We start from the raw sequence: 142,687 nt of genomic DNA on the forward strand, positions 1-142,687 counted from the left end.
TGGAGTGGGGACACACAAGGAATCTGAGTTAGACTTGAATATATATATTTTTTAATTTTACTTTTTTAAATATGAGCCTGACAGTGTAGCATGGATTTTTTTTTTTTAATTATTCTTTTTGGTACCTCTGTTGTATTGTCTTCAAGGTCTGATGAAGTATTACCAGGCTAAGCTGGGCCTTCTCCCTCCCGGGAAGCACTAAAGGTTTAACCACTGTTTAGTTTGCAGAGGAAATGTCCTCCTGTCCCTGTGACAGTGTTTTAAAACACACCTGAAACCTGTAGCTGAAGACCAAGACTGGAGTAGGTTGATATAATTAGTGCTGTAGCATGCTAACATTTTCCTGTCCAAGTGCGTGTCTCAACTTCCCCACAGACTAGCAGCAAGCACCAGGGTCAGCCCAGCCCCTTAATCCAGCAGCTGAACCAGAGCTTTGTTGGTAGCAAGGTCAGACACAAATGTTTTAAGAGGTTAACATGGGACTTTACTTGCTCTAGTAAAGCCAGCAGGAACCGTTTCTTCCCTATGTGAGCTGGGCAGGAGTCACAAAAAAACAAAGTTTTTTGTATTTGTGCTAAGAAACAGAAACGCTCAGCTACGGGAGCCAGGCTGAGCTTTGATGTGAGTAACGTGTAAGTGCCACCAGAAGGGGAAGCACGAGGTAGGAGATCTTCAGGCTGGACTTGTCACCTCCCAAGCCTGCACGTTGTCACACCCTGCACAGGCACACAGGGGTGTAGCGTTCGCATTTGAGCCAGAGGAGGGAAGGGAGGTAGGAAACTTAAATAGAGTTTTCACAGTTCATTTGCTTACCCATGTACGCTGTGCCCACACCACACTTTTGTACTAGTCTGTGTTTAAAAAAACAGTAATAAACTTGAAATTTATACAATCAGACTAAGTTTTAATGAATGTTGCATGGTTTCATCATTGAAAGTTAGGGGCCACCTTGAATGCAAGAGCTGTTTATTAATATTTTATTGATGACAAACAGGTTTAAAACAAACTGAGACAAAATCAAAAAAGAGTAACACCGTGCTAGCACTGATGTCTGGATTTATAAAACTCAGAATAACTGCTACAAAGGAAAAAAAAACAGCACAAAGCAGAGGCAGGCATTCTCATCAGTGAAATAAATGGGGTGAGGGGAGAGGAGGGGGTTACATTACTCAATGGATTGCATTGCACAGAGGGTTACAGCTTAAACCTATCTGAAAAGTCTATGCAACTACGCAGCCTACAGAAGGAAAAAAAAATTAAAAAGCCCTTCGGCAATGTTAATAAATAAAACAGTCCATCTTACAAGGAAGGAAGGTGGCCTGTGTCTCCATTCTTTCACATTTTAGAAGTCTAAACGCTGGAGGCTTTTTATGAGAAAAGAATGGTTTTCGTTTCTGGAAAGTTTAGTTTATTTTGCAGTTCTCGAACTACGTTCGCTGCAGGACCGAACAAAAATTTTGAACACCTGTTCCATTTTATGTGCACGCTACTCACGGTTTGTGGGTATGCTACACCAGGTCTGTACTGGGGGAGAGACACTCTTGAAAAACTACAGCAAATACAGGTTATGAAAGCGGGTCAACACTCTACAGAAAGGACAGTAATGAAAGGGCTTTCCCCCCAGTTACAAAAAGTGGGTTTTACATCATTTAAGTACATTCATATGAGAGGTATTTTGAGTTCCCCCAAAAAAAGACTAGAAACACTTGGAGCCCTTTGAGTATAAAGCTAACTGAATGCAAACTTTAAAAACACCTAGGTTAGTGAATCACACTCTACTGATCTTTGCCAATTAGGAGGTAGAGGTTAGTCTAATTTAGGGATCCAATAAAAATGGGTCTGTAGGAATTTCAATTCTCTGCGCTGTTTCTAAAAAGGTTTAGACACAAATAAAATGCTCCCAGTGTTCCCATATGACTTATTTAAGACATGGGTACAACTTAGAAATTGGATGGCTTCTCTTATGTGCTGTTTTCAGTTTTGACTTCCAGCTATTTCTCAAGCCAGCACTGATGGCACAGCCGTGTGCGCTACCTGAAAAATAGGCTCCGGGTTTGTTTTTCAACACCTGAATCTTTCAGCTATATCTGCATTAATCACCGAAGAAGCCACACAAAAGCCTAACCCATTATCTCTAATTATACCCATCTATCAGAGGCCACCTTCCAACAACTGCCTGCTTTGTCCATTTTTCCAACCTGCTTCGGTAACATTGTAGAGTCTTTACTTCAGAACCAATATAATCCCCAGTTTCCACTACTTCTTCCCCACATCTGAGGGAGCGAGTAAAGCAGGCCTGTTAGCATCTTTTCCTCCAGGGCCGAAGGGCACAGGAACCCATCCCCTTTCAAGCGCAAAGTTCATCTTACAGAAAGGCTTGTTTTTCACAGAGTAGAGTCCAGACAGTAGCCAATTAAAGCATACAGAAAACACTTTGAAACCCTCCTCCTGCTCGAGCGCGCAGGCTCCTTCCACTCTAACTGCTATCCAATGTAGGAAGAAGAGGCTGATTGCTGCAACTTTAAATCACACTGAAAGTTCTCAAGGTTGGTGCTCTAATTTAGTTTTAAACTTTTTGTAAGCTTCTCAGAACAAGGATCTCCCAGGTCCACCACTAAGATATTCAGAGACAAACTTCTAAAAATTCAGTGCTCCTTTGAAAGCATCTCTTTAAAACCACCTTGTCACGAAAGACCCGTTCAGAATGTGGGCGACACGATGACACTAGGATTTCAGAGCCAGTGTTGGACAACAAAACCTCCATCTCAGAGTTGAGCATCAGCTATGTTCCGCTGGATTTCTGCTTGGCTTGCTGTCACTTAGTCAGGAACTCTCTCAGATACTCTGCTTCTAAAATGTAAACAGTTACTGCTAAAATATAGTACCCCTTTAAAATGAGAACAACTCTGAGATGAGGGTTTTCCTCTCCCCGTCTGCTCTGAAAAGTAATGCCCTGCTCGCAAAGAGAAGTATGGAATGAAGTGAAACCTGCTTAAGGCCCTTCTCTCGAGCTTGGTTGACTGGGGGAGCAGGGACTCAGCTGACCACTCATTTCAGGGTGAGTTGCCTTCCCAGTGAGGCGCCAGCCAGTCCTTCGGTGCTCTCTCTCCTCTCCGGTCAGTCTCCTTGTCTCAGTGAGCTAGCAGTGGGCTCTCTCGCGCGCGCTCCTTTTCTCTCTCTCTCCTCTCCGTTGCTTGGTTTCTTTCTCCTGTTGCTCTCACACAGTGGTGCTTCAGTTTTAGCAGTGGAAAACAGGTATCCATTTTATTTTATTTTTTTTATTACCCAGAATAAAATGCTGATGAACTAAGCTCCACACAAGCTTAGCTCTTCTTCCTCAACCTGAAAGCAAGAAAGCAAAACGACAGTTGCATGACAGACGCCACAAGACAAACACTGCTTTCATGAGCATAAATCAGGGAGTAAGAAGCAGAGGAGTGAACCTCGAGTGCCTTACACTCTAATACTGTGACAGTCCCGTCACTCCGCCATGTTGATATGCACGTTCACCCTGGTAAGTAGAGTCCTGTGACAGCGCCACGTCAATCTGAGATTTAAACTCATCACCAAGGTAACTGTCCTGAAAATGAGAGTGTTTGTTAAGCCTCTAACTCATCATCAAGCTCAAGTGCTCCCTTACACAGCAGGGTATCTGGCAGCCAACATTAAAGGAAGTCTGAGATTTGTTTTTTCTTTGCTTTTTAAAGTTGACCCCGGTTTGCTGCAGAATTACTACAAAGAGTTTTTGCAGTAGCGAGCTGTTGAACAAGCTAGCAGTTCAAAGTTAAGGCTCAAGCTGAAATTATATATACTTGGGCAGAAGAATGACGTGCTGCATATGTAGGAAGTCCACTGAGTGGAGGGGGTATGAAATGGTGGGGCTGAGTCACTGAAAATGTTTTAGCTCCCACTTTCCTCAATTCTAGGAAACGAGGATGTGCGCGCGCACACACCACGGACATAAAACCCAGGAGAAAGGGCAGACTATGCATCAAATTCTGCTTACCTGTGATAATTCTGGTTGGGAGAGCCCAGGCTGACTCATCTGTGATGGCTGACTCATGGAGATATACCCCTGAGTCAGTGGACCCTGGGAGAAAGGCTGGGACACCACATCTTGGCTCGCTTGACTATTTGGAAGGTTTGACTGACTAGTTCCAGGAATCCCAAAACGATTTTTCTGGCGCCCACCACGACCAGTCTTTCCTTTTGGCGCCCCACGTCCTGGAAAAGCATTTATCCCGACCAAGAGTGAGAAGTTTCGCAGACACAAGAGCGTGAGAATTAACTGTTCTATAAAGTCTTGATGACTCACAAGAGGCAACACTTTATATGTACTCAATGTAGTAGGTGCAGAGAAATCAATACAACTGAGATTTAGTAATAAATCACATCACTTATTCTCGGAAGAGTAACAGAAAACGTTATCCCACTTCACACCTAAAACGTGGCTTTTGCACCGTTTCATCCTTGCCCCCTGTACCTGCAGCTGGTCCGTTAGCCTGGCCAAAGTATCCCGGTGGCGGCATCGGTGGCATCACGAGGTTGAAAGGGATAGGAATGTTCATAGCAGTGACATGGCTGGGGCCGGCACTAATCATCCCGATCTGGTCGTGGGTTTGGAAGTACATGTTGGATGGGCGCCCTGGGGAGGGGAGGAAAAGCCACAATGATTTCAAGCATCCTGAATGGGTTGGTAGTGGCTCTTCCAACACTTCCATGTTTGAAGTAAGATATCTTACGTCACGAACTGATTTATAAGATCTGCAAGGGTGTTAATTTTGACAGCTTCTTTACCTTGACTGCTCCGGTCATAGACAGATCCTGGAATAATAGCTTCACGTGCATCATACATGGCAGTAGTCATGAAACGGGCACCCTGAAAGCATGACAGCAGTTAGACAAAGCTTTTGCACAGACAACTTTGCACTGCAACTTCTGCAAGTTATTTCGAGTAAGAATTCAGTAGAAACTCCACAGTGTTTATCTAGTATACGTTATCTGAGGAAAGCTATTTCTAATACATGGAAAACATCCAACTTTTATTCCAACCACATGGTGACAACTAGAAAAAATGCCTTTACAGACAGCCTATTTAAAACTGAAATATTTGATGAATTTTCAAGTCTATTTTGAGGTTCTGATAAAAGTTTTCCCTTGATCTATTTCTACCACTGTCTTTGTGATGGCTGACAAGCTTCTTTTCCCCCTTCCCCAAAACAACTACTTATCTTACATTAAACAACTAAGATAATTCTCAGCTTAGCAGCACTGTACCTAAGGACTTTCAAGAACGCCTGCCTGATGAGCTTGTTATTTCTACACACAAGGATTATTTGATGTTCTATGCGCCTCAGAAGTTACCCCTACATAAAATTTTGCAGAGAATAAAGACAACACCACCAAAAAGGCCTTTTCTACAACTGTTCAACTTAAACTGCAGCTTACTTGGCCACAGTCCACTAACAACACAACAAAAATGGAAAGATGTGGGTGTGTGAGGGTATGCAGGTGACTGTTCATTCCATCCAAAATTGATCGATCAACCCCCAATTGCATCATGCCACAGACATCCGAGAGAGAGGGGTAAACTTACTGGGTTGATAGTATTGACGAGTTTTCGGGGCTTGCTGAACTGCATAAGGCTTTCCCGGAGGTTATTCAGTGGTCCCTCCACTAGAACTTTCTGCTCCTTGTAATAATTCAGCAGGTGATTCCAAAGTGGTTGTTTGGACAGCGCTTTTGGGTTCCCAACAATAATTACTCCATACCTACAGAACAGCAGACAAACACAGAAACTAAGATTAGCCATAACCTAAGATTAGCCATGCCATAACCAGGTTGGAACAGCAGTAAATCAAGGCACCTTAAAGAAGCCCACGATGGTAGGTGTAGGAGACCCTGATGTAACCATTTTGTTTACAGCAGAAGACTTCTGTAGTATGACAAAACACTTGAAAGGAGATTGCTGCAGCCAATTTCTCAATAATCACAAGCTTCCCTTTGCAGGCTTGCCAAACATGTCAAAGGACTCAACCAACCACATTACACTGCTCTAGAACTCTGCAGACACCAAGGAAGCCAACCAAGGCAGCGTTGACTTCACACAAACTACTCTTCTCAAATCCATTTTAAGAACAGCAAAATGGTAAAAATTGTTGCTGAGAGGGATAAAGAAGTAGTTGAAGGGAAGATTTCTGTCCTGCAGGCAAAGAGGAAGAACATGCTGGTTTCTACAGACTACCAATACCAAATGGGAACCCGTTAAATTGAAAGTACTTTAAGAGAACGGGGGAATCATCCACAGCTTCCTTAAAGCAGTCGGGCTGGGGAATGGGCCTGCCACCCGCAAAACACAGATCTTTTGTTAGCCTGTCTATAAAATAGGCAAAATTTGTCCAATGTTACTTTACCTTGCTCTTGTTAGAGCCACATTAAGACGCCTGGGGTCATTCAGAAATCCTATTCCTTGGTGTTCGTTGGCCCTCACACAAGAAAGGATAATAAAGTCCTTCTCTCTTCCTTGGAAGGCATCCACACTCGCAATTTCTACTTCCTGAAACAGAGGAAAACACGTAAATCACAGAAGCACAGTGCCTAACAGTTGTACTACCAACAGGTATTACAAAATGTGTTGGCTGCACACTAGCAGTTCCCATCGTTTGGGGAAATATGTTATTTTCCTCATGCTGATTTGATAATTCCACTGGTCACTAAATAGTTTCCCTAAAAGAGAACAGACAGTCTTAAGTTTAGGGCAAATTACTTTTATGTTTTTAAGCTTTATAGCTTTACAGTTCTCATATTTCCCCCCAGCTGGCATTTGCACTACAGAAAGCATCCCTTTTCTAGCTATGTTGCCAGAATCTGCCTGTTCCAAAACCTCGTAGTAATACAGCTCCAGATTAGCACTGCTGCTCCCAGCTATTAAGAAACCTGAAGAAGAGGGACAGATCATTCCTGGCAGGAGCAGAAGTATTTCCACCAAGTTTTCCTTCAGTGAAAACACTGCCCAAATTTTCAATATTGCAAAACACACTATATTAAACGTACAACCGTCTTGTTTGTAGCAACAAGTTTTAGTGTTTGGTAGATGAGGTGCACTGATGGGAGGACGTATTCTTAAGCAAATAAATAGTATGACCACCAGAATTTATAGAGCTTGGTTTCCTGCATGTCTCTTGGTTTGAGATGCTTTTATCTAAGACACAAACTGACTAAAACTTTTCCACAGCCCAAGCAGCAGTGACCTTTCCCTTTTGTGCCTCAATGAGTCCTCAAGGGACGGACTTGTTGAAGCTTTCCTTTCAACAGAACTTAACAGGGCTTCCTCCTTTATCTGGCAAACTGTTCTTCTGAAACTTACCGGCATTTGCTGCCTGCTAAACTACTTTCCCTTGGTCTAATTTAACTAAGATCAACTAAAATGCTCAGAAGTTACTAAAGAATAAATAGACTGGTGCCTAAGAAGCCAGACTAAAAATGAGAATTTCATAATATCTGATTTTTCTGCATCCAAAGATTCTCTCGTTTGTCTAATGACTCCATACCTGGTAGAGTTTTGTATGCAAGGAACCACTGAATTGCATGTACTGCACCAGATAGGATCTTTGACCTTCATAAGGAGTAATAATGCCAATCTGATCCGGTTTGGCACCAGCTTTCAATAGCTTTGTAGTTATCTTCTCTACATTGGCAGCTTCAGTCCTACGGAAAAAAAGGATTTGTTTATCTAAGGAAAATTAAGGCATTAGGTCTAATTATTTTCAATTAATGCGTTTAGAAAACTTGAACATGTATGCTATGCTAGCCTTTTGTTAGAAAGGCTACTTATGTCTCAGAATTACTCAACTAGGCTTCCTGGAATAGCAAAACTCAGGTAGGCCACCACTCTGAAACGTAACTTTTCAGCAGAGTTAAATGTACATGTGTACTTTGAGATCATTAAAATGTTCCAGCCTGCCGTATGAACAGATCCTTCAGTTGCTTTATCTTAAAGTTTTAAATATAGAATGTTTTTAATGCCAATGTCCCTGTCAGCCAACTATTGTGCCATTTGTTTGTGCACAATCTGGCTTGCTGTGTTCAGTAGTCTTGCACATGCTGTTCGTGAAACTGACTGAGATTAAAAATATCACAGTAGATATTTTTTGCAAGTTGGTCTGGTTTTCCTTCCAGGCACACGAACGAATGCATACAACCCAAAGAAACAAAGTGTTTTAAGCTCGCTGTTTGAAAAAGGTTGGAACATACAGAAAAAAAGGATAAGAAAATGAAATTCCCATCTCTCCACCCTTCTCTTGTGCTACCTTATTCCCTTCCATAATCTACAAGTTAGGCATCAGCTTCTGGAGTTACTGGAATTCAGGCATTGAAAGGGGACTGGACCAACATTTCCTGTTGCAAATGCAGTCAGTTTGCTTCCTGGCCAAAATTCATCCCACTTGCATTAGGCATTAACTGCCCCATGCTCCTTATACTATCAGCGAGGGAAAACACGTACCTCTGGAGAACAATCCAAACCCACTTAAGATCTGAACTGCTCCCACTGGAGCCGCCTTTCTCTATTCGCTTACTATAAAGGGAGCCTAGGGCAAATCAACTCTAAAAGGCAGGCAACCCAGCCAACCTGCACTATCCGTGATGACAGCTTTTATTAAAAAGCACACAAGCAATTTTAATCATAGTTGTTAACAGGAAGCAGCATTTTATTAATTTAGGAGGAGGAGTGCAGAATACAACAATCAATAGCACTGAAGTACTGTATTGTGTGCTGGGATACATTTGAGATCTACGGGCTGGCTAGTTTAAAATAGAGGTACCACTTCCATGGAAACAAGTAACTTCATCTAAAATATAAGCCTTTATTTAGGCGTTTTGCCTTTATTTATGTGGCAACGTACCACAAGTTCTGGTTAATGTAAAATATTACAAAGTCTCTGCAACAAAGTCCGTAAGATAGAGAAATGCTTATATGTTTGGTTTGGAACCGTATATTCTACTTCCCTTTGACTTCATCGTTACTCATTTACAATCTCCCTTACACTTGAAATACTTGGGACAAAGTATTTTTAAGTAAGTTTATATCTCAGTGTTGACTTTTACCTGTTTAAGTAAGAGGTGCCCGAGCTGGCAATTTCTTCCTGTCCTTGCGTAACATAGAAAAACATGGGCTTATCTGGCTGCGGCCACTGGAAATCAAATCCTTTTTTCACACGGTCAGCTGAAAAGCACCAAAATAGTAGAAAGTTAGCACTACTTTACTAGAAAGAACACTTACATCAAAGCATCTTCAAGACTTAAAAATGTAAGTGCAGGGGCAATTCCCTTTCTAAGGGAATGCGTTTAAAAACTCATCTAGATGAAAGAATCTTTCCTTTGATCCTTAATGACTTGAAGAGAAAATAATCTCTGCAGGAGTGCCACTCTTACCTGCAGTAACACCATTCTGGAGTGAACCCTCATAGAAGATATTGGATGGAAAAGCACTAAGTGCAGGATGCATGCGATACTGCACTTGCAGGCGAATCGGGCGAATCCCCAGCACCACGAGCCTCTCGAAGAGAGACTGAGATAGGCCAGCCTTCGCAGCTTTTTTACACATCACAACAGGACCAAGCTGGCAGTGGTCACCTACAAGAATAAGCTGTGGAAAAGAAAAATGTCATCAGTGGCAAAAATGTAGATATCTAAGCTTATATTTTCTGAAACCTGCCCAATAGCTAGAAGTGACAGAAATGGCCATCTCTAAAATATATTTGGAACTAATCAGTCTGACTTGTAATTAGATTCGTATTTAATTTAAGGCTTATAAACCTTTAGTGTCAACTAACTATTCAGCCATACTACTGATCATTTTAGAATAAAATCTTGTTCAGTCTCCAGATTGTTTCAACAAGACCAATATGTTCTAGACAAAGATTTTGCCACAGAAATAGATGTAACTAATATAACTAGCACAACATAAAAGTCACTTACAGACAACAGTATTCAAGAGTCTTCCCTGAGAGGGTTGGATTTTGTAAGCCTACATGCCTAAACTGTAAGCGTAGTCTTTACCTGTTCATAAAACCAATTTTCTTTAATGAAATCCAGTGGCTCCTACCTGTTTCGCTCCCAGGACAACCGGCACCATGCACTCTGGCTCAGTAGCCTGGGTGCTTTCATCAATCAGAATGGAGCGGAACTGCATCTTTGCAAGCCTTGGATCACCAGCTCCCACGCAAGTGCAACAGATCACATCTGCATTCTGAGACAGAAATGCAACTTAAATTAATCAAGTAGGATATCAACAGATAATTCTTCCCCATGGAATAGTACTTAAAAGGAACCTCCCAAGAAGTTAAATTGTACTCTGGTCTCCACCAACAAATTGCAGCTAAAATTCCAGTGGGAAAAGGCAGAAGTATAAACTACTAGATCTGATTGAACTTTACCATAAGTAATTCACGTTCTGCTGTTCGTTTTAGTGCACGGTAGCGCTTCTCATCAGCAGATGACAGTTCTCCAGTTTCATCTTTAAGCTGCTGCAGTTTCTGAAGCTCTGGCATGCTGCAAAGAACAGGAATTTTGCTTTATAGCCTAATTAAAAACAACTTAGGATTACAGTGCAACATTTTAGATTTTGACGTACCACTTCTTGCAGCACTACACAAGCTCACAATGAAGTCCTTTATATATTGCCACAGAAACCAAACAATTATTTTCAAATTAAAAGTGACACACGTGTACAGAACCAAAAGTTATCACATCAGGGAAACATTGTCACTGTTACAGTTAAACAACTGTGTCCCTCACAACACTTGAGCTTGTGATTTTTGTTTGTTTTTGCTTTTTGTTGTTGTTTCTTCTCCTCTGTCCCCAACAATTCCTTACCTATCCATGTTTCTGATCTGGTTATGCAATGCCAAGAAGGACACAGGAGAGTCAATTGCCTCACGACTTTTAGCACACAGACGGACCACCTTCAGTCCAGTTTGATGAATCTTCTCAGTCAACTGATCTACAGCTATATTACTCGGAGCACAGACTAACACAGGCCTTGAAAAAATAAGCAAAAAAATAAGTCTCAGTGAGGTATGAACTTTTTCCTGTTAGACTTGCAACAGGAATCAGAACTGTTACTATACATGTTCCCTAAAAATAAGCTACTGAAGAATTATCTTCTGAAATAAGCCCAAATCTAACCAGAACAATACCGTTCTACAAAATCATTTCAGTTCAGTACAAATGATCTTAATGTTTAAAAATGCAATCTGATTCTTTGGACCATTAAAGATGTAACCACATACATAAAGATTTAGAGAGAAGTTTTTACCCATTGCCCTGTCTAGCCAGATGATAGACGATTGTAGCTGATGTCACTGTTTTTCCGGTACCAGGGGGACCCTGAATAAGGCTCAGAGGACGCTGCAGGACAGTCTTCACAGCATAAACCTATAGAATTTTAATGCTATTTAGCATTCCATGCACAGGAAGTTACAAAATTGTTCAACATTTATTCATAAATCCTTTGTCATAGTCTTTGCATGTAGTAAAAAAGGGAGATGACGTTACCTGAGAATGGTTGAGATCAGGAAGTCCTTGTGCTGTAAAGCGCTTTGGCAACTGACATTTAATAATTACATCTTCTACCTCATGCCCTAACAGTTTGTGATAGATGTACCCTGACACTGAAGTCTCATCCACAGCAAATGTTTTCAAAGCACTCTGCATTCTGAAATGAGGGAAGGACAGAAAAAAAAAGTCAGTATGACCTCATACATAACTATCTACAAGTGTCCAACACAAAGGTTAATCTGCCATCAAGCTGAAATTAAAATACACACTCTGGAAAAAGACGACAACGCAAAGAATTTCCTAACAGAATTAAGAGGCAAAAATTAGATTCCAAGAACAGTTTTTTTCTCCTAACATGTGTGGTACAAAATATAACCAGAAAGATCTGCAGAGAAACCAGCCCTTGACAGAGTTTGCAATAGAGATCTTCAGTGCAAAATCTGAAGAGAAGTTGTACTCAGTACATCTCCTCCAGGAAAATAAACTCCTATCTTATAAAATGCAGTACAGACATGTCTCAAGTCTACTGATGCCACAGCTGATTCAATTGCCTTGAGATTTCAGCTACTTAAAATGATTCAGAGTTTCGGAGAGCAATTAAAACAGGGAGCACTTCATGACAGCGTTTAACAAGCTGAACTGCAAAACAGTTTTTCTTCTTAAATTCCAAATGTTACTAAACATGAGAATAATTCTTCCCACTTAGTTTTCTTGATGTATTTGCAACAAACCGTAGGTTCAAAATGAGAAACACTGACAATATACACCTACTGTTTCCATTATCTGCCAAGTTTAAGTGCTTTCTCAATACCTGTCAAACGAAGTAGATTTCCATACAAAATCCACTTGGAAGTTATGAGTAACTTCCACAGGGGCTCCAACGCTGCTCCTCAGCTCAATGGCTATCTCATCACCATAATCTGTAGAACCTCGTTAAGTAGTAATCTATAGCAAAAATTTGAATTTTATTTTTCCCGATTTTGATTTTATTTTTTTTTAAATCAGATGCCCACTACAGAAATTGCAATGGTTTCAAAATTACTTTTGTATACAATTTAGTGGTTTCCTGGAGAGACTTCAGCCTTCCATTAAGCCTCCCTAAAGGCACATTAAGTAAAGGATACTATCAGGAACTTTGATAACATGACCAATTCCTTTCCATAAAGGGGCCAGGTCTCCTTTATACCTCAAGCAGATCTCATCTCCTTGCATTAGACGCATATCTACAAAGGAAGGAAAAAATGTTCTCAGAATATTCAATAATGAACAACCACCTTCAACACAGAAAACCTACAGGAGTATCTTATATGCCAGGTCACGTATTACAGTTCTTTAAACACTGATGTTATTTACCCAGCATAAAAACAGGCAAAACACACAGTTAAGATGTCATTACCTGAATCAGTCTTTGGCAAAGTGAAATAAGCAATTCTTTTCTTGTTCAAGCCCAGGTCCCATCTGACTGTGATGTTATCTTGGGTCTAAAGGGAAAGAAAAGGCAATTTATTATGTTCTTAAAGAACTGTTTACCAGCTACTGCAATCCTCACTGTCCTAATACTTAAAAGTACTAGAGAAATACAAAACGTGACGTTCCAATGTCACAGAACCAAGTACCTGTATTTATTCTTACAGACTCAGTTCACACCTTCTGGAGAAATTAATTCTGTTTGATATAAGACTTATGCAGTTAATAATAAGTCAATCACCACTTGTGTTAACCTTTTTAAAACAAAAGCCCCTTATGAAGTGCTTACATGCCCCCTGTATAAAACAAGTTTGACCGGAAACTGACTGACAGGAAGGTAACTGCATGTTACAATAACATAAGAGGTGCCAAGTACCAGTTCTAAGATAGAAGAATGTGGTTCTGCAGAAGACAAACTCTGAATGCAGAAGAGATGAAGTTCTCAAGCGTTTCAAACTTCTTTAAAACCTCTGTTTGAGTTCTCTTTTCCCTTCCCTGACAAAGATGCTTATTTCACTCAAGTCTTTTTTCTATTAATAGCAACAAGATGTTTGATACCAGAGGACTAGTCAGAATTTGCCCTCAAACAGATATATTTCAAGCATGTTACCTGAGACTCTTTGAGCTTCTTGTCATAGTCAGCCTCGAGCTTGACTAGAGGACCAAATATATTCTGGTATTGATAAGCATCTTCATATCTGAGTAGGACATGCTGTGGCTCTTCATCAACGCCAGGCTTTTCTAAGTCCTCAAGAGTTGCAGATGGATTTTCCTAGAATTGAATATACAAATGTTTTGTTTCAAAGTTTTAAGCACAATCCCCTACTGTAAGTGATAATCCTGCATTTTACTGCTACAGGAAGTCATAAAGGCATAACGACCTGTTAAAGCTACCAAGACATTATGCCATGCTCACCTGCATCCAGTCAAGTTTGATCTGCATTAACAGATGTATAGAAAAAGCTCTCGAAAACCAGTAACTGAGTACCAATTGTCAACTAACTAGTCTTAGCTAGTCATTAAAGCTGAAACAAGTGAAAGACTCGATATGGTGAAATGAAAGTTGCTTTTCCACATTGCCTGACAGTTGAACTTGACAGAACAAAAGAACCTCAGGATGAAACTTTCCTCCTTTAATCTCCTAAATCCTCTGATCAATTTCCAGTTGTGCTGCTTGTGAAACCTGAAAGGTTTGAACCTTGTGTACATTCCCTGCCTTGCACAGTTGCTGAAACAGTCTTGTCCCTACTTTGTAAGGCACAAAACTAGTACTTGGTGAAACGTAACTTGTATTTGAAAAGCAGCACGTACCTTCCAAAGTTCTTCCAGTTTGTTAATCTGCTGAGCTGTAATCTGACGTGCTCTCAACTGTTCCTGCTCAGACGGAATCTTCACCAGCCACGAAAGGAAACAGCGATCTTGGATAAGAGGCTGCCACTGTGAACTGTCCCAATTAATATCCTTTAAACTGCTCTGACTTGCACATGGCTGCCTGCACAACCAAAACATTGAAAAAAATTATTAAGTTAGACAAGTGTAAGAAAATCTACCATGTGAAGGATAAGAACATGTTTGTTTTGTTCCTACAAGAACTCCGGTGTCTCAGTTACAAGAAAACCAACACTAGCCTGCTGATCTATTTCATTAGTTCCTGTATTTGCTATTTCAACATTAGGGACGCAAGGTAACGTAAGTAGAATTTCTTGTGCATTTCTAGAACTGAAAATTTCAGCATCTAAAATATTTAATGTGACACACTTGGAAAGTCCATTAAGATTATGCACATACTTATCAGCAAACACCTGGATTACTTCCATCTGTTATTTAAACAAATGAGAGAACCTGTTCTGTAAAAACACTCCTACTGTAAAATGCATGGCAAGTGACAGCATTTAATAAAAATCCATACAGACAAGACCATGTTTTCTGATACATCCTGTCAAAGAACAGCTTCCAGTTTACTCTCATCTTCAAATTATTCTATGAGCTGACAGAAAAACTTGTTCTGCAATTCTGTCACTACTCCACTAGGGCTCCAGAGTAATTTCCTGATCTGTTACTTCTCCATAGCTGAAAACAACAGTTTAACACAGGGGAAAAACACCTGACTTCTTGAAAGTGAGACAGTCCTTAATGGAAGGATTTTTCTACAGAATTAATACATTTGCCCAGCACAAAAAAATGTTTCCTTATTGCATTATTTATTTGTATACATTTCATTAATTCTAGACGCTCATCTAAAGAAAAAATGGTGGCAAATGAGAGTATAAAGCATTTATGTAGAAAGTGAAAGGCAAGCATTGCCATTTAGAAATAACATTATGCAATAGACTTGATGTAAACATGCCAATAAAGGCATTCTCTCACCTGCACAGCAAAACAACCACAGAGTCTGCCTTAGCTGGAATAAAGCCAAGGAGAAACACGTTACGACATCCGCAGTTATAACATTCCAAGACAGTCTCTCCTAGAGGTCCATCTTTATGGAGAGTCACCTCTTTGCACTTCGCTCTCACAAGATGATTAACAATGTGGCTGAAACCAGAGAAGACATACATTTATATGCAGTTAATAGGAAAACCAGATTTAGCCCTAACTCTACGTAACGTAGCAACTCCATCATTACTAAAAGATGAACAAAATCTATTCATACTTTGGCATACATTTAGTAAGACCTTGCTCTTTTGATCGTGGCAAAGATGAACATTAACAGCTTCAATGGTTTCTCAATGCACGAATACTTTAAAGTGAACATGAAAGAACAGATAATGTGTAAAGTTGTTTGGATTTTTAAAGTTATCGATGATTGGAAGCAGCTTCCTGAAGCTGCACAGGACAGAAACATCAATTATACTGCTTTGTGAGAACACAGAATGCAGGAAGAAGCAACAAGCTCATGCCACAGAAGTAATTCAAGTTTTGCTGAGATCCAGCTGTATGTTCAGTAGAAAAGCTAGAGGAGGTTGGAGGTTCACATTCAAGTCACAGACTTCAATTATCATGATAACATAAGTCACACCCACTATGCCACTTCAAAACAAACACTTTAGAGCAAGATTGTCAATATCACTTCCATCATTCGGTCACTTACCTGCCAGATGTATTTCCACGCCCATTGCAGAACCACTTCTTGCTGGTGTTGCAGTAAACCACACAGGCAGGGTCATGGATACCACAGTAACTGGGATTAAAATGAGAGGAGAGGAAGTGATTGGGAAATTGCTTATAAGAAAATACAAATACAAGATTTAATCTATCTAGTAATGTGCAAAGTATGGAGAAATTACAGTTAGGAAACACGAGAGTTGGTAGAAGTACCAAACATGAGTTAAATTTCTGTTCTGAGTCACAAGTATTTTAACTCTTCCCATCATTATCATTCCTAGACTGCTTCGCTTTGTATTCCTTGAGAGAGGTCAAAGACCTACTGGAAGTGACAGCTGTCAGAGCACACGAGCTCACCAGAGGGCACTATTTTCCTACCAGTAGGTGGCTGTCTCCAAGGAAATTGCTCTCAAAGTCTCCAAATCCTCTAAGCATACACCTTTCACTCCAAGTGCTCCTGCCCTCTGGAAATAATAAGTCTGGGGCAAAGATCAGCCCTTACCTGCAAGCATGCACAGGAAGATCCTTTGTGTAATAGGTATCTTCTTCATCTTCTTCAAAGTTCAGCTCTGCCAGAAGCTGGCTGGTTTTAGCTACGTTATCATCCACCGCTCCGTTCTGCAGAATGCCATCGGGTCCATTAACCTGAAAGACAAGGTCAGTGTTTAAGTTACATAATCAAAACATACTCCAGAACAAAGCCAAGAATGGTAATTCCTACTCCTCTAAGAAAAAAATTGTTTCTAATTTAGGAGAAATTCAGAACGAAAGAAAAAAGCTGGTACGAGCTTGAAATAATACCAGTTTATATAATCAATACTTGCTTCGTTAGCTCCTTTTATTTAAATGACAACCGATGAGTAGGAAAAGTTAGTAATAAAAGAAAATTGCTTTTCTGCAGATTACATTTTTCCCTACAGTCGTACGCAATACAAGATTCCATACATTACATCTGGAATCAAACAAACATACCTGCATAACACATCAGGTATGAAAATCGCTATCATATTACTTGAAACTTGTTTCAGCTATCATACAACATCCTTTTTTTTTTTTTTAAAAAAGAGAGGTGTCTCTATATAAGTTAACCAAGAAACCCACAAAACTCCATTAAAACTACAAATGCAGCCCAAGTTTTCAAAACACCACACTTGAGAGATCATGTGCTAATACAGCACACGCAGAACAGGTGTGCTCTTTCCACTGCTGATGCACTAACTGCCAGAACCACCAAGTTCTGCAGCATTTGGTGCTGTGTCAGCACGTTTTGCACACCAAGTCTTAGCCATGTTAAAAATAACTCCTTTTTGGCAATACTGAGTACAGTGCTGTTACCACCAGGAAGGAGCAATCGAAAAGTGTGAACGTCACAAAACAGATTTTAGCATGACTAAAGCAGCCGTGGCCCCTTGGGACTCACAGGTGCTCTCGTTTAATTCTTCTGCCATCTTTTGCATCTTGGCAAACCAACAGCCACAGGAAACTTAACATGCTGCTGTCAGGAACCCCCAAGATGGCCAAAGCCCTCACCCCCCGAAGCTTTGTTGACTCAGTCACTTGATTCTTGACTTGTATAGCAAGATCTCATTAAAACCTGAGAAGAGATGAGCACACCATTTACTCCATGTTAACTTTGAGTGAAAAAAGATGGAAAAGTGACCCCAGCAACTACAACAATCAGCACAATATTAACCAAACATTTTGAATGAGTGCTGAGGGAGGGTTTCCCCACCAGACCAAAACTGTCAGATACATAAAAATCCAGCTGTTTCTGACAAACATTTAAATACTTATTTCATATAGTGCCAACTGGTGTCACTCACGGCATTTCTCTATCAATATCTAAAAGTATTTTAGTAAATCTTTAGCACTTCGACTTCTGGTGCAAGTTGTCAGAGCACTGTTATGAATATCTGATAGGAGATAAGCTGCCCAAATGAGAAGAGCTCTAATCTTTATTAAAATATTTTTAAGTAGTTGCCTTAGCATTTAAGCTAGCAAGCCAGAACAAGCCTGCTTCGCTGAAAGTCTCATCCAGGTTCCACACAAACTAGTTTCAGTACTCTAAATTAAAATTTAACAAACAATTGCAAGAGTTAACTTTAAAATAAGTGTGCAATGCTTCACATTCACCCTCAGCAGTAAGGGACTGGACTGAGCGCCACAACCCTTATTTTGTTATCTTAAAAAGAAGCAAGGTGTGTTTATGCTATCTAAACAGTACAATGTTTTATTGATATTACCTCCAAGAATTGGCTTGGGGAAATCTAACAAATGAGCCAAGAGGTACACTCAGCAGCATGTGCAAAAGAAGCAGGGGGAGTAAGGAATAAAAAAACTGCAGCAGCGTAAGTATAATGAACCCAAACAACTTCACAGCACCTTCACAGCTGTTTCAAGATAAATATCCAGTTTAAATCACGTCACTATACAAAATATGACCATAACTTATTAACTGATCACGGCCCAGGTGGAATTCCAAAGCCACAAGTTAACCTGAATTTATTGGAAGCATGAATACCGGGCACTCACAGCTGCACCTTCTGCCAGTCTCTTCCGAAGAGCCCTAACACAGTATTACACACATTAGCTGACAAATGTAATCAGTTTTTCAGAAGCTCTTTTAAAACTTGGATTGCTGAGCAGGCAACATAATTGTACAGCTTTCTTTCTGAAGGCAGAAACACAAGAAACTACAGCACCTACAAGCCACCTGTCCTTCCACAGAGGTGACCGCTCATACCCGCAGGAGCATCCAGCGGCCCAGGATGAGGCCTTGGCAGGCACACGACGAGGAAGTGACTCAACTATTGTTCTAAAACCCGCTGCCACGTTAGCCTATGTGCATATTATTAAAAATCTGGCACCGTCGGCTGTTGTATAAGGGCGGGGGGGGGCTTCTCTATTTTAAACGCGTTGACTGAAACTTCTGGCACAGCACGTTTAACAGCTACATCCAGCGAGCTGCAAACTTCAGCGCTCGCAAACTACCGCCAAGTTGCTCGGCCCTCCTTGGCTCCTTTTCAGCCTCTGAAAGGTTCCTTTTGGCCTCTAACATACCGGTCAGGAGGCAACAGCGAAGGTCCAGGGAACCGAGCTGCAGAACAGGAACTCAGATGGCACAATTTACGCAACGACTTCTACTGACCACGTCCGTGAGCCCCCGGAGCGGTGGCAGCAGCGTTCCAGCAGCACCTCCGCCGCTCCTCGCGGTGCCTGCGGCTACCGTATCGCAGCGCAGGGCCAACAGGTGAACGCAGCTGGAGCCACGCAGCGCAGCCCTACTTTAAAGCGGGGTATGTCAGGCTGTAGCAAGAACAATGAGAGTTACGGAGGCATTCTGGACTCTTGTTACAAGAGCCCGACCGGTCGTGACGGCGCGCTCCAGTGCTGCGCAGTAACCGCAGGACACCCCGGCACGCTGTCCCAGTTCAAGGCAGTTTTTTCTCATGCTTTAGTAAAACACACACTTTGGGATTTGCATAGATAGCCAACTGGTGGTTGTTTGTAGCTACATTAAAGCTACAGCATATTTACTGCGCCTTATTACCACGTATTATACTTATTTGATCTCTTTCAAAATAAGGAAGCGCGTATTACTGACACCATTCACTCTCGCGACGGCGAAGGATACGCTGCGTGTCCTGGTGGGGACCCGAGCAACAAGGAGGAAGTTGATCTGCCCAGATAAAAAGGCTTTGGTGGAACTGGCAACTAAATCCTGCCCCCGCCTCCGTCAGCCTCTCACTCAGCTTCGCACACATGAACACCAGGTGCTGCGCCCATCAACAACGCGTGAGCACATGGCTGCTTCCTAGCATCTTACCCGCGTCCTTGCTGGGAGAGCGAAGAAATAAGGCAGAAATCAGAATTTATCTTGAAATGTGTAGACAAGACATCTTGTGTTTCATTTTAATCACCTGTTAAGAAGGGAAGTTTAGTTTTCTGAGGAGAGGAAAACAGTCACCTGCTTCTGAGCTAACCTCTCGCTGCCTTTTGTCAACCGGACAAAAATCTACGGAAACAACATCCTCTAAAGCTACCAAATGTACGTTGGGATAGAAAGCTCCTGTAGCATGGCTAAATCAACCATGTTTCTGAAGTTCTGTGCTTTGTCTTGCCCAACTGATCTTTTTAAGTATGAGGACACTAAAAAGGTATCAAAGAGAAAGAGTAAAACGCTACACCTCCAGTGTTTATCAACATGAGATAAAAATATTTATACAAGCTTTTTCTGTAATCGCAGCGACAAATTTAAACAAAGCAACAATGCGTGCTTAGTTTAAGTTTCGGGGCCTTAGAAGTAACGTATTTAGTAGGTGCCCTGCCAAAAAAACATAATAAGCTTACATTATTGTTCAAGGCAGCAAAGTCGCCCCCCCGGATCTTTAAACATGCTCCGGTTCTGATCTTATCACTGATGAGACCATTGAAAGGCACAAGTCTGAACAGAGCAAGGGAGCCGGGGTTTGCTGAACTTTGGTGCAGGAGCACACCACGCTCAACATGCTTCCGAGGGTTCTGCTGAAATAGGTGTCCCTCCAGGTGTCCAGAGGGGAAAAGGACCAACAAAACGACCCCAGGAGTTCACAAAGAAACCTAGAAGCACAAAAAAACCCACAACGCTTCCCTCCTGCCTGCCAGGAGGAATGGTTACAGACATACTAGCACCTGAATGTGCTCTCCAGATTTTTCTTCTTCTTTTACTTCAAAGGCTTTTCAAACATGTTTAGACAAAAAAAGACAAATTAATCCACTGGTCTAGTCTTTTAGCTTGCAAGGCTTATTTTGGAGTAGTTTTTCTTCCTCTTCTGGCCAGATATACTCTACTGAGAGTTCTGGAATGATCACAACCATTAAGGCTTTAAAAACACAAAGATTTATTTAAACTGTTTTTTAAAATCAATTAACTATACACAAACACTGACTACACACAAACAGATTTTACTATTTAGTAATTTTGATATTTCAACGCTCAAAAGGGGGAAAAAGGCTTGCTTTGCCAAACCCAAATTCTAGTGCTAGAAGTAAACACAAAATAAAACAAACAGCCCCCGGGGTCTCATCTCTAACTCCATTTTATAAACACCTAGAGCAAGTCACACCACTATAGCTGCGTCCAGGCTGAACGCTGAGCATTTGCAAGCATAAGAAAGTCATTCAGCGTGTCCTGGGATAAGGCTAGGAGAGGATAATTCCACCTTCAGCCTTGCCCTGCACACCTGTAGGTTTTCACTGCCTGGGCACGCTGTCCTGCTTCACATTTGCTCATTTCCGCATCATTTACAGATCCCGGTACATCACTTTTTGCAAGGAAAAGGAAAAAAAATAATCAAATCCACTCTGAATACTTTTGGTTCAGGATTAACAACTTTTACCTACAGCACTTCAACTCTTCCAAACTCACGCCCTGGAACATGGATAATTTGCAAACGTTTAACTGTTAATACTAGGACTAAACATTTAGTTAGCTGTCAGGAAACTTAGCAGCATATTCCATAATCTTTAAAGGTAGATCAGTTTGACTTTATTTTTTGAACACTTTTTTTTTTGTAGAGTCAAGTTGTAGGACAGCGACAAGTAGTATTTTTATTTATAACACTTCCTGGCTTGTGAGTGTACAACCCTAGCTGCCTCTTTCCTTTCATTTCTGTGAATTGTCAAACCCTAAACACAACCATCACCAGACTACAAGAAGAAAAACACTTTTAAGCGACGAGGAACCGGACCTCTGAGCACGAGTCTGAGGCCGTATCAGCTGTCACTCCCATACAAACCCAAAACAAACCAGCCTAGCAACTATACCGCAGCAAAGGTGGCAACGCAGGGAGGAAAAAAATAATAAATTAAAAGCGCACGGTGGTCGGAGTCAAGAAGAAAGGCGTTTTTTTAACGGAGTAGCGCTGAGTTCCCGCAGCATCCAACTTCGCGCAACCAAACGCTGCCTCCGACCGGGTTTTAAAGAGGAAAAGAAACCGAAATCGCCCCCCAGGAGCCTTCGGCACCGCACCGGCGGGCGCCGCCCGGCTGTCAGGAGGCCCGGAGCTCCCTCCTCCGCCCCGGAGAGCGGCGCTCGGTGCCAGGCCCGGCCTCCAGGGGCCGCTTCCCCTTCTTCTTCCCCGGCCGGGGGCCGAGCTCCGGGCCCCGGGGGCCGCCCAGGGCTTCCCCTCGGCGGCCCCGCCCGCCCCTTCCGGACCCCCCCCCCGGTACCGGAGCCGCCCCCGTTGTGTCCCCCCCCCCCCCCCCGGTACTCACCTGCGCCTCGATGGGGCCCGGCGGGCCCTGGGCCGCTCCGGGGGGGCCTTGGCCTTGTCCCGGGCCGGCCTGACCGGGCCCTGGCGGGGTCTGGGTCTGGCTGGGGAGGGTGAAGTCGGTGAACTCGAACTCGGAGCCCTGCGTGTCGGCGCCGAGCAGCTCGGCCTCCTCGGTGTCCAGGAAGGTGAGGGTCTGCGAGCTGGGGCCGTACGCCTCCACGCTCATGGCGGCGGCGGCGAGGAGGAGGAGGAGGAGGAAGAGGAGAAGCGGCGCTTCCCCCCCCCTCCCTCACCTCACCTCAGCCCGGCCTCACCTCACGCAGCCCGGGCCCCGGCGCTACGCCAGCGGCGGGCTCCGCCGCGCGCACCAGGCCGCGCCCGCTCCCAGCGGCCAGCGGAGGGCCCGGGGGCGGCCGAGCCCGGCGGGGGGGAGCGAGGGGACGGCGGCGGGAGCCTGAGCGGAGCCCTGAGGGAGCCCTGAGAGGGAGGACCCGGGAGGAGCCGAGCGGAGCCCAACGGAGCCGAGCGGCCGCTGCCGCCGCCGCGCGCCAAGGCCAGGCCGGGGAGCGGTGACGCGCAGCGCGCGGCCGACGCCAGCACGCCCCGCCCCGCTCCCGCCGGGGGAGGGGGGACGCGGCGCGCGCGCACCTGGGGAGGGCAAGAGGGGGGCGGGGCTGCCGCCTGAGGGGGCGCGCGGCACCTGGAGGGAGGGGGCGGGGGGTAAGGGGGGGGGGGGGGGGGCAAAGGGAGGTTGGCGCCAAAGGGAGAGGATGAGGTGGAGGGGGGGAGGGGGGCGGGGTCCGATCGGTGATTGACTGCGCTGGCGGCCAATGGGCCCTCGAGTGGAGGTGGGGGGCGGGCTGAGGAGGGCGGGGCGGGATGCGGGGGGGGGGCGAGCGCCCTGAGGTGGCGGAGGAGCCCTGAGGGGGCGGGGAGGGTTCCCTGAGGGGTTGGGTTACCTGTGGGAGCGGATCGATCGCTGTGAGGAAGCGGATCTATCGCCCTGAGGGAGCGGATCAATCGCCCTGAGGTGGCAGATCACCCTGAGGGAGCGGAGCGATCGCCCTGAGGGAGTGGATCGCCTTGAGGTGGTGAATCAGTTGCCCTCAGGGAGCTGATCGCCCTGAGGGAGCGGATCGATCACCCTGACGGAGTGGATCACCCTGAGGTGGTGAATCAGTTGCCCTGAGGTGGCGGTGGATCATCCTGAGGGGGCAGATCGATCGCCCTGAGGGAGTGGATCACCCTGAGGTGGCGGATCAGTTGCCCTGAGGTGGCAGCAGATCTCCCTGAGGGACTGGATTGCCCTGAGGGAGCGGATCCATCGCCCTGAGGTGGCGGCCGATCGCCCTGAGGGAGCAGAACACTCTGAGGTGGTGGTTTGATCATCCTGAGGTGGCAGCATGGCCCTGAGGGAGCAGATCAATCACCCTGAGGTAGCAGATCGCCTTGACGGAGTGGATCAATCACCCTGAGGTGGCAGATCACCCTGAGGGAGCAGATCAATACCCTGAGGTGGCAGATTGCCCCGAGGTGGCTGTGGATCGCCCTGAGGTGGCTGCAGATCACCCTGAGGGAGTGGATCGCCCTGAGGTGGCGGATCAATCGCCCTGAGGTGGTCAGCATCTTCTCCACGAAGGGCCCCAGGGCGGTTGCAGGGAGGAGAAGGGCTGTGCTGGCTGCCGGCCCTGGCAGAGGCAGCAGCTGCAGGGTGCAAAGCTGGGTGGTGCCCCCCGTGGTGCCACCAGGTTAACGTGAGGGGCCAGGGGCAGGTGTGGAGGCAGCCTGGGGCCTTCATCCCATCCTTCATACCGCCTGAAACTGCTGCTGCAGTCTGCCTCATCCCTGTTTGAAAGGGGTGTGTGGCGTCTGCTACTGGAGGCACGGCCTGGGCAAGGGAGCTCTGCAGCGGCATTAAGAGTTTTGAGACAGACGTGCTGATTAAGAAGGATTTGGTATTATGGTAATGCCTGCTCCAGCTGTAATACTTATTATGCCTGTGATACCTCATATTACTGTGTGATAGTCTGAAGGCTGAATTGGTACAAGATGAGTGGAGTGGGGTGGGCCGTGGATGCTCTCTGGAAGACGAAGGACTGGGCTGCGCGGAGATGAGTAGTACATGCTTCAGTCCATAAATAAACAGCAAGTTTGGGATTTGGGTGCCCTCATTTCAACATTATTAGCACAAGCCAAAGCTCTTCTAAGATAATTCCTGAGTATTGTGAAAAGCATTGATACGAAAGGTTAAGATATTTAGTCCCTTTTCCCTAATAACACCTTCCACTCTAAGATGCAAATGTATGTCAGTATACAAGTATATAAGTAACTTCAATTTTGTTCTTGCGTTTGGTGTAGGGTAAAGCCTGAAATGGAAACAACGTACCAGATTTGCAGCTGTGAAGCTGAAAAGATCTAGATGAAGATTGAAAAGGATCTTTGTCCTAGGAAAATAGTGCACCAAGTACAGGAGGGGAAAATTAACAGGTAGAGAGAATGCAGGAGTCGTCACCTCTACATACAGTTTGTTTGAATTCATCTTTAGCTTTAAGCTTCTGTGAAGGAATAGACTCTACCAACAACTTATCATAAAGGTATCTTAATTCAGGATTCAGATTAAAAGAGGCTAATCAAACATACCACTAAAATCAAAAGATAGAATGGAAAATTGATTGTGGACTTATGACTGTCTCATCAGCTCTAATTTAATATGGTGACATCAAGATAAGTCAGCGTGTACTCACATGTAATTTCATCAGTGTTAAAAGACAGTTCAAATGTTGAGACTCGATTCCTGAAGTCAAAACGCAATTAAATTAGAACCCACATATAATCTTGTTGGAAAGCATCCATAGATAAACTGAATTGGTGCTTTCTTACAACAAACCAGAAACTAACTGTTAGAAAATAGAAAATTTGACTTGAAAATGAGAGCTAATCTGAAGAAGAAATTTATAAAACCGGGTAGGTTGTTTGGTATGAACACTTATTTAGGAATAAACAGAACACACTTGCAACGTCTGGACAGTTTACAAGAATCCTCAGAAGTTTTGGAAACCGATCAAAGTTTTGATGTGCTGCTGTATTTTTTTCCCTGTCCCCTACATAGTACAGAAAATAAGAATGCTTTTAAAGAGAAGTTATTTGGAGAAGTCACTGAAAATTGTAGATCCTGTACTGACTGTGCCATCGGAAGGTAAATTCGGCTTCTGATGGGGAAGCACCAGCGCCCGTTGGCTGTGTTTGCAGACAGGATCTTGCTGCTGTCTGAGGTGCTGAAGCCAGAGGGCTGTGAGGAGGTTTTGTAGATCCCCCACCCCACGGTATGTCCAGTTCCCCTGTTACACAAGTCAAAAATAAAACCACAGTGCATCAGGTGTGAGAAGACTGCAGTTCACATTGATATGTTTTGACAAGGGATCAAACTGGCAATTAGTTGTGGCCATTGGGCTCCTGGTTACTGTGTTCAAAAAAGGAAGACTGTAATTAGTCTTTACAGCAATACAGAGGAATGGCCTGGGGAAAGGATGCATTTGAATTTCACGACATTATTGCTTAATCATAGATCACTGCATGCTGGAAACTCTTTGTATTACTTTGGTATGCTTAACGATAAGTATGTATACAGTTTATACTACAGTGCTTCCTTTACAATTTTTTTTTGTGTAAGCTATGCTTTGTGAAAATTTTATCTTTTAAATCTGGGCTAATGCAGAGATGGCCCTCTGACTGTGAAATTTCATTTAAAATATGAAATTTTAAAAGGTACAACTTCACAAAACCAGAACGCATTATCTGAGAATGATGGCGCTTCACCATTTGTGTGCATGGTTAGGAGCTAGAATTGACAGGACGTGCTAAGCCATAAGAAGCTGTCCAAGAGAATAGAATTCAATTTTGAAAAGGGTGTTTTCTGCTTGCTTGCGTGAGCTAGAAAGTTTAAGGTGATTATCTTGAAGAGGTGATAATAAAGGTTCCTAACGATTATAAGTGTAAAAGGGATGTGTACAGCAGTTTAGCTGTTGGTAGAAATAATGCATTCCTGACTCAAAATAATTGGCTGTGCCAGAGAATTTTCCTTTAAACTCATTTCCATTCCAAGACACACTGTCGCTGGGATTCGATAACATCCTCCAGTCAGGAGTGTACAAGAGAAGACTGAAATCAAGCTGTTATGAAAAGGAACGAACTGATTGGTCTCTGCAAACTCCAAGCCATGGAGATAGTGTTAGAAAGTGTCGTGATGACGTGAAGGGTTCCGAGCCAATCAAATGGAGTGTGAGGAATCTGCAAAACTGCTATTTCAAATGCCAGAGTCAGCTAAAAAAAAAAAAACAAGTATTTTTATCCTGGGATAAAACAATTCAGGTTAGGGGAGAATAAACAGGAAGTGGAGATCAGGTGTTCTAGACAAAGAATGCTTAAGGAATGCCTGCACATTACACATCTGATGGTGATGTCTATGTAATAATAAGTACCACGGTTGTGCAATATGTTAACATATTTTACGATGAGAAATACAATCAGTTAATTTATTATGCAAATTTTATCACTTTACTTTCTGCTCTGCCACATCTGCACATCTGCATTTTAACATCACCATTTTTGTTTAATGTGCAGGTAACTCATGTTGTTTTAAAAGTCCTTAATTTTCTCTATTTTTCTTTTTTTTTTTTTTTTTTGCCTCTTTTCTAAATAAATCTTTAAATGAAAATCCCATGCAGTTTTACCTAGATTATCTAGCCTGAGTAATAGGAAATGGAAAAGCAAAGAGTACCTGTAGGTTGTTTTTTTGTTGTTTTGTTTTGTTTTAAATAAAACTGTTCCCCTGTCAGAGTATACTGAGAATATTACAGTATCAAAGCATCTTGAAAGAGAAAATCTTAATAAAAAAAAATCACAAAAAATGCAGCAACAAAGCACAAATCTTTGAAGGCTACGAATTAGCTATTCCATTGCAGATGTTACAGTTCTGCCTAGTTACCACAAGAGGGACACAGAGGAAAGCTAACATAGCACAGGAAAAAAAAATCACAAGAGCTTCATGCAGGTTCATAGCAACATACGTTTTGCCTTTGTTTAGAAGGATCTTCTGGGATCATAACATTTCTATTGCTTCCTTCATCCCAAATAATCTTTAAAAAGCTTCATAGACCTTAGAAAATGTGATAATAAGCATTAATAGCTAAAATGGATCTTTTCCCAGAACTTCATAATCTTTCCTCAGCTTTTTCCTATTGGAATGTCTGTAGCAGTGTTGGGACAGGGAGTGGTTGGGCTGGCTGTGTTTTTGTTCCATCTCTAGCTATTGGACCAACAAATATTGCAGCATTTACTAGGCATGTGGGCAAGAAGGCTATGGAGCCATTTTTGTTTATTTCTATTTAATTTTCACAAATTAATGGGTGATGGTGCAAATGTTGTAAGATCAGAGCTCGTATAAATGCCTTCACGAAACAAAAGGACCATAAAACCCCTTTAAGTAAATATTGAAGGATTTATTGGACTACTGTGGAATGAAAAAGCACAGTCCTAATATGCACTAGATTGAAAGTAATGGAGCATGTGTATTTAAGGATCTGCAGTCTATTAATCCCTAATGTCAGTAAAGCTTCACTTCCAACCACAGTGAGACAGAGGCATCACGAGCTGGGCAGGCTGCTTTATCTGAACAATAATACTGGAAGAAAGGGCTGTTCTGAGTAGGAGGGAAATAAAGACTTTTTTATTATTATAACTTTATGGACTTTAGTCCTTAATGCTTAAATTTGTATAACAAGTACTTTAACATCACATTACAAGATCTCTGTCAAGTGGCATTAAACTGAACAGTCATTTTTAAAAACCCCTTTAATGCACAGAGTGTTTTCACGAGCTAAAAGGACATCAGAGAAGTATTAGTGTATAAATGAAAAAAATTCTCTAAGGTGCCAGAAATCTAAGTGCACCGGTAAATGCAGCCCAGCTTTGCTTTCAGGAGTACATGTAATGTAAAATAGAAAACTCGTGGAAAAGTGTTGTAATTCATTATCAGTGGAATATGAACATTGTTATCCTTCAGCAAATTGTGTAATATTTCTGTTTCGACTGATTTACTGCAGGTTCAATTGCCCTGTGGCTATAAAAATATTCCTGAAGCAAGTCATGGATCAGTAGTTTAAAACAATGAAGGAAAAGGAGGAGAAGATCTTGACATTTCTTCTGTGATCTTGAATGGAAAAGGTACTTGGATATTAAGGTGACGAGTGACCTTAAAAGATAATAGCAACATATGAAAGCCAGTAAATGAAACTAGCTATAAACTCTGTACTACAAACCACTTTTCTTTCACTAAGCTAAGTGAATACTAAAAAGCTAATAAACTGTGAAAAGGTAACTTGATATTAAAGTACTAGTTAAAAATACTTCAGTATAAAATTTATAACGCCTCCCTCCCCCCAAATGTATTACAATCCTTTGTACCTTCCACTCCTTGAAGACAGCTGAAGTTTGTGGTCATCCTAAACAATGCCACGTTAACACAGAATCTGAATGCAATGAATTAATGAAGGGGAAAAATCTTCTCAAGAACAGAGCTTCTGGCTTTTTGCAGTTTTTGTCTGCAAAAGTGCTAGGTGAAGTGAGGTACGTCTCTTTAAATGGCCACACAAGTCAGATTGCTAGCAAAAAGGCATGGCTTTCAAAGTCCAAGGAAAAATTGCTGGAATTGATAGATATATTCAAGAAGACATTTGAGAGTATCTGTTGCTTATTAAGTCTGCCTTTTGTAGGAGTTATGGAAGAAACAGACTTGTTAAAAATACTCTGTTTCTAAAGGGGCATCACCATTTCTTTAAATGGGATTTCTTCAAAACAGATGTTGTTGTATCTCAGCTTAAAAACAAATTTTGAAGCTCTTGATTAACTACAAAGAGTGTACATTTTTCTTTGTTTTAATTTCTGGCAGTTATCCTAGGCAGATGAAGAAGCAGTGAGGTTATTTCGGTATAATGTAAAATCCAGTGCTTCACAAAGGGTTTTGATGTGTGTTTGAATCTTGTGGACCTTTGCGTCTCCCTCAGTTTTAGTGGAGAAAATAGAAGAGTGGTGAATTTTCAGGTTATCCCTGGTGTCTCATTTAAGTTTATAAATACTTTGAGATTTAGCAACAAGACTTCTGATGTGGTAACAGCTTGCTTTCTCCTCAAAGCATTACTGCTTTACAGACATGTTTTTAACTTTTAGGGAAGGTAACTTGCTTAGGGTTAAATGTGAGGTTGTTTTTTTGTAAAGATCATATTCAGAGAAAAAGTTATTTGAAAAATGTTATGTTTTTTGAGTCCCAGCCTGTCTTTTTCTTTGTTAATTGTTTAAGTGAATAACATACTTGTATTCTCTACATATAAAGTAAATCCTTCCAAGTTAAACCTTCCTCCTGCTGTGGGAGAAGTCTGTTAATTTGGCACTTGTCTTAAAAATGAAATAATCTAAGCAATCCAATAACTAGGTGTGTTGCCCTTTGGGTTTTGTTGTGGGAGCGTCTAAAGTTTTGTGAAGGTTATACATGTAAGAACTTGTGTTTAGTCATATAATGTGGCTACATGACTTACATGAGAAGTTCACATTCCCATTGGCCTAAACACCTGAATTCAAAATGGTTCTTGTCCTGGAATACCAACCATCTAGTTTTCTGCTCTCCAGCTCCCAAGGATTATCACCTCTTTTTTTTTTTAACCTCAGTTTCTTTTGATGCGAAGTGCAGACTTTGCCAACCAGGCCTTATCTTTCCACTGCAAATATTAAAGGTTCGGAATGAGTATAAAACATTCATACTGCATTAGCAGCTATAGGTAGGACAAGTAATATTAACAACTGCTTTTCCTTTATTTCTTGCCTGAAAAAAATAAAACGGATCTAGAACTGAGGGAGACCAAATATATTAGGTGTTGCAGTAGTTTTCCCATGATGGAAGCCCTTCCACTAGAAACCTTGTCTTTCTGATGTCCTGGGGTGAGTGCAGGGCAAGAAGAGGTTGGGTGTTGAACCAGACTGGTTTCAGGATGGAGAAGCTTACTTGAAGTGGAAAGAATGTTTTCCTTGCAGAATCTTGTGGATTTGAGGAGGAACCAAGCCAGTACTGAGCACAGGTCATGAATGGTTACAGTGTAGCTGTGTAATGCCTTCCCAGAACTCATGAGTTCCTTGGAAATGTACCCAGGACACTGGCAGAATTTCATCAAACAGTATATGAAAAGATCAAGAGGACCGTGGGCTCCCCGATTTAGCAGTACTCCTGAGAGAGCGAACATTTCAGTTTATTATACTATCTGCTTCCTAAAACCGATGGGCTTAAGGTAGTGGATTTGCCTCTGCTTGCTTGAAACAAACTTTCCAAGTGTTGGATGGATGGTAAGGAGTGTTTCATAGAGCTCCTTTGCCTGCAGTTACTGCTTTTGTCTTTGCCTTGGGAGCAGCAGCACCTTGTTGGCAACACCCTGGGACCTTCTGTGGACCCGATCCAATCTGCCCTCTACTAGGCTTTCGGCAGCACTTCCAAATTGAATGGAAAGATGCTGGAAAGGCTGTCCAAAGAGAGAAGGAGTCCTTCTACCCTGTTCCCTCCAGTATCTTGCAGGCCAGCAATTATCAAGTGGTGCCATCTGAGATCACGCTGAAGAGGCTGCAACGTGCTCTAATGCAAGTGGAGCTTGAATTCCTGGACCCTGAGCAAGGCCCATGGCAACTCTATGAACCCATTGTGGAGTCTGGAAACTGTGAACTGGGGCTGTTTTTAATATAAAAAGAATTACAAGGCATAATTTATGATCAAACAGAAGTTTTCAAACTGTTTCTCAGTTCTGATCCAGAAATCCTTGAGCCTTATGTCATGTGGAAGAAACCCAGGGCACAGAAACGTTTTATGCAGTTGATAACAAATGTTATTAAGAAAACAAAATGATGTTGAACTAGATCCTATGGTCTTTATTTAAGTTATAGTATGAAGACAGAGCAAAGGTGCTATGGGAAGCTTTCTGGCAAGTCAGTGACATTCCAATCTCAGACAAGATACTAACATATTAGGCCACCTTCTTGGCAACAGGTTAGTATATGACTGCTGGAATAGCTGATTGCAAACAGGATCTGAAGAAGGTCTGCAGAGCAATAATTCTAAATAGCACTTTGGTAATGATGTCATTTAAACAAAAAAGTAATATTAAACATTGGGCAATGGATTCCTTTGGATCAAGAGCAACGCAGGGCCACTGGCCAAGATGCAGAAGAATTTCTACAGCAGGAGAAGTTGCACAGTATAATAAACAGCCTGAGGGAAGTCCAAAGCATGCAAGGTCAAGGATGGAAAAGCCGTATTAGAATGACTGAGGAGCAGCAGGATAAATGACCCAATATTTTCTATGAGCATGAACACTTACAAGGAGACAGAGGGAAGGAAGGAATTATAATTCTAGGCAAATAGTGTATTCATTTATGATCAGTCTATGTGTCTTGAAGTCAGAAGCTAAATCTTGGGCTAGCTGGAGCACTAGAACAATGTGAATGATTGCTGTGATCTCACACTGATCTTGAACTATTTGTTCTTCTTGGAGCACAAAGAGAATCCAGTTCTAGCCTGCGTCCACTTCCTCTCTACTGAGGAAGCAGAAAGGTTGAAATGAAACGAGGCACACTATTCTTGTGGACTCAACAAATTGATGAACATCAGGAAACATCAGAAAGAAGAAAAGCTTGTTATTATAGTTTGTTTTTTTTTCTTTATAGGATGACCCATTGTGGATCTACACGTGGTTCTGATTTGAAGGATCAGGCTAGGGTATGGAGATTAACTCTTTACTAGCACGTTCATATAGTTTTAAACAAATTCCAACTCAGTTCAGCTATGAATAGCTGAAGGCCTGGTCAGCCTCTGAAGAGGTTCCACAAGCCTCACTCCTTTTTTCCACATTATATCATTCATTCCATGTTCCGCTAGAGGCCACCACAAACCTCATCTGAAAAAAGAAAGGGAGGGGGCACCTGCAGTACTAAATGGCAAAAGCTCCTGTTTTATAAGAAGCTTTAGAAGTGGAACTTGGATCTCCCTAGAACAACTCTTCCCGCTGTGTTAGGAGTAACTCCCAGATGTGACTTGAGGCCAGCAAATGATCTCAGGCTGTGAGATCAGATTTTGCTGAGTATACAGGGTTAGACATGTTCATTACTCTTTCCAAATCATCTCCTATCCAAACCATGATATTTGATTTCCTTGGGAAATATTGGCCTCCACAGTAGCTTTTACTGCGTTTGTGTATAGAGACTCACAGTTTCAACATTGTCTCCTGCCTCGCCAGTAGAAAGTTGCTTTTGTGATTGCTATTTATTCACCTGAGGCGTGGGGTTCCTGGAATTGTGTGTGCTTTCCTGGAAGAAGTGTTGAAGGGTGTAATGGCTTGTGCAGAAAGCATTCAAAGACTGAAACGATGTCAAGGAGAGACAAGGCAGCTGGAGTTTAGGAAGAGCTCTCAGATTCCACTCTCATGACAGGTATTTCTCTGGCCGTCATTGTCTCAGGAACTCAATGTCGCTTACACCCAAAGTGTTTTGGCGTGAATAAAGGTTAATGGAAGAAACTGACTGCTGTGCTAGCCAAAAGCAATTGGCCTTTATTGAAGGGAGCATTGCAAAAATACAGAGGATCGAACTTCCAGTTTCCACGTGGAATTAAAATTAGAAAAATTCTGTGACCATTACAATTGGATGAAATATGTGTCCTTGCAATCCTTGGATGGGGAAAGCTGTTTAAATGAAGCAAGGACTTATTCTGAATCTTTACCCAAACCTTGATACTGAAAAATATTGTGAAAAATGTTAGCTTTGCTTTTGTGACTGTTTTTCAGATTTGGGTGGGGTCAGCAAAAGGAATTGCCAGAAATCTCCAGAGCCAGTTCATTCCTGTGAGATTTCTGGTCTGATATTTTCCTGAAAACTCAAGAGATTTGGATTAGTCTCCAAACTCCATCTTTCTGGAGAGCTTCCACCACTTCTGAGCCTGTGTACATGCATGCCATTTTTCCATTTCTCCGGGGGTGAAAAGAAAAACCAACCCATGGTCTGGATGATGTTGAATTTTCCTCTGAGGTTATAAATGATGTACAAAGGAGCACAATTTTCAAATAAGGCCAGTAATCTGTAATGTCTCAAAGCTCATGAAAATAGAATGTGCATGTGTGAAGAGATGTATTGGAAGATGAGCTGACGATATAGTGTGCAGGGAAAGGCATGTGTTTAGTAGCCAGTAGCTTCTTTGTCTGCACAATCAGTGGCATTGATGAAGCAAGCAGTTTCACAAATTTAACTGTTCATTTTAAGGCTAATAGGCTTCTTGAATTGATTCTCTTGACTTGCACCTGCTAATACCTTTCTAGGCAGCGTGGACGAGGTAACACTGATATTCCCTTCAGCGTTGAGAGTGCTGCAGCTCGGATAACATTCTTGAGTCATACCTGTGTGCTTCCAGACCTCAGTGGGGAGATACTTCTGCATGAGAACAGCTATTTAACATTGTTATCTAACCAAACGTGAATGAGGAGGGCTCAGCTGCCTGCATCTGCGCTATTATTTCTGTTTGAAAATTCATCTTCATATTGTATGAGATCTCTCTTTTGAAAAAGACAAAGCGATCCTGCTACTGAGGACGATACCTGTCCTTCCCCACCCCCAGAGCGTGGGCCGTGTGAACATCTTAGTCTATTCATATTTGTGACAGCTGTAATTATCTTCGACAGAAAGCCTATGGAACGCCTCAGGCATACACTGGAAGAGGGGACAGCAGCGTGGAGAATATACTGCCTTGTGATATAATGGGGTCTGTCTAGAAGACACTGGGCTTGCCATTCTCTCCTTATCCTTAAGGAGCTGGTATTCTTTTGTGGTCAAGGTTTTGGGAACAAGTAACGAAGGCACAAAAGGCAGTTTCTAGGAAGAAGAAGTTTCTAGGAAGAAGAAAGTTTCTGCAATAATAACACCATTTTCTTTTTTTCATATTAAAGATCCTTGTTTTGTATAGGAAAATGAGGCCACTTTACTCTCACCAATCTGCTGGTGCTTCTTAAATCCCTCTATTCTTTGTGCCCTTGTAGGCATCCTGATTCCTTGGCAATTGAAGAAAACACCTACACCTGAAGAATCTTCATTGTAATTCACAAAGGCTGTGTTTCCACACTGCCCTTGTGGAAGAAAAAGTCATGTTTCTGTATGCAAGTATTAAGCTACTCATAATAAAACTGAATTTAAGTGCGTAGCCTCTTCCTGAGAAAAAGTGTGTTGTATTTAGTGATCAACTTCTTTTCTCCCTTTCTCTGATCCACCCACTATTCTGAAGAGTTGAGTTTGGAGAAAGCAATGGTCAGGCTTCTGACCTACTGCTTTCAGCGTCCCCATGGTTGGTGAAGATGTAAGGGCAATTAAGTTAATCCTATGTGATCTACCCTTTCTTCCTCTTTGTAAAAGAGAACTCTAATTTGCACCACTGAAAAAGTTTATGTCTCTTGCAAGAGCTGACTGCAGATGATATTTTTACTGGGTACCTTAACAGTGGTCTTTTAATCACTGGTGTCCCGAAAAGACCTGATTGCTTGGTGCTGGTTTTGCTTATTTACAGCTGTTAAATCACACTTGATATCATCCTTCTGGTTTTTGGTGGCTTTTTTTTGTGTGTGGGTGTGTGTGGTGTTTCCTTTAAATATAAGGAGTAGAGCTAATTGCTATGGTGAGGTTATTTGAAAAAGAGCGAAGGGGAAGAAAAAAAAAATGGGCCCTGTTGCAGGCAGTGAGAGGAAGTGTCAAGAGAGCTATCATCAATCTTGAATCAACACTTAGTAAAAAGCTACAGCTTTCTGCTGCATGTATCCAGGAGGCCTGAACAAATTTGCTTAATATAACTTCTGGCATGGAAAGTTTCTTGACGTTCCCTTGAGATGTCCCCAGAAAGGACAGCTTTGTGGTCTGTCTGAACACCGTTAGTAGGACCCTTGGTCCAGCATGGTGGAAAAGGTAACTTACCACTTCATACTTCTGAGGCAGAATAAACTCTGAAGTTCAAATTTTCTCTGTGGGTCTTTGGGATGAGACCGTAGAAAGCACAGTTCTGTCTCCCGTGAATGGATGCTAACCATTCCTTGGCTCTCTCTATAAAAAGTGTGGTTTTCTCTGGGGTCCCAAGCCAAATGTTTCCCTTTTTTCCTGCTGTTCTGCACTCTGTTATATATTTGGCCGTGCTCTCTGTCCCAAAGGTGTCTATGTTCTGGTGGTATTAGGTATGAATAAATTGTCAAGTTCCTTGGGATCTTCCTTGCTGAAAGGCGCGATGGAAACTTGATCTTTTTTTGAAGCTGCATGGCAAAGGGCTAATGGCCTGTGCCAACTTGTGGCCAGTAAGCAGTAATTTGAGGACAGCGAATACTCATCTATGTAATACTTGTGTATATGATACAGAAATAGTATTATTCAGACACAGTGTGTGCGCTTATGTGTAGCTACTGAACTAATCACGTGCAGACAGCTCCAGGAACATATAAGAGTAGATTTCCAGGGCCCCTCAGGTTGAGTATTCTGCCTGTGGAGGGGTCAATGCCAGATGTTTCTTTGAGTCAGTAAGTCTTGGGAGATGATCAAAAGCAAGTCACTGCTCCCTAAGACAGGTCCCTAGGCTATTAAAAAGTGTACGTGCTGTCTGCCCACCTACATGCGTGATCTCAGAGCCCTGAGCACTTCCAGTCCCTTCTGCAATGAGACAATTCCTGTTTACACTATTGCTGAAGACCCCTGGATTGCACAATAGGAAGGTTTGACCACGGAGATGGATTATATACATCATTTAGGGGAAAGGAAAAACCAGCCTGCTTAGAAGAGTTTTTGTTTTTAAGGTTTGCCATCCCTGAGAGTTTTGGGAAGTGACTTAGTGCACACTGAGCAACGAGTGAAAGCAATCAGTAAAACTGTGTTATTGTCATTATGACTCTGGGAGGTGTCTTTTAGTAGCAAAAACCAAAAAGGGAGACCACGGCCAAAGCAATTTTACTGAAAAAACTGCATACTCCAAGCATTAATGATACTCCCAACAATAATTCCCAGCAAGACGTGATGGCTTAACCATCGCATCAGTTTGCATCTCTCTTGGTCAAAACAGCCTTCGGTCTTCTCCCTTTTTCCAGTACAATTCAGTTAATTATTCCCAGTTCCCTCAACAAGTCTGAGCTCCCGCTGGCTCCTGGAGCAATAGTAGCTCATTGTTGCAAATGAGCTTAATCCAGTGTTAGAAGTCTTTATTGTCCCTAATAGAAAATGGCATGAATAGTAAAGGAAAAAATGTGAGATGTTTCCTGTAAGGTTTTAACAACCCTCCTGGGTGTATGATTACAACATATGCTGGGGAATAGTTCTGAGCAGGGTGGCGGTAGGGAGAAGGAGCTCTGGCAGTATTTTACACCCCCATCTGTAAGCCTCATTACAGCGAGCTGCTTGAGAAGAAGGGAAGGATGGGAGACAGCTCTTCTAGATCTGAATGTACCACTGCTTTTCAGCCTCTTGGGCTTCTGATTTGCCATAGTTTGTCTTTAGCAGGCTTAAACGAGAGACAAAGCAAAGCTGAAGGAGGGCCGATGTGAGCATTGTGGGCTTACAAGAGCCCTTTGGTTGGCCTCCTGCCCTCAGATTTGTAACGAATGTTTTAGTTCCAGGTGTCTTTGTTCTTTTCAGACAGCATTATGCTGACAGCATGTCTGAGGCATTTTGGAAGGGGTAGGATTATCAGTGTGAGACCCAGGAGTGGCGAGCGTCTGACAGTGCTGTGACCTTTCTAGAGAGAGCAAACAAAATTCTGGGCCATATTTTCAATGAAGGACAACGCTCAAGGTGATCTTGTGTTCAAGGTATTGTATTTCAGCCTTGACTCTAAGCAGACCTTGGACCTATAATATAGATTTTTCACCAGTCCTGTCACTGGCCTTGTCTCCTGCTCTTCCTGACTAGAGTCCTTGGATGGAGCTACTAGAAATCAAGCTCTCTAGCAGACTGGGCTACCTGAGCAGCTGAGGTTAGCCTCGTCCATGTTTCCTGCTGTCCACTGAGTATTGGAAGGTCAGGGTCACATCTGTGATGAAACCAAACTGTGGAGGTGTTACGGTTCACCTAAACATTTTTGATTTGTCAAAGGGCTATAATTTCTGATATTTCCTTCTCTTGCAAAAGTATAGCTTTTTTTTGTTGACACTCCCCAGAGTTCCTACATCCCCATGTGTAATTCTCAGCCAGTGAGGGCAGAATATGTCACTCCCAGGAAGATCAGCAACTTATGGTGATGGTAAGACTCCCCAGACAATATGTACTATCGCTTATTTTAGGCGAACGTGTATGTGCGTATTTTTTAGTACCTTTCCTTGCCAATGTTTGTGAACGAAGATTCCCCTTCTTCACAGAAAGATGGTTTATTTATTACAGTGCTGGCATGAGCTTTGGGCGTTCAGATTCAATTTACTTGCATGGCGTGACCTAGTGCAGGCTGCTTAGCTTCTGAGCGATTCTATTCCACGTCTGTAGAACAGCATTCTTGCTCAAGAAGAGGATTGTGGCAATAAAAATGCAGGCCATTTGGTTCTCTCGTGGTTGCTACAAATTGGTTATCTTTGGGGGAGTTTGATTAGAGAGACCAAGATACAAACTACCTTGAGAGACTGAAGCTGCTTCCAACTCATACTGGTAGCTTCCTCGGGTAGGTCCAGAGGCACAGGAAAATCCGTCCTGATGATGCACCTAAAAATTTTCAGTCTAGCAACTTTCTTTTCTCCCCTACTCCAGCATTCACTGAGTTAAAAAAAAAAAAAAAAGAAAAAAAGAAAAAAAAGAGAGAAAGAGAAACAGTAAAGGCTGCAATTACTTGATATGTGTTTGATGACTTACAAATGTCCCCTACTTATCAAGTGTGCATTTGTTGCGTTGGCTATTCAACAGCAAAAATAATGGAAAAATCCTAATCAGGTCCTGCTGCTTCTGGTTGCTTGTGTTGGTTGGGGGCTAGGAGCTGAGGATAAAACAAAGAGTTTGAATGTGTTCTCAGCTCATCTGTCTTATTTTTGGGAGCCAGCCCTCAGACGCTGGAAGGCATCTCTGCACCTTTTTTCAGAAACTATTTAGCAGCTATTTTTATACACTAACTTAGCGTTGTTTGTATTTCCTAGCATTCTAAAACTAAGAAAATGTTCCGTTTTTCTGTAAGGAAAAGCGATGTCCGCTTGAAAAGTCAGACTTTCATACACAGAATGGATAAAAGCATCAAATTTCTAACAGTGTTGGAGAAATAAGCAGGGGAGTTGACCCTTCTGGAATTCTAATCTTGCTTCAAGGATGGCCCCACTTTCTATGGTGTAAGGCAATAGCTTCCTCAGAGGGGACTCCCTCGTGCCAGCGTGCCAGTCGCTGTGATACCACAGTTGTGGTCCAGCGTTTTGTCATTCTGCCTGTTGCCACAGAGGGTTGTGTGCCTTTTTTTTTTTTAGGTCATGTAAATGGCTTCACTGTTATTAGCCAAATTCCACTAGCAGGGTAGAAAACAACAAGAAGAATGAATGATAACGTAGTGCGCAATGAAGCCATGTCCATTTATTATATTTTGCAGGCTTGATTCTCTGTCATTGCAATTTGCCATTGATTAATTGAAAGAAACATTAAAAGTACTTAAAAAAGGTCTTCAGTTCTTCAGTGACCTTCAATACCTCACTTCCCTTGGGGATTTTATGCTGGAGACATAAACCAGACTGCAGCAAGCTGTAACTCTTCAAACATGTAAGAAAGCACAGCCTGTAGTGGATTATTGCATCTTGCAATAAAATGAGGCATACTGGGGCTATTACTATGTATTGAGGGATGGAATTTGCATGGAATATTTACATCCCTGTAGGTGTCAATGTTAAATAATGAATCTGCCTTCCATAACACACTGGTGTTATTTACAATACTGGTTTATACCTAAACTTTGTTACCTCAGGACCGCAAATAGCTCTAAGCACAAATCATTTAGGAATCTTGTTTGTTGAGATGGTGTTTTAGCAACGGATGAAATAAGTATTTGTACATAATCAAGCTGTAAAATCATGTTTTGCAAACTTCACAAGATAGAGGTTTGTTTTGGCTGGGAACACATGAATACATGGTAGAGAGGTAGGACAAGACTGAAGGTTCTGCTCACTGCTGAGCATCAAACTCACTGTCCAGTCCTTTCCATGGTGTCTGTCTTCGGAATTTGCCAAAGCTCATCTACAGCATTCAAAATAAGTAGATGTTGCAAAAAAAATCTAACGTGCTGGTCTCGTTACTGATCTACTCAAGAGTGAAATCGAAAGGAGTGGTGCATGAATGTGTCAGGTTGGTTCAACCTCAGTTGTAATCCTATAGTCTACCAGAATAGAGAATGTACCTTCTGTGTTATTGATACTTTGTGCATTGTGACATTTAACAAAAAACATGATTATGATATAGTTCAGACTTCAAGGCTTAGAACTAACAGTCGACAGTCTGCAATGTGACCATTTTTCTTCTATTGGATGTATAAAACCTGGACGTTTACCTGCATTACCAGGCTCTTTTGCAACAGTATTGAATTGAAATGCAAGTTTTCAAATATATAATGCTCCTTCAATGAAGGAGCTAATCTGCTCTCTTGAGTGCATAGTGAATAAGAAAAGAAGCAGTGGGCTTAGATAGTATCCCGTGGAAACATTGACAGTGGGAATATAAAGCATCCAAAGGCTGCCTGGAGTGGTTGTGAAATCTTCATCACTGGAGAAAGTCTTGCTCAAGAACACCATAGGTACTATTGAACCTGTATTGGGAGGAAAAGGAAAAGATTATTTATGAAATCTTTACTGATTGTCTTTTACATAATTTTTGTTTCTTATGTATTTTCCATGAATATATAAGAAACTCTGTAAAACTTAGCACACTCTTTCAGAGGGTGTAGGTGTTTTTCACTTATTTTTAGAACTTGACCTTACAAGACTGAAAAATAACTTTTTCCTTCTGACTTTTGTTCTTCAGCTGGCAAACATTAGTTAAAAACACAGAGATGGAAAATATTTAAACTTTAAACTAGCATGATCTTTTCTTTTTGTTGTTTGTTTATGTGCTAGTTTCATTTGTGATGTCAGCTCCAGTCAGGGGAAAAAGGTGTAACTAACCTGGCACTGCGCAGAGAGCAAAAATATGGGTAAGCTGAAGCCCAAATAAACACTATCTCCTGCTCAATTTTATTTATTTATTTTTTATCAGTAATGCTTAAAAAATAGTATTGACAAATCTGGGAGATGTTTCCCCATCAGATAATAACAAGTTCAGATATATCAGGTATTTTTAATTTGTCCTTTTCAAACAGGAACTGTCACCCAGAAATAATCACATCATGACTGAACATTTTCTGATCTGCTACTGTGTGTTTAAGCTGCATTAGAGCAGTGATTTACAAGGATTTCTAGTCATTAGACCTGAATAAAGAAAAGTGCAGAATGAGTCCAAGGAAAATAAGGGTAGGAATGACCTCATCGTGTGGAGACACCATGTCTTGCTCAACTTTAGAAAGCTGTGTAGAAACTAGCTGCATTTTTCTCTGTTCAGTTATTTTGCTACCATTAATGAATAGAAATGATCCCAGAATCTCTTGCAGAGTAAAGAGAAGTGCCTTTGGGTTTCTAGAAGAATGTCAGGACATACTGATCCCTGCCTTCATATGCAGAAGACTTATTTGGCAGCTATTTATAACTGGTGTAATGCAGATACAATACACCATGGTTTATTTCGTTAAGTGAGCAATAAGATGCACGGTTCTGTCCCCGCGCTGTCCCTGTTCATTGTTGCTGAGGGAAATGGAAGTCATTTCTCAGCAGTGAACACTCCTAATGTTACTGAGTTTGAGAACTTGCAGTTTTTGTCTTGTGCTAACAGCAAAGTTACTTACAAGTAACGTGCTTTCATGTGAGCGAGGTCAGTATACTCTCCAGCTTCTACTAATAAATTCGTTATTAGTGACTTTAGGAGGGAAAAACAGAGATGGGGATGAACTCGCAGACTGCCCATGTCACCAAAGTTCTCGCTTTCTCTTCCCTGTGAAGAGATCTGGCATCACTGCTGGTAGCCCTTAATGCTTTAAGTACTTTGGGGACTTGCAACATGCCCATACAAGATACTCTTCTGAAGAGAAAGGTTCCCTTTTTTCCTTTAGTCTTTTGCAGTCACTCTGGGAGCTTGGGAGCTTTCTTCTTTTTGTCAATTATCTGAGTTTCTTTAGTCCATGGTAAAAACAAAGAAAATGATCTAACTTCTCTATAATATGGTTTTGATTAGTTAATTTGGATGTTGAATAATGGGCCTAATTAAAAATACAGTGAATTTTACATATAACGTGGTCACCAGTTCATAGTGTTATAATAGTGCTTATTATTTGGAGCAGATGAAAGTGTTCAGAAAAATGCCCTCCTTTCCCCTTTCATTTCCTTTCCTTCCCTTTCCATTCCAAAAGGAGTTTGATCGTCTCATCATTCTATAAGGGCACATATTCCTCCACACAAAGCAAATCTGATGTGAATTGTTGCCAGGCTAACCTCACAAGAGACCCTTGTTCATTCTTAATTCCATGTGAATTATATCTCTTTCTTTCTCAACTTTCATGACTTCTCACTTGGAAAAAAAAAAAAAATCTGGATAGCTGGCAAGAACCGTCCTTTATTAATGACCTATGACACTTCTGTTGAAGTACTGTAAGTACCATGCTTACAGCTCTCCACTACTAATGGGATCCCTTGCAGGCTATCTAGTAGGGTCCTGGACTGAGCAGTCTGCAAAGTCTGAATGCCTCTCTCACCTCCTGACAACAGCATCGTAAATATAACCTGGAGGGACATCAACTATCACTGTTTGAGGTGAAAGACTCGGTCTCTGTGGAAGAGAGACTGAGTTCATCCCCCATTCATTGTTTTAAAATAAAAATTGCAAACATAATATTTCCCAGACCATCACTGGAAAAACAATGTGTTTTATCTTCTCTAATCAGTTATCATGGTCTTGATTTGTCTGCAAGCACCTAAAAGTTTTAAAAACTGGGAAACTCAATTGTTCTGAGTTCCAGCTAAACCACTTTTACTTGCCACAAGTAACAAACCCCCAAAGCTGATTTCTCCGGTGGGTTCACAAGAAAAAGGCACATACTGTGCGTAACATGAGGTGACGTGTCAGAAGAGCAGAATCATACAAATGCCACCCAGTTAACAGAAGCAAATTAACTCTATATTTAGTATAGATTTTGCTTGGTGCAAGAAAATGTAAAATCTGTCTGCTGCAGCAGTCCTGTAATATAAAACAATATTTGCTTACTGTAGTGGGCATGCATGCTCACCAGCGTCTACAAGACTGCACAGTTACCTTCAAGAAGTGTTCATAGCCACAGGGATGGGAAGTTTTTCCTGATTATGGGAGGTCTGAGGCCAAAATGAGGAAAAAAACTTTGTGTAAATATCCAAAGATCCTGCTTCTACAAGACTTTAAAGACTGAGCTACTGTTTTCTGGGGCTTTTCTTGTCTGTAGTGTCCCCAGGGACGTTGCATGATAAACATACTGACAGATTTCACAATCAAACAGTGAGAATTTGTGATGAGGAATTTCACTGGTCTTCAGACTAACCTTTTTTATAGGTCACAGTTTAACTTGCAATTTCCTTGATGTAGTAGCTTTAAGATTTTCTTTGGGCAAATTTTCTTTGGCTGCTCTAGATAGATTTCTCAATCCGCTCTGTGTCTTCTGATGGAAAGTGCTGGATTGAGACTGAGTGATGGAAAGTGCTGGATTGAGACTCGTTCCTTCACATTCAAGAAACAGCAAAGTCTCCCTTCCCTTCATGCTGCTACCTCTGCACTGCATTCTTCCTTTAGATGAGCCTGGGTGGGGGATAATAAGAATCAGCCTCTAAAGGCTAGTACATTTGCGTTATATCTTTCTGAAGACAGTGTGATGGCTTCTCTTTGGAGCTGAAAGATGATTCAGTAAGTCTGCCCCAAGTGTGAGTGGTAAAACTGCCTTTTGGGGGTTTAAAGAGCCTTTTCTGAAACTCTAGTGAAGTCCAGATGTCTCATAGCTTTTGTGATCTTGTGAGCAGTTTTAGAAGGAAAATCTGTGAGGGATAGGACTATGAATCATCCGTCTATCCTGTGTCCATGAAGAAGAAATAAAAACCCTGATCCAAAAAAAAATCCATTTAATTCTGGAATTTTCTGACCTATTTTGGTGCAAGCTGGTCTAAAAAAAAATTAAGCTACTCTCCTGATGAGTTTCTCATATTGTTTACTTTTGTAACGTTCTCTGTGGACTAGCAGCCAGAAATGACGTCCACCCGTCGTCCAGCATCAGAGAATAAGAACTTCAGAGGAAGGAATGCAACTTCATAAATAGCAAACCACAGATACTAATGGGGAGCAGAGGCAAACCTGCAGGTTAAAATTTGTTGCAAGAGAAGCCCGTACATCCACACTGCTTGAAGATTCAAAGATGATTTCAGATCTAGCCTTTGTTTTTCTCCTCTGCCTCTCTTATCCTTTTTCATCATGTCAGCAGAGAAGAGCAGGTAAGTAATTCTGATTTTCTCTGTTTTCTGGACTGCTGTGCTTTCTAGCCTCCTATGAATATTCTGTTTTGCAGCAGAGAATGAGGAGAAGATAACATTTCAGCTGCATCTGCTGAAGCATGAAAGCAATGTTTAGGGGTTTTGTATGAAACTTGAAGCCGAACTGTCTAAATATTCAGTCTTAGATTTCTTCCCCGTTTCCCTCCTAAGTAGTGATTTTTTTTTTAAGAAAAACATTTATTCTAGGGCGAGTGGAAATTTTGTTGTGTTTCTGTAATGACCTGCAAGAGACAATTTATTTTAGTCTGCATTTTGCATGTGATTAAATTAAAATAGCTTATACAGCATGTCCAAAAGCAAGAGTCTTGAATATTCTCTCTGCTTGTGCACACAGAGCTTAGGGAAGCCCTGACTTCTAGGAACTTAGCTACGTTCATTACAAAAGTTCCACTTTTCTGAACAGCCTGTTAGGAGAATGCTCAGCTCTAAGAGGATCTGAGATGCAGCAGGCTCAGACCTAAAGGACCGTGTACCAGAGATTCAAGCGTGTGCTTGCAGAGAGAATGAACCCTTGGAGAAGGATGCATAGTAATGGAAATGTCTGCAAGTGCATAGACTTACTTTGGAAATCACTCCTAAGTAGTTCATTCACTATTGTAAATTTGAATCTTTAAAAAAAAAAAAAAAGAGAGAGAGAGAAAAAGAAAAAAACGTTTATTTTGAGATATATCTTGCTACTAAGAATGGAAAATTCTTCCCATGAATAACAAAAGCTGCCTGAAGCCTTCATGCAGAGGTTATTCAAAACCTCCGTTTGAAGTTGAAAATTATATGCGAGCTTCTTGTTTTCAATAAAATAGGAAATGTCATTTTCACTCACTCCCTCTGTCTTAGAATGACACATTTGCGGTACTTTTGATTTAATTCCCAGACCAAAACGTATTGGAGAGGTTACAAATATTCATCAAGTCCTCTCCGTTCCTTGCAGGGAAGACCCACGAGGCTTTCAGGCTCGTTTGTCACATAAAAATGCCTAAGTTGTTGTACTGAGGCAGCAGCATGGGCTGACGTCCTGCTCTGGCACTGCCAAATTCTTCATTCTCAGAGGAAGCAGACCCCCAGCTCCAGCTCATTTTCCCCTGCCCATTTCCCTTCCATTTGTCTAACATACTGCTATTCTTGTCTTCATAAAGGTTTGCTCATATGTAGGCAAGGTGTGACTTCTGTTAAAGGATTGATTAATCTAGAAAAACCTTGAGAAATGAGGTTGTGCTTTCTCATGGCAGACAGGAGAATGCCAGCGCTGAACTTTCTGTCCAATTGTTTTTAAATGGTTCAAATTTTCTTAACACATATTTCTGGAAACAGTGAGCTACTTCCATTCGTTCTTCTTGAGCGAAGCTGACGAGCATAGACTAGATTTTTAGCATGCCTCAGTCGACTAGGCAAGGCTAGAATCTAGCAGAAATTCATGTTAACCTGCCCTAGGTGACCTTGTAATATAATTTATAGTCTCTGTTCAGCTTAGTTTAAACGGGATTTTGCAGCGTTGCATGGATGAGCAGATGGACCTTTTGTGTCCCAAACCCACTGTGATGCAATTTGAAAGCGCCACTGCCTGGACAGAACCCATCTTTATGCTGTGAGAAAAAAGTCTGGACCTTGAGAACGGGCGATGCAATGGCTGATGTGCCGGTTTTCCACGTTCAGTGCTTGGCAGCACATCTGGGATAGACTCAGCAAAGAGCCTCGCTTTAGCTGTGCCCTTCATAGTAACTTCCACAGCACTGAATTACTAATTTGCTGCTTTTGGCAGCAAAGGCTTCCTATGTGTGAACTGCACAGACCATGCCAGATTAACGGCTACGCAACCGCCAGACTGCCAGGCCAATTTGTTTGCTGAGGGGTGACTGTTACCTATCTGAGTGACAGCCGTGGCTGATGATCCCTGTCTGCCCTGCCCAGAGCAAGACTTGGTTATTTCAAAGCCAACTTCTAGTTGGGATGTGGGAGAGACTGGTGTGGAGGATTCTGTATCTTTAATGTTAAATTTAAGCTAATTTTATCAGTTGGTTTGTACTGCTAATGGCTCCTCTGTGTTTTTTCCATCCACTGTGCTTTTTGTAGTAGAAGTTGGTCCTGAAATGCTGGAAGAGATGAGAGAAACTAACCGTGTGTTAATGGAAGTTCGAGACTTGTTGAAACAGCAGGTAAGTGAAAAAGGCACCTAACTCCTTTTATCCTGCTCGGGATCAATCACTGAATCTTCTGCCTGAAGTGCTGAGTTCTGGGACTGGGGGCCCTCTTCTTCCATTTGGTCAAATAAGCAGTAGAACAGTTGCTGTGAAACGCAAGATCAAGAGGTGATCTCACAATTAGATCTGTAATTCTGAGATAAAGCAGCAGATTCTGCTGCTTGGAACCATGTCGGGTGAAAACATACATGAGAACAAACTCTTAGAAAACAGACACACGCTCACAGTTGATGTATGTTTAACTGGAAAAACAAGTCACTTTTTCCTTGGTTTTGCGGGCACATGAAATCAGTAGCATCCAAACTTGGAAGATGGAAGAGGCCTTTCAGCCATCTATTGGGGTCCTGGAAAGGGAAGTCAGATGGAGTCTAAACAAGCTCTGTATTCATTCTTTCCTCTTGTTGTTTTAATCCTAAGCCTTTCTGGCTCTGGTAGTTTCTTAGGAACTTTGGAACTTCTTGGGTGCTTAGATCCTTTCCCGTTTTAATGAGGAGATGGTGGTTTGTCTGGTCAACTCTCTTTTAAGTACAGAAAAAGGTTCCATTCTCCCTTTATCCATTCTGGGAGCTGAGGGCAGCAGCCTCTGCCTGCCAGCTAATTGGAATGGCAGACAGGTCTCAGTGCCAGTGCATACTGGGCGGCCTCTAATCTGCAAAAACATCTGTTGCATGGAATTACTCTCAAATTTCAGGCTTCTGCATAAATACCCAGTGTTTACTAGGAATCAGGTCAGACATGGTTCCTGGCAGCCTGGAGCAATGATTTCCAGTGTTCCCTTCCAGCTTAGCACTGATTCTCCATATAGGTTTTCTGTTTGTTCTTTCTCTCGCTCCTGCCACCTACTTTTTTTTTAATCCATGGCCTTTTTCTCAACAGCACTTTCAGGAAAACCCCTCCCCAGAAGACAAACTTGCATATGTCACTGGAGAGCCAAGGTGGCAGTTCATAATGCCTTAATCTGTGCAAAGGTTTCCTAAACTTACTTTTCCCTGATTCATCACCTTGGGATTTTGGCAATAAGGATAGCAGAAGGAGTATTAATAAAAGGCCAGGTCTTCTCTCGCGAGCCAAAGGCTGAAGAATTCTTGGCACAAAGGAACCTCAGATATTCATTAGCAGCACTCCAACTTCTCCCCTCTGCTCTCTTGTCACCCACTCCTAATGGGACATGTTCTGGGGATTTAGATTAGATGCATCTCAGCATTAACTGTTCAAAATACACAACCCCAGGCCACGTTGAAGGGAAGTGAGAATCCAACATAGAATGAAAGCTTGCTCTTATACCTGGGAGCTGGCAGAGAGACATGAGCAGATGCTTCTGTCCAAGTACAAAGTGACATGTCTTAATAGTGGAAACATGAAGTCCGTGTGGTGTGTAAGGGTGGTCACAGAATTGTGCCTGAGCATCGGCTGTAGATAGGCAGTAAGGCCTTTTCAGGAAAGAAGCCTGCTAGGTTATGTAAGGTGCCAGAGAGTCGTGAAAGTGGTAGCTTGAGACTGACATTTATTTTTGCCCGTCCCATATTCTTTTCTTAATGAAAGCCACCACATCTTTTCACTACCAGTGCAACAGATTATCTCTTTATTGAAGGAAGCTTGAAGGAATAGCAACCTAGAGGAGATCAGAGGAAGTCTGAAGGAGCCTTTGTAAATAGATTCAAAATGTCTTCATGGCAAGAACATTAGGACCACAAAATTGGCATGGGCAAGGTCAGAGATTATTTATGTCTGCAAAAATGGCACACATAGGAACCTCCTCCTGACTTCACTTATACAATACCCAGTCTACAGGTAATGCAGACCTCTCTAGGACTGTTTATACAGCATCTTCTAGAGCAGAAGACCCAAATAAAATATATTCATCTTCCTCCATGGCACTTGTTTCTGTGTTTTCAAATTGAGTGTTTCCTGCCTCTGTAATAGAATAGTATTATCTAGTTAGCCTGTAGGAACACTCCGGTAGGGAATGACGTACTTACAGCAGGGAGAACAAGCCACCTGAGCTTCCTGAAAGTCTGCAAAATAGACTTTGGGGTAAGAGTTAATTTGCTTGTAAGTAGCTGTGTGCTCTCGGACATCCTGCTTTCTGGCGATGGGACTATTAATTTGCATGGGAGCAAAACTCAGCCTTTGGCTAAGTGATGATTCTTGTTTTCTTCCAGATTAAGGAGATAACATTCCTGAAGAACACAGTCATGGAGTGTGATGCCTGTGGTGAGTTACTGAGCCGAGCTCTGTACTCAACTGCCTTCTCCAAGTGTTTCATACCTTTGTGTCCAAACAAGTAGTAAAATGCCACCTGTGACCATCTGCCCAAAGGAATTAACCTGTTTCACAGTTACCATGAGTGTCACAGAGGAATACTTGATATTAGTGATGCCTTTTTTCCCCCACGGCATTCTGCACGCGTGGACCAGTGTTCCGTGTTGTTCTCGTGGCTCAGTGGCAGTTGAAGCTATTTACCCCTTTGCTGAGCGTGGGGTGCAGAATTGGCATGAAAAAGCTCATCTATATTTCCAGCAAATCCTCAGTGTTTGCTCACTTCCACAACTTCTAAAATAAGCTTTATTAGTGGTTCTGTGACATGCCATGCTGTACTTCTCAAAGTAGCTGCATTCTAGTGCAGAAAGCTGCCCAGCCACGTCTCTTAATAGCCCAGCCCATGGCCTGTGTTAGAATTGCCTGGGAATGAACACCGGGTATCCTGTGGGATATAGCTGGCAACTCATGAGCTGAGTGGAAGAGAACATCACCCCCAAGAGGCATTGATCTGCTGTTCCTTCAATCCTAATGTTGTCACCTTCCAAGCAAAGAGGGTGTTTACAGAGGATTCAGGAAACAGGGTCGTAAATTCTCCCATGTAGATTTTGCCCTCTGCTCCCCAGTAAATGGTTTTTCTGGACTGGAACCTACTTCAGTATATCTGGCTTTCAGAAAGCGTGGTTCTTGGAGATGCTATATTAGTTGCCAGTACACTCAAAGGGCGGAGCAAAAACCATTTCTGCACTCGGAGAGATTGTACTGCTGGAAAAGAGATTAGCCAAAGCTTCTGGGACCTGTAGTACAGAAAAGCATTCATCCACACCAATTGTTTTAATAACTTGCTCATAAAACTGTCTTGAACTTTCTGTCTGTTACTTGATCTCTGCCTTCCCCACTTGGTTTTCAGCTCTATGTGCGTTCTTCTCCTGTACTCTTTGCTGTAGAACCTGAGCCTCTTTTAGTCATGCATTGAACAATGTGACTCGCAGCAGTCATTTGTGCTTCTCCTATTATTCCCCTGAAAGAGAACCATGAAGAGAGGAGGCCTTGTTTTTAGTGAAGATTTTGCTGCTACTGGTGGTGGTACAGTGTTGTTGTTTGGTGGTTTTTTGTTTTGTTGTTTTGTTTTGTTTTTAATTGGGCTTTTAAACTGGGGAAAGCAGGACCAAAAAGTGTCCTTGTCACGTAGAGTAGTGGGCGTGGGAGATCTGTGACAACTCTAGCTTCTGGAAAGTTTATTCACAGTCCTGAGTTAACCTTCAGTGAACTTCTGTTTCCTGTGTAGATGAATTCTTCATGTTGCCTTGAGCTGTAGGAGTGTAGTTCCTGCCCATAATTTTGATTCAGGGGCCTTAGGTTCTGAAGTCAGGTCTTGAGGATAAAGACAAAAACCTGGCGTTGGGCCTAAAAATTTAAGGAAAGCTTGTGCGCAGTGGTGTGGGGACAAGTTTGATGTGTTCATTGTGCTTCTGAATAGGACTGCAGTAGCATTTTGTATGGCTTAGAAATTCCTGCACATCACATGCTTAGATATACCATACTGCTATATGCCAGCCTAGACGTGATGCATGTCTGAATAACAGATTGATTTCTCATCTGCCAGGATGAAGGAAGGTTTCGTAGCCCCATGGAGATAAAGATAATGCCATGGCATGAGAGCCTTATGTGAGTCTATTCCCGCTATGCACCAAGCTGACCTGTTTAAGATGCCTGCCTCTACTGGGGAGATTTTGGCTGATAGCCCTCCACAGTGCTTCCCAGACTTAAGCCTGCGATGTGTGGGTTGTACTTTAGCTGGGTGTCTGAGTCCGTACTTCCACTGGGATGGAGATGTAGAGGTACCAGGGAGAGAACTGTTCTCTGTGGAGCCCCAAAACCAAGGGCATTACACGACAAGGAGGGCAGCACAACAAGAATAAAGGACTAGGAGCTAAGACTTCTGGACTTCGTGTGTTGTTTGTTTTTTTTGTCTGCTCTGAGTCAGAAATCTGTCCATCTGCTGCTTCTGGCTTTGTTTTTCTCCATTTACAAAGCAGAGCTGTAACTGCCTAACCATCAGAAAAGCTGCAAGGAAATGCCCTGCGTGTGAGGCACACTGAAGTCTTCTAACTGAGACAATGGGACCAGCTTATGATAGGCTCTGGCAGTGACAACTCGGTCCTTAATGCTCCTTTTGTCCTCTAGGCATACGCCCTGAGGTGACAGGCCCTGTCATCACCCTGACACAGTTTAACAGATGCGTCCCAAACCCCTGCTTCCCTGGAGTGGCCTGCACTGAGACTGGCACCGGCTTCCGCTGCGGACCCTGTCCCCCAGGTTATTCGGGCAACGGGTCCCAGTGCATAGATATCAATGAGGTAAAAAAAAAAAAAAAAACAAGTAGGATGGGCTGGGAGCTACAAAAAGGTCTCGCTTTTCTTGGAGTGTTGTGGGTTCGTGTTGTGGTTGTGAAGAGAAGTCTTGCAATTCCCCCAGGAGCTGAAGTTCAACAGAAACATCATTTCACTGGAACGAAGTCTGTTTCTCACCCTGCCTCAAGCAGTGTTCTGTGTTGGTTTTATATCCAGTCTAGGAAGGCATTTGTTTCTAAAAGATACAGGGACTCAAACAAAATAAATCTTTTGGTTTGTACTACACAGGAAAGTGAGTTTGGATATCCCATTTGGTCTTAAAAATCTTTTGAGCTAATCGCTGATGAGTTGTTAGAGATAAGATTTATTATGTGTGAAACGGAATGAAATGCTACCCAAATAGTCCTTTATACAGTAAATCTCACCACACTACATGAATTGCTTAACTTCTGCCTGTAAATCAAACCTTGCTAGGGAGATATTGTTTTTCTTTTTTTTTTTTTCCAAAAAATGTGACATTCCATTATGTTTATTCTGTCTGTATGCAGAACTTTACTCAACCATCAAGCAACCATGTCTTGCAAAGCCGTATCATCTTATAGCAATTCGCTTTAAAAACAGCTGAAGTTAAAAAGGGGACATTTTGAGGTTGATGATAATCTGTTAGTCACAAAAATGTGGGAACTGCTGCATTAATGTAATGCATCTGCTAGCACAGTGCATAAGAATTCAGTAAAAATAATAGTGTTGCAGAAAATAAAGGAAGCATTAATATCAGTTTTGGAAAGACAGTTGCTTCCCAGAGTAGTAAACAAACAACTGTTGTTGTCTTTCAAAATCAGTGTAAGAAATTACCCAGTTCTCTGGATTCAGAGACTGCCAGGAAGGAAAATGTGAAGCGAAGCCAGCTCTCTGCCTGGGCAATTGATGTCACCTAAGAAGAATTAGTCTTGAAAGCTGATTTGTTTTACTTGTCTGCACATTCTGGAATTTGGGAGAACTCAGATTGGGAAGCTGCATTTTCCACTTGCAAGGAAAGCCAGCTACTTCTATGCATTTTTCTCTTATTCTTTAGAAAATAAAAGCACAATAGTTGGATCTCACCCAGCAAGGCCTGCTTTTAGAGCTGCCTTCACAGCTGGCCTTGAGTGAGCCTGTGTCGCAGCTCTCCACAACTTCTTTCTTGTTTACAGTGCAATGCAAACCCCTGCTTCCCGAAGGTCCAGTGCATTAACACTGCTCCTGGCTTCCGCTGTGATCCCTGCCCTCCCGGCTTCACGGGGGCAAATGGTCGAAGGCGTTGGACTAGCTTATGCCAGGGCCAACAAACAGGTAAGGCACAAATTCTTCTGTCTCCTTCAGAAACCATCACCTCTTCCCCCTCTGTAGCTGTAATTAATTCAAGGGTCCTGGTGCCGACAAAGAAATGGGAGGGAAATACAAGATGATTGCATTATATTGATGGTAAGACTGATGCAGTGAGAGGATAGGCTCGCCAAGGATGTCCTAGCACATCAGCAGCAAAGCAACTTCTGCTCCAAGATCTTACCTCTGCTGAATTTAAGCTGGTCAGAATGTCACGTCTAGGACACCTTCGTGGCTGTGAAGCCAGCCGGGGGAATCCCTCGTGCTAGGACACAGAAGAGTTGATACAGCTACTTGGTACTCAGCCGCTCCCCATGTAAACAGATATAGACAGATTAAAATAATAAAAAATAATAATAATTAAAAAAAAGAAAACGCCTGGACTTACGATAGTATAAGAATATGTTGACAAAAGCAAGAATGGCATGTGGGTTGCATTACTTAGAGAGCTGCTAGCTGGTCATAGGAGGCAGTCCTTGACCTTCTTGCTCCATTCGCTCTCTTCTGTCCTTTTACAGTAAGCAGATACTCTGACAGCTCAGCTCAGAGCTAAGCTATTTCACCAGGCTAAAATCTCTGGTGACTTCTAGAGGGTGAACAGCTTGCCTGGGGGTCAGGAATGTTGCTGGGATCTGGCTCAGGCTTGTCTCAAGGAAAACTTTAAGATCTCAGTCCTAGTGCAGCATGCTGGGGGCTTTGTTTCTGCATCTAGTGATGCCCCAATTCTGTAATGTGACATGGTATCTCCTTAAGAGTGAATTTAATGTCTATTTTGTTCTTCCTGGGCAGGTCTGCACTGACATCAATGAATGTGAGACAGGTGCTGCCAAAAATTGTGTTCCAAACTCTATCTGCATCAATACACGGGTAAATATTCCTGGAAAGCCTCGTGTGGATCTCTCTTCCCTGGGCTCTGGGCCCTCTGTTTTCTGTGGCAATCCAGCTGCTGAGGACAGGTTATAGGAAAGGTTGCCCTGACTCACGTTACAGTTGATTCCCTGTTGTGTTTTTTTCTGCAGGGATCCTACAAGTGTGGGGCTTGTAAACCTGGTTTTGTTGGAGATCAAATCACAGGCTGCAAAAGCCAGACAGTGAGACGTTGCCCTAACGGCGAAATTAGTCCCTGCCACGAGAAAGCGCAGTGCATCGTGGAGCGCGATGGGTCCATCTCCTGCGCGGTAAGGCCCGATCCCTGCCTTTGGGATCTGCTCGCTCCCCTTTCTCCTGCGCTGTGCTTGCTCTCCTGGGTCTGCCACTGCCCTCTCCTGGAGAGCGTGCCTTCCTGGCACAGACCTGCTCCCCATTAACACCTGGGCTGTGGTAGTGCATCTTTCAGAGATCTCAGCAGTGGACCGCTCCTGGCACCTCAGATCCTCTGTTGTGTTGTTGCTTTTTTTGTCTGAAGCACTACACATTTTTCAGTCATAGAGCATTCCATGCAGCTAAGAAGGGAGACACCATTCAAGCAACCTGGGGGAGCCAAGAAGTTTTGCTGCTGCATCTTTATAATTTTAGGAACAAGCAGAGTTCTTGTATCTGAACTATTTAAAAATACTATTTACAGCTTAAGTGTCTCTTCCAGGCAATATTTCACCTGTAGAGCATTGTGTACGTGGGTTTGCAATGTTTTCTGCTGGTTCTGATGTAAGGCCTTCAGTTTTGGAGGCATAACCCTGCCAGGGGACTCACCAGCAGCCTCATTTTGTTTATCCACTGTCTTTCAGTGCCTTGTGGGCTGGGCAGGGAATGGCTACGTCTGTGGGAAGGATACAGACATTGACGGAGTCCCTGACGAGAAGCTACGCTGCTCTGACAAAAAGTGCCGCAAGGTAAGATGCAGTCCTTGCATGTTTAGGTGGAGACAGCGTATCAGAGGAATGCTTAGCTAGAAGTGGGCAGTTCTGATTTGGGGGCAGGCTCCCCTTCAAGGCCCTGCGCAGCATTCAGAGCTCAGAAAGGCTCTGTGACATTCACAGCTTGCCAGCACGCCCTGCCACTTTCTTGTTACTTTCCTTTCAGGATAACTGCATGACCGTCCCCAACTCTGGCCAGGAGGATGCAGACCGGGATGGAATTGGAGATGCTTGTGATGATGATGCTGATGGAGACGGGATATTAAATGCTGAGGTTTGAATTCTAAGGCTTACCCTGACATACCTAAATGTACCGAGAGGTCCTGCAAAGCAAACTGCCTGCATCTTTAATGTGAATTCAGAGCACCTGCAGGTCATAGCATGCAATGCTATCCTTTTAAATCTGGATGGTGTGAAGACACCTGTTTGTGCACACTGCACCCTAACTAAGGTAGCATGCTCCTGTCCCCTCAGCAAGTCTCTCTCTCCTGCAGGACAACTGCGTCTACACACGCAACACCGACCAGCGTAACACAGACAAGGACAACTTCGGTGACGCCTGTGACAACTGTCGCCAAGTGAAGAACGATGACCAACGGGACATTGATGGTGACGGGAAAGGAGATGAGTGTGACGACGACATGGATGGAGATGGTAAGAGCAGCTAGAGAACATCCTCAAAGAGGTGCAGCTGTACCAATGTAAGAACAAGGCAGCTGTTCAGCATGCAGCTATAGATCCTCAGAGCAGGTACCAGCCTTTGGAGGCTTAAACTATACAAGAGCAGCTTATTTCTGATGGGACAAAGGACAGCTCAGTTCTTAAAATGCCCAATGAGCAGTCAAGCCAGTATCTTTCACAGCTCAGTCCTCGCAGGGGTTAAAGATCTATCTTCAGGCTGATGCTAACAATTTTTATTAGCATTTTTATTGGGCACAGTCACAAGTCAAACCTGTTTCAGGCTTCAGAAAGATGATGTACTATGCAAACTGATCTCAACCCAGACAACGACAGTGCTTTGTGCTGCAGTTTCAACTTGTGAAGAAATACACGGATATCCAATTTGTTAGAAGCTACTTGCTCAAGGCAGTATTTGTCAGGGCTCTATTCCGAGAGAAAAAAAACCCTGGCTGGCTTTAGAAACAGTCTGTGCGCTAGTGACGCTGTATTTGCACAAAGCCTGCTTTCAAAAGCCAGAAATCACAACGGCTGCTGGCCTGAGGCATACATATTTATTTACAGATTATTTCCAATGCATCTAGTGCTGTTTGGGTCCTGCTACTTCCTGCCAAGCAGCTTCCTGCTAGCATGATTTGCTGGTGTAGTAGGTAAATGCAGAGAGGCGGGAAGTGAAGTCATGCAGGTTGCCAATTAGATTGTTCCTTTCCTGTCTCAGGCGTTGAAAAGGCACTGTCTGAATCTTCCATGTCACCTAGCCAAGATTAACCTTGACTTATTTTATAATTTTGTAGACGTCTACTTTGGAGGAAAAAGAATCTGTCATAGCTTAGGGAACCGCAGACAGCTTCATCTTCGTCCTCTTGGCCACTCACTCCTGCACAGCTATGGTGCCAGGTTGGAGCCACATTCCTGTTCTTCAGCTAAGGAATGCAGTTAGGGACATTTCCTCTCAGGTTCACGTACAACAGCGTGCTTAGCCATCTGTCATGATGCAGTCTGAAATATGTTTTAAGATCAGTTGCTGCTGATGTCTTCCTTCCTCCATAGCTACTAGGAAGTTGTGTGTAAAATGTACACTAAAAATCAAAACTGTTGCTTTATTGCGCAAATTCATCCGTCCTACGTTTTTGCCATCGCTTATATCCAAAAGAGATCTTGCTGCGTATATCTTAATAGCCCTGTTGGCTTGATGGGTTCTCTGCTTGTTTTACAGGGATCAAGAATCCAGTGGACAACTGTAAAAGAGTTCCTAACCCTGATCAAAAAGACAGTGATGGCGATGGAGTAGGAGACGTGTGTGACAGCTGCCCAACAGTCAGTAATCCAGACCAGGTAAGTAAGCACTCCCACTTTAGCAGTCTTACAGCTTCGTTTCTCTCAAGACGTTGCTCACATCATCTGTCTAAGGTAGACACCCAATAACTCACCACAATTACCACTTACAAATTTTAGCTGCCATCCTGCAGCACATAAAGCCTCTTGAGATCAAATGTCCTAGTGCACAGGGAAGCAAGTCAAAGAAGCAGCTCTGCTCTCGGGCCCTCTCTCTTACTACTCTACTCATCTGAGTTTAGAAATACTTCTGCTTGAATTCATCAGGGCAACTTGTAAATACTGCAGAAGGAACTCTCCCGATGTTGTCAGCTCTGTTTTCAATCAGAATGACAATGGCACTGAAGCTAACGTCTCTCTTGTTTCTCCTTTATTGCCTAATTCGCCCATTGAGCTATGCGAAGTTTAAATGATTATTGCTTTATTTTCCTAGAAAGATACAGATCATGATCTAGTGGGAGATGTCTGTGACACCAACCAGGACAGGTGAGAGTTTGCTGCAAAATTTATACATAGGTTGCATGAAATCCTGGGGATGTGGGGGTGGAAGGCATGCACTGGTAACTGTGACAAGCTACCTCAGCCTTAATCTGGGTCTTTTTATTCAGACAAGGGAGGGGGAATTTTCTTCAGACTTCAAAAAACTTTCCAGTGGAACTATTGCCCAAAGGCTAGCAGATGTAAGCTTGCTGACAGCAGGCTTGCTTTTCATTAGCTGTCACTCACAAATTTGTTCACAGACAACAGCTGGAATATTTCTGATCTATTGTTTGCGTAACTAATAGCTCAAGATTTTAAAAGGCTGAAATCAACAACGTCTGCTGTTTTTGTAGAGGACCCCAGCTCCTAGAAAGGGCATGCTTATTTAAAGATTATCCACTGATGGTTTTTTCATCTGTATAATGCATTTTCTCCACCAGTGACGGGGATGGCCACCAAGATACACGGGATAACTGCCCCTCAGTGCCTAACAGCTCCCAGGTGGACACAGACAATGACGGGCTAGGAGATGAATGCGATGATGACGACGATAATGATGGAATTCCAGATGAGAAACCTCCAGGCCCAGACAACTGTCGGCTTGTCCCTAACCCTGGCCAAGAAGACTCGGACGGTAAGGGAAATGTACGCACATTAGCTCTGCATGGGGGTCCTCTGTTCCTGGTGGCTACTACATGAGTTTGACTTTTAGAGATAGGCAGAAAGTAAGATCTCCTCAGTACTGACTTGAGACAGCCCGACATCGTTTTCGGCTCTCTGGTAATCCTGACAACAGGATCATATCTGGGACAAGGTCTCTTCCAGAACTACCTACAATGTAAGGTGTTACTTCTACTCACAGCATCTCTGCGATCAGGAGGAAAAGCATCAGGGTTTCTTTACAACCAACATATGGGAAAAGAAAAAGTGCAGCAATGCTCTGAGCACCTCTTAACCTTGCACAGACATGGCTACCTAGCTATGCCCGCTGAAAGCTAGCTGAGTAAAACTTAGGTGCAAAGGGTAGGAGAAAGTGAAAGCTTGTTACGTGTTTTCTTCTGTCGTGCTCTCAGGTGATGGTGTGGGAAACCTTTGTGAAGAAGACTTTGACAGAGACATGGTGATTGACAGAATTGACGTGTGCCCAGAGAACGCAGAAGTGACACTAACAGACTTCCGGGCTTTCCAGACGGTTGTACTGGACCCTGAGGGTGATGCACAGATTGATCCCAACTGGATCGTCCTCAACCAGGTAGGAGACTACGCCAGACCTGGCTAGCAAGCCCCTACAAATCTGGGTGCAGCTTTCGTTGAAAGACAGTGTGGGTCTAATGCTAGTATTCAGTAAAACCTTAGCCCTAGAGACTCACCTCTGGTGTACCTCGCCTCTGATCTTTCAACGAGGGTACAGTCAGTAAGTTTGGAGATGGATGTACTAATAAGTTAACATTTGTCTTTCACAGGGCATGGAAATTGTCCAAACCATGAACAGTGATCCCGGCCTGGCTGTAGGTGAGGCACTTATTTTTGTCCTATTGGAAAATCATCACTCATTTACTGTGCACTTCTCAGTGCGGCTTTTAGAAGTATTACAGACACTACTTAATGATTCCATCTGCTTCCTGGGAAAATATTGTTTGTAGCAGGCTGAGTCTTCAGCTTTAGCTTAGCAAAAGTTACCTTCCCCAATCTGAATTTGGAAAGAAATGGACCTATGTTTTACCTGAGAATAGAGAGTATTTGTTTTCCTAACAATTACAGGTTACACGGCATTCAATGGTGTTGACTTTGAGGGCACATTCCATGTCAACACTGCCACAGATGATGATTATGCTGGCTTCATATTTGGCTACCAGGACAGTTCCAGCTTCTATGTGGTCATGTGGAAACAGATGGAACAGACATACTGGCAGGCAAACCCCTTCCGAGCAGTAGCAGAACCTGGAATTCAACTGAAGGTAAGGACAGCATTGAAAAAGAAGTCAGTAGAGGATTTTTGTTTTTCTTAGCTGTGCTGCTTGGACACATACATGGGGTAACAGCTACGGTCAATCAGTTATTTATCCACACATTTTACCCGTCTGTTCTCTGCATTAGGCAGTGAAGTCCAAAACGGGCCCAGGCGAGTACCTCCGCAATTCCCTCTGGCACACTGGGGACACCACAGACCAGGTCAAACTGCTGTGGAAAGACCCTCGCAACTCTGGCTGGAAGGACAAGACATCTTACCGCTGGTTCCTGCAGCATCGGCCTCAAGTCGGATACATCAGGTAAGGGGGGTTAATTTTTTTAAAGGAAAATATTAATTATCAAAGGAAAATTATTTTCCTTTCCATGGCTGAGTGGAGGTTTAACACACTAAAAAACATCTCCAGTACAGTTGTCTGGTAAAAAGGAGGGAGAGTGTCTGACTGGAACAAATTCTCTAAGTGTTTATCAGGCTCACATGTCCTACATGTACTTATTCTCTTCCAGAGCTCGCTTCTATGAAGGCCCTGAAGTAGTGGCAGACACTGGAGTTGTCCTAGATACAACTATGCGAGGAGGACGCCTGGGAGTCTTCTGCTTCTCCCAGGAGAACATTATTTGGTCAAACCTGCGTTATCGCTGCAACGGTAAGCTAGCTTTGAAGGTCAAACACAGGAAATTTTGCCATTTTGCTTTCAAGAAGTTAATCTGTTCTTGGACAGCCTACACATAAAACTGTAACAGGATATCATGCAGTAGTTTATTCTGTTTTTCATTTCCAGTTCTACTTCTAAACTGTGTTTGCTTTAATTTCCTTCTCCTCAGATACCATTCCAGAAGACTATGAAACATTCAGAGTTCAGCAAGACCAACCTCAATTTTAAATGTCTGTCCAACAAAATTTGCTTTAACAAAAAGTGCTCAGCTGCCCCACTATTGCCTCTGGTATACTGTATAAAGAACTGTAAGTAATGTACCACTGCACTCTGCAAAGCACCAAGTGTCACTGCATTATCTGCCATCTTTTCTACAGCAGCAACTTTTCTCTAAATACTATGAAAACCTCTTGAAACAGCAGCGGCGTAGACATCAAGTGTGAATAGAAACCTATGTTGCTGTAAACACTAGTTCTCTACGCTACATGGAGAAAGATGTGCCGAGAAGCTACCTGCAGTAGCTGGAATTGAGTAAGTTTAGCATGGATGATTCCCAGGAATCTTTTCCCTACTCAAAGGCTCTCAAGTGTAATAATTCTCCTTTTCAAGATCTACTGCAAAGCAAACAGCACTAGTCTGAAAAGGACACAGAAAGCAGCTTATGTCCAAGTTGCTCACAAAATATTTTTAAAAAGCACTTTAGGGAGAGTATCTTTGTTCTGGAATGTTGGATAATAAATATTCTAACAGACTTCTTGGTCACGTGCATGTTGCGCTTTCCTCTTCCAAAACTCTTCCAATACAGATGTGTAACACAAACCCTCAAAAGCTGAATGCAATAGGACTGCTGGAGAGCCCTCAGCAGTACAAATACACAGGGAGATGTCTTCATTCAAGAAACTCTCTCTAGCTAGACCGTCCTACCCGTTCTTGCTGATTAGTGGCAGCTAGTTGCAAAATGGTAAGCGAAGGCTTTACACTTGGTCTGTCTTATGACACCATGCCAGGAGTCCAACACATAGCTGAGGAACCAGGAAAAACTGAAGCCGTTACTATTAAGAGGTGCTCACTTGAGCTGGCTAAGGCAGACGCTCACAAAGAGCTTCTGTAGGTGGTAACCTGGAAAGTCTTAAATCCTGCGATCCCCAGCCTTTTCCAGCTAAACAGTTACCCAGCAGTATTCCAGTCTGCCTAAAGAGAAAATAAGTCCGATTTTGCAAGATGTTTCAGGTAAGCATGCTAGGTGTGAACAAACTTTTCCTCTCCTCCGGGAAAGCTTATGGCAAAAGCTGTGTTTTTACCAAGCACAGGTCTCCACGGCTATCCATATTTGAATTTCACATTCTGGAGGCAACAGTGTAAGCAGAGAACTGCAAGAAGAACACTAATTTTGCAAACAGGCTCATTTAGACTGTTCACTTGCTGATCACAGCACTTTGAGAATATCTCCATTCACTGTTCTGAGACCTTTCTCCAACAGGAAGAAATGCAGATGAGTCAGTCCAAAGTACAACACCCCCTATACGAAATGTCTTCAAGTACTCAAGGGATGTTATATAGCTTCTAAGAAAGCAATTCTAAAATTGAGATGGCCAGAGATGGTGTGTTACTGCGTTACCATGCTGACAGCTGAAACATTCACCTTTTACTTACATTGAAACCTAACGCGCATTTACTCAGCCTTGCTGCGATCGACTTAATTATGCTTCACACAGAACACTGAACCAGACTGACAGCTTTCTGCCCAGCACACCTGTCCCTTAGGTCAGAATGCTGATCGTAGCCGAACCTTTCCCACAGAGAAGCATACAACAGTATCAGAAAAAGAGGAGTTCCATTCGAAAGACCTGTGCAATAACTGCCCAAGCCGTGGGAGCTGGTCATTCTCAGACAAAGATAAGCGCTGTCTTGGTAGGATAAAACTTTTTTGCATCACTGACTCTACTTACCTCTACAGAGATGACCAATGTAACGCAAGATTTACTGCAGTGAAAGCTACACCCACTTGTTACAGCATGCATGCGTGATGATCTAATCAGGCACGTGTGCACATTTACATGCTCATTTGCTTTCAGAAAATCCAACAACTCACATGTACAAGGCAGACTCCCCTTATCCTAAAATGCTCTGAAACTATGCAGCAGTCCAGGAGGTGACCAACCCTCTGACCTAAAAGCAGAGACAGTCATTACACTGTCACCAACACACTTAAGAACTCAGGGACTCCTTCTGGAGACAGCTGACAGTCTGAGACTTATCACAGTGCTTTCCATCTTTTAGCTCAGTCTGCAGTTCCTTCATGAAGACTAACATGGAGTTCAGTTTTCAGAGCTGTAAGAAGCCAGATAACAAAAATAATTCAATTTTGCCATTTCTTTATAAACATGAGCACTGAAAACCACTAATAATTTCAACACTGAAAACCTTCAGTCAAAAAGCAAACAGACAACAAACAAAACTAAGGAAGAAAAAGCTAAGCAGCCAGAGACAAAAACATTTGAACTTTTATTACATTTCATTTACAAATAATGCAAAGATACAAAGACAAAAGCCTTCACACAAAAAAGAAAAGATTGAAAAGAATGTACATTTAGTTGAGCTGCTTTTTCACATCATTTCTCAGATTGCAAACACTTAAAGCCAACTTCAGTTTTCCACTTTACCTATAGAAAAACACAATAAATAAAACTTTTATGTCGCAGGGACAATTTTTCCAGAGTTCCTGTGCCACCAACACTGTAGCTGAATATAGGATTGCATATATCAGTGAAATAATCCACAAATTATTTTAATAGAAAAAGTTAACTTGTAAAGAACAGTATATTATACTGTCTCTGAAAATGCATAAATCTGACGTTTTTCCCCAAGCTCAACGAACTACATAAAGTTGTTTTTAGCTGCCAGTCTGTGAGAGAAGCTGCCAAAAGCAGCTGTATTTAATTTTATTAAAATCAAACTTTCCCTTCATAAGTACTAATACATTTTACTTCCACTTCTTCTATAAGGAATCCTTCCACAGATGGGGGCTCTGTTAAGGTAACAAGTAAAAGTATCTAAAAGTTCTAATTCCTCCCCAAATAAAACCTCAATATCTACTGTCTTATTAGTTAATAGCTGACTGAAATACAATATTTTAATTACTATGCTGTATAATGCTGACCAAAGATCGGTGGATGTGTATACAGTATATTTATACACACAGTTATCTCCTGTGTAGATGCTCATGCCATGAATATTCAGGATCCAGCAAGTAAAGAAAGTTCTGTTTAAGCAAGCCCTATCCCCCCCAACATTTTGCCCCATAAATATTATCACGTAACTTTTATGTTCATCATCTACTCTGCAAGAACAGAAGTTTTACCTATTTATCTTCTCTATATTTAACATCTTAGAAATTCCAAAATTGAGCCAAGCTTAATCTTTTCCTTTCAAATGGAGGCTTGTAATAATTACGTATAAGCAAGGATATTTGATAACTGCTTGCTTTTCTTTCTTGACAAATAGCCAGAGCAGATTTTGTTGAATTAAAAAATTGCCCTTTGTATAATTCTACTCAATTTCTATGAGTAAGTTTAAGCCTGTAAAATTTCTGAAGGAAATACTGACACTCCACTACTACAGTTGCAGAAACCAGTTCTTAAATTAGATTTATAAATGGAGACCTTTCATCCCTTTTTTTTCTAAACCACAGTATAAAAAAATTGGATTGAATAATCCATAGGACATGTACAAATGAACTTTACATTTCACTGTACAGATACAGCAGTTCAAAAGGCAGAGTAAGATACAGCGTTCTGAAAGCAGATGTCCCTAATGAGAGCCAACAGCACTTTGTCAGTATATCCCTTTGTACTTTGCTCTTTAAATGATACTAGCTCAGACTGACTTCACATCTGAAAACCCTGCCCTACTTTCACAGATTTAGTCAAGATTCATTACAAATATAAACCTCTTACCACGAGCTGAAGCCTTACCCAAGGCTTCCCTTCACCGTTAGTCAATTATGACAATTTAAGCTTATTGAGGGAAGAACTTCTATTGCACATTTACGGGAAGAGCTGAAGGGTGGATGAATCTGCACAGGTCTCAGACTAATCTTTAAAGATTTAGCAAAATTTGCATGTGGTAAAGAATAACATTCTCAGGGGCAGAATACACATTTTCCTGTAACTCTACGTTTTCCTAGTTAGAAATCTCAACCGCAATTAAAAAACCTCCCAGCTTACTTGCAGCAAAGGGTGCCCTTGGATAGATTTAAAAGCTTTTATCTGCATGAGGTTGTAATTATACTCAATACAGAAAAACTGAATGAATCAGAGCTTACAGTCAGGCAAATTTCCATTTGATATCCGTGCTGTCACACAGCAGTTCCACTAGAGAGCGTTTTTATAGACTTGGAACCTCAAAGCAACACGACACAGATCAATCCCCTCCCTTCCTTTCCTCGCACCACACCGAATCACCTCCCAAAGGAAGCAGTAAACAGAATCTTTTGAGACATTTAAAATACAAGTGGAAACCATCACGCAGCGAGCAGTTCTGCTCTGGCAGAAAAGAAGCGTCAAATCCAGAGAACATTTGGCCCTGTACAAATCACAAAAATGAGCAATGAATTGACTCGGTTTAGGACAAGCAGTCTCACTCTCTACAGTTTGAGACTTGCATTTCTCCAGCAGAAGCACCAATTATTTGGGTTTTGTCTCATTTTCACATACACGTTTGAGAGCTGGGTGATGCTGCCTTTGTTAAGTGTGTTAGCGTAAGGCTCAAATGCAGCTCCTGCGTGGAGAGCAAGTTTTCCAGGGACAAGAGCAGGGAGGGAGATTTTGTGACCGGTTCGGCATTCTCTTGATTCACACGCTGAGAGCTGTCTGTTGCAACCTTAGGTCTGTTTGTCCTACTTTGTTTATTGATGGATATTCTAAGGTAGACCAGGAAATGAAATCTAGATAAGATTCATGTTGTGTGACTGCCCTCCCACCCACCCCAAGCCTCTGAGGGTTTTGAAAACATTTAGTAGAAGAGTAAAATACCGTAAGAAAGCAATTGTCATTTCACTCGTCTGCCTGCATGTTAAACACCTACTGGTTTCTAACACAGCAAGGTCCACTTCAGCCTGACTCACGTGCCACATAAAAATGAGAAATATATAAACTATATACTACAAAATAAAAACTTGATCTAACAGATATTAAACAACAACCATTTTAAGAGCAACAAAAGCCACGCTAACACAAACATGCCTGCTAATTCAAAACCAGGGGATGTCTGGGGTGCCCTTTGGCAGACACAAACCTTACCGAGCCAGCTCTGCAGAGACCCCAGGTTAAGTTCCTGAGACAAACGTCACTGGCACCTCCTCTCCTGCTCCCCGCGTTAACCCAGGTTCGGTGCCCTCCGTCAGAGCTTTCTGCCACAGTTACCAGCAAACTAGTCCAACCCTAGCTCAGGTCGTCTGACTACAAAGCCTCCACTTCTAAACACCTCAAGCTCAGGTTTATGCTGCAAGACAGGAAAGCCACCGTCATTAGCACCAAAGGGACACACGAGTACTGCCGGTTTTAAATTCGCTTTTTCTAGGTGAGTAGGCAGGCATGGACACGTGTACACAGAGTTCTCCCAAACAGACAGCACCCGGACAAGCTTAAAAAACACAACGAAGAAACAAAATACAAAGCAAACTCTCCGGTGCCCTGGCTGCCGAAGCGCTGATGCACACAAGGTCGCCCAGACTCCAGCCTCTCATCCCAGCCAAGCTCCTTCGGCTGCGGTCACACTAACCAAGAACAAAGGCTCGACACTGCTCGTTTCCAACCATTAGCTCAAAGCGGAGGAGACAACTTGGTCAAAACAGGGTTTTAAGGAAAAAAATCCAGCCTCTTGACATCAGCCTGCTCAAGGGGAATCGGTGCCTAGCAGCTGAAACGCCATCGCGCCCGCTGGTCCCAAGGCCCACGCATGCAGGCAGGAGCAGGTTCCCAAGTGAGCACAGGGACATCCGAGGAACATCCCTGGCTCCGCTGCCCGTTTCCAATCTCCCATCGGGCAGCTTAGGAGAAGGCTGTTTATTAAAGGAGAGGATTTCTTACACCAGCTCAGATAAAGTGCTCCCTTCGCACATGGATAAAACTGTTAGCTTACAACGCTGCTATCTGAAGCAGATAATTAATGTTCCCAACCAGAGCTACTGTTCAAATTGTTATTTTTAGTTTAGAGCTCAATAAAAGGAGCATGCAACTAGTGACAAATTAAATTCAACATGTCCACACTCTAAAACAAACTAGTTTAATATGTGCCCTACTTCAATGACACATCAGTTTCCTAAAAACTGGAAAGGATGGCAAGAAAACGTAACTTATCTCTGGAGCAGTATGTTCCCACACGTAGCTCCCACAAACACTTTGATTAGCTTTTCTGCTGATAGGTTTATCAGTCTTGTTTGAACACATCAGCCACCAAGAGGAAACACTATCTGCAAATTTAAAAAGTAGTAGTTTAGGAGTTTGTATAGGCTGAAGGCAGGCAAAATTAAGGAGTAAAATAGTCTAACCTGTCATCTCCATTTCCATCCTTATCATCATGCTGTACGAAAACGTCTGAAGTATTGTCATTGCTGAGAGCAGTGTCTCGCGTATGTGACAGCGATGACAGAAATACCTATGGCAGGCACAGCACTAAGGGAAATACAGACGCCGTAGTGACAGGTTCCTAACAGCTGCTGCTGACTCCAGAGCCAGGAGTCACTGCTGAGCACTTTCGCTCTGGTTTTTGTTCCGCAGTCCCCAGCTGCAAGGTGGGATGTACAATAGCAGAAATCCAAAGAGACGCAGCTCTGCAGGATGCTCACAATTTTGTCAGTTTTTCCCCCATGCAGAGCCAGCAGTCAACACTTTTGTTCTAATAGCCTACATAAACCAGACAAGGTATTTTCTTTAAACCCTCCCAACTTTCTAGCTTGCACCAGGCTCCTTCCCAGCAGAGTCACCTGCCTTTTCCCTTGTAACGCGCACAGCAACAGCAAACTGCCCCGCTGCAGACAGCCGGGGTGCGCAGCCGCAGCCACCGGGAGCACGAGTGCAATGGCGAAATCTTCTCCAGGACCCGGCTGGACAACACAAACGTGACAGCCACCCGCTTCTCCCCACTGAAATACAGGAACTAACGGACCCGCTGCCAGCACAGCCCAACAGTTCAACATATAAAGAAATACTCTGACACTTGCATTCAGTCTAATGCAACGCAGCTGCTCAGTTCTCTCTTTCTCTGTGCTGAATGCGGCTGCAGCACCTCTACAGCCCTACTGAGCGTTTACCCCAGCACAAGCATTGTGCCAGAAGGCTCCTCACTGCAGCCATACCTGGAAAACAGCAATAACTAGGGAACACGGAAATTCAGAGAGAAATTTAGTTACTCAACAACTCACCCAGGAAATTACGGAAGTAACAACAAGTATTACAGCAGCCCATGAGAACGCAGGGGCCCCCCACGCTGCTGTCCCGCTGTGGTTGTCCAAACCCAGCTCTCAGAGCAAAGAGCATCACCGTGATGCTGTTGGCACCGTGATGCAGACACAGAACACAACACATCAGGGCAAAACAGATTCACCGTGCTTGAAACCCAAGGACAGGAGGCTCTACATCCGCTCTAAAAAAAACAAAGCGCGGGAGGGAAGTCAAAGCACCACGTACAACGAGAAGCATCACGCGGGGACGGCTCCTGCTGGCTCTGTAACACGTGGGCCTCGCTGGACACACTGCATCTTAACCTGAAAAAAGGGGTGCTGGCACCTGTTCTTGCTCTTTCTGTGACTTGCTCTCATTACCTGTAACCTTCAGAAATCCACAGTGCTCATACACTCTTCATATTTCAAAAAGCAGAAAACCTGCAACAAATAAAGAGCAAAGCATCTGTGCTGTCCGTTTTATGCAGCGTTAGGTCAAGCGAGAAGAGATTTCACTGCTGGTCCAAAAGAAGACCGCTATTTAGTTTCCTGCTATTTAGTTTCCCACTACTTTCCTTAAAAGAAGTGAACTGACTTATAGCAGATGCATTTGAAAGGGTTAGACAAGGCTCTTTGTGCTCGTTAGGTAATTACCAACGTTAAGTTGACAAGTAAGACTTGAACCACTTCTCAGACCAGCACTCCTCGCTACCTGCGGTCAGCACATCACACAGCGACATTTTATTTCTATCCGGATTCTCTATGCCGTGCATTTGCTTCCTTGTTACACTCTCTACCATGTACTTTTCCTGCAGTTGCCTCTATGGCAGCCACAAGTCAATTTACTGAAGAAAACAGTAAACATATTTTACCCCTTTAGGCCTTTATTTTGATAAAATTGGTCAAGCCCACATAAGGCAATATACACCACAGTTAAAACCACCCCCCTCCCCCCCACAAAAAAGAAAATAAATAACACAAATGAATATTGTACGTAATGTAGTGTTTTGTTTTGCAGTATAGAAATTCCACACAATGATTCTGTTTAAAAAGGTAAAAATGATTTATAATACACAGTTATAATGTCATCATGGTGCCCGCATAGAAAACTGACATGCAATCCATGCCTACACTGCGCAGTATAAATAATATGCAACTAAAAATACAAAGAACAGGAACACTACAAATTTTTTTTTTCCGCTTTTTTGTTTTTTAAAAAGAACATACACATGTAACAAACGCTACCTGCGCTTTCACATTGCCATCACAGTGACGGGGGTTCCGTTTGTCAGAGGAATAAACGCTTTTCTCCTGAAAGCACAGCATACAATTTAACCTAGGGTATGATGAGGGGGCTTTCCTCTTCCTTATGGGACAGAGGGGGTTTCCAAGGCGAGTACCATGCTCAGTAAGGGGCAGATCTCCAGCCTTAAGTATTTTTTTCTACAGAAATCTGAGGTTTTACAAATGGACGCTGCCAAGACCTAATTTTTGAAGGATATTTGAACAATTCTACGTTATCGGACGCTGCTTTTTACAAACACTCAGAGGGCAGCTCTTCCTCTTAGCTGAAAGTTTCAAGCATTTCCGTTGCATGGCTTTGCACCAGGGTTTCTCACGCACGCTCTTTTAGAAACTCAATCCAATCTAATTTTCAAAAAGGTAATAAAATGTACAAATCATTAATAATTTCTTCGATTAATTTGCAGCCTCTTTCTGGAAACCTTTTCCCCTCTTTAAAAGAAGAAAAAAAAAAAGGAAAAACTCAAAGGTTCTCTGTACAGGAAAGATTTTGCACAGTCAAAGATCGCTGGCGAAGTGTTCACTGACATGCAGAAGCAGTAGTGAGCTGACAGGTTGGGTGCTGCCTGCGGTCGGTCACACATGCAGCAGAGAGAATGACCTCAACTCGGCCTGTGCAGATTCATTGGAAAGAGAATGCAGACTGCTATGTACAACGACGAGAGCCTCCCCCCCCCCCCCCCCACCTGCACTGCAAGGAACAGCAGAAGTCTGTTTTTTCTTTTGAAAGTCACAGTATTTTATACACTGAAAGTTTATTCCTATTAATTCCCCATTGTATTGGCAAATGCAACAGTCTAGCTTGGGAACTTTTTAATATATATATATATATTTATATATATAAAAAAACACGTTGTAGGGAGGGGGAGGGTTCATTCAGCAGGTATGTTTGGACAGTAACCCTTTGAGACACCAGACAGTTTCAAGATTTAACTGAAAAAGTTACAAATAATACTTTTTTCTTTTTTTTTTTTTTTTGCCAAGTGTTTTTTTTTTCTGCTCTCATCCATCCCTGGACTGTGAGGGCCAACCACTCCCAACAGCTCTCACTCTTTTACACACAATTTAAAATGAAAACTGTGCTAATAGGTTTTTAAATATTATCACTTGTTCCCAAAACACTGGGGATCCGCTCCACGTTTACATTTGACAAATTAATATTGTTTTTGCTTTAAAACCAGCCTTATGCATATGCACTTAAAAATATAACCTTTAAGGGGAGAGGGGGAGAAAAACCCCTCCCAAGCGCAGCTCGTACACGACGCTGTCAAGAAACTGGCCTTCTGGGAAGCAAAATGCAAGAGCTGTTGAAAGAACTGCTCCGGTTCTCAAAGGGTCAGTAATAAAAGCAGCTTGCCTGCCCGCTACCGGGGCTTAAGAGATGAAGCACATTTTCATACACGGCCGTCATCTGCTTCCCACGATGACTTCATCTTCTTCCCACTCTCAAAGCACCCTTCTCCGTTTGCCCCACAAGAAAGGAACAAAACCTGTATTTCTCTCAACTAGATGGTCCCTAATTTTGACAGTTGCATCCAGACGTGTTATTTTTAAATTAAGGCCATTTTAAATGTCTACTTACAAGTCTAATAAACAAGATCTCTTATATACACATGTAGTTTTAAAAAAAATTAGAAGGTAGCATTTAGCAACAGCTCCCTGTAAAAGTCTCCAGTTAGGAATCTGATCTCCTACTTGGATGCTTCATTCTGAAGTGACTCTGGTTTTAAAAAAATAGATCACAAACAAGAATTTACATGCATGAGAGTCATTCGAACAAGAGAGCAATACAGACAGAAATCCCATCGAGGAACTAACAGTACTGTCAAAGAGACTATGTGAACTGCAAGAAGCGTATCCGACTCACACTGTACCTTTCGGCTGTTTCAAAGCAAAGGACTCCGAGTCACCTGTGCCCCAAATACTCTTGTTCTTTTAGGGTATCCTTCTGTTCGAAGCTACCTCTTTTTTTTTTTTCTTAAATTGAAAAAGCATTAGCAATCTGAAATAAGCAGACATCAGGAGTTAGCATGTACTACCGGGTGTAAATCCTAACAAACATTTTCAACAAAGATGCAGGATAACCTTTCAGTTGCATGGGAAGGAACAAAAGAAAAAGACACAGGTAAGCAAAGAGATCTAAAGAAAAATACTTTTAGTGCAAATGGTCAACTAATGGCACAGATGTGAGCAAACACGCACCCAAATTATAGAGATCCCAACAACGATTCTGCTCAGCAGTGTTTGCATGAATCTCAGGACGGCGTCCCACAGATTTCTGGAAGCACACAGAAACCTAGTATAACTCATTAAGAGCAGTCCAGCTCCTCCGTATCGCTTGCTGAAAACAGCAAGAAAATCCTTCTCGAGGGGAACGGGGCAGGGAGGTCAGGTAGAAGTGCTGAGGGGATTTTTTTGCTTAGAAAAATGACAGCTGAGAGAGAACTGAGACGATTTTAGACAAAATACAAATTCAGGTGATGCAGACTGAGTTGAAAGAGAGCAGATATGGAACGCCCATGCCAGGGACGGGCATGGGGAACAACAGAACAACTTGTCTTGAAATGAAAACAATCCCCATCTCTTTTATTTAGGCTGTATTTAACAAAAATAGCTGCGGATGTCCACCCCCTACTGCATGGAAATGCTTTCCTCTAGCTGGTATTCATTAACCTCACATTCGGGGTGTTATGTACAAAGTAATTTTTGTTTTGTTAATGAAACTCAAAATAATGTTAATTCCTAACTTCTACTGAGAAGGGACGTGTACTTCCGGGGTCTGTTACCGTGCAGGTCACAGTGCAATGCTGCCAACATTTTAACAGTGCCCCTGGTAACTACTCTACGCCTACTGGGCTCTTGATAAATCCTTAAACATATTTTTCAGATCTGATAAAGTCCCAGGTGCAGAGATTTGGGAATAATCATAAGTTCAGCCGTGATATTTAAGTGAAATCACCAACTCAGTCAATGAGTTTTTTCTTTTTTTTTTTTTTTTTTTTTTAAATCTGCCATTGATAAAGTGTCATTCACCATTCCGTTTTACTGCAGCACAGAATATTAACAAGGACTAACAGAAATAGTCTATTATGAATTTAACAGAATCTCAACCTGTTCAAGGATACAGTACTATTTCACTGTGGAACAAGCTATTTTTTCCCCAGGGTGAAAGAAGGAATATTGAAGTTCCTGGCACCCTATCTCGACTATATAAGAGGGAAACATCTAGACTTGCCCTAGGCTTCCTTACCTCTGCTCAACATCTGTTTAAAATTCCAGTTAGTTAAAAATACCTATATATATAATATATATAATATATTCTGGAATAAAAACACAAAAAGATGTACTGTACAAGTATTATGTAGAGTGCTTCAACTGGCTGTATGTAGTTTAGCTACTTTGCTAATATCCAAAAACTTAAATAAAAAAAATCATAAATAATGGTAACAGAATAAGTAATGAATAAGAATAAAAAATAAAAAATAGTCATCATGGTTTGAGCCAGGCATTGCTATAGAAATGCCCTTCCTGTTGCCCAGGAATCTCTCACAAAGTAAAGTTAGAAATATACTCTGCAAGTTAGTCTCCTATATTCTTTTAGCTGCTTTAAAATGTTCTGATCCTTCCTCCGTGCTAATCAAGTAATGAATTATAGTACTTTTTTGTGTGCTCAGAAATGCTATATATATGTATACATATATATAAATATATATATATATATATTACATATATATTTGTTAAAAAAGCTTTGAAAATAGTGTTTACAGTCGCCTTTTTGACTAGCCAGCTACAAAAGGCCGTGGGGCTGCCCGGCTGCTTTTCCGCTTGCCAAGTACACGAGTTTGCTCAGGGCATGAGAAGAGGCAGTGGGTGCAGGACGACAGGCAGGGGAACGGACCTGGAAACAAACATGGCATATCGATAAAGGAAGAAGCGTTTTACTCTACAAAGCAGCTGTCACGAAGCAGAGTCAAAACCGCAGAAGCTCCCCCAGCCCCTCCCGGAGGGTGGCAATGCAGAGATTTGCTTTCGAATCGGTGGGGGGAGAGGGGGGGGACAGTCCTCGGCACCTTTCCCCGTCCCAAGCAGCAGCCAACGATTTGGTACGTTAGAAAGAATCTCTTTACCCTCGGCTCTGGACCTTCCTCGCCTGCCCGAAAAACACCCCCTCCTAGTGCAAAGGATAAATTGACAACTGACCGCTGGAGCTTTGGTGGGGGGAAGGGGGGGGCTCTGGAGAGGAGAAGGCTGATGGAAACTCCTTACTCATTAATGGCAACGAGTGGGTAAGGGGTGAAATACGGCGCGACAGGGAGTAGGGGTCTGCAGCGCTGCAAGCTTAGAACGACAAGCTTTACTCATTGTACACGTTGTACAGGACAGAGCTACCGCTCTCGGTAACCCCTGTTCTGACACGACTGACCCATGGGACTCTCTAGTTCGGCTGGGCGCCAGGAACAAGCGCCGTTCCCAAGCTCCTGGTGTCCACGCTTCACAGCCGGTCCATCCTGAACGTGTCCTCTGTGGCGGGGTCGGTGAGGACCATGTCTGGGTCATTCAGCATGTGCAGTCCATCCAAGGTTAAAGGGTCAATTTTGAGTTCATCCAGAGGGAACTGGGAATCCGTGTCAAAGCTGACATCGCCCACTCCTGCCAAAGAGCTGGTCAGTTCTTTTGATAAGCTGGGAGGAGATTCTCCTGTCACTGTGGGGAAGAGGAAGAGAGAGGTACTGGTAGGCCTTAGCAAATACGTATTCTCCAGGCAGAAAAATTAGATGAAGTGATAATACTGCTTGCAAAAATCCTGGAGTAATTTATTGAAGGCTAGAGTTCAGACAAGAAAAATCTATCCTCATCTCCAGCTGGATGAATTACAGATTTGTCAGAGCATTTCAAAGTCATCGTAACGACCCAACACAAAGCAGTGTTCATCTATGGTCATTTGGGGGCTACAAACTGGTGCCACTTCAGTCTCTTCTCGCTCCCTTAGGTTTAGGAACAAGAACCCCAATTTACATGATGCTAATCAGCAAGAGTCCTGGGCTGAAATATGGATTACACTACAGTTTTCTCAGTGATCCATGCAGAAACTGTTTCCAAATGTCCAACCGTGACCAGATTCGCAACCATATGTAACAGTAAAAAATCCTTTGTTGGCAAGCTTGAACGGAGCAGCAGAGGAAAAAGTTCAGCTTTCACAGCTCCTCCCTCACTGAGGCAGAGGATGCAGTAACTTCAGAGGCAGGGGAGCTCTGTAAGACAATTAGTGCTGCCGCTGCATGCTCTGCCTGCTCGCTGGGATTAAACAAGAGCCGTCAGGCTCCCCGAAATACTCAGGAAATACGCCAGACCATAACACGAACATTTACCCAAGGTGAAACACCACCTTCAAAGGTGACAATACCCTTTTCCTTTCTTGGCTCACTGCTAACGTTGCACAACGAAGATAAAATCCAGCACCGGGATGGTTTTACTCGTCTGGTAAGTCTGCAATGTCCTTACCTGTAAGAATGATGTTGGGGATGTTTCCATGGCTGGAGTAATTCAGCTGCTGTGAGTCCTGCAAGCTGCCATGACTGCCGGTAAGTCCCATCATGGCTGCCTGGGAGTAGTTAAGGGTGGAACAAGGGCTGTACAGGCTGTTGGAACTAATGGCGTTTTCTATCATATTAAACTGTTCGAGCTGAAGACCAAGGTACAAAGGAAATTATTACTTCCAACCGTCAAGAAACACAGCAAAAGTAACTTACAAAGCTCAAGTATGGGAAGTAGAGTTGAGAAAGACAGGCAAACAAATTCATCTTTAGGTTTTGTTGATCAAAATACGGTCTATTTTCACTTAACTTTCCAGAATACTTCACTGCCAAATTCAGAGTGCAGGGAAATGAGGGGAGAATTGATGCCAAAATAAAACTGTTGCTTTCATTACCGGAAGAACAAAAGAAAAGGTAGCTTTAAAGCAAGGTAAAATAAATAAATAAATGAAACAATTCATGCCATTAACTCAGGTATCTGCCCATCAAGCACTGCCTCTCAGAAGCCGTCTCATTTTTATCTGCTACCAGAGCATGTTTAACAGCTGAATGAATCAATGCACTGGCTGGCCAAAGCAACGAGGGTGCAGGTCTGCCTGCTAGGTTTTGGTACTGTACATGAGTTGTTTGCCAATTTCAGGAGTAAACATTGTTAGCACATACACGTGAACCCTTCCCAAATGTGGCTACAGCCAGAAATATCTGCATTTATTTATTTTCATTATTTCTAATCCAATAAACTTGGCAGAACACCTTGAAAAACATCTGCTATGTCGGCTAAGAGGGAGGAAAGGGGAAAAGAAGAATGGGGAGAAAAAAAAGAAAAGAAATCCCTAAGTATTGCAAACTAAAAATGAGAGGTAAACTTAAAAGGACAAAAATGTGCTATCACATAAAATAATCAGGAGTTGAATTATATTTACTTTAAGCTGAAAGTGGCCGAAACATAGCTGAAAATCTGAGATGAATTTGCTCACCTGATGGGATAGGGCATTAGCCTGCCTAGCTGTCATCTGCTGATCATAATAGGAGTCACCAAATACACTCCCCAGAATGGAAGAATGCTGAAAACAAAACAGAGTCTTTATGGTGCAAAAATCTCACAAACAGAGGTACCCACGGCGTGCAAGTGACTCGAGCCTTCCAACCGATGCTTCTCAGAAGTTAGTTAGCAGTGCCCCATTTTATTACCAGCCACTAACCACCACCAAGTCCATAAATATTCAGCGTTTCCCTCCAACACACAAATCCTTCCACGTTACGCTGCCTTTCGTTAAGCACAAAAATACAGTCAAGTAAACCAAACAAACTTCCTCACGGAGGACATACAACATATAAAACTTCTGATTTATGAGTACAGACGAGTGCGCTAGTTAAGACGAGAAATAAAAATCGCTCTGCAACTGCAGCTTTTTGGTGAACTTCTTTGTTTTGGTGAGAGACGAACTCAGACAGAACCAAACTGCACGTTCAAAACGCGATGCAAAGCTGATCGCCAGCACACAGGGAGTGGCTAACTCACTGCCTCCGCAGCCTCGTGTCCGCTTAACGGCCAGCTTCACCGAGACAACAACATGCCAGAACAAAATTGACATTTTACAGTCATTTCACTTCAGCCGGAGATCAGAAAAGTTAACGAGAAGGCCCAGTAGAGCGTGGAACCAGCGGTTCAGAGACAAGAATCTCAGGAGGAATTGTACAGCCTTGCTAATTTGACTGTCCGCTCAGCATGGCAATCATTTACCAGTGATTCTCCATTGTTCACCAGTTATTCTAAAGGTGACCAAGAATTTTAGGTCAGTATTTTAATAATGCTCAGCACTACCCCAGAGAATTGCCACACAGAAGAGAAACCACAAAGAGATCGCTCCATATTTCAAACCATCACAAGCAAGCTCACAACGGAGCATCTATAAAAGATGGTGTGTATAAGAGCCAATTCGCATGGAGTTTAATACCTTGCATAGCATTTTCCAGCTGTTTTATCTGCACATTAAAAGAAGAAGGCTACAAATTTTCTCCTTAAAAACCTACGCAGTGTATGTAATTAAGCAGAAGCCTAGGAGGTACAAGGACGGTTACACCAGCCGCCACAGTTAGAAACGCTGAACAAAGATCAATGTACTCAAAAACACGGGATAATGTCCACAACAGTGAACATGAAAATCATCTCAGCGAACAGCACGTCACATTTTAAGCATTCTCCTCCTACATCGGTAGCATATCTCAGTTTTATTTGCAGGCTGCATGCAAGGAAAAGAAGGAAAGTCTTGCACAAAACTGCCGACACCCTCCAGGAGAGGGGACTATCATGAAAGAAACAATCATCTGTTCTTTTTAAAGCAAGCAAAACCCTTCCCACCTCCAGCCAGAACCCTCAGCTATCACATTAGACGGACGTTTTCAGATAAATGTGGCATCAAGGGAGGAATGCACAGCCCAAGAACAGAGCTCTGTGGGGAAGGTCGCTGAAGTTCAACACGAGCCGCGCGTGCTGCACAGCTCCTTGCTGAGCAGATCCTGTTTGATCCCAGAACCGCCTGGAGCATCACTGCGAAGCGCTTTCCACCAGCTGCACGCGAGGATGTGGGCAGGGTTCGGATGCACTTTGAGAAGAGAGAAATTTGCTGCAGAACGGCGCTGCTGGATAACGTCGGGAAGTTGAAACACAAACCTCACGGACCTCCGAGGGGCTGCGCTTAGAAGCGTGACACTGGCAGGGTCAGGAATAGCTGCAGACAACTGCCTCCAAATCTTTGTCAGAGATCATACAGGGACTTCTCAGTAAGAAAGGGTTTGACTGAATGAAGCCGCCTCTTCTTTACGACTGACTAAATAGGGCCTGAATAGGTTTTTATGGACAGAAGTACGATTTTGATTCACTGAGTTCACTTTCCTGGGCGTTTATGATGTGTCACAGCTATGATTGCAGAACAGAAATGACAGCTTTGCAACTGAACGCCCTACTCAGTGCCCTCCTAAGAAAGAGGTAAAACTGGGAACTTGGAGCCTCTCTTCCCATTTACCACCCGGTCCTCAGCACCACGGGGGCTGCTCCATTCCTGTGAGACTGGGCTGCGAGGAAGTGACCAAACATCACAAGAGCACGTCGCACCGGATGAGAGGAAAGCAAAGCCCTGCTGCGAAGTTATACTTAAAAAAAATAAATAAATAATTAAAGGCACTTTCCTTCTTTAAACCACTGACATCTTGCTTGTTGCCCTGTTACACTTTGATCGGCATGTTTTGATGGCTACTCAAACTCCATGCTATTCAACCTGTTGCATGTGCTGCATGAAAAAACGGAGTGTAGAGAGCATAGAGCTAACTCGAGCAGGCAGATCAGGACCAGGCAGCTTCACTATCACGGGAAAATCATTCCCATCCTAAGCAGCAGACACAGCTTCAGAACCGTGTGATGTTTTACAACAATCTCTAAAAATCTTGCACTTCAGGATGTCACCTACTCGGTGTAAATCAAAGCTGGTTTGGACCAGCACTAGAAATACAGTTCCTATTTGAGAGCTCCAAGGAGAAACAAAGTATGGTTTTTTTTTTCCATTTAGTTTTTGACATCTCATTTTTACAGGAGCTTTTCAGAAGTAGGGCAAAACCTAAGATTTTTGCACTCCACTAAGAGCTGCTCCCGAGCTAAAAAGTTTAGGCAACATGAAACATAATGAACAGGAGATCAAAACCTACTTGTGCAAGCCTACCTTCGTAACCTCTAACAAAACTTACAAGCCCATGTTTTCCCTCAGCTCTGAAGTATACCAGTTATTACATTTTTAAGCACTGAATCTCCCAAAGGAAACCAACTGGAAATGTCATTACTTCAACACTTCAGAGTCCTAAAATAATTTATTGACAACTCTGAAAAACATCTTGCTAACACCATCTCCTACAGAAACACTAGATGAGGTCTGTTTTGTCAACAGTACATCTCCTTGGGTTAATGATGTGGTGACTGTAAGAAAAAAAGAAAACCACACAACCTCTGGCTTAAATTATTCGTCTAAAATACATACCATATTATCCAGTATTCAGCCATTCTGCTAAAAAAAAGCAGATTTCTATCTAATTGGAAGTGTATGCCAGGTGTTAGAGGAGAAAAGCACAGTAGTAATAAACAAGCCACCGTCAGTGAAAAGCCATGCAAACACAAAGCTGAGAACTACAAGCAGAGCTTTTCAATTCGTGTTTGAACAGGAAGACCTTCATGTAACAAACAAACAGCTAAAACACGAGAGCAAATAGATTTGGAGATGTGGAAAGATGAAAAAAAAAAGCTTCTGGTGAATGAACCGTATGTGATAAAAATCAAACCACAGATTTCTATTTTTAGAGCATGTCACTCACATCACACTGATTCACTGCAGAATGATTTAACCTAAAATTAATTGGAGAAACAGGAGCAAGTGGGAGACGTCTACCCGGTCACACCTACTTTATTCCACTCTCACCAGCCAGTGCCAGACTGTGCCACAACGGGAACATTCTGCTGTTGGAACCAATCTGCTTCTACTTGTGGCAGATTATTCTACAGACTAATGAATCCTGCTATTTGGGAGCTGCCCCCATAATCACAACCCAGTTTTTTCTTTCCCCATTGCTTCTCTCCACACCTGTATTTGCAGCCTCAAGAAGTCCACTGCCACAGGCAACTCGCTCTCCACTGCTACCTTTTGGTTTATTGACAGAGGTAGGAAAGCCGCAGTGTTTTTATTTTAGCCAAAGTAGAGAACTGCGTGGATACTTTTAAAGAGGACAATACTGAAGATAAGTAGTATTAATAAACCCTTCTCATTTGGCATGACTTACGGTGTCCTGCTTGAAAATGGCAGTACACAAGCAAGAGTTTACAGGGTAAAACAGGCCCAGCAGGTAAAATCGTAGCCAAGCCTGCACTCCCTACACTCCAGTACTTTGGAGTGACCGGTGGCAACAAGCCTGTGGACAAAACCAACAGTTACTGAGAAGTCAAGGGGGAAAGAAAATCAACGCAAAATCAGAATCGTCTGTGCTGCCCAACTGACAACTTGACCTGAGAATTTGCAGCAAGACTGGCAACAGCTTCGCTCTAGGTGACAGCCTAGAGAAGTAAGGTTGCGTGTTTCCTTTGAGCCACACACAGAACACAGCAGAACTGGCAGAAGCAGGCAGAAGGAAGAAGTTAAGAAGCAATTAAGCAAGGGTTAAGAAAATCCAGACAGTCCTGACACTCGGATCTCTTACTGAGCTTACCAGTGACCTGTCTCTGGCTAATGGCAAGGAGAGACGAAGCTTCTGCTTTGGAACCATGAAGGGGCAGCACTTATTTAGATAGGATCCTCCTTACAGCCTTAAACGTTAAATGACGAAACAGAAAATGTATTTTCAGACTCTGTTGTGATGCTCTGTAAGAATTTTGTTCACCTTGTTTCTACAGGTGGGATTTGGGAAAGGGGCAGACACGTGGATCTATTTCAGGAACATCAGATTATTTTTGTGCTGAAAACGCACTCGGTTCCCTTACAATTAGGGCACCCTTAAAGAAGGCTTGCTTTTAATTGTCTTGCAACTGGCAGACAAAAATTCCCTTTCACAGGTTTACATGCACACTGAGCTAAGACTTGCATATAGGACACGTGGACGTACGGATATACATACACAGGAAGAAAAACCAGGTGGCATGCAAGACAGCATTTTCACTAACCCGTTACTTTCAAGCCACAAATTGCTTATTTTAAGAGCATTTTCTGCAATGTTTTCTTTCCAAGTGTACGTTCCCATGTGAAAAAGGTCCTGATGTAAATGTGTTTGGCCATACAAGTGAGATTTAGTGCTGCAGGAAGTTTTCCTGCTACAGGAGGCACTTAACAAGCTTCCCTCTCTCTCTCCCCTGCCCTCCCAACCTTATCTGTCAGCTCCTCCACAATATTGCTAATTGAAAGGGATACACCTCGAGGTTCTGTCCACGGTACACCCCACAGAAATAACTGTGTTAACAGTGCTCAAGCGAGTAGCTTTGACCAATAAAAAGGCAATTCACCAGCTATTGAAAAACTCTGGAACTGAATGAAACTGCAAACAAGATGAGACACCAGGAATGCATGAGGCACATACAGTTACAGTGAGGCAACTATGGGTCAGTAATGGAGAGACTCAACTAAAAACAAACACGAGAAGCAAGGCCTGTGGAAGCACAGAGTCCCTTACTTGAGGGGAGCTGCCAGGAGAGAAGCCTTGATTGGAGACAGGAGAGGTGGGAGACTGGTTGGCTGGGGAGCCAGCATTACTGCGGTACTGCTGGAGTGAAGCCTACAGAACAACACAGAATTAAAGACCATGGGATTGATGGAAGGTTGGAAAGTTATCAACTGTTGGCGCACACAGCTTGAGGAAGCTGGGAGAACCATCCTCTTCAGCAACTCTTGGCTATACATGAAGACACGATTGCTGTGAACAATGCCGCAAAAAGGAGAAAGTTAAGGTACCGGCGTTGGCATGGTCTCGTCTGGCTGAGATCTAAGAGCAGGGCAGGGCTGTTGTACAACCAAACTATTTAAATATTTTTTCCCCACTGTTTTGAGTTCAATTAAAAGAAAAAGTTGGTCAGCGAACAATTTAGGGAAAAAGCAGTCTCGAAATCTGGGAGTAACTATTTTCAAGTCAAATTCGATTGCCATACCCACACATTCTTAACCTGCGTTTACAACACTGGAAATCCGTCTCACCTTACCCTGCCTAATCTTCAACAGCCTAGCTGTGTTATCAAGATCAAAGGGCATAACCACAAAGACCAAAATCCTTCTCAAAGCTGCATTTCACCCCAGGACATGGAACAGACACTGTCTGAAAATTCACACTATGTTTTGCAGGTTTAATGTTAGTTATATTTATATTGTTCTCAGTCTTCCTGAGAACACGTTTTCGAAGATTTACCTTTTTGTTGGTCACAGAGAACCCTAGGCTTGAACAAATTAAAAATCTCAAATGCATTTGAATAGAATGCTGCAGTAATTAATATAAACTAAGTACAGCTCTTCCTATTATATTTCCCTTAGAAATTTACAGATGATTGAGGAAAACCTGCAATCCAATAGTTCTAAGAAAAGGAATAATTTAATCAGATAGCTATGCGGTGCAGGAGAATGCTGTACAACCAATGCTTTCTGACATCAAATTCCACAGATCTCAAGAAAATGTCTTAATCTTTTTATATTATGTATTGCTACTGATGCACTTTAAGCAGACATCCAAACTACAGCAAAAGGAATTTCAATACTGTTTTGATAACCTGCACAGGAGTTGTCAGTGAGACTGTAGCACAGCTCAAATGGCTTTGTGATAAGCTAGCTTTAAATTTTATTTGTATGCAATTTCAGTTGCTTTAAAAGATAAGCATAGCACCCTAAAAGTTAAGGTGATAAAGAAGTTTAGGATGAGGAAAGCAACACAGAAAGCAAAGAATGAAAATCATCTGTACTGGTAGCTACTTAAGGATTAGAATCAAAACATTTGGACACATTTTGAGTAGGTCGGTATCCTTTCTGCTGCCGGAATCGGCCTCCTTCTTCCCCTTCTAATCCTGAAAGGGAAGTAGCTTCCTTCAAGAAGCACTTACCAGCACAAGTCGTTAAAATTTCATCCACAAATGAAATCCACGGTCTAGTGCTAGATCAATAAAGAACGAGTTCTCCCCATTATCTAACCAGTTACTGTCATTACAACACTGCCAGGAGGACACTACAGGTCAGGCAACCAGGATCTGATAGAGCAGGGGCAGAATGACCAGAGAACGAGCTGTGAAATTCTTCCTCAGCTAGCTTGTTACCCTGATCTCACTCTCTATTCTGGACTTTTATATGCAGAGAGAGAGAGAGAACATTTCACAACAAACCATGGCAAAACCAGCACGAAAAGAAATCTGCCCAGAAATCATCACTACTATGTAGGTATATACTCCATTTCCTATCAGGATCTAAAAGCAGCTACAAATCCAATTTTGGGGGATAATAATGTATGCTCTATAAATCCTTTAAATGAAAGGTTTCTAAATATAGAAAGTGCCTGGCTCTCTCCAACTTCGGGGGACTGCTTGTTAGCAGGTTTCTTGATCAAAGTTCTGTTAACTCCTCAAGTCTACAGCACTTTGGAGGTGCATTACATTTAACAGCCTGAAAAAGTACCAATGCAACAGCAGCAGCAAGGTGTGACATAAATGCTGATATCCAGGATTCAGGCTGCTCTAATCAAACGCGAAGTCACAAGTGACACTATTTTATGAAACTACGGCCACCGTAAGCACACCCGAAAACCAAATTCTGTCTATAAAGCATTTGAAGATGGATTAAATCAAAACCATTCTACTTCAGACTCCACCTAGAAGTATACCTATCACAAGGGCTGTCCAGCTTGAACCCTGTTGCATGCTACCACGTTTTCAAAATAAAAGCTTTATCTTTTTCAGCTCTACCCACGCTTACCGAGTTGATGTCTATTCCCATTGATGGTTGGGTCTGGCTACCCGGAGGTGACTGTGGGATGGTAGAAGGTACCGTGACGGAGAGTGGGGGGAGTTGCGTTCCTCGCTGTAAACCAGAGGTCTGCATTAAAGGAGTATTCTGAGGCAGGGTACTTGCCACCTGGGTCTGCTGCTGTTGCTGGGAAGTTGTCTGGGTAAAAAATGGATATGGGGGAAGCTGCTGTTCCAGAGACAACGCATCCATAGCCACGGCCTTAAAAAGAAAAATTAAAATCATCCACACTGGCAGGTAACTCCCCTTAATTTTCAAGCATATTAAGTTTCACATCAAGTGAACCACACTAAGTCAATCTTGCATTTTCAAATGTTACATAAAGGTTTAAAGACAGTCAAGAACATATTTCAGAGGACTTAGTATCATCTTCGCTGTACAATAAGCAAAAGCCCAACTGAATGTCCAGATGAGGAATTGAAAGCTAGTCAGTTGTGGAATCGCACTTATGAAATCAATTTTAAAAAGCTAACTGAGCTTCTCACATGGATTAGAGAAATGTCTTCCAAATTTCATGGACAACGTCTTCAAAAGAAAAGTGTCTTGACGTTTAGCAAGGTTTTAGAAAAGTCAAAGTAAAATCTGTGTCCTCTATAAACCTCTCACTTTTTAAGGTACAGATTAATAAACACATTTAAAGAAGATTACAGAACAAGAAAGATGAAGTTACAGTCATTTACCCCCTAGGTGAAGTAAAACAATTCACCTGTGACCAAAAATTGTAATTCTCCAAGCAAGGTCCTACCTGAGTAATTGGTGACAAAGGGGAAAGCGTAGGAGACATTTGCTGTGACTGTGGTCGCCTCGAGTCTGCGCTCAACGAGAGAGGGCTGACGGTGGGCTGACGGTGCTGCTGGGAAGGGGCTGGCGTCGTCGTCATTCCTGCCAGTAAGGAACAAACGAGCTCAAATGGGAACGGAGCAACGGTTCGTTGATACTGGTACAGAGGTAATTACTTGATCTGTCAAAAATGTATGGCCTAGGTTGACGATGCAAAGTGCTGCATGTGCCTAGGCCAATCAGGAAGAAATTCGTTAGCTAATTTGCAACTTTGTCAGGTTAAAAAGCATCAGGAAGAGAGCAAGATCCCTGTGGTTGTTTATCCTGAACCTAAACCAGTCACAGTTGTGCAGGACTGTGCACAGATACTGACTTGGAATTGAAATAAGCAGACCAGCTCCAGAAGCACTGTGCTTCCCCAGTGGTTTATGGAAACAATAGGCACCGTTCTCGCACGCCCCTGGGCTGCACACAAAGAGTCCAAGAGCAGCACGTTCTCCTCTATTTGTAAGAGCTGAAACTTCAGGAAGAAGATAACAGATCATGTAACAAGACTAATCAGAAGGCACTTGTGTTATTAGAAAAAGCAAACATCTATTTAATGGAAAATGCAGAAGAAAAACTGGTTACACAGGACGTACTCCATTTTAATGGCATACCAGTGCACAGGAAGGCAGGAAATATCCCTCGCACTCTAAAGAGCCCTGACCTAGCAGGGGTTAGGGACAGACTAAAAGTAATTTAGCTTTACTCAAATTCAAGACAAAACCTGCAAGCTTTGAAGCCTGTCCTGTTTTCTGCCTCACCCTAGAGGAACTGAGACACCCTGGAAAGCAATTTCAGGACAATCTCTCTAGTGAGCTGTTCTTCCAGAGCTGCCAGAAAGGAGGAATTCACAAGAGCCTGAGAGCTCCTCAGCACTTGGCACCTGCTCAAGGCTTCCAGGCAGGCTGCCAGGGAGCCAGGAAGTCCGGGCTGCCAAGGAGCCAGCAGGCAAACTGGCTCTAACTGAGCAGATTCTGAAGACTGCCTGGCTTCCCGCACGATGTTTTCAAAAATCAACACTGTCTCATGGAACATGTCAGCGAACTGACAACCTCAAATGCACAAATGTGTAGCCTAAGTTGTTGGCAATTCTTCATAACCTGACAGGTGTTTTTCCCCACCTTTACTTGGGGATGCTACAGGCATGTCTGCACAATGCACAGAGCTCCTACAAAAGGCTCAGAAGCGTTTACATTTTCTGCTCAAGATCTAGAAGATAAAGAAAGGAAAGGAAGGTTTGAGAATATCAGTTTAAAAAAAGCCAAAACACTGACTACGCCATTGATTAAACTATGGGAGAGTCTCCAACACGAAGCAGCAAACTCATCAATGAATGTACCTTTCTCATTTGTAATATCTTTCATAGATCAGGAAATGTTTTCAAAGCAATTACATACCTACTGGTTTGCTTTTATACCATTTACTCTGCTAATTACGGGTAGTGCAAAAAATTTAGCAACCCAGTCTGGCCTAACTCCATGGAAGTAGTTTGTTTCTTTTTATATACACACCACCTTTCTTAACAAAGCCTTGCTACGCTCTACTTGAATGAGAGCCCATCCCTGAAACTGTGCGTAGTCTGTTTTGAGACCAGAAAGCTTTCTGAAGGGTGCCAAAAGCTGCTGATTTCCTCTCTACTTAGAGGGGTAAACTGTATTCTTGCTTCCTTCTTAAATGTAACTGCTCAGCCATAACACTACATTAACCTGATTAGAATTATTTCCTTTTTACCAATATATGAGAGGATTTTTAAGTGGGTAAGTGAATCCTGCCTAACACAGGAAATACATTTCTATTTTTGGATAGAGCACTTTTCTTCTGTTCTAGGAATCAACCGGCTGCAATTGTCACTGACAATAAAACTCAGCCCTACTCACAAGTAGGACCTAGGGAAATTATTAAAAAAATAACAATCACCAGTTTAGGCCATTTGCTTAAGTTAACTAGTCTTGAAATTATCAGTTGATCAGTATGAACATTATAAACTGCCAGCATGGCATTTTTTTTATTTTTTTTAAATAAAACTATCAGTATTGCCGAAGTGCAAAAGCCCCAACAAAGCTCAGACTCATGCTGAACAGCTCAAACAGCAGCAGCATTTTGCAAGTACTTGCAACAAAAACTACGCTCAAAAGGCAACGATTTCAACACAAAGACACCATAGTGAGAGTGAAGTGTGCACTTGGTATTGCTTCCCAAAGCCCTTCTATATCATGAATCCTGACTACTGAGGATATTTTCAAAAATCAGGCAATCAAGCTTACAAAAACTAGCAAACCTTGTAAACTCTCCGTATCATTTTGACTGCTTAAAAGACAAAATCTGCTTCAGATGAAGCAAAATACTCTCCAAAAGAATCCTCACTGGAAAAAAAAGTATTCTAAAGGAACGAAAACAAAAGGCCTACTTAAGGTATTTCCATAATTCAAATGCTGTTGGGATTAAGTACAATGAATTACAAGGGAGGCACGTTTTGGATGCTATAGTCTGTCCTATAAAGTCATATATAAACAACAAAAAAGCAGACTTGGGCATGAAGAACTTGAAAAACATGTAAGGATATTTGTAAGTCAAAGCTAAATACAGCTTTATCACTTTTTCATACAGAAATGCCTTTATAAAACTTGTTTACAAAGACAAGTCAGTCAACAGAAGTACAATTACCCCTCAGACAAAACAGTATTATTCAGCAATGCGACTTCCATGCTGTAAGACATTTTAACAACGGCGCAGAATCGTGATCTTACCCTGACTGGCAGTGCTGATGCCCAAGTGAGTCAGATTGGCAGCAAGATTTCCGGTACTATTGGAGCTACTCAGGGCTGGGAATGTGGATTCCTCAGGATCTAACGGTGTTGGGAGAGGGGAAGGGAAATGGATGTTTGTCAGGTCTGGAAGGGAGCCACCCGTGTTATGCGTAGCAGGAATCAGCGTTGTAGTGTTTTCCTGGTCAGCTGATGGAAAGATGCTAAATAAAGGAGAAAGGAAAAAAGAGAATTCAGTTTAAATTTCAGCCTGGACAGATTTGTACAAAATCATTTTCAAAAAAGGGAGGTGCCATATACAGAAACATATAGTGTATTTTTGATAAACCAATTAGACGCATAATAGACAAGGGGACACTCACACTAGTTTTAGCTTATCTTGCATCTATTCAAGAGGAAATTCAAAGTACAATGTTCTTTCTTAAAGATCTCAATGCTCTTTAAAAAGATGCTCAAAACTTACTTGATTCCTGGAACTTCACATGATTTAGGTCTTGATGACCCAGTCTAAAACAGATGGAGGAAATTTTTATAAGCAAAGATACTTGAGATTAATGTTTATGACATTTTATTCAGAAAATTTTATTTATTGCATTTCTAGAGCTATGCTTCTACACAAGAGCTCTGTGAAGGTCTTAGAAAAGGCTTCTCATCTTTGTTTCCTTTATCGATTGACCCAACAAGGCTCAAATTTAAAGAGTTTCTCCTGATATAATCAAATAAAATACATATAAAGTGCCTTTCTGATCTAATGTTTAATGATATGTTGCTAAATATAGTATTTCATCTCTGAGCTCTGGAAGTAGTTGTTTGGCAATATTTAGAGCATTAGTTTACCTAAACGTGTTTAGAAAATGAAACCTCTATGCTTTGAAATGTGAGATTCCTACCTTTTTAGTGTCCCATCCTTGCTTAGAGAGGGTTTTGTCTGCCTCAGAGGTGGTTTCCTCCATTCCAGGGACAGTCAGCAATAAAACTAAAAAAATGATAACAAAAGGAAGCTTTTCAGAAATAAATTTTCAGATAAGGAGTTTAACTATTTTCGAAACTCTTGTTATTATTCAACATGGAGTGGTACTCTACTGTTTTGAGATCATCAAAATTAAAAAAGCAAACACCGAAACAGACTAAGATAACATTTTATCAACATGGAGAAGTTCCCAGTGTCAAAAAAAAAAAGTTAGCTGCAAGTAGAACAAGATTTTAAAAAGCAGGTATTCGATTCACCTTAAATTCAAGGAACTTTCAAACTGCAGTTAGAACAAGAAAAAAAACAGATACTCTTCAGTACTTTTAAAAATTTTCGTGTCCAATTTCATCCATTTACATCTAAATGGAAAAACGTATGCTGGTACCTAGTTTTTCCTACCTTTCACATTTTACACAAGTGAGATACACCTGTTACATCTAATGGGTGGCCAATGGGACAACTCTGCGGTGATAAAATCCAAACCATATCCCCTGGGACAGAGAAACACTATAAAGTTTTCCATATTCCAACTATAAAGTTTTCCGTATTCCAAGCGTGTCTGTTCAAAGCAATCAGCTGTTGCATCATGCTAATAGCAAAGTGACAAAGAAACATCAAAAGAAAGTACAGTAAGGGCGATTCAAACTGATGACCAGGAGAGTCGTATGATTAAATTCATATTTAAGCAATATACTATGAGATGGCTGCTATTTAATGCTTTACAGCGCTAGAAGCATTATTTGGGAGAGCTGCAGTACAGTGCACAGGCATCCGAGCAATGTGCATCCACCTATCTCTGGGGTGTTGTTCAAGGAATAAATTATCTAGACAGATTTAGGAGCTTTTAATGCATTTCTTGAACTGACAGCAGAAACAAGGGCCAGCAGAGGGCACCACAATTGTTAGTGCCTGAGGGCTGTGCTGCTCCTAGCTTGTAACTGGAAATATTATTAGGTATCATTTGTAAACATAGCCTCTGTGGGCATATTAACTGGGGGTCTCAATGCCATAAAAACTAGATGAAGTCCTGCTACTTCACGATATTATATCTTAATATTATGCCGTTGTTTTTGTTGCCTGTCAGAGTCTTAATGCAAGAGGCTTATTCAGAAAAATACTGAAAAAAATTCTGAAAAAAAAAATCTGAAAGCCAGCTCAAATAATGGAGGTCTCTAGGTGAAAAAGTCAAGATATTCTGAATTTGCTTCTGGTCTTCAGCGTGCGTGCACTTCAAGATTTAAGTTCTATCACAGAGTCAATATATCCTGTTAAGCAATGGCATATGAAAAGTTACATTAAAACTCTCAAGGTTTTGTGACAGATTTACAGTTTTGCATATCAAAACTTCGGTCTCAGATGGAAAGTCAGATATCTATCAGATTAACCTGCCAGGAAAAAAAACAGCCACCTTTAATATTTCAATGCAGAATCAATTTCCAGAATTTAATTTTTGATAGCTAGTACTTAATGAAGTTAACAATGTGAAATTCCTCAAGTCATTAGTGTCAAATTGACAAATTAATACCCATGTCCAAAAGAAACACCTATTACAGCAATTTTCTCCACTGGAGTGATAAAACTTGCTATGGCACACAGCAGCCTGTTAACAGCTGCTCAGTAACCTACGTGAAATGCCAGTGGGTCTCTAACTTGTCTACAAGCTACTGGAAACCTCTAGCACCCCTGACAGCAGTCTAACCACCAGCATTCCACAAGTCCAGATTACTTTTCCCCACGGGGCAAGTTCATAGAATGACTGGATATGGAGTGAAGGAAAATGCTCCGTCTTAGCTTTGTCTAAGCTTTTTTGGACTTCATTATACAGAAGAGTACATGAGGTCCTTTGTTCAAACTGTTCTTTAACCAAATCTAGAAAATGTTATGCATACAAATATATGTAGAAATAGACAAACACCAATACACGTGCATATAATCTGAAGTACAATGCTTCTAGTACAACAAACTTTTTTTTTTTTAGCATTTTTCTCTGTTACCTCTTTTCTGCTGCATGTCCTGTGACCCTCCTGAAAAGGATTCTTGTTGAGCTGGAGTCATAGTACTCTGGTGCAAGGCAGAATCAGAATTCGTCCTGAAAAGAAGGCAAAACAAATTATTTTTACTGTCAGCTCCTCTAAATGAAAGAATGCTTAATCTCATACAATTGCAACCAACTCAGGAAAACCTGCATTCACTCCGCATTAAAAAATAAAATCTATATTTGGCATACACCAGGCATAATTTCTTTGTGAAACAATCAATTCACAGAACACAGAACAGAATTAGTTCAAGTTTGAAGAGTAATTGTTTCAATAATGGGATTGAGAGGGATACAGGAAAAACTGTTTACCATAGTTAGAAAATAATTTGATATGCTTTGTTAAGATTGTGCACGATCAAATAACGCAGTTTAAGCTGAAAGCTGCTTATACATCTCTAGTTATACTAGTCTTTGAAAATAAAGCATTCCTGCTATAAAGGGAGGGGAAATGACCAGTTCAAGGATGCACATGTGTTGTGGAGACAGGAACCTCCATGGCCAACATCTCTCACATCACAGACTGTCTTTCCCTTGTGAAGGCAGGCCACCACTTTGCTCCTCCAGGGCCAGGAGCATAAGAAGTAGGAAACAGGCAACTCAGTGCTCCTTTCCATTCGAATGCTTGCATTGGCAGACCAGTCCCTGAGCACTGAGAGAACGCTGAGTCTTTTACAACTTCATAATTTCAGGATACGCCTTACAACATCTGGAAAGATTTACCTTTAAAAACATCACACTGGCTGACACCTTAAGTTTAAAGGCTGGCCATCTAAATGAATAAACATGATAGAAGAAAAAAAAAATCGATTTCTAAATTCAGTTAAGTCATAGAGGTTCGTATGACCAACTGATGTGGGGAACAATAAAGGCCTTTTTGCACATCAAGGTGTTGCAGTATCAGAGAACCCAGCCCAAATACGAACACACACGTACACCACTGTGCTACTAACCTTCTCCAGCTTGTATCCGATGGAGGTGACAGGTACACAGTGCCATACGGACAGCTGTCTACGTGATTCAGGCAGTTAAGGGGAAGAACACCACTTCTTACTTAAGCAACAAGTCTATTTGAAATCTTCTCCTAAGGAATAATTCAAATTGCCCTGTCAAAACCAGTAAGCTCACATGAGGAAGGCAAAGCAGACTCCCTATGGGGAACATACCGACTTTAACAAGGACAATCGAATCAAAATATTATCTTGCTCGTTGTAATGTTTAAGCAACGGGACAACCATCCTCTTTTTCCCTTTCTAAACATTTAACTCTTCCTGAGAAGCCATCGCCTCTCCACTCTCCCACTTACATATCCCCTTTAGTCCCTTCAAGCCCGTGTGCAGCCAGTCAGCAATAATAAGCTAACCCATTTTCACAAAAAGCAAGAAGAAATAGTTCTTAGCAGATGTTAAACTTACGAATCAACTTGTAACGAACTGCACAATGAACTGCAAGGAATTATTCAGGTTTGGATTTACTCAGTTTTGAAAGGAAAGTCAGTTTCACAAATACTGCCTTGTCTTTTCCATCATAGGATCTCAGTCCCTCTCTGCTTCGTGTGTGTTGTTATCCCCAGCTAGAGCTGAGCAAACAGAAAGGTAAATGCTTATTTTACAGAATAGTAGATATTTTTAGACTAGATCACAGTTCAGAAAAAGCAGATGACATTAACTGCTCAGAGATGGGAAGCAACTCCGCTGACAGGTGAGGAGAGGAGGAACAAGAGAACTGTAAAAACCGAGAAATACGATTTTGGTGAAAAGGCAGGTTTTCGTTGCCAGCTCATAAGCCAAAGGATATTTGTCTTCCATGCTTATCCACAGAGAGAGGGCGTCGGTGTGGGGATCCGAGGCGATTCCTGTCCCGGTACACTCTGTCCACCAGCCCGTGATGCCGAGTTGTCCTGCTTGTGTCCAACCCAGATGACTGAAAGGGAGTCTGAGAGACACGCAGAAAGTCACAAGCAGAAAAATACATGCACGAGCCGTCTGCCAGAACTTACTTATGTTGTATTAAAGCTTCTATTATTTTAAGCAATAAAACCCAGGAAAGACATGGACGAACGTAACCACGTACATTTTTTTCTCCATTTTCACTACAGCCATGGAAAGCAATTACCAAGGCTATCTCTTCCAGACAGAGATTAGAGACAAGTGGAGGCAGACTGCACCAGATCTGCCCCTCATAAATCAGCACGGCTCTCCAACCTTTGTATCTCTGAAATACCAGAAGTGATTGTGACAGGGAGCCTACTGACAACTGCTGTTTACATTCCCTTGGTGTAGCATGCAGCATGCATCCAGAAGGAACATGCTGACAACCAGAGCTTGAACTACAAGGGCAGGAGATGCAGGAAGAAGATGCACAGAGGTCCTAACAGTCACCTGAAGCTTTTAAGGAACACGCCGCTTTCTCTCACCCCTCCTTTCAGCATCATTATTTTAAGGGGACACTGACAAAATTCAGGAAAAAAAAAAAAAGAAAAAAAGAAAAGCAGTTTCCTTCCTCCTTTGTCTGGAAAAAGTTAGAGCATTGGGTATTTTTGTGATTTTTATTTTGTTCAGGTTGTGCAGTAAACCGAGGTGGATCAATTCCCTCTCAATCTTATCAGCACCTATGTCTTGAGAGTGTTTACTTGTCAGCAACCCATTTCAGAGAACAAGATGCCACGGAAAGCACAAAGATGAATTCCCAGGCTAATCTGGAAAGTTTCTGCATGTTCAAAAGCCCTTCCCAGAGCATACCTGCAGGGGGGAAAAAGGAAGTACCGAATGGTCAGCCTCTACACACACTTCAACAGCAATATATGGGCCTCGAGGGAAAAAAGCTACACAGCCTTCCACTCCTTGCCAATGTGAACAGCTTTGCTGAGTCCCTCAACACCATCTGCTTGGAAATCCAAAATTTCCTCCTCCATTCAGGTGCTGCACGTGGCAAATGCACTGTCCTGTCTGCCAAGCCATGAAGCCATCTGGCTTCCACATTAAAAAAAAAATTAAAGTGTCCAGCTTTGGTTATTTTAAATGATCTTTTCTAAAAAGAAATTTGGCATTAATTTTGAAATCTTTTGTTTGTAATAACTCCTTATAGCACCTTTTGACTTTCCTTTTTTTTTTAAGCTAATGTTAGCTTCTTTTCTCTCTATGCATACACAATCTGTGTTAGTATAAATGGGTACAAAGTGGCTGTGATGTTTATTTTCTTGCTCAAGGGCCAACACTTTATACGCAGCAGAATATTGCTTTACTCAACATGTCACTAGCAGGAGAGCACAGTGACTTTTTACTGTGTTCCTGCCTGTTAAGATCACGGTGTTCTGCTTCAGCAAGCATGAGTTCTTTTGCACGAAGCCTTCGAAACCTCAAGTCAGAGCATCTGAATTTTGGGTAATCTAAATTAAAACACGTTGGTTTAATCTCTGCTACAAGTACTAAACAACAATCTAGTTCTATTGAACTGGCACCACACAGAACTGAAAATGTTCATAATTCCAAACCAAAAAAAAGTCTCAAAATCTTCTTTGTACTGTTGTCACACTGATTCTACCCCAAAAGGCTGAAAAATTTGCAAATTAATACACATGTGCTAGGAAGAGCAACAGGAGAAGCCATTTCCCATGTCATGGTCCCAATCACAACGTTAAAAAAAAGGAAAAGCCACTCAGTAGAACACTAAAAATGCAGAACTCACCTGGAATTTAAAAGGAAGACAATGCACATTAGCATACAGATGAAGTTGAATGCAAAGATAGCTATTTCTTAAGTTTTATGGCACAAGTTGCACATAAAAACTCAACAAAAATCTGATCTGAATGTAACAGTGGCACAAGTAAACATGGACCATGCCCTGTCAGAGACAGAGCTACAATTAACACAGAGGGGAACTTTTGGGAAATGTTGTTCTCTGGCTTTCCAGGAAAAAAAGAAAAAAAAAAAGAAATCTCAAGTGAATCCCTAACTTGCTTGGAAAAAAAATCAGAAAAGACGACAAACACCTGAGAAAACAGGTATCAGCCCCAACAGTTCTGGTTTCTCTCAGCAACCAACACACGAAACTTACTCTGGACCAAACATCAGACAATGTCCCTTTGTTAAATAAGCCCACCCCTGCAGGGCACATGATACTTAGCTATTGCAAACAATTCTGTTAAAAAAAAAAAAAAGGCAAAAAAAAACCAACAGATCTGAACATCAATGTTATTTGGAAAATGAAGAACTAGAACCGTTTCACTTCCTGAAAAATATTCAGGGATTTGAGATCAGAAACAAAACTCCACAAAACATGAAAAAAAAAAAAAGGAAAAAACAAGCTAAATACTCACAGATGGGAAGGAAAAAGCTCAGTGCTCTAAAGCAACCGTGTCCCTTTAAGATTTATCAAGACATTGACTTAAGAAATAAAAACAAGCAAGGTAGATGAGGGGAGAAAGTGAAGAGTGGTACCCACTAACAGCTTACATTTCGGTGCCCCTTGGTGACAAGCAGCATTTGGGTAATCATTCTTCCTTTCCCAATGGAGTTTAACATGCAGGCTAAGTGCACATGCTCAGAGATTGCTTAAATCACAGGCCAAGACAGTGCCAAATAAACCACCGTCTGCAAGAAATTAATCCCCCATAAATCATAAGTAATCACATGACAGACCACAGCAAGTCCGGAGAGTCTGTACAGGAATCATTATGCATGTTTCAAACCGGGATGCATGGCAAAACCTGTATTTATGTGACAGACCATAACTCCTTCGGAGCTGGGACGGTGAATCAGATAAATACTGTGCATACCAGAAAAAGTGTAACGTGTGCTAAAATACGTATCTACCTGGGCAAACAGTACACCAGTCCTAAATACGTATTTGCACAAACCTAAATACTTGTTTACCAAAGAGACAGGAACTGCTCCAAAGGCTTCTGCCAGAGCTCCGTTGTGCTGCAAATGCAAAGAACCAAGATGCTCAGATACTAACCCTCTCACATCCACACAGGCTTCACCTGACCGACACATCATGCAAGTATCTTTTTGGCAATTTCATCATTATTTAGCTTAAACGTGAAAAACCTGGAACGCATTCATCACTGAAACAAATACATGTTTTTATTTTGTTGCTTGTCACCATTTGTTATCTGTAACACTACCAACATTGGATTTTTATTTTTTTTGTGTGTGTGTGAAAGAACACACAAAAAGCTGGAGTTTAAGGACAATTTGTTTCTGTATCCTCCTGTAGTCATTCACAAATTTTTGAATACTCACTTTTGAGCACCCTGTTAGCTTCAGGACTAAAAGGCTCTATATAGCAGCTGTCAGCAATGGCCATCAAGCACAATAATACCAAAATACTATTACTTAAAGAGAACAGTGACTACGAACCCCCTTACCAGAAAAAGACAAAATCTGTGGATCTTGAAAAGACCAAATGCCTGTGAAGTAATCCTAAAGACTTCAAAACATTGTGACCCTCTGCATTGTACTCTCTGAAAACAACCGAATTAAAACAGCCATTTGCTTCTCCTTTTGTACAAGATTCAAGCTCCTAAGAGGAACCACAAATTCAGCTGCCCACATATATGTCAAAAAGCATAGTTAGAAGTCGTCATCAATAGTTTCTCCGTATTTATTAAGCCAGCCTTCAACAGAAAACCACAAACTGAGAAATTTAATTTTTACCACATCCTCACAAGATAAAATGTGTTACTACTCAAACAAAGAAAAATAATACAGAAGTTTTAATTACTTTGCACACCCTACATCAACTAACCATAGAAATCAGGAGTCGCAAAAGTATCCAACATTTAATCCTATCCACTACACAGTATCTTTTGTCCATCACGCTAACACGGAGCAAAACACTTGTATAAAATGTTTGTTTTCTGTTCACAGTGCAACACAACTGGAGTCACAACTACAGCTAGCAGACCCCTGCATTTACTTTTCAGCCAGACCAAAGAAAAGGGACTATTCTGAAAGCTGTTTATTTTCCGTCCCAAGCTCCTTCTTCCCCCCTTAAAAATCCACACGTTATTTCCATGCAACATACACCTTGGCTGTCGTCTTCAACACTTCTACCTACCACCACTTTCTACATCACCCTGTGTTACTTACTTCCACTTTTGCTTTGAGTCTACAGCATCTCTGCAGAAGATTTCATTATGAATCTGGTACCAAAAAAAAAAAAAACAAAAAACCCAACAACAACCAAATTTGCCATGAATAAACACTGACAAAGAAACTGCATTGCCCTTGCTTAGTCTTGACACAAAAGCATCACAACCAAGGCCAAGAGAACTATAAGCTAACACTAAATCTATACGATACCAAAATACACACTCATCCCATACACAACCATGTTCCATTACAAAAGAGCAAAAAATTTTTAAAACCCGGTGGTCTGTTGAGGCCACGGTGTTATGTTCTGAACTGGCAGCTATTTCATGGTCTCCTGGGAGGGAAAAAATAGCATTAACAGAAAGAAACACCCTAATCAAACTCACCTGGAAGGGAAGATCCATGGCACTGTTTCCAATCTGATTCACATTTGGCAGTGACCCACCGTAGTACTGGCCACGACTCTGTCCCAGTTGCAAATATTGGGTTTTCTGCAGCTGTAACTGAAAGAAAACAAGGAGGAAAGTGTAAGGGCAACACAGGTGTTTTTCAGCAGTTTTAACTAACTCAATTATTCACCGTGTCAGTTATCATCGAGAACGGATACCATCCATAAACAGCATGAATTTAACTTCTGTGAGTAGATGTCAATCTTCTGCACAAAGTATGGCTGGCAACCTGCCACATTAAGTCTTGTGTGATAGTGTAAAGTGATGGTAGAAAAATCAACCTTATAGTCAGTAATCATATTCCATTTCCATCAAATAACAACCACGTGAAAGCACATGGTTCTTATGTCACCTGCTATTCTGAACACTGGGACGTTAAAAACCCATGTCAGCCCGATCATAATTCTAATATCAAAATTAACCAGCTGGTCACATGTACAATATACACGCAAGAAAGTCATCTCAGTTTACCGTATTGAGTATATTCTTTAACCAAACATTCACCTTTTTTTTTTTGTTTGTTTGTTTTTTAGCAATCTAGCTAACAGATGTCTGCAGCAAGCTGTAGCTTTCCATCATTGGATAAGTGTTCTTGTTTCTTGCCTCAGGAATAGCCGTTTAGAAAGGGCAGCAATACAGGTTTTCAAGAAAAAAAAAAACAACCACCAACCAAGAAAAAACATCAAGGAATTCCTTTCTGAACAAGTACGCATGAGAATAAATGTGACAGCCAGCAAAGTTTCAATAAATGCTAGTTATCGCCCTTCAGCTCTGAATGACACCTCCCTGCTAAAACATTTGAGGATGTTTTCCCTGTAGTTGTATAAAAAAGCATGCAAGAGAGAAAGTTGATTCTTTTCCACTCGAACTAGAACCTGTCATTGTCATCTCTTTCACAAGACTCTACTGTCTCAACAGCTCATTAAGAAGAGCTAGGGTTTTTGATTATACTGTTCACTATTGATCTTTCTTAATTTTTTTGGTGTTGTAGTACCATATTTAAAATAATTTCTCATTAAACTCTGCGACGCTCCCAACCCAAGACACCTCCATTTAATACTATGCTGCCACCAAAGCTGTATTTTACAGCGATAAAGGAGAATCTGGAACCATCTGAACACAACAATCCCACTCCCAGGGATGCATCTTCCAAGGCCTCAAGAAACTACAATTAAAGTAGCAAAGAAATGAGCTTACATAAGTCCCTCTCCTCCCACTGTGGAGGAGTACGTATTTTATAATGTATGTTGTTCCTCACTAGATGTCAACTGGCTCGTTTTGCACTCTGAAATGCAAGAACATTCCTAGATTGGTAGCAAAGGATTGTTTAAAGACTAAATGTTCAGCTCTTGGCCTAGATGCAGGTCGGTTGCTAAGGCACTGTAATGTGTACATCAACAAATCTGGTTTAGTTTCATTCAAATAGATCCTAAAGCCTTTGCCTTGCAATGCCAGAGTTTTGAAGAGCAAAGTTCGGAAAAATACTAGAAAATGCGGCATCCCCCAAACTGGATGTTTACACGTTTTTTTTCTCTACACTTTCTTGAAGCAAAGGAAGTGGCAGGATGGAAACAAGTGGCCCTGCCTCTACAGCTTTACCACAAAGACTCTGAGGTTGAACAGAGATGTTTCCAGCAAGGCGAAGAAGAGCGAGCACTTCTGGTGTTGACAACACGATCTAAGCGGAGTCCTCTGGTAAAGGAGCAATAGGAAGAGCAGCAATGCCGGGCAGTGCTGACAGGGAAGATGCCACCACATGTAGTGGTGCCACCAAGAGAGGACAAAGCAAAGGGACTGGGCCGCTGGGACATGGCGACGTCCTCGCTGAGGAAACGAGATCGCCCTGAGGAAAACAGCGCACACAAAACCAGCGCTACAAAAGCAACTCTTATACCCTTTATTCACAGGGCCTCTCCTTGAAGACACCGACTTCCAAGCCTACAGGCTCTCACTTTGTCTGCGGGACTGAGTTAATCCAAACACTACAAGATGGCTCTTGGAGCCGAGGCCCCTCACTGCAATGGGCGCTCTCAAAGGCCTCTGCTGTCCGGGCAGGGCACCGGCTACAAAGCGGTTGATGTTTTCTTCTTCACAAAAGGACGGATAAATCCCCTCGGCCTGCAGACTTATAAAATATTCACAGTTCTCTGTACCAAACGGCTCAGAAAAATCCCACCTAAAAAGCCAGAAACGGTCCCTCCGCCTTTCTTCTGACACACAATTACACGACGGCACTCTCTAAGCGACACAAGAAATTAGAGCAGCGCTCCGCGCTGGTATCGCTTAATGAGTCACAGCCCCTCTAGCTCATAGCTGCAGATCACTAAAAGCACAACATCAGAACTAGCTGTGCTTTTTGCCTGGCCTCTACATATGTTTTTGTTGTTAAAAAAAAAAAAAAAGGCTTGCTTGGGATTTGTGCCAAATGTTGAAGTAAGTACTTCAACAGGTGTTGGTTTCTTTTAAAGAACCTACTATAAGACACCCTGGGGGGGGGTTGCTTTATGTTTTTTTAATGTTTTAGCCTTCCCCCGTATATACCTACCTCAAAGCATAATGTAATAGGGAGGTCACGACCATTTGTCTTTCCACTGCAGTTAAATGTGGAAATGAGGAAACACAAGAGATCGAGAACTAAAGCGGCACTTGAAAATGAGCTCGTTAAATGGCTTTGGTGTATCATTAATTTCACTAACGCTCCCTTCAATAAACAGTTTGGGAGATCCATGCCAAAACCAAGAAAAGCGATTGCTCATTACTGCTATCGTATATCATTGCACCGGCACAAGGATCTGCGTTTGTTCCTCTCGTCAGCCTCGTGCCCCTGAACGGCGAGCAGCCCCCAGGCCCCGCCGCGCGTAGGAGACCGCCGACGGCCGCCTCTCAGATCAAGAGCAAGTAGAGCAGGCCACTCTCTGAGCTCCTTCCACCATCAGCTTTTTAGTTGGTAAGAAATAATCTTTTAAATACTGCAAAATTAGACCTTACCATCATTCCGACCCAAGATCTCAAGCAAAATCCTGTCAAGTCTTTCAAAGCAGAGGATCGGCAAAACCTCTGCAAATTTCACAGTTAGGCTCTGAGGCAACTCAGGAGTCTCGAGCCTGACTAAGGGGACCTGTTCATGAAGAAAAACAGCACTGAAAATGAAAATCGACATTGGTTGTGACCAAAATGAACACTTCCTCCTTTTTCTATAAGGATACCTTATGAAGTAAATGGAGTATACTGCACAATTTGGGATCTGGGGGGATTAGGCTTGAAGAGAGGGAGTGCGGGGTTTTATTCAAAACAAGTTAAAAAAAAAAGGAGCCTTTTCTTAATAGAAAAGAATCATATTACTCTTAAAATCTTAAGAAGTCTCATGACAACTCTAGCTTTATCTCCCGGGGTTAGATTCGATTAGAGACAACTCACTTTCTATATGAATTTCAATAGTGAAGTACAATAAGGAATTACTCAGTGCTTACCAAATATATTAATTTCTTGAACCATGAGAACTTAGTGAACTTACGCTACAGCTTTTCCATCTATATATTATGCGTCCAAGATAATAACTGCTTGACAGTTGAAAATTATTGCTAAATATTCCAGTTCTTTCCTGAGACAGCCTTTGCTAAGGAAAAAGCCTTTGCTTGTTAAACTATTTTATTTCTGCTTGGCATTCCCGTTCAGAAAAAATGTTTCCCAGACGACAGATCCTAACCGATCCTGTAATTTCCCTCCACCAGCATTTCTCTTCCGCTACTTTAAAAAAAAAATGAAGTTTTAAGTCAAAAATAAATTTAGAGCTATTTTGTCATTTAAACAAAATACTTTTGCATAAGCAGTTTTCTAGTACAGCTGAAGTTGTTCCCCAAATAAAAAGTAGACACACCATGGGTTCAAAAGATCTGAAATTATATTAAAACCGATAAATAATATCTGCAAAGGTGACAGAATAACAATCTGCAAGGCAGGATCAGCTTCTTTACAGCAAAGAAGAAAGGAATAGTTACCTTTCCATGCAGCAATTAGGAATTTGTAAGCAGCAACGTTCCTAACTCAGCTAACAGCAGAGTAACATTACAGGATCTTACTCAAGCTAACAGAGCTGGACACGTAATGTTTTGGTAAGAAATCAAAAATATTGCATTTAACACAATTACTGACTTGCTCTAATCACTAATGATGCAACAAGCTTCCAGATATTAGCTTTTATGGGAATCCATTTGTATGAAGTACCTCATTGTTTCCGTTTAAATTGGGCTAAAGTTTGCTGGATGTACACCTGTGTGTGTAGGAAGACTCACACCATACAGAAAAAAAAAAGGGAGGGGGGGGGACATGTCCCTAAAAGCATATCCAGTTCTCCTACAGATTTCCTATGTGTCCAAAAACATGCAGGTGGGAATCAATGGAAGCATTTATTAAAATTGAACACATCACCTTCTCTAAATTCTTCCCAAACAGCAAATCTGACACCAGAATTAAGTGAATCAAAATCCACTCTAACCATTTCTTTTAAAATGCCCTTTTTTATACATGAAGATTTAACTCCCATAAGTATAATAAAAGGGCGTAGCGTCCTTTTGACGAAATTAAAAAAAACACTAAGATATCTGATGAATACAGGAAGTAAGATTTCATGATAACTGTTCTGTTGCTGGTTTGCAATTTCCATACGAAGCTTTCTTATAAATTTAAGCTTTTCACTTTAGAAAGCTCTCTCTTTAGCCTGTTGAAGCTAATAAGCAGCAAAACAAGTGCAGATTAAAATTAGAAATGTATTATTATAGCTTAATTGGAAATTACATTCCGTTTAAAGGATTAACTCGAAGTTTTAAAGGCTGTATTAGAGGCAAATCCTGTTGTTAAAATCAGCCCAAAGTTTGCCAGTCGGACACATGTGAACATTTTCAGGAATGATTTCTCCTAAGGCAGAAGCAGGAAGTGCCGCAGAAAAGAATGTGCAGGTGCCTGGAGATTTTAGGCCAGCTGGGATTGATTTGGCGTCCCCGTTAATATGTCACTGCTATTTTCTGATCCCTCATTCCCTAGGAATGAATTCACAGCCCAGCTCGCGGTAGAAGGGTCCACCTCAGTGAAGAAGCACTTAGATTACCATGCTCGGCATCATTGCAGAACAGCCACAGACCAGCGGCAGAGACCCCCGTGCCCCCTCGCCCACGGAAGCAGACTTTTCAGACCATGCAGGCAGCGCAGTGAGAAACTTTCCAGGTCAAGTGTGCTCGCTCTTCCTCCTCCGTGTGCAAGCAGGAGGAAGAAAGCCTCCAGAACTACTAATCTGGCTTCTTTCTCCAGCGTGAAATTAAACATTAAGTTAAACAAACCCTCAAGACAAGTCAGTTACTCAGTGGAATCCCAGGGGAAGTATTTTCTTCAAAGGGAGATTTCTTCCCATTCACAATCCTCATGTTGATAAGAAAAGCAAACACAGCCTTAAAAAGAAAGATCAGTTAACTTCTATTTAATGATTCACAGTTATTGCATTTAGACTTGGTGGCAATATAGCCATTAGCTACAAATCACCTAATTAGCCATCTAACTATTAAATTAAAAAGTTCTTTACATTTGTGTTCAAGTTGCTGAAAACTATCCAACAATTAACTAGGATTAACCAGGCACTCTGACCACCAAAACAGTCTGGGTCCTCCCTCCCGCTCAAACTAACCCTTTTCCTGTTAATATTCTGAAATTTGTACTATAAACCCATTTTTTAGAACTCAGTACTGGCTATCCAATCAATTTCTAAAATAAATACACATCGAAGTAACTGCTCATTTACTAAAACAACTCTTCATAAAAGTTCTCTAGAATGTATTTAATTAAATGAGGAAGGACTCAGAAAGCAATAAAAGAGAACCCTGGTAAGCCGAGAAAATTTAAATGTTAGCCACAATTTCATTAATTACAGCAGGTATTCAGCTGTCAGGCCATCTCCACATCAGCAGACCCAGACACAATCTCATTAAAGCCAGAGACTTAAAATTAATATTAATAATGAGAAGATAGAGAAAGTTATTAGCAGCGAAAAGTTTCATGAGCAACGGAGGACACAGTTTTGTAACGCGAGCGAGCAGATCACGCCACGGGGAACGCAGTCTCGACGCTCTGGCTAATTCTTCCCCAGGAAAGCTGAATAACCTTCCCCTCTCCTTGCACCAGAACTCTCAGGACCTGAAAGACACCTGGTTAAAGAAGCTTAACTAGCAAAAAACCACAGTGGGTTAGCTTGGTTTCTCTCAACTAGCCCACCCCGCAGATGGGCTTTTGATAGTAGAAGGGAAATGGGAGACAAAAGCTCGAGCCCACAAGAGGATGAGTCCAACACCAGGCTACCTCAGCCGCGTGGTCCAACTTCATGCTGTGTTTCAGGGCTGCCTACCGAAGAACACTGATGTCTGAGGACACCTCGTCTTTGCTCTCGTGGCAGCTGGAAGGTATGAAAACGATGAGTCAAAGACCAAGAGAGCAGGGCCTGGCGGTTACAGCAGCCAGGCGTTTGTCTTCTCCCTGCCACCAAAGTCCTCACAACACCGCTGGAGCAACTAAAGCCTTGTTCAGAGACGGTTGCTTTTTTCAGATTACTCAACACAAAATATTGGGGGTCTGGCAGAGATGCTAGCTGGGTCTGAAGGGCTTCTTCTGGACCCGTGCCATGCATAAGGCACTTCAAAAACTGGGTACTGCTTCCCCTGGGGCAGCAGATCTGGCAAACAGGACGCTCCAAACACCAAGTCCTTTTATTCCAAAGCTTGCACCCCAGCTATCTTCCTACAAAATGAGAATAATCACCCTACAAGAAAACCGTAAAGATTATGTTGGTTTTGAACAAGGATTCCTGAACAGCGTACGGCACAGAGCGCTTCCTCGGGGGCTTCATTTTCCTATCAGCAAACCCGAGTTTGAGCGGCGTGCTCCGAGGCCCCGGGCCACGAGCTGAACAGCGCCGATAAGCCCCGATATTGAACAGCCTCCCGGTGAGCTACCGCTATCTGCTTCGTGCTGCACGAGGCAGGGGGCGCAGCCTCGTGGGGGAATTCGTGATAAATTAATTAAAGACCATCATCCTGCTCGTGCACAAAGGGCTGAACGAAGAGTGGGAAGACTTTTGGAACGCTTGACTGTTAAATGTATATAAAGCTTTCATAGCTTAAGCACAACTGATAAGTTAATACTGACTGGTTTTAATCGTGCTGTTGGGTTTTTGACAGTTCATTGCAAATAATTAAGAAGACTTCCATTATTTAGATGTACAGATTAAAATCCACCTACGCATGTTATCTAATAGCTCAATAAGTGGATAAGGAAGAGATGGGTGTCTATTTGCGATTTTAGCCCTTCACTTTCATTTTCCAAGTAATTAAAAATTAGATGATGAATTCTAATAACATTAATTCATTTGAGCATGCATCCATAGAAGCATGTGTACGCAAGGAGTTTCTCCTCAATGCAAAGTATACGTCCTGATGGGCAGGGGAAATAAACCGTGTGATGTGAAACCACTCCTTTTAAACTGTATTTCAGAGCACCTAATGCTACCCTGCCTACCATAAAGATGCAGTATCAGGAAATTACAGTTGAAGTTCTGTGATCAAAGACACTGATTCTCTAGAAAATGGCTTGACCACAGAGCTAGCTTAAAAATATCTAGAATTACACAGAAGTGAGCAGTCTATCAGCGCCTTAAAGCTAATGAATGCTGCAGAAATAAAAAAGGGAACTCTGAAAACTGCATTCTTCTAAAAATCAGAGCACATTTAAATGCGCCTGCTGCGAAGTGAGTGACACTGTTCTTTTCTTTCTGAATAATCAGCCAGGCAGGGCAACAAGGAAAAGCAAACCCGCACACACAGAGTAGCACTGGAGCGGAAAAAGCACAACCAGCTTCTTCACAGCTCTCTGGCTAATGGCGACAAGCTTCACAGATGAATTTGTCAACGAAAAAGAAAAGAGAATCCCTCGCATTTCCCTCTCCTTTGGGCTGTCACAATCAGGAAGAAACTCCATCAAGCCAGCTTTTTAAAACAACTTATTTCCTGCAGTTTCAAGTACTGATCCAAGAGCAGCAGCGGATCCAAATGCACAGCTGTTCCTCCCAGGAAGACTGGTAAAGGAAATGAAGTCTGAAGTTTAGAGGAAAGGTATAATCCACAGTGATAGCAGCTGCTCCATCTGGGTCGCTTGGGATTTAAAATATTCCATCATCAGCTTTATAACACAGTGTTTTGCCATGTTTTTTTGAATTTTAGTATGTTTTTATTGTCATGAAAGTGAAGATTTTAACACTGGCTAGAAACAGACAAGTGCGGACAAGCAGAGCGAAAGTTTCCCTTGTTGCCTCTGCCAATCCTATTTGGCCTTATAATGCTGTTAGTATCCTAGTGCAATAGATATTGCAGAGAAAAGTACTACCAAGCCAAAACAGGAAGCCAAATGTCTACTACAAACTAAGTGAAAATTACCACGAAAAAATCCAGACATATGGTATGAACTGGATTTGAACCCAGGCTTTCAGAACTGCTACATCATTGTTTACTCTTCCATCACCATAACTGTCATTTAAGTCACTTTCAAGTATTTGTTCCATTATCACATCGACATTTCGGGACACAAACAAAAAAACTCTGCAGGCCAGCCCAAACACAGTCGATAATAATAAAAATCTGAGCAAAAAAAATGGATTTTTGCTTCTTTTTTGGGGGAAAAATCTGTTGCAATAAACTGGAATTTAGCAGCCACAAGACAGCAACAGCTTTGTTTTTGCCACACTGAACCAGTTCACAGCAAACTCTTCGCTAGAGGCAGAGCAGCACAGGCTCGGGCTTACCAAACACACAAGACCCAGCACCGCACTGATTTTTATCAGTGGATAGCTACGTACACTGTACACTGTCCAAGGACGGATGGTTTTCCTTTCTCAAAGACTTTAGAAATTAACAAAGAAACGGGAGGTGACATTCAAGGACCAGAACCAAAGGGATTCTGCTACAGCCCGCGAGCAGCCCGGCTCAAACCAACTCTGTACAAGGGCCTGCAGGGACAGGAAGGGGGGGCAGAATCCTGCCCCTCTATCTCACGGAGCCAGAAGGAAACAGGAGCTCTCCCCAGATGCAATCAAAACCCAAACTGAACTCAGAAGGGGTTTTCACCACTAGAGTCATGAAATCCTCTAGTTAGAGGATAGGGGACAGCAAGCTAGCTGTATATAGTATATAAAAGCTGAAGTTAGCTTTTATATACCTGATTGACTTAAAGGTGGCCTGATGTAAAACACAGATGCTGCGATTCCAGTTGCTTACCAGTAACCGCCAGGTCTCTGAGGGGATGCTTCTTCTGGAACACCAGCATGGATCCCTTGGGGCTGCATAAAAACCTCTATAGAGTCCTGAACGATTCTGTGCTTTGAAGAGGAGGTGAAGGAGTAAGTTCTCGTCCCTAGCGTCTATGAGAATGCTAGCCATCTGAGGAAGGTATTCGTACCAGTTTACTTTTGGGACTACCTAAAATCATTTAGTTTTTGCTTTATGTCCAGAAAGCAAAGGACTGCGAGCAGAAGGACCGCTCTCTCTGTGTGTCAGGAGGCATAGTAGTCGTCCTGCTGCAGGCTCTTCCTCCTCGAAAGCCCGTCTCGGCCACCTGGCTGATCTGTGATGCAGGGAGCAGGCGAAAAGCAAATCTGAAAAGATTACACCCGGCCCCAGCCCCCGCAGCCGAGCAGCTCAGGCGCAAAGTGTCACTACTGCAAACCGACTTAAAACAAACTTCTCCCAACTGGTAACTGTAATACCGCTTTGCTAAAAGCATTATAATCCAGTCAAATAAATTTCATTCATAAGAGCTGAAATATATATTGATCAGCAAAGCTTAAACAGGGATCACTTGAGTCCCTGCCAACGAGCAATCACTGCACTTTTAGCACTCCAAGAGAGCCAATTATTACTCATGAGTTCATGATGTTTTCTTCACCTTCCTGTTGAAGAGATTATTTAAGACCTCGAATCACTTAACTGGATTGTTTTGTCCTGTTATGAGTCATCTACAAATTCCAAGGCACCATTCGTGAGCTGAAACCAAGTCCCCAGATTGCCTCAGCTCCAAAACCGGGAGGAAACGAGGCCATAAAAATTACACCCATCCCCGGGCCCCCATCCCCAGGTGTCTTCTAGAATTCATGTGAAAGCGAAAACATCTCACCTCCCTGTGTACCGTCACTATTTAGAAACCACCCCACATCCACATTACACTCCAGAGCAAAAAACCTTTACCCTGTAAATCCAAAGAGACCAAACCAGAATGCTTAAGCGTCGCAGAGAAAAAGCTAGGGGAGAGGGAAGAAGGTAGCATTAATGCTGAATTTCGTTAAATAAATATACGTATATATTTATTTTTTTTGATACAAGCAGAACTTCTAAGAGTGGGACTTGTTTACACATCAGCTGCATTTAACTATCTCCAGAAAACAAACTGTTATGAGCCACTGGATATCTCGTGGTCTGAGGGCACAGAATCAGTCCCAACAAACCTTGCAGAATTTGACTAATGGTAACAATAAAGTTCAATACGCAGGCTGTCACTCTGTGTTTAAAAACACTTTGCTATTTCTGGGGAACAAAGGTTTACTGTTTGAAACTTAGCAGCCACAACTGAGTCGCAAGTAAAAACAGGATACAGCACAAGGAGACTTAAAATAGTGACTATTCTTCAGAGTTCTGCTCTATCACCGGGCGGAGAGCCAAGCTAAGCTACAATATGAACCAAACCTGATTTGCACTGCTTTTAAAAACAAACCGGATCCATATCAGTTCCCAGAGTGCCACCCTCCTTTTCTGAACGGGTTTCAGAGAGAGCAACGCGTGTACGGCGCCGATAATTCGGTGGAATACTGCAAGAGAGGACTCGTACTCGAAACTCATTGATTATTTGATAGCAAAAAGAAATCCTTGCCTTGCTGATGTAGCTAAATCTAGTGCTATGCTCAAAATCTACTTATTTTACTGATGATTATTATTCTTCTAGCAGCGCACTTTAAAGGAAATACTCATTCTGAGTAGGGCAACGCATCTGCTTGCTGACTGACTGGCAACACCTCAGAGGGTGAATGTGTCCAGTCTAACAAAAATGTTCCCAAATTGTACCCACTCCTCCTAGTGAAATGTCTCAAAAAAAATGAGGAAAAAAGCAGAGATGCCCTCATTAAGCAAGATAAAAATAGCTTTTACGTTCCATTTTTTATTTTTAGCGAAAGAATGAAAATTCCGTTATGTAACCCTACAAGTTTTGTAAATTAGAAGACAAACAGGGCATGTTTGGGCTCCTTGGAGTTTGTCAGCTGCACCTAGCCGTGCTCGGGGGGCAGCCACGAGCGCAGCCAGCTCCGGTAGAACCCAAGTGCTGCAGAACAAACCTGAGTCAGCTGCTGCCGAGGCTCCTGTAGGTTCGGGGACTGAGAAAGCCATTTCACCACGACACCGAAAATTCCCACATCCCCAAAATCACCGGGAAACTTCGCAGTCCACCAATTCCTCGCGCTGCTCCTACTGCAGCGCACCCTTAAGCCCTCGTATTAAGGCTCAGGGAACTGCTTATAGCTCCAACGACAGAGCCCCAGACAATCCCCCAGGTATTAAAAAAAGCCTGCCGTTAGAGTCCAAATTCTTCGAACGCAAAATGCTCCCACAATGTAATCATTGCACTGCAGAAGTGAAAAATCTAATTACAATGAGAAGGTCAATAAGACATTTGGATCCGTGTAGGCTGGTGGAAACTTGCTCAATCCGTAAGGTATTATTTTTGCTCTTCCCTCACAAGTGGAAAAACGCCAAAGAAGCCGGGGGAGCAGGGTCTCGTGGACCCCGGACTGAAAACCCACAATGAGGACAGTCACCACGTGTTGCACCTGCAGACAGAACGAGGGAAAAGCCAGCTCCCCCTCCAATAATTAGCATCCACCATGAACATGACCGACACAGGACTGCAAGGAAAGGAAAAAGGTGAAAAGGCAATGTATTAATCACAGTCCTCCCTTTTGCCACAGGTTTTTTTCCCCATAACCCAGCTTACAGTTGTCAGAACACTGCGTAAGGACTCCATAACGAGAGAGGAAAACTCTTCTGCACCGCTACAGGATGCTGCTTCCACCACGAGGTGTCCAAAGAGCACCGAGCACAGAAAAGCGTCACAAACAGCAGACATACACCTGGAGTTGAGAACCGTCATTATCTGCCTGAAAATACACGGATTTTGGGAAATCATCCCCAATTCCCTCCCTTTGAAACCTTGGCCAGTCAAGGAAAATAATTCTAACATAGGAAGTAATAGTTGGGTGTCAAAATTAATTGAAAATTCATCTAAAAGAACTGCAGCCTGCCATCAACACATCGTACTGGTACATGGTGACATGCAGCTCTACTAAAAACCACGACCGAGTGGTCCAGCAAGGGACAGGACTAACTTGCAAAAAAAGGAAAATAGGTATTTTGAGGAAAATGTGCCCGTAAAATACAGGCTTTTACACCAGGAAGGATCATCAGTGCTGCAGAATTGTTACTGCAGCCTGAGGTTGGAACGCTTCTGCTGCATTATTTAAGACCCAGTTTTTGTGGGTGTGTGGCGTTGTTGTTGTTTGATTGCAAAGGATTGTTCTGGTACAAGGGGAAGAATTTGCAGTTCCTGGGAAATAATTTGCAAAACAAAACTATTATCAACGCTCAGCTACAACTTTATGATTTATAAAGTAGCAATGAGATCATACGAAAACATCGCTGGTTGACAAACACGCACTTCTGCAAAGCTCGTTTGGCTCGACAAGTGCCAGAGGAGATCTTGACAGAAATCGTATTCCTGGATATCATTTACACAGCACTAAACATCCTATGCAAATCATCTGACACAAATCAAAGCAGCATTTTAAATATTAACTCCTACACACTATCATATACGCAGATCTTAGCTAATGAGTTAATAAATACTTACACTTTGGCTGCCACCTCCAGTTTACACCAAAGCCCTTGGGACTGCATTTTTTTTGTTGAAATTGAAGTAGTTTAGACCAAAAGAAAAAAAAGGGAAGCAGCACCGAGGTCGCAACTTCTTGCTGTCACAAAATGAACACTGCTGCAAGCTTATGTTCGCAAAAAAAATCCACCAGATTTTGACAGTTTGCTTCTTTTCACCCACTTACTCCAAGCCTGTCAGCTACCATATATCCTCGGCTACAAAGCAACAGCTACTGCAGCACATTTACAGGAACGCTAGGGTAAAGCTCCAGCCATCACAACTAGAAATGCTCTTTGAAAAAGGAAAATACGTCTATTTTTTTTAAAAGGTATGGTATCCCATTCGCTGCAAAGCGCCCTGAGGTATCCTTGAGTTACAGATGGCGCATCAGGTACAAAAATATTGATGGCACAGATCATTAGGGACTGATGAACGCCTTCATGGAAACTGACAACGCTGCTGTAATTCAGCCCAAGAACACGCTCCTTGGCAATTAGAGGCAAAAACCAGAAAACTAAGACAAATATTTAGCCTTTAAGCTCTTTTGTTTAAATCCCCATTGATCGTGTTTGAGAAAACGTCCGCTTTTTGCCAAATCATTCCATTACTGCCCCGGTGCAGGCGCCCAGCAGCGCTCAGTGGTTTCGTACCGCGCGTCGAGCGAGAGCTGGAGGCAGCGGGGCTGGAGCTCACCTCGAAGCCTGGGCTCGTTGCTGGGTTTAACGTGGGTCCGCTGCCTACCAGGACGGTAAGGGAATCCCAGCTGAAGTCATTGGCATCATAAATCGATCAGAGACCAGGAAACAAGTCGGTCTGTTTAGCGCTTGACGAACTGCAGGTTAAAGCAGGCGCCTTCCCAGCTATCACAGGGAATCCAAGGTGGTCAGGGAAGTAAAACGAAGTTTGCATGGTAGAAAAAAAATTCAAGTGAAACTGAAGGAAGTTTGCACCTAGACCAAATTAGCACTGCAATCAGGTTTTAGTGTAACCTATTCCTGAAAAATGCTTGAGGGATTCCTGAGGTACAGGTCTGTGGTCCACTCCCCAACACTTACTGGGGACAAGGCTCATTTTCCTCTGCCACTCTGCGGATGCCAGCAGGTAACGCAGATTAATACAGAACCGACTCCTGTTGACTGAGCTTTTTGCTCCTGTAGGTTTCTAACTCCTGCCTTTGCAACTATACCTCAAAGCCACCAACACCACGTACCTCTACTTGTAAACGCAGGACCTAAAAAAACAAAAAAATCAAAATCAGTAGCCAGACCTAAAACTTCTCAGGATCTTGACTGTAAGCAGAGCTCACCTCTGCAAGAACAGCTTTGCAGATGTGGAGTTCGCTCTGAGGAAAACCCCAGATCACCCTCCAATAGCTGGGAGAGCTGACCGCACGTAGCTCTGAGAACAATACGTTCTTACAAAGTTCTCACAAAATTTCTTACAAATTCGTTCATACTCATACAAAACGACTAACTTCTATAAATGTAAATTTCTGCAAATATTCTCCACGGCTGAAGCTAAAGAAAACTCCGAACTGCAGCAGGCTGAGCAGAGCTCCGCCCGTTCATCCGGTGAGCTACAACCAACATAGTGACATACATCAGCTGTACAGTTACAGCCCCACGTGCCAGCGGACCGTCCGTAACTTTGCTGGATCATTAGAGCAGAGGGAGCTGGCCGCGGCACAGAAAGGCTCTGTCTGCGAGCAGGAGCGAGCAGCTGTAATGCACGTTAATGATGAATAATCAAAAAGTCGGCGTCTCCTTAGAAAAACAACACAACAAACCCCGACGTGGTTTACAAGCAGCAATACTACGCTGCTGAGAGAAGCACGCGAGTTGGGCAGCGTGGCACATCACACGGCGACTCGCTCTGTTTACCTTGGACAGCTCAGGCCAGCAGCGAGCGGCTGCAGGAGCACAGAGACCCTTTGTGCCCCCGCGGGCAGCTCATCTCTACCTTTTCACCCATTTTCACTCTGATTCCTGCGCAGAATTACCGAGGCCGCACCGCCATTTCAGGACGCGCGGTTGAGACCGGCAGCACCCCGGGGTGGGCTGGGGGGTGGGGGGAGACCCCCGTGCCCCATTTCTTGGTCCGGGCACGGCGGGCGCAGGGTCTGAACCCTCCGCTGGGGCAGCAGCGACAGAAAAGCAGTGCACAGAGCTCCAAGTCCAACGTTTCTGTTTCAAGAGGAACTCACAACACGACTGACTTGAACAAAACCACTTCCAGCTGAAAGCGCTGAGCTCCTGCTTGGAGGGCTGAGAACCGATTTGATGCATTTCTTTAATATCTTTCAGTCATATGAAAACGCTATCAGGCAGCCAGGAATTTCTTTTTTTTTTTTTTTAAATCAAATTATTAAATAAAACATCCTGAAGACATCAGGAATCACCGTGACACCGTCTCACTATCGTGAGCGTTTATCATTTTTAAAACTGCAGATCAGCGTTCCCGATTTAAGTAAGCTTTTAAATACTGTTTTGCATACTAGCTACATCTAATGAAGATCTGTGGATTTTGATCTCTGCTGCAGCAAGCAGAAGCAGGTAAACAAATAACCGCTTCACACTTAAGTATTAATTTTATTAGGGAGGTGCGTGCCTATGTGCATGTATGAATACAAACTGGGGGCTGTTTTTACTCTATTTTCTTTTTATTTCACTGCAGCTAAATGGCCACCAGTGGATAGCTATGCTATTTTGTTCTGTTTAAGCTTGAAAAAAAATACTTAAAACTGGACCTTTATATTTAAAATACTCAAGTTGAAAATATTTAAAACGTGAATGCGAAATACTTTTCACTTCACGCAGTTTTCAATACCTTGAAAAGCAACGTGGGCACACACAACTTCTGACGACAGCTAAAAAGACGCAGGCAGCCCCTGCCACAGCACCACCACAGACTGACAACGCGCTGAGCTAAGGACTTGGGAGCAGAGAAAATGAATTTTGCATCACTGAGGAATACTGGCTATTACCAGAGGTCCTCTTCTGAGAGGTGCCATAAGCAGCAGTTCACTGAAACACCTTCCTCAAGTTGCCTGCGCGGGGCCCACGTGCACGTGAAGGTGTGTAAGCAGTGTTGGAATTGCGCAGAATGCATCCCAACATCGTCGCTCACCTCATTTCTTTTCCTCCCTGTTTTCGCTGTGGTACCATCACTGTCAGCCCAGCGCTCCAGCCGGAGCTCCAACTTTTGGGGTTTAGGGGTTTGGGGGGGGTCTTCTTTTCAAGGTAACACTGCAAAGTCCATAAGAGGGAGCTCAAACACAGCTCCAGCTGAAATCCCTCAAAAGTAAGTGACTTTAACAACATGTATTTTAAATAAATAAATAAGTAATCAGCCCTGGAAACCTGAGAACGTTTCTGACCGAACAAAAACTGCCTCTGAAATGCAGGTGACAAGCTTTAAAAACTTAAATCCTTCAAACGCCATCTGAAGAGCCCAGCAGTATCTGTGTCATCTTGCACATTATTGTTTCGTTAATTGCAATTTTAAAAGGCAGCAGCAGCAGCGATCACCACCGGGCTGTGTTACAACAGAAACTGAGAGTAGGCCCTGGTAAACAACTCATCCCCAAGGCAGAAATCGGTGCGGTTCTAGAATTTCACGCTTTACATGAAAAAAAAAGGAAAGGAGCAGAACCACAAGCAAAATACCGGAGTCACACAGAACAAACTCCCCCTCTTCTCACCCACTTTGTTACTATGGGACTGGCAGAAATCTCTGGATTATAAACACGAAGGTCCCACTCACAAGACAATTAAGCAGATCCAGTGCTTCTATCAGCCACCCACCTCCAAGGCTCTTTGCAAGCTCTGTGTCTCCCAGAACAGCTAAAACGCGTTTTGCATCGGGCAGCTGAAAGACAGGACTCTGCTGCTCCTGAAAACAGGGGGATGCTTTGGAAACCCAAGCGATTTAATTTGCAAAGGGATTTTTTTTTTTTTTTGCCAACTGCAATATACAAGCAAAGGGTGAATATCACACGCTGCTTTGTCCTGGGAAAAAAAAAAAACCACACATAACATAAAGATCTCAGATGGGCTGAGCAGCACAAATAGGTGGAAGATTACCAAGTCCCAAAGCAGGCTCAGAAACAGCATGGGAACGCACCAGAAATGGTGGAACAGTAGTTCCCTGCCTCTGCTGTGACCAGTAACTAACAATAAAACAGACAAGATGGTAAACATTGCAAAAAGACAATTACTAATAATGAAAAGGCAGCAGAAATTTTGGGCTGCTTCCACAAACTGAGTAACGCATTTTCGAACTGACAGCAAAGCGCTGGTTGCCAAATGAAAATGAGAGCAAACGGCAAAGTTGTGCTTAACCCCTTTTTGCTTTTATACTGTATTTTAAACACAGATGAAATCATGGAATTTAGAAGAAAAAGTCTACAAAGGAGACATTTTACTCAGCTGTTTGGTCAGTGTTTCCATCACTTCAGTACCCAGAATCCTCAGACAACTTATTCAGCTTGGGTCCTTTCCTCAATACCAGGTTCTTGAAAATAAAATGGGTTTGCATCTGCAAACCCTGGATTAGGAACGCTCAGATCTGGGAGAAACCAAACTGGGATTCTTACTTACGGACGTCCTTATCTCGCAGAAGGAGAATGCCAAACACAAGAGCTAACTGAAGGACCATCTCTAATCGCAGGCTTCAAGAACTCTCTCAAGAATATCCAGCTCTCCAGTGGTAGCCAAGGACTGGCCACCAAAAGGCAATAAAACAGGGCATGGAGCTACACAGGCATAACAGAGGTTCAAGGAACAAGAAGACTCCAGTGACTGCCAACATCTCTAACCTGTCCTCGCCATGCTCTCAGCTAACTCCAGCAGCAGCTCCAGCACAGCATCCTGCGTGAGACATCAACAAATAGTTCAGCACGCGCAGCTCCGACCCGCACCTTTCCGAGCCGGGGCTGACAGCAGCAGCGTGCCTTTGTTTTACACCCGACCAGCAGCAGCACCAAGTCAAAACAAATATTTACCCTACCCTGACACAGAGGAATAAAAGGTTTTACTGCGAACCCGACTGTGCGCTCTCTTGTTCCCCTTCAGCCACAAACAAGGTTGTAAATTTTCCTTAAACAGTTAAAAGAGAAACGAAAACGTTGACACAAGCAGGTGAGAGGAGAACGGCGCAGAAAAGCTCGGATACCCGGGGATGTGAACCAGAAAACGCAGCCGGTGCTTGGCAAACGCCTTCCTTCTGCCGTTAGCTCCTGCGGCCGGGCTTTGCGGAGCTGGCAGGAACCACGGAGGGTTCGGAAGGGCAGCAGCGTGCGCCCAGGAGGGACAGGAGGCGACACTCGGTCCTGCAGCTCCCGGGGGTGCTGAGGGCCCAGGGCTGGGGCTGAGCGCCCGGGGATGCTCCGGCAGCCCTCAGGGTGGGCAAGGCTCAGGGCCATGGTGTGGGGGCGAGCAAATGGACCCCGCCAGAACCGAGCCTGGGAAGGGGTGAGGGATGGGGACCTCCTCCCTTAGAGCCCCCCCTCAGAACCAGGCCTGGCAAGGGGCGAGGGACACGAACACCCCCGTTAGAGCTCCCCTCAGAGCCAGGCCTGGAAAGGGGTTAAGGATGGGGACCCCTCAGCTCAGAGAGGGACCTGGAAAGGCATGAGGGACACGGACACCCCCCCTCAAAGACGGGCCTGGCAAGGGCTGAGGGATGGGGACACCCCTCAGAGCCGGGCCTGACAAGGAATAAGGGATGGGGGCCACCCCCTCAGAGCCAGGCCTGAGAAAGGCTGAGGGATGGAGACCCCCCCCCCAAAGCCAGGCCTGTCCCAGGGGCCCCCAGCTCCCTCAGAACCAGGCCTGGCAAGGTGTGAGGGCTGGGGACCCCCCCCCCTTAGAGCCGGGCCTGGCAAGGGGCGAAGGACGGGGACCCCCCCCGCTCCGAGAGGGACCTGGAAAGGGGTGAGGGGGCCCTAACAGCCCCCCCCCCCCCCAGGCGCCACACGCGGGCCTCGAGCGGGCCCTGCCGCACCTCGCAGCCCCCCCTCAGCCCACCCCCGACCCCCACGACCCCCCCCTCAGCCCCGTCCCCTGCGGATGGGGGCTGCGGGGGGGGGGGGGGGGCGCTGCCCCCCGCCCCGACCCGAGGCCTCCGCCCGCCCCCACCAGGGGGCGCTGCCCCCGCCCCGCCCGCTGCCGCTGCCCCCGGCCCGGGGGGGGGGGGGGCTCGGTGAGGGGAAGGAGGGAGACGAGGAGAGGGGGGGGGGCGCCGCCCTTCCTCCCCCCTTCACCCTCCTCATCCTCCTCATCCTCAGTGTGTCCCCCCCCCCCTCCGCCCTCCCGTCACCACCGGGGGCTCCCTCAGCCCCCCCCCCCCCCCCCGGCGCCTCCTCACCCGGTGGGCGCGGGTGAGGCTCAGGTCCTTCATGACCTCCTCGAAGGCCGCCGTCTCCTCGGCCTGCTTCTGGTTGTGCAGGGCGATCTTCTCGCTGAATTTCCGCGGGTTGTTCGACGCCGCCATCTTCCCCCGTCCGCATCCCCCTCCCCGCGCCGGACGGGGGGGGGGGGAGGGCGGGAGGGCGGGGGGGGGGAGGAGGGAGGGCGGCGCGCGTGCGCGGCGCGGCAAGGGGGGGGGGAGGCTCGCAAGGCGCGTGCGCGGAGCGGGGAGGGAGGGGGCGGTGAGGGGGCGGAGGGGCGCGTGCGCGGAGAGGGTGGGAGGGGGAGGGAGGGTGCGGCGCGTGCGCGGAGGGTTGAAAGGGAGGGGAGGGGGGAGCGGGGCGCATGCGCGGTGGGGGCTCGGGGCGCTGAGGCGGCGGCGGGGCTGCGCGCGCTGGGGGCGCGTTCGCCCCGCATGGCCCCGGGACGGCTCCGGGCTCGGAGGGTTGGGGGTGGGTGAAGTAAATGCGGCCCGGTGTCGGCCCGTGAAGTGGGAGATCCTGAAGTGAGAAATAAATTCGGGATTTTGGAAAAGCCATGCGTTTTTTAAGCAATAAAATAAAAATCCCTATTTTACATTTTCTTCACTATGTTATGGAGAGGGTGCTTGGCTTGGGTCTTCCCACCTTGACAAAACAAAGGCAGGAGAATTGCCTGAGCGAAGCAGTTCTCGGTGCATCACACAGAGCAGGAACAACCCTGCAGGGTTACAAAGAGGATTCCTATGCCCTCTTCATAGAATCTTAGAATTATTAAGGTTGGAAAACACCTCCAAGATCATCTGGTCCAACCATCCGTCACCCAACCACCAATGTCACCCACTAAAACATGTCCCTAAGCACCAGGTCCAACCTTTCCTTGAACACCCCCAGGAACAGTCCACTTTCCCATGCTCAGATGCAGCAGTGTGTGACAAAGGGGAAAACAAAAGCCTCCAAATTCATTAGCGTTCATTCTTTTAAGATAAGCAACAGTTCCTACTCTAATCGCTGCCTCGTGGTTGCTAAGATGAAGCCAGGTCGCTAAGGTGAAGCCAGAAGAGAAGCCATACCTGTACAATGGAAATTTGGTACCAAGACACCAATGAAAGTACTATTTCTGGCAAAGGTTTAGGAATCATCAAAGGCTCATGTTTTCGCGGACCATTTCGGTGTGATGTACAGCCAAGCAGAAGATGCTACCGCAGTTCCGAACCGCACAGAAGGGTGCATTCTTCCCCCGCAAGCACGTTTTCCCTGCCAAATTCCTCCGAGCACACCCAGCTTCACCTGCTGCCCTGTCCTGTGGCAGGAACCCCAACTCCACGCCACCAGCACCGGGCTTATTTCTCCGCCGAGGAGGCAGGGCCTTGGCCGGCAGAGCCCGCAGCACGGGTGGGACGCGGCGTTTCTGTCAGGAGGACGGGAGGACAGGCAGCGATGACCCCGCTGGGCTGGGAGCGGGCAGTTCCAGGAGCACGGCCGTTTCGAAACACGAGCTTAGGCTGCTAAGCCATTGATTCCAGCTGTGTTAACATCAAACTGGTGCAAAGTACTGTGATATGCAAGACACACGCATTAAGCGGTAATAAATCCTGGTGATACTGTTTCCCAACGCCCACACACTGCCCTTTACACTTTCTTTTTTTATGAAGCAATGGAGATAAAGTGGGCACTCCCCTTTTTTGGCGCATCACTCTGCCCCTGAACAGCGCTTACCCTTGTAACCCAATCCTGTAATGGTTGAACTACCAGAGCAAAGAAATTAGACACTGCTCTCACTTCCACTCTCGACCATCTCTGTGGCCTTGTTTTAGTCAGTTTACCAGTCATTTATAAGCACTTCCTGCCCACGTAAAAATAAGAGATTATAATTATCCACCACTGCTGTTGGAGATGGATGGATGAAACTCAATTCAGCAACTGTCAGGAGAAGTATTAGCAGCAAAGTCACGTTCTACCCTCAACGCTAGTTGCCAGCTTGCACTTAGAGTTTATAATGTGGTAAGAGATAGCATCGCAGAAAGCAGAGCTGGGACTTCAAAGACCATTGAGGCCATTCCCTTGCAGGATCAGCCGTACCCATGCCATTCCCGACAGATGTTAGTCTAACCCGTTCCTGCATTTCTGACCAGGCATAAACAGCCAGCACTCACATTCACATAAATACCCTCTAGCTGCGTACATGAATAGCTCATGACCTGCGAAATTGGGCTGTCACGCTAAAAGCATACACACCTTAAGCTTTAGCACTAAGATACCTATTATCCACCGCGCTTTTGCTTGAGAAGCAAGATGATGATAAGTAATTTGTTGAGTTGTACTGGATTTAATACGATAGGTGGTCATATCAAGCATCTACAGACCCAGCTGTTGCTGGGCCTGTTTTAGCACCAAAAGATTAAGTGCCTAAGATGAAACTTGATAAATTTTCCCCTCTTGGATATCTCAAGATTGAAGAGAGTGAAATCTCCCCTCTGACGGCTACTCTGGCTCTTGGTTCGCAGGGAAGGAACGCAGATGGCCAGGGAGGCGGGGGGGTTACGACTTCCTCCCTTCGGAAGACTCCCTTTTCGTATTGTTTCGCCTGTGCAGCTTTATCAGATTGAATTCCATTGTGCAACTTGGACCCTGCTTCTGATCTGAAAGTCTCTGATTTTAAAACAGTTTGCGTAACAAACTTCTCTTTAATGCAACACTTGTGTTTGCTGAGTTGCTTCTGGAATTTCTCACCCACTCACAGCTCCTCGTTTTGGGGTGTGGGTGGATCTGAATGGCTGCTAAGTGCATGACCTAGCAGACAATGTAAATCTTGACTGCATTAAGGCATTGGCAAGGAGACATTTTAGATTGGTGCCAGGTTTCCTTCTTCCTCCACTGAAGGAGATATGCCATGGCTTTGACAAAATGATGAGCTCATACCATAAGTATTATTTATGTCTCCTGCCGTCTTCACCTTGAGCACATATGGGGCCATGTGAGAACAACTTGATCTCACTAGAAAGCTGTGATGGGATCCCCTGAGACAGCAGTTCCTTCTCCCCCAGCCTTCCAGACGTGTTATGAAAAAGTTTCTTATAACTGAGAATCAGAGCTTTGCTCTGAAGCAAACAAAGAGTCATTGGAGGACTGGGGTGTTGTGCTCACATCTGCTTTTGTTGCAAACAACTCCTTACTGAGCAACCTGCAGCTTCTTCGAGCAGATGCAGCCGAGAGCAAGCGGGTAGCGGGGAGGAGGGTTTGTTTACTTATCACTTGTTTGTTATCCTCTAGATCCTTCGGAATTGCTCTGGCAGATGAGATCCAGCTACTTCCATGTTCTCCCTTGGAGGCTTCAGAGGAAGGTGTGAGGCTGAAAAACTTACACAACAGCAGACAGCAGGAGACTGTGCCTTGATCGACAAATAAGCTGAACTTTTTTTTTGCTTACAGACACAAAGATTTTGATCTCTCACACTTCCTACTTAATGTTCCTGTTGATGTTCCCATTATCCTCAGGGAAGAATATCCTGTGAAATCCACAGAGTCCTGAGTTCCAATGCTATTTTGAACCGAGCTCTGAATTGTGCTTACAGTGGAAGAACATTTTCTTGTTTCACCTGGAATTTCTGCACATTTCTTTAATTTAAGACATCTTTGTTTCCAGAGGGCAGATAAAAGCACCTGAATTACCCTCTCTACACCATTCATCAAATCTGATGGGCAGCCCAAGCAAACCAACTCGCAGCCGTGCAGAACACTTGGCTCTGCTCTCTTGAGAGCACTGGGGAAAGATCCTTGCACAGAGCACCACAATTCCCCAATCACGCCACTGTCATCCTTCCCATTTAGCTTCTTCACCATTCCCAGTAATTTCTGAAATTACAGAAAGAAAGCAAACACTGACTGCTGAAAGATATTATTCTCATTTCTACGAGTCTTATGTTCTGGTGCTCTGTAATACTTTGGCAGCCCAACAGAGGATTCTGTTACAGTTATTTTTCCCAGAATCGAGGCTTGGCTTCACGCCACACTGAAGCAAGAAGTATTCCCATGATACTAAGGTGAGCTGGTAAAGCGCGTGCCACTTTCCGTCTTTCCAAAGATAATCCTTGAATAGTGGGCAAAGCTTTCTGTGCAGGTATGTTCGCAATCAGCACTAAAAGGTGAGGCACCAGTGAGAATCACGCACTTTATTGAAGCAAACAGGAAAGCGGGAAGTACTCTTTACCACTAAGAGATTACACCACTGCAATCAAATTGCAGATCAGACACAGCAACATGTCAGAGAGCAACATGTTTCCTTCCACAGCCTTCTGTCAAATCAAAGCTCAGACAATTCGGTGATAATCTATGTATAAAGCAGCAGAAAAATTTATTTTTAAATCTCATGGTTTGGCTTCGGAGACATATGCGCAAAGGGTCACAAGCAACAGAGTTAAAATCCAAAGTTTTTTTGCAGAAGTTTCTTGAACACTCGTATTATAAAACGGGGTTGGCACCAATGACATGTGGGGAACTGCACAAGGATCAGGCCTTGTCCTGCTCTCTCCTACTACCTTCAAGCAGAAGTATAACCCTATTAATCACTGGCTTCAAATGTGGCTAATAGGCTCCACGTAGTTAACTACCTGCCTACTCCTCAGTGGAAAAGCAGCCCCTGCTATTTCCTTGCCTTAGGACAGATGTTTACCTTCAAGTCAAAGGCTCAACTTACACATTTTTATGCTGAAGGTACTAAAAAAAAAAATAAGATCTAAGGGTGAAAGAGAATCTGTTTGCAGGAACTGGCAATTTTTGCATGAAAACCCGATGACCAGTTAGACAAACACGCCAGCCAAACTCAGGCACCTCCCAGCGTCAGTCGTTTCAGTCTCAGTCAAGCAGGAGCATTACAAAAAGTCAATTCCTCAGCAGGTGACTAAGCAACCACCACAGCAGTCCCATTTTGCTGCCTTCTGCGGCTGAGCTGTTCTCTTTGCCCTACGCATTCCGATTTCATTCGCACACCGAATGAACAAGGTGTGCAAAAGCAATGCAGGTTGCTCTATGAAGACTGCTAACCTGGGACAGGAGCAGCGGTATGTCATAACTAAAAAATTTCTTCTACGGTGCAGCCCTGCTTGGAAACTGTTTTGTAGCCACAAAGTCAAAGTGCTCGCTTTCTCCCTCCCTCCCTCTTCCTGCCTCTGAAGCAAAACAAGCCACACCGATAAACTTGTCTACTGGGACAGTCCTACGGAGGAGAGATGAATTTTTGTTTTTCAGGGACGTCGCACTCCCACCCTGGCAGGTTTCTGCTGCAAAGTCTGTAGTGCAGACCTGGTCACCGACTGTGGCCATGTTAAGGCTGCAATCTGCAAAGCACATCAGTGCGTGGCAACCTTCAACGCGTGGCTTTACCCGATTTCAGCAGAATAGTTAGGCATCCATCTAACAGCAAACTCTGCACTGGACTGAAACACCACCTGAAGTGCCTTACGGAACAGGGTGTCTTGTGCTACTCACAAGCCTCCAGGCTTTGCAGATGAATGCTGCATGCCTTCAAAAAAGGGCATTTCTAAGAAGTTCCTTTCATCCCTCTTGGATAGCAGCAGCAGGTCGTTCACTCGAACTCTAATTGCTGTTCTGCAAAATCCTCAAAAGGAATGTAAAAACGTGGTTTCCGTCCTGAAACTGGGAGGTTCTCCGCTGCAAGCTGTAAGCCTTCAGCTGAAAACCTGCCCAACCTGGGAAAACCTGGCCTGGGATCAAGGTTTGCTTTTATGGTCGTTCATGCCCTGGTACAATGGGTGGACGTGTTTCTGGATTAATACTACCAACAGACGCAGGGACAGCAGGGTCCCCTTCCTTCCTCCTCTTACCCTGGTGTAACTGCAGCAGCTGCAGCCTGAAAGAACACACCGGTCTTTCAGAAAGACTCAGCACAAGGAAAAGCCTCAAGCACAGCATGGCCCCATAGAAAGCACAGGAAGGCTGCAGAAGGCAGCACAGGACACCTGTCCCAGGCTGCACAGCTCACGAGCGTACGTGAGCACATGGGGAGTAACTCTACTCCTCCAAGCACTAAACCTGAACCCCCCTTTCCATGGCACACGCTTTGATTTTCTTCCTAAGAAACAGCAAGTACATGCTTTCGGCATAAGAGAGCTTTCATCGCACGAGATCCCCAAAGCGTGCAAAATTAAGGTCCAGACATGCTAACTGCACCACGGGGCAAATTTCTCTCTTCCAAGCCTCGGCGAAATTCATACATTCCTTTTAAATCCAGTTGTGAACCACTGTCCTCAAGGCACTCGTACTGAATGCAAGTATTGATAGTGCCAAGCAGTAAATCTGCGCCCGTAAGGAGGATCACATGTTTAAACAAGACCCCAGGCCACAGTGAGGAGAAAAGGGGGAAAAAAAGGATGCGGCGCACTTAAAGCATGTAATTGCAGACTTTGTAGGGAGACACAGATTAGCAGTCTGATTAGAACCATCAGATAACCGTATGTAAAATACTCTTTTTTTTTTTTTTTAGTACATTTTCAAAGCATTGTGACCGGAAGATACAGATCAAAAACGTTAAACTCATCTAAAAGGATGAATTTGCTTTAGGTACTGCAGTGTTAATGTACTGCAACTCCAGTGACTTCAAAGGAATTGCTCCAGATTTAAAGCAGTGTAGCCAGAAGCAGACTGGCTGGTAGCCTGCATAAACAAGCAAAAAAGATTTTCATTTTTTAAGAAGCCATATAAAATAGTTCTAGCTAATTACGTGACAGGGGCCTTGGTGTGAAATAGCAACTGCAAAGCCTCAGGGATCAAGCTAGGAACCTTTGATTTGCTCTCTACAGCTTATAAAACCTTCTGAAAACTTTTGCTCTAACAGCTTTTTTTACTTTCCATTGCAAACTGCACACACTACCCCAATGCTGCCCTCCCGGAGGCCCCCACCGCTGCTCTGCTCTGAATCTTCACCCTTTCTCTTACAATCTGAGGCTAATTTCAGGTTGTGGAGCTAAACCAGCAGCTGTCTCCATGCAGAAAGCCCATTTTGTGTTCATCTCACGGAACATTCAATGCTGGAGCAGCTGAAATCAGGACCGCCCCGCAAATAAAGTTTAAAACTTCTCTCTGAAGCTCCCTGAAGTTGAAATATTAAACTGGAAAGCATCGAACTTGTGTTTCTGAAGCTCGGTTATTAGTTTGGAACGAGAAACAAAAGTTCTGGAGTCTGTGGGCTGACACTGTGCCTACTCAGTATTAAAATGCAGAGTGGAATCTAAGCTGTCTCTGCAAAAAATAACTTTAAGTGAGAAACTATACACGTTATAATATTATATACATGCTCCCAGGTGAAATTCAAGATAGCTGAGCCCTCCTAGGAAGGCACTGCTAGCCAGCTCTGCTCCCTCACTCGCCTGACATGCCAACACACCCAGACTAGACTGTAAATTTATTCAACCACATTAACTTTTCCTGGTCCTTAAGTCACAAGTGATGAAATCTCATTCATTTATGCAAGCAACTGGAAGATTTATTGTAAATAAAGTTCTGCACATTACACAACTGGCTAAAAATCATAATTAGAGTTGCACTGGGAAACATGTTTTATTTATTCTGACAGTAGTCTGGCTTCAATAATCATAGCATGATAAATGTCCCTGAAGTTTGCAGACTTTCAGCAACTACAGACCTTATCACAGACGTTGAAGTGGAAACATCTGAATAGGTTTGATGTGGCTTACAAGAGGTCCTGTGCAGTTCTGTTGCATAGCATCATTTTACATCAGCACCAGGCTACCGAGAGCTAGTGGGAGTGTCCTCGTTCATTGTAAATCAAAGAAATGAAATTTTCTGCGGGTAGTAAACTTCCAAGACCTCCAGACAACAGCAAGGACGCGTCTGCACGAATTAGCAAGGTTCTAGGATAGGGAGAAATGACAGTCGGATTGCTGAGCCGACAGACCCTCTGGAAAAGGGTCAACGACACCATTAATAGGATGCAGACATTCCCAATCTCTAGCTGTTCTGCACCCTGCCAAGAGTTCTAGTGCTTTCTTCCTTTATAGTTTTAAGTACAATTTCAGGCCCATAAAACATCAGAGAAGACAGAAGCTATTATCCCGGCCCTGACAGGAGTCCCTAATGGGACATGCATACTCTGCAAATACCTAGAACTAATGACGCTGTGCTTTTACTGTTCCCCATCTGTTCAAGGGTACTTTAAAATGTACCAAATCAGGTTTACCCTGATAACATTTATTGCTGCTCTGAGACTAATAAATGGCTCTGAGTGCAATCAAACATTTATCTGGCTTGGTTCATTCTTGAGGAAGAGCGGAGCCCAGTCCACTTGCTTCTCATGCAGGGCATCCTCTAAAGCATTTTCTCCGACCCAGCCACACAGCACGATCACTCGGATATTTATGAAGACCCTGATCTAGCTGTCAAGTTGCTTCAATACGAAGAATCAAACCAGTTTATTTTCAGAATAATGGTTATGTATAGAATGGCTCAGAGCCACAGCTATGTACTTCAAAGGAGTAAAACAAACTTTATTATCAATATGGATGATACGCACTTTCACAAATACTTCAGCCTGTCTCTGCTAAATTTAGAACAGTTAGAATACGTCTAGCTCACGTTATGAAAAATAATTATTTTATATTGCCATGAAAAGAACATTCCAGTAACAAGGTGGTGCACAGCAGCGCTTCGTTGTAGGTCTCACTGAGAGGATCTGGAAACCTTTCCCAGCACCTGCTCTGCAGTTCCAGGGAATGGGAGTGCAGGCAAGTTTGCTGCATAGCAGGCAACAGTTGGTTTGCTTATTAAATACAGTTTCTGAATGGCTTTGTGTATCCTTGGTCTACAAAGCCACCATTCCAATGTGAATGAATACAGAGGTTATGTTTGTTTTTGCAAGGCTGACACTAAAAGCGAGACCAAACACGCTTTTTCATTTTTCCAAGGATTTTTCTTTTTTTTTTTTCCCCCTTTAATCCTCTCCCTCCCCACCACACGCACACGTACCTTAGAAGCTTGGAGTGAAAAACAAAAAAGCCCAAGTTCCTTCTGAAGAGATGCCAGCTACGGTCATCACATGGGTTCTCCAGTCATCTGCTGCGGTGTGGCCTGTGAGCACGAAAGCTGCACGTTCAGAAAAATTCTGTTATTAGAGAAGACACAAACCAGCAATTGCTGCCATAGAAATACTATTGGTAGGAGGGCTTAAATAAAACAGGGAAGAATCCTTGAGTATTTTAGGGAGGCAACAATGGGGGAACGGCTCACTCACATGAAGATTAATCGTGTTCTGCAACTAGGAAAGCAAGTAACCTTCCATTTATTACTAAGCTAAGAAAGTAGCCTTTTCATAAGCATATGCAAGCATTAAAAAAAAGTCTGTAACTTTGAAGCTCGTATTGAGTTACATTTCATCCTTTCAAAATCTGCTTGTTATCTGCCAAGACCGTTTTTCAGTGTTTCTAGCTTCTATGCCAGTCCAAATGAACAGAGAATGGAGTAAATTATCTGCGTAAGAGCTAGAAAGCAGAGCTTGCCCACTTGACTTCAGCATACTATACAACAACAAGCACTTTTCATCAATTTATTATTGGCAAACCAGCAAATAGATAGAAACAGATGAAACTATGCACCATTTTAACTAAAATTTAGAATGGAGAGCTTAACTGAGGAGCATGTGCCCTCACCGTATCATACCCAAAGGTGCTTTGATTTAATTATTAGAGAAAAATATCTTTCAGTGAATCTGAGGTACGGAGTTCATGCTTTACACAGACCTGATGAATGATTCATCAGCAAAACAGACATTATATATTGTCTCTAAAGGTTACAGCAGAGCATTTATTTAACAGCAGAATGCAACAGTGTCTCTAAAAAGAAGGCTGCATACATCAAAATCAAACTTATACAAGTACAAAACAAAGCCCTTGAAACAGAATACCTGATAAAAGGAGAAACTTTCAGTTCATTAATCAGCCAAATTAATTAGAAAAATGGCTTGGAGGAAAGGAAAGTTCAGGAAGTAACAGTATTCTGTGCAGTAAACACAGATTTTACAAAAATGACAGAGCCACCTTAACAAGAATCTCTTAATTTAAAATACTCACTGGCAACAAAACACATTCCACTTAGACTTCCATCATATTATGATACCCAGAATCTTATTTACAAGTCAAGGGAGAAAACCTTCAAGCACGTGAGCAAGTAGCACCCACCTCCTTTACTGTGCAAAGAGAGTTTGGATGATGTGTGCAGGTGGAGCGATCCGAAAGGCGAAGGCAGCGGGGCCCCAGAACAGAAACCCTGGGTGCTCCCTGCTTCAGCCTGGATGAACGGCTGCTGAGCTCTTATTGCCAGTGAAGCCAACCGAGTCGTTGGCAGTTCTAAAAAATCATGCCCATTTACACGTAATCAAGTTATCAACATGGCTTTTGTGCTGCAGACTGCGGACGCCCCAATTACGGGAGAATTTCTGGACAGGAATATCATGCTGCTGCCTGGAGGGGGTGAGGAGGGGATCTGGAAGTGCAGTGTGATCCAAACAACGAAGAACCAACAGAGACCAGAGGTGTGCAGGGATAAGCATTCCCCCGTTTGGAGGGGGGAAAGAAAGCGAGTCACCTTTGAAAAGCAAGAATATGCTTTCATAATCCAAGCACCTGAGCTCTTCTAGCTCCCACTGTCCCTTTATTGCTTCTGGAGGTCAGTATGTTATACAGGTTTTGGTTTTTGTTTGCTAGAAAACAACAGATTGACATAACGATGATGTTTGGAGCGATTGATAAAAATCACACCTGAACTCTTTTAAACATACCACAGTACTTAGTTACTCCTGAGCTGTCAGTGTTTGCAGCGTGTAACATTGTTCAAAATATGGAAAGTTGGCAAAATGCACTCACCCCCCCCCAGCTTTCAGAAAATGAAAAAAAAAAAGAGAAAAGCTTTTTCCAGCTGTAACATCTGTTAAGTCTAACTAGCTGACAAGTGCTTCTGATGAAGCACGCTTGCCAGAACACTACACGAGAGGAGGAGGGACTTTATGGAGGAGGGAACGCAAGCTATTTTTCTCTTTCCCTCACCCACAAAATGCACAATACCATTTGCAAACAACAAAGAAACAACACGGCATCCTGGTAACATGCAACACGGGGTGATTTCGCAGGCCGACGCAGTCACGTGTAGTTATCTCTGGGTCGTTACCTGTGGCAGTATCACGGGAGCACATGCTATCCCAGCGAAAGATTCTGGAAAATGTAGGTCTCTTTCCCATTCATCAGTTTCTGTGTTGTACACCTGCACAATGCTCGTAACATTGTTCAGATGCCAATTGTACCCTCCTACGATATAAATCTTTTTTTCTAGTAAACAACAGCCAGCTTCCGACTGACCCGCACGCATAGGGCTCACCGTTGTCCATTGGTCTGTTTCAGGCACGTAATATTCCACAGCCAAAACATCGAAACAACGGTCAACGTGGTCCATGCGGCCTCCCAGAGCATAAATCCTATTATTTGCACTCACCATGGCATGCAGGACTCTGGGTTCGTTCATTGGGGTTTTAAACTCCCACTGATCCACGGCCGGGTCGTAACAGTGCAGGGCTTTTTTGTCTTCCACCGAAATCCCGTACCCACCCGAGATGTACAATTTGTCTCCTACCGTGGCTCCAGCGTGCCCCCACGTCCTGCGCTTCAGGGAGCACACGTAAGTCCACTCGTTATTTTTGGGGCAATACTTCTCTACGGAGGCCAAGCTCCCCGAGCGGTTCCTCCCGCCGGTGGCGTACACCATGCCGTGAAGGACGTTCAGCTGGAACTGGATCCTGCTCTCCTGCATGGCCTGGATGCGCAGCCACTGGTTCAGGTGCGGATCGTACCTGTAGCAGATATCGACCGCTCCCTCGCCGCTCCGGTACTGCAGGTGCTGCCCTCCAACGATGTAGACGAAGTTGTCGAGCACGGCCACGCAGGAGTGGCTGCTGCCCACCTCCATCTCCGTCAGCTCCTTGAACTGGCGCACGTTGGCATCGGGCAGGTAGTACACCTTGCAGCTCACGGTGCGGTCGTTGTCAGTGTAGGGGGTGCCGCCGAAGGTGACGAGGGACAGGACGTCCGAGCGGATGGTGGTGCGCGGGGACTGCATCTCGTGCTGGCGAAAGGGCAGGATCTGGTAATTGAAGGCCTCCAGCAAATACTGCCGGCACAAGACGTCCTCCACCATGATGTCCAAGGTCTGAACGCTGTCCACCAGCTCCGAGGACTTCATGAGCGGGAAGCGGATGTGGCAGAGCACCTGGCTGGCGTTGGCACGGCGCGCGGGGTCGTACTGCAGCCAGCGGACGGCAGCACGGAAGAGGTCTATCTCGCTGCAGCTTTTCAGCTTATTGCTCTGCAAGAAGAAAACAAGGCGCTCCAGCGGCAGGTGGAGGAAATCCTCCTCCTCGGAGATCTGGAGGAAATGCCGAAAGGTGAAGGCATCGACCGATTCCTTCAAGGATGCGAGGCTGAAGGTGGTGGCCATCTGCCCGATGTTGAGACACGTTTCTACGCTCATGGCAGACTTCAAAAATTCTTCGCAGAGCTCCACGACAGGCACCATCTGGAGGAAGACAGCAGCTCCCAGCACATCCTGAATACAGTCAAGATCAAGAGTCACTTCAGCACTGTACGCAAAGTCTATTATGTGTTTCAGTCCTTTTGCAGATACACCTTTCAGTTCGATCACATCTTGGCTGGCTTCTCTCATCCCGCCTGTGAACATTGCCCTGGAGGTCAAGAACACAAACAAAATTTCCTCCTATTTAAACACACGTAAATGATGTATTACTTCTGATTTTTTTTGAACATACTGATTCTCTTAGGAAGGATAAGGGGGAAAAATAAACCAAGGCTAAATCTCTAAAAGCCAGGAGAAATAAGAGTATGTCATTATTACGTAAAGCTTGCATAAACAATGCACTAAGAAGTAACATTCAGCTATCAAAGCTAGGTTTTTCGATCTCCCTGTCACTGGCAGCATAAATAAGGATGGTTCACAGGACGAAGCATCGAGGAGTAGGCAGAGCTATGAGAGCAGGGAGTGTTGCGTGCTGGACCAACGTATCCATGATACGCAGCAACCAAAGGCTACAACAGGACCCGCACCAGCGTAGGTTGGTATCCATACCCCTAACTACCTAATATTTTTTAAGTATGAAGGATTTGTGAGCATAAAAGAATACTATTTGGAAAGACACCCACGTTAAAGAGGTCAGTGAGCCTCTGAGCTTGCGTGCAGCAGGGCCTTTAGGAAAAGATTTCGGTTAGCCCATTACACTGTAGGCCAGCTATCAAGTGGCTCCAATATTGCAGATGCAATACAATTTATGAACAGCTTTGGTAATCACAACAGAACCTCCCCTCCAAGGCTCATTCCCTTAAGAAAAGCGGAGTTGCAACCACTTCAGAAAACGTCTGTTATGTTGCAGTACAACGGCAGGGGGCTAGCAGGCAATTTAAAAAAAAAAAAAAAAAAAAAGATTTTCTTACAGCACAGCTGCAAGCACATCAGTTGACCAGGCCACGCTGAGATTAGGCCCTAGATCACCTCCTTGGGAGGCTTCTAAATTCCACAGGAAGCACATACCACGCCGAGGGCTGCGCACAGGCATCTCGTAAACCGCTCCTCTCGAGCGGTGCTGCGTTTCCCAGCCACGGGGCCCGTGGGCGTGATGCGGACAGAACTGCACATTTTTTTTTATGCGTTTCCATTAAGTTTCGGCAGTTTCTGTTACATATTGGTAGCTCGGGGGCAAAGGGTTGCGCCGTGTGTAGTATTCGACAAGGAGCAGCAGAGCAGTGCTGGGGAAAGCAAAGTCAAACCGGGTTGCTGAAGGACAGTGACACGTGGTTTCGCCATCCAGTGTCACTGCACAAACATCACAGCAAGCCTACAAAGGCTGTCACACCAAAGAGCTTTGAACTGCCTGCACATTTTAGTTTCCCCCACCACTGATAACCTACTCTTGCGCATCTGAAAGGTGAATTCGCTGTGAAGAAAGTGTCAGAGCTGCCTCAGGAAGCTGCAGCGACTCCAAGGTTGCTGGGAGAAAATGATGAACAGACCCTCCTCTTCTGCATCAACACAGGAACAGAGAAGTACCTTGGGAACGCTGTCAAAAGACAGGAGTTCCAAGTTTCCTGTCCAAACCAGGCTAGAAGAACTGCTGCCGTCCAGCATAAACCTACAAAAAAGCTAAATGACCTAAATAAGGAAATATCTGCATATGAAATCAGCTTTCTGTAACCAAGTGACCAGGAACACTGCTCGCAATTATTTGTCCATACAGCAGATGAGAGCATTCTGCTAAAATCCCCTTGCATATCCCATGTCACAGCACAGCGTGCTGCCCTGATCCCCTGCCCCAGAGGAGATGCAGACACATGTGTACTCATGCATTAGCTGCACGGAGCTCAACGTGCACAAGCAAAGAAAAGCATTACTGTTGCCATGATGAAGACAAACCATCAAGTAGAGTGCAATTCCTTTAAAAAGTGTTACATTTCTAAAATGCTGATTACATAAATGCCTCAAATTCACTCTTTTCCCTCCCCGTTCTGCATAAAAACAGAGTCTTTTCCAAAGCTAGATTATTCTGCCATTGTTCCCCGGGACAACCTTAACACCGCAGAAGTTATAGCAAGAAACCTACAGCAATTATACTTCAACTGGGAAAACACACTAGCAGTGGCACTGCATACAGCATTTATGAATACAAATAGTGCTATTAGCATTTGGTGGAAGATCAGCTCCATCATTAATTGCATGCCCGTTAGGGAGAGTGATAAGCTTGGAAGGTTTATGTTACCGAGGGGAGTGAGTAGGGGGAGAGAAGGGAAGAGCCTAGGCAGTGTGTACGGAAGGCGGACACCATCAGAGCAGCCGAAGAAATAGGAGAAGGAAGCCAAGAGTCCCTTGCTCCTGATTACCTGCTAGGTCAGGAAGGAACCTACACGTCAAGGGATTACAACCTCGGTTGACTGGGACTTCTCCACCCTTACTTGCTACGACCTCAAGCCCAGAAGCCCCACACCAAGCTCCCTGTTGATCTGAGCCTTCCCCGTACCTGCTGCCCCCAGCGCACCCCTCCCACGAAGCTGCTGCTGCCAGCAAAGATCCCTAAGTAAAAGAAGTAATTCCAAGTCAGAGCACCATTATAAAAGACTTGAATAAAGACAGATGAACTCAATTTTTCGCTTAAGACTGAACTCCCCGCTCTGCCATTGGCTCACCTCGCATTAATTTGGCTAAGAAAGCCCATCGCCGTGCTCCAGCTTTCTGTGACACAGGATGGGTCGATCCTTCCCAGGGGGCTGGGAATACACACACACAAAATGCTCCGTACCCTTCGACAGCTGAGCATGACGCACTGGAGACAGACCGGTGGTATTTAAAGCTAACGTGAGCGTTTTTCCAACGGGCACCGTCGTTCAATGGGATGACCCATTCCAGAGCCCTCGCTGCCACTTCCCAAGCAGCTGAAGCAGCTCCGGGGCAAAACCCAATTCCTCCAGCAGGCAAAGCTGCCGAGGTGGCTTCAAGACCTGGGCTTGAACCGGCAGCTGCAGTAGAACAACCTCACCTGAACACAGAGGGACAGACTCAAGGCCTCTACACACCTACGGGTAATCCCACCGACATCTGCAGGGCAAACCAGACCTCCAGAGGGTTGTGTGTGGGCGTGATGTTGGGGTGTGGTGGGGAGGTTGGGGTGGGAGAGGATGGGGAAACAAAAACCAAGGGGAAAGGTACAAATGCCTGCTTCCCTATCAGATTCTCACCTGAAATAGTCACTGCAGGCAGCCAAGACAACTTTATGAACCTGAAACACTTCATTATTTATAGTGAGGATGACATCAAGCAGCTGAGCCTGAGCTCGGAGCGAGGCCAGTCCCTGCAGTAGAGTGGTGCTGTGGCCAGGAGCAGAGAACGTGCATTTCAGGGTGCTGTTCTTGTCAGCCATGCTAAAAACAGAACAAGAGAGACAGGCTGGTTTTAAATTAAAACAATATGTGGTATACCTACAAAGCATGCTGGGGGAGATACTGTAACACGAAGCAGTTTGAAAGCAAATTCCCAGCTCGATAGCCACACGGAACATCATGACATCAGTACCTCGGTTGCATTCCCTTCTCCCAGTACAAAAGAGACTTCCAGAATTGCAAATTATACTTTCCCATTACTGACAACCTGCCACGCCGCAGCACACGGGGGCTTCGGAGACCATCCAACCTTCAGCGAGTGGGGCCAACCTCCCCGCCGAACAGCGGCGTGCGCGCACTGCCACTGCCCCAGAGTCCTCCCTGACCTCGACTTCAACCACGGGGCTGGATCACAGTTGCTTATTCTTCTCAGCACCTATCCTAAGTGCAGCTGTTAGATGCTCCGTACCGTCCAAGGACGGCCCTGCTAGCCCTGTTTGATCCTTTCCTTACGCCTGGCCCTCCTGAGAAGAAAAAAAGCAAAATATTACATAGCCCTGGCTGCTCTAAATAACGTCAACTGTTTGAACTGCACTGTAAACAGTCCCCTCCCAGTGTAAATATTTCCTTGGTTTTCCCAATGCCTCTCGCACATGTTCCTCGGTGCAGAGAGCATCATTCTTAGATTCACTTGGCCTCAGATGCACTTGTCAGTGGAGGTGAACGTCGGCAGCATTGCTGCGCAAGCAGAAAGGACTCAAGCTACTCCGTGCTGCTCTGAAAATAACTGCAGTGATGCTGAGATTTCCTGAGCAGGGCGATACGGGGTGCCCTGCACACCCGATGGGGGGTCGCTTGCACCAACAGGAGGCAGTAGGATTCACCTGCAAACAGAATCTGACTCTGCATTGTTTCGCAGGGCCAACATCCCGTGTTCTGGGAAGAAAAAGCACAAGAACCAGTATTCGAGGTGGGTCTGAGCTTCTCAGAAGCAGCCTGGTATTTGGGTTTCTATCTACATTTTAGGAAATACTTTATGGAAGTGTGACATTAAAAAAAAATCTCAAGTAGGTGACCGTGAAGCTGGAAGGCTGGATTATTTGCTCCCAAGTCCACAACGGGAGTGCACTTAGTGCTGTGCTTAAAGGGTGGCATTATTATTCAGGTAGATCATACCAACAAAGCCAAAAAATAGTATACAGATTATGTCCCGATGTGCTAGGGGCTGTACAATCAGATCTGCTAACAGCCCTCCCAAAAAGTTCACTACCTGCACAACAACAGCAGCCACACACAATGGACCAAACAAGTAGGCGAGGTCAGAGATGGGATAAGAAAACGGGGGATGTAAACAACCCTCAAACAATAAGGAACAATGGACGGGGCTTGCTACTTGCCTAACTTATCGGGCTGCAATTTCCTGCGAGCTTTACAGAAGAGGCGAGTTAGGGGAAGTCTGTGATGTTCATCAGAGCACTGGGAGAGCCAACGCTTTGTGCAAGCGGCTCCAGAGCGCTTTGGGATGCTGCGGGATGCCGAGATCAAGTTTTTTGCAGCCTGCTTCAGAACTGAGACTTGGGAAGGCGCCCCAAAATTCGTACGGGGTCCTGCTGGGATGACTGACACTAGTCAGCTGTGCTTCCTGCAGCACACATCTGAAATCCCTACCTTGAAGTCAAAACATACTGAAGTCTCAGTACGGAGAACGGAGTCCAGCTACAACATCCTTCCTCTAATAAAAAGGATTAGCAACGAGTCAGTTGCTGACAAGACCCTTATCCATTACTCCGAGAGCCAAGAAACATCGACGCGCTCCGGCTCTTCCCATGGCGAAGGAGGGAAGAGATTGGAGGGAGCGAGCACATGAATATTCATCGTGTCAAACTCATTTTATTCTCCCCTTCGGAGCAATTCGCTGGGGTCGCGAGGAGGAAATACCACACATAGGAAAGGACCGTGCCTCTGAACACGGTACCGCGCCCCAAGCAAACCCATTTTGCCTCCGACTGGACACGTAAAACACACCAAGGCAGCTCCAGCTCTCACCTGGGAGAGGGCAGCTCCTGACTTTACCGTAACTTCATCAGACTCCGTCTCCTGCAGGATTCTTCTCATGGGGGTCTTCTTCCATGTTTTAGTCACACCAGTTTTAAATAATCCTCCTCGCTGTGCTGGCCCGAGGACTCACCAGAGGTGATCACTTTCATTCTATCCACAGAAATGGCACAACCCAGTGTGGGTGCCTCTTCCAACAACCTGCTTGACCTGAACAAACACCCCTCGTTTTGCCTTTTCCCCAATTAACTTTTACAGGCACCGTAAATAACCAGAGCAAAGCTTAAAAGAGCCAGAGGTATTTCTGTGCAGGAATAAAAGTGTTTGCACATGCGACTCATTTCAATAGTAATTGCGAGCAGCTGCCCCAGGAAAACTCCCTGTACCTGTCCCTGTGTCTTTTTACAGGTGTGGAATAAAAGGATGCCATGATTACACAATCCTCCAGGGAAAAAAAAAAGACAAAACAAAACCCAACAGTGCAAGAAACACTGATGATGTCCAGGTTTTTTCAGGCTGAAAAATACAAAAAAGAGAATCTTTAGAGGAAACAGGCGAGCTGGAAGCACGATAAAACTCTCAAAAAGCCTGAGAAATCAAGTAGGAAACTTCACAAGAGACAAAGCGGGGGGAAGACAGGTGAGCAAACAGCAACAAGCCGTGTTTGCAGCAGGGTTAGGAGGGATTTGGAGAGAAAAGCAGGCTCGGCTCAGCCCCGCCGCCACCCCACGGGGCAGCCTCGCGCATTGTGCCTGGCCTTGCTCCGTGCTGCATCGCAGGCGGAGGGAGGAGAGAGGCAGCAGTTGGATGGCAGAGCCTGAAACAGCACAAAAGGAAGCCTTGAACGTTTGAAAGTGCCTTTGTGAGGCCGTCCCTATCTAAGGCGAGATCTGAATATGTCGTGTACTCGGTGCTTAACGATTTGGTACAGAAGCAGCCTTGCAGACAAACTTCAGCGGAGTTGCATCTACTTCTCAGGGGTTCAGAACGTGCCTTCAAGATAAAAGCTTTTCATCACACCATAGCGAGAAAGCGTTTATTCTGCTCCTGCCCCCGGCCGCTTCGGATGGAGGCAGGGCCGGCGAGCTTCTGGAATTTTCCTCTTTTTTTTTTCCCCATCTTTGCCCTCAAAAGGATGGCAGAGCTTTTGCGGAGGCTTCTGCGGGCGCCGAGCACGCTGACGTACAGCACGGTCATTTCTCCTCTGGAAAAGCATAAAAGGTGAAGTCACGGCCCCATCAAGCAGCGCTTCCTTGGCACATCCCACGGGCCTCACCGCGACCTGCAAGGGTATCTGAAAACATCGACGTGATTGGGACCTTTACCGTGAATATATTGGCATACAGGTGACTTGAGCAGAACAGAAATCCCACTTTCCATAGGGAAATAGCCGCAGCAGTGAAAGGCATCTTTATATTCCTATAACTGCATCTCTAGCACGAGCAGAGGGGAAGCCGGAATTCAATTCAGAAGGGCTGCGCATTTCGGGCAGCCCTCTCCAGGACTCTGCTACCACCTCTGACACCCAATTTCCAGAACGGGCCTGCTGGGGTACAGCTGATGGGATAGAGGATTTGTCTCCAGGCTGCTGCTCTGAACCAGATTGCTTTCAATCCCCTCCAGTCAGCGCCGGGCACAGCTCAGCATGGTACACGCGGCCGCGGCTTGGGGAAAATCAACCCGAATCCACACGCACGTCGCAGGCTTGGGGAAAGGTGAAAGCAAGGGTTAAGGGAGTGGCTCCAGCCAGACAGCAGGCAGGCAGGGAAGGCAAACAAGCCCAGAAATTCTCCTCCTGCCGCTGTGCCTATTGCAGGAGCTTGGCCACCTGCTCATCCTTGCCCCAGGCATGCTGCCCGGACTCCTAGCTGACGCGTTTCTGAGCGAGGACTGCTTGGTTTTTGACCCGAAACAGATGCAGCGAGGAGGCGTCTGAACACGGGGCTGGACACCCAGAAGACCTCTAAAGCTGATGGGCTGAGAGGTATTTAAGGGCCACACTTCAAGAACCGGTTCAGATGAGACACAGAGAACATCCCGACGGCGTGTTACACCCACCGACACGACCTTGGCTTCATCCGAGGTCTGCTCGCAGGACAGCCGTCCCCGATCTCTGCCTCCTCTGTTCTCCACCACACCGCGTGTAATCCAAGATGCATTTCAAGCTAATGAATCATTATTTTTTTTTTCACCAAATCTGTACTGATGATTAAAAACATCAAAGCTGGAATTAAAGGCTTACCAAGCATGAGTTCATATTTCAGCATGTTTGCAACTCCTGCACAAGTACAAACAGAGGGAATTACACCAGGCTAGACGAAAACATTTCAGTGATCGAATTAAGTGAGAAAAGAAGTTTTTTGCTCCACAAGTCCTCTTGCTACTCTCCTTTTATACCGTGGTCCTCCTTGCACGGGCAGAGAGTTCTGGTGCTAGCATCTCTCTGCATCCCAGTTCAGCATCCTCGCTAATATCCACCCACGTTTTCCCCCTCTCTGGGCAGGTGGTGCTTGGTAATTCTTCATCCAGGAGAAACTCGAGGGGGTTGGCAAGATTTCTAAGCAGGGCAAACTTCCAGCAGCCAGCCTCTCCAGTAAACACAAGCTCTGAAGGTAGGACCCTGCGGGGCATGGCTGGGGTACAAAAGAGGCCGGAGGAAAAGCAGCAGCATGTGTGTGTTCGCATGCATAAAGCGCTCAGCGCCACATAAACAAAGGGCTCGGGATTGCAAAATAACCAGCGAGGCACCTTCTGAGCACTCAAGCCTGCAAAAAAACGTTTTATGGCGAGAGCGGCAGAGCTTACAAAGCTGAAGAGTAACTTTATTTAGCACGTATGGTATGAATATTAAGGACCTTCTTTAAGAGCCTTTGAAAGGCAGCATTATAGGTATTTTAATAATCATTTAATGCCCTTCGCTTCATGCCGAAGTGAAAAAAACACATTCAGGTTCTGATTTTTAAACTACAATTAAGACACTTAAAATCAAAACAAAAGTCAAACTCCCTCGGATAAGTCACCGGTAGCCATGGTTACTGCAATATTTCAGCTCCTCAGGCTTCGCATCACATGCCCAAGCGATGAAGATGAGCTCGCAGCACCGCGCGCTGCCGAGCGTTACGTTGGGGCAAAGAGGCCAGCCCGTCGCTGCAGGTTTGCTGTTTCATGGGGCCGTTGCAGCCCCGTGGCAGGGGGCACCCCGAGGCGTCCTTCGAGCCTCTTGTGGCGGACCCGAAATTCGGGTGCGAGGCACATTCCTCGCTGCCAGGCGATGGGACTTCAGAAATCCCTGCCCTGTTAACCCACTTACGTCCCCAGCAGCACGCAGGGCTGTCACCAGCACCCCACCAGGAACAGCCTTTCCCATCGCTTGCCTGTCAAATTAGCAACGACAATCAGCACTTAATGATCAGCACCTAATTAAATATTAACGCGTCGAATGAAGGTGATGTTTTCCGGAGAAGCGCAAACATTCTTAGGAAAGATATGCGAGCAAAAATCAGTTCATCGATTTCTTTGTTCCCTTTTCCACCTCCTTCTCTTAATTTCTCCTATTTCCCTCCTCTGCCTCCACTCGCTTTCCTCTCCTGACGCCCTCTCCTTCATCAAGGCAATAAATACCAGTAGAAAGCCTGAGACTAATATCTCTATTTAGAAGCGCCTAGCAATTTGGAGCGCTCAAATAAAGATTATAAATGGGTCTGAAGTTTAGAAGGAGTAATATTTTCTGGGGAAAACGGTCTTCTGCAAAACGTCTCAAGTCGAACAGTGAAAAATCAGTGGCAGTTTGAAAAACCTCACCTTCTGTCTTTTAAACTTCGAGTCTCAAAGTTTAAGGAGAGTTAATGCTCGGCGAAAGGAGAACAAGTAATTGCAAGAAGGTTTTTTTTTTTCTAAAAGAACAAAACCCAACCTTTTTGCTTTGTGTTAGGGGGACGCGACACGCCCGTCCATCCCACAAACAGGGAGCTGAGGTCTCTGAAGGTCGAGTGCCCGATGCTGGGCCAGGACCGGGCACCGCTGGGCTCCCACGCCCTCCCTCTGCAGGGCAGCCCACGCCTGATTCAGCCCGGCAGGCAGTGAAAGCAGCAATTAAAGGCATTTCACAAAAGCCAGAAAGTGCCTAATGCCTCACTCCTAAGTGCTTTCCGAAGCAGGTCCTCCCGATCCACCTACTGCTTGCCTACCCGCATCCTACTTGTCCCGAAGCTGGAGCCAAGGAAACCCCTATAACCCAAACGCAGGGCAGCAAGTTAAAGCAAGCGTCTTTTCAACTTTTTTTTTTTTTTAAATATTATTTTTTTTGTCCCCCAGACACATTTCTGAATCTCTGTTTCTCTTGTTTTCCATGCTGGATGCGCACTGGGCGCAGCAGCCGCACACACACGAATGTCTTCTGTGCCCAGACTTCAATCGCTAGGCTGTTCGCGAGCCAAAGGAGGTGGGATTCTGGTTTCTGCTAAAAGCACTAATAAAACTGGATGGCTGTCAAAAGCTGGCTGGCCTGGTAAAACGGAGCGTTGGAGCATGGAACAAAAAAGTGGAGGGCGAAACATCTGAGCACATTAAACTCTGTGCCACCTCATGGAGCTTCAACGTGAGGGACTGGTCAGTACATGCTGTACCCGGGACAAATTGAGAAGAAAAAAAAAAAAGAAAAAAAACCAACAAGATTCTTAAAATGTTTCTGTCACAAAGCCAGGTTCATCTTTATGCTGGTGCAGGGACAAAGGGGAAAAGCAGTTTGGTGCCCTTCATTTGGGGTCTGAAGGAGACAGTGCGACTCTCAAGACAGAGCCCTCTGAGCCCCAGTTTGTGGGGTGGTCACGGCGGGCTCCCCGAGGTGCCCCCCACGCTAGGCTGAGACCACTTACCACCATGTGCTGCTCCTGCTCTCTGTGTCCGGACCTGGAGCTGCCGCAGGGGATCTCAGCGTGGGTGGCGACCGCCACCGTGCTGCCCGAGACACCGCGGGATTACAGAAGGGATGAGGTTGGGAGGGACCTCGGGAGGTCCCTGACCAAGCAGGGACACCCAACCTGTATTTCTGCAATGACTGTGAATGGAAAGGTGCTACCCCCGAAACTTTACAGTGATTATACTCTCGTCAGCCCCAAAAATAATCCCGCTGAGCCAGGAACAAACCGAGCAAACAGAAAAATCACCCAGAGCGTGTAAGTGGTCCAACGAAGTCGGCTGCTCCCGAGCTCAGGCAGCAGCACCAGAACCACCAGAAGGACGGTGGATTTCATACCCCGTAAAATGCCGTGGGCACACGAGTGGATGCGTCTAAGTACGGGCTCTTTACACGCTCGATACTGCTGACAGCACTGCCCTAAACCGTTCTGCGTTTCCCCCACCCCACGCCCTTTTGGTCAAACCCTGGGTTGAGGAAAAGGAAAGCTGCGGCGATGCCAAACGAGCAAGACAGGAGGCAGACCCACCCTTCCGCAGCACGCCGCCGCGGCTGGTTTCGCCCCAAAAAGCCGCAGCGGGCGCTTCCCGCGCTGCCATCCCCACGCACCTCTCCAGCAGCACCCGTGGCAGCCGCTGTGCAAAGGCCGAGAGGCACCTAGTGGTGCCGGGATGCACAGCAGAGCCACCAAGGCCACCCCAAAAGGGACACCCGGTCCAGCCCCGAGCACAGCTTCGCGGCTGGGCTGACGATTCCCACCCTGCCCTTCTGTCTACCTCGTGTTATCGATTATTTTGCGTTCAGAAATGGAGCGTACGATGGGGCTGAGCTGGTCCGTGGCACTGTCGTTGCCCCTTTCAGCCAAAAATCCGTCTCAGCTTCCCGGCTCGTCCAAGCCTGGGTCACGTTCCCGCCAGGCATGGCCCATTTCAGCTCTGCTTGCTGCTCCTACGGGGCAAAAAGTTCCCCCCACCAAGTAAATCACTCTGCGACCTCCTCCAGCCCGCAGAACCATACCGATCCCTTGGCTCCACGCAAAAATTTAGGAGAACTTCAGAACTGGACCGCGAGGCTCCTGGAGAAGTGTTCGTCTCAGCCTGTTTCTGCAGCATCCGATTGCAGACTCTGGGCAGTGTTGAAACAAACGTGACAGCACCCACTGTGCATGTAACCGTAGCGCTGTGGCACACGGGGAGCAGAACAGCCACGCTGTCGTGACCCGCAGCACGCCGTTCCTCCTCTCCCTGCACCTCCTCCCTGCAGATTATTGCCCCTGAGCAGCCAGGGATCTCGAGCAAAAGCAACGTGAAGTGACGAAATAGCAGGCAGGGGAAGAAACACAGGCCAGCCCTTCAAGGCAAGCTGTAGAAATCACGTTTTGCAGCAGATGCAAGCAGCTGCCCCAGCACTTGGCACTGTAGCACCAATTCCTGTTCAGTTCCACGATCAAATCCTCTTACCGCCACGGCTGCTTGTAGCCCGCTTCCCTCGTTACCTGAATCCCCTGCACTTACCTTCTGCAGGCGTGTGCCCGTCCCAAACAGCAGCACCTTTTCCAGCTTCTCGGGCAGTTTGGCTCCGCACACACCTCGTGCCACCCACCCTAACTGCATCGCCTGAACAACAAAACCCAAGGAGCCCAGAAATGCAACAGCTTTTCTTGACTTTCTTGACCTACACTGATTTCTGTGCAAGTTCAGTGTTCATCTTCCATACAAGCGACAAGAGACGCCTTAGCCATCATCCCGTGATGCGAGGCTCTTCCTCTCAAAGCCGCTAACATCAAGCAATACTTGGGGACAAGAGAAAAACCTTTCAAAAATCACTGAAGTTTACTTTTGGTTAAATAAAGCCTCCAGCTCAGAAATCTTCCAATGTTGAAAGAGAAAGCAGCAGTTATTTTTACAGTGATTCAATTAGAGTGTAAACATTTACACCGCGTCTACCAGATCTAACAATTAAATCTGTTTAAAAATTGCCATGTGGCAGAGAAGAGAACACAAAAAACACACAAAACCAAACTTTGAACAATTTCAGAAGAAAAAAAAAAAAGCCTAAGTGAAGACTGAAGCTATATAAGGTTTCAATACCACAAAAGCAAGGCAGGCTCACAGCCCTTATCATTATCTTCCTTCCCCTGTTGCCATTTTACCCCGTCCTCCTGTACGTTTGCTCTCTCTCTCACCGCTTTCTTCAGAAGCGGTAAGGTTAGGGGAGTTCAGGTTGACTTTCTCTTGATGTGAACCGAGACACATGTACTTTCAGATAAGCAAGACCTGCAGGTCTCCCTCGTCCATTCATCCTGGTTTTGACAGGTGGGATTGCTTTCAGCAAACACGCCAGCGTGTAACGCTATTAGCAAGGGTTTTGAAAAGTGTTTATACAACCTGGTTGCCTTCCTTCCCTCCAGAAATTATCCCAAGTTCGAGAGACACACAGCCCTCCTCAGCAGCTTGTCTGGGCACCCCGATTATTAATTCCTGCTTAAAGGCCTCTGCGACAGATCCTCTGCAGCATCTGAAAAGGTATTTTTCCTAGATCTTTGTGGGACCTCGCTTTGCGAGACCCTGCTCTACAAGCACTGCCACGGAGTTCACACATCTCGCTGCCTGCAGCACAGACAGCTTCTCTTACCGAGGGCACCGATGGGTTTCACCATTTCTGCTGTCCTTACCTGCTCGCCAAGCTCAAAGCACATCTTTGGGAGCAGCGCTGAGCACAGCATTACACACAGGGTAATTACGTAGCCTGAATCACTCCCTCCACACGATACTGAGGGCTGGGAGTAAAACATGCAACCCATTTGCAGTTCAGGAAACTCTATCCATAAGGAGGAAAAAAAAAAAAAAAAGGCAAATTTATTTCAAAATAGAAGACTTGGGCAGTTTGCTTTTCAACTTGCAAGAAGAGAACCTTTTGTCCACGCCGTCTCGCACAGCACGTTCCGTATCACAGAAGCACGGGATCCCCAGCAGACAAGCTCATTCTCCTGCTCTGGGGGAGCCAGCGTGCTGGCGGGCAGCTAGCAGCAGCCACGCGGTCGCAATTCCAAAGATGGAAATTCTGCCCGTGCTGCTTGAGTACCGCTGAGATGGCATGCGCGTGTAGCGGCGAGGGAGGACTTCGTCCTTTGCCCTAGAGAGCGAACGCTCAGGAAGTGCAGAAAAGTCAGAAGCAGAAGCAGCTAAGAAGGAATCGCGAGTTGGTCGGGCATGCCCTTGAAATTCTCCTCCTGATCTATACAGGCTATGCAGCGTATCCAATGTTCCCCATCAGGTTTCTCCCCACAGGCTCCCTGATGGATTTACTCTCCGATAAATCCATCCTTTAAAATGGGAGACTTAACGACCAACGAGAAGCAGGATCCAGATCTCACCAGGCTTTAATTTAAAATTATCAAAGAAAACAAACACGCAGCGATAGAGAACGCCACGGAGCTCCAGCTCAGGGAACAGAACTGCCGCAGCTCCAGCCCGGGTGATTTATCACGGCCCTGAAACAAATTACTTCCATTTCTCACTGCTACACGCCCCACACTGAGACGCTTCCCAGCACCAGGCAATGAGCCCTACCAACACCTGTGTGCGAGACGCGCCGCTGTTCCTGTTCGGAGAGGGAAGAAAAAAAAGAGGTGCAGAGAGAGAAAATGAAACGCCCAAGGCAGCTCGGCATCCAGTTTACACAGGCAGTCATTAGAAAAAAAATATATATATATATGTAGAAGGTGAGAATTGAGACAGGCTTCTCCAGTGCTGAACAATGAGCCTAAGAGCCTTCCTTCCCCGAGCACGGCGTGACGTTATTTCGGGAGTGGATTCGGGGAGAGTCAAGTTGAGGAGAAACGCTGCTTTGAAGCTAAGCGACGGGCTGACGGCACAGCACCCAGCAGCTCTCTGAACGCTGCCCAGCGTGGTAACTTCTGGGTGACGACGGAAACCAACGCGCTGGGTACCGAAATCCCCCGCGTGCAGGGAGCACCTGTACCACCCAGGACGGCCTTCTGGCCCCAGACACCAACTTGAGGGCTCATTGATGTGGGGGGCACCGAGCCCAGCACCTTGAGCCCTATTTCACCAGCACCGCGGTACCTGGGTGCCCAGCAGCTCGCGCCCCACCGGTGACGGGTGTGACAGATACCGGTGGCTCTGCGGGACCGTCCGGCCCCGCGGGCTGTGTTAGAAACAGGGGGTTTTACAGAACGGGCCTGAAACACCACAAAACTCGGTGGCTGTGCATGCCAGCAGGACCGATGTGTAACAACCACGTTCCCAAATTTACAGAAATACAAAGCCTCCCGCAAACTTCAGCCTCGTGAACTCCAGCAGCGAAAGCGTTATTGTTGTCATTATTATTATTATTATCATTACTATTATTATCGTTATTATCATTACGACCATCAATTACAGGACGGAGAGCCCCGCTCTGGTCCTCCCTGGGGTGGAAGATGCAGGAGGCCGGGCTGGGCACTCCGCCTCGCCAAGACCCCTGGGGCCGAAGGTGAAAAAAACCATGAATTAAAAAATAAAAGAGGCGGTCGTGGGCGCCGGAGGGAGCCCTGCGGTGAAGCGGCCCCCGCCCGGCCGGCCTCCAACCGGCCTCCGCGACCCAACCGGGAGCGGGCCCGGCCCCCGCCCCGCCGGCCCCCGGGGCCCCGCCGCCTCCCCGAGCCCGGTCCCCGGCCTAGGCCGCGGCCGGGCCCCGCTCACCTGCTCGGCCGCTCCGCGGCGAACTCGGCCCCGCCGGACTCCGCCATCTTCGCTGCGCCGCCGCCGGGCCCCGAGCTGGGAGGCGGCGGCGGCGGCGGAGTCGCCGCGTTAAAGGCGCAGCGGCGAGAGGGGCCCGGGGCGCTGCTCCGCTCCCGCCGGGCCTGGCGCCGCCCCGCAGCCGCCGCCACCGGGGCCGGTGACAGCCCCCGAGGGCGAGGGGAGCCGGCGGTGTCACGGCCCCGCGGGTGGGGGGGGTGGGGGGGGGGTCTGGGGACGGGCACTGCCTCACAGACACGGGGGTCCTGTCATGAGCCCCGGGGGGTTGTCGTGATCATGAAGATGAGGAGGTCTGGGGAGCTCTGTCACGACACTGGGGGCTCCAGGGGGCTGTCACGGTCCCACAGACACGGGGGTCCTGTTACGGGCCCAGAGATTGTCGCCACCCCACAGATGAGGGGGTCTGGAGGTTGTCACGGCCCCACAGATGAAGGGGTCTGGGGGTTGTCACAGCCC

At 44.1% G+C, this 142,687-nt stretch overlaps 4 protein-coding genes and 1 long non-coding RNA gene across 17 annotated transcripts; 1 reads left to right on the top strand and 4 right to left on the bottom strand.

Annotated features, from left to right (window-relative positions):
* Nucleotides 1–963: 963 nt before the first annotated feature.
* On the bottom strand, nt 964–22,942 carry UPF1 (UPF1 RNA helicase and ATPase). 2 transcript variants are annotated; one of them, XM_040537245.1, is made up of 24 exons: nt 22,387–22,942; nt 16,634–16,776; nt 16,118–16,207; nt 15,394–15,561; nt 14,338–14,518; nt 13,637–13,798; nt 12,956–13,040; nt 12,684–12,782; nt 12,371–12,479; nt 11,557–11,716; nt 11,318–11,436; nt 10,876–11,040; nt 10,437–10,551; nt 10,106–10,249; nt 9,433–9,646; nt 9,106–9,223; nt 7,551–7,707; nt 6,414–6,556; nt 5,597–5,771; nt 4,798–4,879; nt 4,484–4,645; nt 4,007–4,224; nt 3,458–3,580; nt 964–3,342 (listed from the first exon to the last, which is right to left on the bottom strand). In XM_040537245.1, the coding sequence occupies exons 1-23, from the start codon at nt 22,609–22,611 to the stop codon at nt 3,461–3,463; spliced, it is 3,354 nt and encodes a 1,117-aa protein (XP_040393179.1). In that variant the 5' UTR covers nt 22,612–22,942; the 3' UTR covers nt 964–3,342; nt 3,458–3,460. The 2 variants fall into 2 exon arrangements, with proteins under 2 accessions (XP_040393179.1, XP_040393178.1); XM_040537244.1 differs by having other exon boundaries at nt 12,371–12,488.
* Nucleotides 22,943–23,334: 392 nt separating this feature from the next.
* On the top strand, nt 23,335–59,971 carry LOC121059984 (cartilage oligomeric matrix protein). The gene is given in 23 exon segments (XM_040537250.1): nt 23,335–23,473; nt 24,744–24,979; nt 28,487–28,607; nt 43,767–44,017; nt 46,145–46,227; nt 48,435–48,486; nt 50,719–50,891; nt 52,079–52,177; nt 52,179–52,217; nt 53,040–53,117; nt 53,270–53,428; nt 53,975–54,079; nt 54,270–54,377; nt 54,598–54,757; nt 55,998–56,116; nt 56,550–56,602; nt 57,037–57,230; nt 57,670–57,848; nt 58,060–58,108; nt 58,358–58,554; nt 58,694–58,866; nt 59,072–59,211; nt 59,390–59,971. Coding segments are annotated over 20 exon segments (2,295 nt in total). The 5' UTR covers nt 23,335–23,473; nt 24,744–24,979; nt 28,487–28,607; nt 43,767–43,941; the 3' UTR covers nt 59,449–59,971.
* LOC121059986 lies at nt 38,998–53,029 on the bottom strand. Of its 2 annotated transcripts, XR_005814699.1 has the most exons (3): nt 52,435–53,029; nt 51,741–52,294; nt 38,998–40,233 (listed from the first exon to the last, which is right to left on the bottom strand). It is a non-coding gene; the product is annotated as an uncharacterized LOC121059986 (long non-coding RNA). The 2 variants fall into 2 exon arrangements; XR_005814698.1 differs by lacking the exon at nt 38,998–40,233 and having other exon boundaries at nt 51,240–52,294.
* A 1,737-nt stretch (nt 59,972–61,708) lies between the features above and the next one.
* CRTC1 (CREB regulated transcription coactivator 1) lies at nt 61,709–114,709 on the bottom strand. Of its 4 annotated transcripts, XM_040537255.1 has the most exons (15): nt 114,527–114,709; nt 95,096–95,212; nt 93,486–93,533; nt 90,409–90,546; nt 89,565–89,626; nt 88,571–88,665; nt 86,497–86,582; nt 86,070–86,113; nt 85,589–85,809; nt 82,762–82,898; nt 81,966–82,217; nt 79,696–79,797; nt 74,475–74,561; nt 73,466–73,646; nt 61,709–72,667 (listed from the first exon to the last, which is right to left on the bottom strand). In XM_040537255.1, the coding sequence occupies exons 1-15, from the start codon at nt 114,650–114,652 to the stop codon at nt 72,456–72,458; spliced, it is 1,908 nt and encodes a 635-aa protein (XP_040393189.1). In that variant the 5' UTR covers nt 114,653–114,709; the 3' UTR covers nt 61,709–72,455. The 4 variants fall into 4 exon arrangements, with proteins under 4 accessions (XP_040393189.1, XP_040393185.1, XP_040393186.1 ...); XM_040537251.1 differs by lacking the exon at nt 93,486–93,533; XM_040537252.1 differs by lacking the exons at nt 74,475–74,561; nt 93,486–93,533.
* Nucleotides 114,710–123,042: 8,333 nt separating this feature from the next.
* Nucleotides 123,043–142,352, bottom strand: KLHL26 (kelch like family member 26). 8 transcript variants are annotated; one of them, XM_040537256.1, is made up of 6 exons: nt 142,175–142,243; nt 140,382–141,071; nt 140,143–140,288; nt 138,486–139,985; nt 130,358–130,540; nt 124,365–127,302 (listed from the first exon to the last, which is right to left on the bottom strand). In XM_040537256.1, the coding sequence occupies exons 4-6, from the start codon at nt 138,578–138,580 to the stop codon at nt 125,721–125,723; spliced, it is 1,860 nt and encodes a 619-aa protein (XP_040393190.1). In that variant the 5' UTR covers nt 138,581–139,985; nt 140,143–140,288; nt 140,382–141,071; nt 142,175–142,243; the 3' UTR covers nt 124,365–125,720. The 8 variants fall into 8 exon arrangements, with proteins under 8 accessions (XP_040393191.1, XP_040393193.1, XP_040393196.1 ...); XM_040537258.1 differs by having other exon boundaries at nt 138,486–139,770; nt 139,856–140,288; XM_040537257.1 differs by having other exon boundaries at nt 123,043–127,302; nt 138,486–140,288.
* Nucleotides 142,353–142,687: the final 335 nt, after the last annotated feature.

The sequence above is a fragment of the Cygnus olor genome, chromosome 26 (assembly GCF_009769625.2).
Source record: "Cygnus olor isolate bCygOlo1 chromosome 26, bCygOlo1.pri.v2, whole genome shotgun sequence".
NCBI classification, from domain to species: domain Eukaryota; kingdom Metazoa; phylum Chordata; class Aves; order Anseriformes; family Anatidae; genus Cygnus; species Cygnus olor.

Bases quoted from the DNA above. Each gene is read 5' to 3' on its own strand.
- UPF1 (XM_040537244.1), bottom strand. From the start codon at position 22,611: ATGAGCGTGGAGGCGTACGGCCCCAGCTCGCAGACCCTCACCTTCCTG. The intron at 9,647-10,105 runs GTAGGAGCCACT...TCTTTTCCACAG, and splicing joins TTGTCCTGGGAGCGAAACAG to CTTATTCTTGTAGGTGACCA. The intron at 7,708-9,105 runs GTAAAAGTCAAC...TTTTTTCCGTAG, and splicing joins GGCACCTCTTACTTAAACAG to GACTGAAGCTGCCAATGTAG.
- CRTC1 (XM_040537255.1), bottom strand. From the start codon at position 114,652: ATGGCGGCGTCGAACAACCCGCGGAAATTCAGCGAGAAGATCGCCCTG. The intron at 82,899-85,588 runs GTAAGATCACGA...CCTTACTGGCAG, and splicing joins CATCAGCACTGCCAGTCAGG to GAATGACGACGACGCCAGCC. The intron at 74,562-79,695 runs GTAAGGGACTCT...TTTTGTTTTCAG, and splicing joins CTCCTGGCAGCTCCCCTCAA to CATTCTTCCATTCTGGGGAG.
- KLHL26 (XM_040537257.1), bottom strand. From the start codon at position 138,580: ATGCTGCAGAAACAGGCTGAGACGAACACTTCTCCAGGAGCCTCGCGG. The intron at 130,541-138,485 runs GTATGGTTCTGC...TTCTGTTTTTAG, and splicing joins TGCGTGGAGCCAAGGGATCG to CATGGCTGACAAGAACAGCA. The intron at 127,303-130,357 runs GTGAGAATCTGA...CTTGACCTCCAG, and splicing joins GCCTGCAGTGACTATTTCAG to GGCAATGTTCACAGGCGGGA.